The 125,618-nt window shown below is 40.6% G+C and overlaps 5 protein-coding genes and 1 long non-coding RNA gene across 6 annotated transcripts; 4 read left to right on the forward strand and 2 right to left on the reverse strand.

Annotated features, from left to right (window-relative positions):
• The first annotated feature begins 7,504 nt into the window (after positions 1 to 7,504).
• On the forward strand, positions 7,505 to 9,354 carry rasd1 (RAS, dexamethasone-induced 1). Its single transcript, XM_085415232.1, has 2 exons — positions 7,505 to 8,030; positions 8,285 to 9,354. Exons 1-2 carry the CDS (start codon positions 7,760 to 7,762, stop codon positions 8,812 to 8,814), a joined length of 801 nt encoding a protein of 266 aa, XP_085271358.1. The 5' UTR covers positions 7,505 to 7,759; the 3' UTR covers positions 8,815 to 9,354.
• Positions 9,355 to 19,960: 10,606 nt separating this feature from the next.
• On the forward strand, positions 19,961 to 53,975 carry LOC146663144 (uncharacterized). Its single transcript, XR_014913108.1, has 5 exons — positions 19,961 to 19,996; positions 21,210 to 21,236; positions 47,282 to 47,342; positions 48,061 to 48,118; positions 53,941 to 53,975. It is a non-coding gene; the product is annotated as an uncharacterized LOC146663144 (long non-coding RNA).
• An 11,641-nt stretch (positions 53,976 to 65,616) lies between these two features.
• On the reverse strand, positions 65,617 to 75,977 carry nt5m (5',3'-nucleotidase, mitochondrial). The gene is made up of 5 exons (XM_085415736.1): positions 74,796 to 75,977; positions 73,557 to 73,657; positions 70,901 to 70,961; positions 70,675 to 70,789; positions 65,617 to 68,193 (listed from the first exon to the last, which is right to left on the reverse strand). Exons 1-5 carry the CDS (start codon positions 75,066 to 75,068, stop codon positions 68,054 to 68,056), a joined length of 690 nt encoding a protein of 229 aa, XP_085271862.1. The 5' UTR covers positions 75,069 to 75,977; the 3' UTR covers positions 65,617 to 68,053.
• Positions 75,978 to 76,213: 236 nt separating this feature from the next.
• cops3 (COP9 signalosome subunit 3) lies at positions 76,214 to 87,872 on the forward strand. The gene is made up of 12 exons (XM_085415735.1): positions 76,214 to 76,616; positions 77,599 to 77,728; positions 78,428 to 78,540; positions 78,822 to 78,871; positions 81,020 to 81,112; positions 81,210 to 81,389; positions 81,483 to 81,623; positions 82,609 to 82,782; positions 83,473 to 83,559; positions 83,800 to 83,913; positions 84,039 to 84,119; positions 87,014 to 87,872. Exons 1-12 carry the CDS (start codon positions 76,562 to 76,564, stop codon positions 87,065 to 87,067), a joined length of 1,272 nt encoding a protein of 423 aa, XP_085271861.1. The 5' UTR covers positions 76,214 to 76,561; the 3' UTR covers positions 87,068 to 87,872.
• A 151-nt stretch (positions 87,873 to 88,023) lies between these two features.
• usp22 (ubiquitin specific peptidase 22) lies at positions 88,024 to 110,406 on the forward strand. Its single transcript, XM_085415734.1, has 13 exons — positions 88,024 to 88,676; positions 95,343 to 95,475; positions 99,622 to 99,735; positions 100,419 to 100,520; positions 101,384 to 101,550; positions 101,653 to 101,800; positions 102,145 to 102,247; positions 104,825 to 104,983; positions 105,287 to 105,413; positions 105,497 to 105,588; positions 107,264 to 107,326; positions 108,451 to 108,600; positions 108,685 to 110,406. The coding sequence occupies exons 1-13, from the start codon at positions 88,557 to 88,559 to the stop codon at positions 108,725 to 108,727; spliced, it is 1,521 nt and encodes a 506-aa protein (XP_085271860.1). The 5' UTR covers positions 88,024 to 88,556; the 3' UTR covers positions 108,728 to 110,406.
• A 1,605-nt stretch (positions 110,407 to 112,011) lies between these two features.
• Positions 112,012 to 115,826, reverse strand: tnfrsf13b (TNF receptor superfamily member 13B). The gene is made up of 5 exons (XM_085415233.1): positions 115,771 to 115,826; positions 114,673 to 114,803; positions 114,305 to 114,421; positions 113,859 to 114,110; positions 112,012 to 113,783 (listed from the first exon to the last, which is right to left on the reverse strand). The coding sequence occupies exons 2-5, from the start codon at positions 114,782 to 114,784 to the stop codon at positions 113,521 to 113,523; spliced, it is 744 nt and encodes a 247-aa protein (XP_085271359.1). The 5' UTR covers positions 114,785 to 114,803; positions 115,771 to 115,826; the 3' UTR covers positions 112,012 to 113,520.
• Positions 115,827 to 125,618: the final 9,792 nt, after the last annotated feature.

Below are 125,618 nucleotides of genomic sequence, written 5' to 3' on the forward strand. Positions count from 1 at the left end.
AAGCCTGATTACTTTTAAGAGTAGGCTTCAAACTTTACTTCCTGACAAAGCATATAGTTAGGGTTTGATCAGGTTACCCTGAAACACTCATTTTGACCACAGACAAAAAAAAAAGTGAATTTTTAAAAAGTTGAAAAATCACTAATGAGCACGTGTGGAAAGAAAAGCCAAACAGACTGGTGATAATGTAGGTACAATACACTCAATTTCACTTCTATTCACTTAAGCTGAAATCTGTGCTACAAATAAATTTGGAAACCTATTAAAGTGTTGAACAAATTAGCATCTTTCCTTTTCTTTATTTCTTACATCAGGACGGTGACATCATTTTGCAGTCAGTACTGTGGAGTGCAGCTTTGTTGGACACTGGCCTAATGTGACTGTACTGAAGGAAGAGAGAAATATCGTGGGCATTATCAAAGAAAATACTAATAAAAAAAAAATCTCATAGCCGCTATGCAACACAGTTTTTCTTTTTTAAGGCTAAGAGATGTCACTGCCAAACAATCGGCACCTTGAGGGTGCGCTCAGCAGCAGCCCCAATGACAGAGAAAAAGAAAAATATTTTCATCATTTACTTTCTGCCACATTAAAAATGTGTTTTCATCCAAATCCTACGACTATTTAAATGGACAGTTTCATTCTTTTATAATCCATTATTTTAACTTGTGACAAGTATTGTGAGCATTTATCCTCTTACTATCCACCAGGTCACCATTATGGTGCTGGGTTTTGGCTAAGCTACGTAGTACAAATAATCAAATGATCATAAACTAGATGTCACAATTTTATTTAATGAATTAAGACGCATCACAGTTTTTCTTGTATGTAGATATGGTCAAGATGACCTGCTTAAGTTCAAACTGAGCATCAGAATGAAGAAGAAAGGTGATCTAAGTGAATGTGCAGAAACTGCTGATCTGCTGGGACTTTCCCACACAGCCGTCTCTACAATATACAGATGAGGGTTTGAAAAAGAGAAAACATCCAGTGAACGTCAGTTCTCTGGGTGAAAAATCGTTAAATGCCAGAAATGAGTAGAGTATGACCAGACTGTTTTAAGCTGAGAATATGACAGGAGTAAGTCAAGTGACTAATTACAAGTTACAATCAAGGGCTGCAGAAGAGCATCTCTGAATCAGAGAAGCTAAAGCACCTGAAGACCACACTGGGTTTCACTCCTGTCAGCTAAGACGAAGAAACGAAGGCTACAGTTTAAAAAACTATTGTTTGGTTTGATGACTCTCAGTATCTGCTGCAACATTTAGATGGCACAGTCAGCATGAAAGCATGGATCCACCCTGAGTGATGGTGTGGGGGATATTTTCTCAGCCCATTTTGGACCCAACTGAGGATCATTTAAATCCCACAGCATACCTGAGTATTTCTGCTGACCATATTCATCCCTTTATGACCACAGCGTTGTCATCTACTGATGGATGCTTCCATCAGGATAACACCAGATCACCTGTGTACTTAGATAGATCCCACAGTCATCACGTCAGTCCAACAGATCACTTTTAAGATGTGATGGAAGGAGAGATTTGCATCATGTGTGATGCTGTCATGTCAATATGGACCAAAATTTCAAAAGGAATCTGTGCCACAAAGAGTTAAGAAAGGCACAAAAGGGGTTCAACCCAGTAGTAGCAAGGTGTACCTAACAAGGCGGCTGAGGAGTCTAAATCTTTCTTTGCATTTCATGAACTAAGCAAGAAGAGTAGCAGTTTTAAGGTGTCGATATAGAAGCTGTTTACATGTTTTTCATCTGGATGTGAAAATTAGATTTATGTATTTTTCTTGCAGAAAGGAGTTTGCTACATCAAAATAAGAGAATAATAATGAAGGACCACCAGGATCTAGTGAGTATGAATGCAATATGAACAACAAACTGTAGTATTCATTAAGATTGAGATTAAATGGAGAACACATGCATGCACTTTAACACTCAACATAAAATCATGGGACTTTAGCTCGTTTTGGTTGTGATTCTAATATTCAAGTGCATCACAACAATAAAAGTTTCTTTCAGTGCTTCAAAACTCTGAATAACTATACACAAATGTGCTTACAGTCTGCATCCTGGTAATAATAATAATGGATACTTTATTGATCCCCATGGGGAAATTACTTGTTTTTTTTCTCTGCATTTGACCCATTCACTCAGTGAAGCAGTGGGCAGCCCACTAAGCAGGCGCCCGGGGAGCAGTGTGTAGGGACGGTACCTTGCTCAGGGGTACCTCAGGGTAGCCGTTAAGTGGATTCGAACCGCCGACCTTCCGATCATGGGGTGACCACTTTACCTACTGAGCTATCCCTGCCCCAAGTAGGTCAGAATGATGGTAAAACTCAAATGTAATTACATTTTATTATCCTTGCTTTACATTTAGGCAGCCATTATCACATCAATTTGTTTTGTTCTTCAGAAAACATCTGGACTGCTTGGTGGTCTGTCCTTGTACCTGCCTGAAAGAAAAAGCCCTCTTTTTTTCCCAAACAACTTGAGACTTATGTCTATTGTTTGGTGTTTTTCTTATGCAATGTCTTCAGGGTAAAAAAAAAAACATTCTCCAACTGTTCTGCTGTTGCCCTCCTCAAGGTCAAATGTCTTCCATTCCATTTTCTATTTTCCAAATACACTATTGTGCCGAAATCTTTTTAATCATGATTTCAATGACTTAAGTCAACTGGAACATTTGAATTCATCATTCCAGTCACTTACATGGCCTCAGGTGTATAAAATCAAGCACCTTGCCATGCACAGTGCTTCTGTGACCATTTGTGAAAGAGTCAGTCGCTCTCAGGAGTGAATTCCAGCATAGTACCATGACAACATGCCACCTGTGAAACCGATTGGGAACGACAGCAGCATATAAAGACATTTTAGTCAATTTTATGCTCCTAACTTTGTGGGAACAGTTTGGGCGTCCTGTTCCCACATGACTGCACCAGTGCACAAAGCAAGGCCTATAAAGATATGGATGAGCAAGTTTGGTGTGGAAGAACTTGACTGGCCTGCACAGAGTCCTGACCCCAACCTGACAGAACCAATTTGGGATGAATTGGAGAGGAGACTGTGAGCCAGGACTTCTTATCCAACATGAGTGTCTGACCTCACAAATGTGCTTCTGGAAGAATGATTAAAAATTCCCATAAACTAGGGGTGGGTGATACAGTAAACGATATACGATAGAAACGATATAGATTTGGTCAATGATAGAGATTTTGACTATACCGCTCTATCGCGATAGCGCATGTTGATGATGTCATCAAGCTGCGCCTGTTTTGGTCGAAAGCATCGCAGCGGCTACAACCAATATCATCTGCAAATTATGCCGGTCGACAGTCATAGTAAAGAGATGAAGCACTTTTGAAATAAGGGGAAAGCCAAAAACTGCGCTTCCTCCTCTTCCATAACATTGATTCATTAATATTGAATTCTCTTGCAGCTGTTCTATTCCCATGTTGTTGCAGTATATTAATAACTAACCTCGTATTGTGGATGAATAATCTCAGTTGTTCTCCTGACTGAAGTTTGGCCCTTGTATAGCATCCTGCTATGCGATTGCATTTGTCCCTAACCACCAGAATCCCTCAAGTTAACTATTAATGAGTGGAAAAAAGTTGGCGTTCATCCTCCAGCTTCACTGTGCTAATGATATGCTAACATACCTGTGTCGCTAGCAATCACGTAGTACAACATGTTTAGGTGGAATTTAGCGAGCTAACGAGCTAACTTCCTGTTAACTTCTAACTCCGTTAAATGTAATAAATTCTGTTTTCATGGATGTTAAACTTAATTGTTACATCTGGTAAAGCAACAACGCTGATGATTTAATTAAAGATGAAAGAATTTAGACAGTTTTTAACTCTCAGTATTCGTTTGACTTTGGGACCTGAAGAGACGGAGTTTTGGACCCAGATTACCCCACGAAGCTCCTCACTACGGCAGCCGTAATGCTCTGACAATCCATCAAGCAGTGCCGCTTACCAAAGTTGTACTAAAACATTTTTTAACAGATTTCTGCACACCCAAATCGGTTCGAGGTCAGTAAGCACAACCAGAATTCATACATAAGGCACACTCTCGATTTTTGAGAAAATTAAAGGATTTTAAGTGTGCCTTATAGTGTGGAAAATACGTTATACAGAAGAAAAGAATATATCGTGATATATATCGTTACCGCACATGCTTCAAATTATATCGCGATATGAATTTTAGGCCATATCGCCCAGCCCTACCATAAACACTCCTAAACATTATGGAAAACCTTCTCCTCATTATAACACCAACCCTCTGTATGCCTTCACTCCATGAACCCTCTCTGTAGTCTTTCTCGTTTTCTCCAGCCTGTAAGCTCCTTATTTCAAGCTCTTAACAGAATGCTCTAACAATAATAAAAAATCACAATCACATTTTCCCCAAAAGGCTGGAGAATGAATTCTTATTTCCTAATTTTTATCAGCAGCTGAAAGAAAATACAAAAGCACCCACTGCAGATTTTAGAGCTTTAACAACAAAAACAGGCATGACGAACATATTAAGATGCTTCAAGCATTTGTTTGCAGCTTACATCACAAAGTGCATTTCCATTATATCTGATTATGTGAGGCAGAGGCACATTTCTGTAGTGTGTTTGTGTGCGTGTCTGTGTGTGTGTGTGTGTGTGACCACGTGTACAGGTGACTTTCTGCATTTTGAAAGCAACACCTGTGTGAGTGTTGCTTTGAGGCTTTTTTTTCTCTCTCAGATGAAAAATGGAAATGTGGTCTATGATTTGTTGTTACCATCATCAGCTAAAATCTTTCCACGCAGCGTGCATCTTTCGCTGTCTTTTACTCGCCGCCTGCCCCGTTTTTTTTCCACTGCCTCTCTGCGTTTCCCTTCCCACGGCTGGTCGTCCTCGGAGTGGCATTATCTGTCTGCCGTTCACTGCTCTCACGTGCCACCTCTTATCATTACCGGAGCGCACATGTAGGAGAGAAAGAAATTATTTTGGTTAATTTTCTGCTTTGATGTTAATGCAGCTGTGATGGAACCAAATACCATAATTGTGTTTGTTTAGTGTGTAAGCTGCATGTTTTTCCTCTTTTTGCTGCTCCTCTTGTGTGCCTGTGTGCTGTTGTTTGTCTTCCCAGCGATGTGGAAGCTTGAGAAGCAGATCGCAGTCCGTGGGCATCTGTTTCCATGGTACTTTTCCCACTTTTCTATTTTGATTGCACAGATTTTCCAGTTTAACTGGCCTTGTTAGCCCTCTTTTCTTTAAATGTATTGCATATCTGTTTGTTTTCCACAAAGCAGATAGACAGGAGCCACTTAATGTTAGTCACATGAGCCTATAACACTGACCTTTCGGTTCCTCGATTACGGTCTTTGTAGCAGACGTTACCACAGGAGTGCACTCCTGAGCGTTCCTCCTTTACACATCCAGCAGCAGGAGGATCCCACTCTTTCTCAGTCATTCATCATCTACCCTTGGACCAATTAAATTCCTCTGTGTCACATATGTGTTATCAGACTCCCATACATGTAAGCAGAAGCTCAATCATAGAAGTCATTATTTAGATTGGCCCTTTCAGAATCAGCTGCATTACATTACTTGATCGTAATTATCAATTCATTAATGAGGCGGGCCCCCCTGTGCCCACACACTGGTGATGTGCCTGCTGGTCAGATGCCTTTAACTGTGGCGGAGCAAACAGTCAGACGTGCTGCCTAATGACCCACTTCCTCACTCCGTCTCTAAGACTGAGGCCAGACATCCCATCAAAGGAGGCCCATTTCCACTCCTTATACCCATAATCTCATTCTTTAAGTCTATACAGCCTCTGGCCATAGATGAGGGTGAAAGCACACACAGATCAGTAAATCAACAGCTTTGCCTTCTCCTTCACCACAACAGAATGGCTCTGCACAACATAACTGCAGACGCTGAGCCAGTTTTCTTCACCGTGCACAGGAAAAATCTGACAGCAAAATCCAGCATTTGTTATTATGTAGAGAAAAGCATTTGGTGGAAAGATCTACTTCGGTTGCACCGTCACTGTTTCGTAAATCTGACCACAAAATTAGCTAAAACTAAAAGGGGTGGATGAGCTTTTACTTAGTTGGAAAGTTCACAGATACTTGTCCCTGGAACTAAAAGTCCAGGCTCCCTCTGCTTCCAGCCGGACATCCCTCACGCCTGTGATGAGTCAGCTGTTATTTCCTTCCATCGAGGATGAAGTTGGGAAATCACTGTTCATCAGTGGTGCACTGACTTACTTTGATGGAGCACACTACTCCTGATGGAACCCTGCTGCTCATTTTGACATTAGCTGAGGATGCACTGCTTCATTTTTAAAACATTTTTTTAAAGAGGCAAGACTGAGATTTGAACATGTTGGACATGTGCAGAGGAGGGATAGTGGATATAGTGGACAGATGACGTTGGAGATGGAGCTGCTGCACAAAGAGGAGGTTCATGGACACGCAGAGGGACAGACTTAGGCGCAGGCAAGATCATCTGTTGTTGTGACCCCCAAACGGAGCAGCTGAAAAAGAAGAAGAATCTCATATCTGTGCAAGCAGATGTTCTCACATTTCCACATCTGTGTCACCGAGTCAGGGCGTTACTCCCCACACCTGAAGGGATGAGACACAATGAAGCAGTGAGCTAATATTAAAATCAACTGCTGTCTCCTGTTTTGCCCAATAAAACCCCACCTCCCAACATAGATACACACTTTCCACTTTGCGACTATTTACTACTAATTTTATGAACCGCTGAAGAAATCTTTGTTGCCACCTCGACTGCACACTTTCACAGTGACAGGTGAGTGAGTGTGGTCATCGAAGGTTTGATGAATTCCTTTTTTTGCATTTGCTGTGAAACTAAACGGAGACTGCGTTTACGCTGACACATGCGCACAGACACGCAAAGTCACTCCACGCTGAGTTTTGTCCCCCTTCTCCCTTTTAGGTAAGTCGTGGCAGACGCCTTGATGAAAGTCGTGCCCTGAGTGCCCCCTTTCGGTCTCCATAGTAACTGCAGCATCTCGATCAGCCGTTCAAGCTGCTGCTGCATGGTGATTATGAATCAGCAGCTGCTGGACTTGCTGAAGATGTGAATGAATAAATCAATGAATGTGACCTTGTTTGTAAATGACAGCGGTGGGTAAACAGCTGTGGAGACTTTAGATTATTGCTCAGCATGTTTTTCTTTTTTCCCTTTTCTCCTTAGATGATGATGTTCCAGTCAACATGACCTGCTCTGCTCAGTCTAGAGGAACCTGTATCCGCTGTCTGCTTTAATGGTGTCTAAGGTCCAGCCTGTTTATTAACACAGTGTGCCAAAGTGGGTTTTAAACGCCGGAAAAAAGCGTCAATTATTAACTCGGTAATAGTGCTGGAAGTTTTTTTTTTAGTTTGGCTGTTACGCACAGACCCCGCCGCCCTGCCCCGCACTGTTACAAATGTTCTGTTTTTCGGACGGTCTGTTTGGTTCTGTTTCCCGGCGCTCTCTCCCCATCTTAATTAGAAGTGACAGACTGACGCACCGGTGGGAGTTTGCTCCGCTTTTCGTTGCACTCAACTGGGCACCGAGTACTCACCGAGCTGTGACGCGGACAAGAGGCGGGGTCAGCCTCGCGCATAAATATGGCTCAGCCTCTAGACAGAAACACACTAGAGCGCAAGTGAGAGCACCGAGATACAGAAGGCTGCTCACCTGCCTTTTACGCACAGACGAACGGTGCACATCCAACCCCGGGTTTAAACATGATCAAAAAAATGTCGCCCTCCGAAAGCGATTTTGACATCCCAGCAAAGAACTGCTACAGGATGGTGATTCTTGGATCCACCAAAGTTGGCAAAAGTGCAATCGTGTCCCGATTCCTGAACGGGAGATTCGACGAGCAGTACACGCCGACTATCGAGGACTTTCACAGGAAAGTGTACAGCATCAAGGGGGACGTTTACCAGCTGGACATACTGGATACGTCCGGAAACCATCCTTTCCCTGCTATGAGGAGGCTTTCAATACTGACAGGTACTTATCCACATTCCTATCAGTCTCCTTTTTTATACCAGAGAATCCTTATGTAAACTAAGAAAGCAAATGCGGGCTTTCTAAATTCTGCACGGACTCGGTCAGAGCGCACATCGTGCGCTTTAGCGCGTGGCTGCAGGGTGCAGCAGAGCCTCCTGTGCTTTATTGTAACTGTGCATACACACAGGGAGAAAATGAAAACACTTTAAACAAAAGCAAAGGCGGTTAAACAAAATAATATTCTCTGCTTTCAGGTGACGTGTTCCTCCTCGTCTTCAGCTTGGACAACCGAGACTCCTTCCAGGAGGTGCAGCGGCTCAAGCGGCAGATCTACGAGACCAAAATGTGCCTGAAAAACAAGATCAAAGAGAACATCGACGTCCCTCTCGTGATCTGCGGGAACAAGGGTGACAGAGAGTTTCACCGGGAGGTTCAGCAGGAGGAAATCGAGCAGCTGGTGGCCGGGGACGAGAAGTGCGCGTACTTCGAGATCTCCGCAAAGCGCAACGAGAACGTGGATAAGATGTTTCAGACTCTGTTTACCCTGGCCAAGCTACCTCACGAAATGAGCCCCGACCTTCACAGGAAAGTGTCGGTGCAGTACTGTGACATGCTGCACAGAAAGTCTCTGAAAAACAAGAAGCTGAAGGACATCGGGGAAGCGTACGGCGTGGTGACCCCGTGCGCCCGGAGACCCAGCGTGCACAGCGACCTCATGTACATTAAAGAAAAGGCCATCGGAGGCGGCCACGGCAAAGACAAAGAGAGGTGCGTGATCAGTTAAGCGGACACTGAAGCTCAGACTCTAATGACACGTTTGAAGGAGAAGAGCCCGGCCTTTGGTCAGAGCAGCCGGCAGCGCTCAAACTGACTCCGGAGGTTTTGGAGACGCCGAGACCGCCGCGCGCTCCGGTGAAGCTCCGTTTGTAAAGGACACAGACTGGACACGAGTCCGCTAAAACTACCAAAAAAAGAAAAAAAAGGTTTCCCACCAGACATTCGAGAATGTTAGCTTGCTCCGTCAATCAGAGCCCGATGTGTGACGTGGCTTCATACTCTGTGAGACTCGCGCATAGATGCGTAAATGTGTTTTGTTGACGTTATACCTTTACAGACGGGAGAAAGAGAGAGAGAGACTCTTTGGGTGAGGAGGTGCAGTGTTTCGGGGAGGTCATGTTTACATCTTCTAGATTTTCTAAAGGCTAAGTACACTTGAATGTTTCGTTGCAATCTAGAGTATTTTTTATTGTGAATGTATATTTATTGTCACTGTCATTTTTCTCTTTTGCAGTGAAAAATATAAAATGTAATAAAACACAAATCAACACAAATATTTATCTCTGTTTCTTCTATTTTATAATGTTAATATTTCTGTAGGCACCTTATAAATAGATGTATTCAAACAAGGGGGATAAAAAGCACAGCCCAAAATAATATCCTTCACATCTCCCATTTGATCTTGTCATTCTGAGATGTCATGCTCTCTAGGACTGGGACGCTTCAGTATAACTGATGCAAATATCTACATTTTGCACTTATCCTGCAGAACCAAGCAGGATCTGTTACTTGTGCCCCTAATTCCAATCAAATAAAGACAATATAGTGCAGAAAAACAGGCTTTATTACCCAGAGGAAATCAATGCTTTCATGTTTATTTAAACTGGGGACAAGTCATGTGTTAGCACCTCACTAACTGCAGGAAGACTGAAACAGACCAAATTAAGGGGATCTAAAATGTGAAAATCACTCTACCCCACCTGCAAAATAATTTGAGGTCTATCCAGGAATTGTAAATACTATTAAAAACATGCTTCAAAAGCATTTTAGTGAGCTGTTTTGCGTCACAAGGTGGACGCTTGTGGTACAAATATGCAAATCATGTCCCTTTAATGTCCAGATTCTTCTGTCCTTGAGTGCTCTCGAACATTTTTGTCATGGTCTCCGTGCCTGCCCGGTTGGCCCCACAAGGCTACAATTGCTGTTTCTGTTCTCTCCCTCTCTGCCTGGGCGGAGCTCACTGTGGGCTCCTGCCCTTGGCCCACACACACACCTGACAACACTCACCCATCATCACCGGGAGCACTATTTGAGGCTGGAACACAGATCCTCTCGTCGCTGGATGATTGTACCCCTAACGTTAGTGTTCTCACAGCTCTTGTGCTTCATATTCGTGATTTGTGATTAGTTGGTGACCTGCCTTCTCGTCTGCCTCAGATCTCCCCCCCCCCCGGGACCTGCGACCTCCCTGCTGCGGGAACGTGTGTGAGTGTGAGCGAAGAAGACGTGAGCGAGTTACCCTGTGATTCCCCCGGAGTTTTGGATCCCTTCACTGTACATATATTGCACTGGCACTGTAAATAAACTACACCTTGGAGATACCTTACCGCTCTGCGTTTGAATCCCTGTACCAGATCGTGACAAGTTTAAAAACGTAATAGTAAAATTCAGGACAAAAACAGTAATAATTTGTTCTTATTATGTTTTTCTACCTTGTCACCTGCATTTAGAAGTTCCAGCCTCCGTCCCCCGAGACAAGGCAGAGACTTAATGTTTGGTACATTCTCTGTGTGTGATGTTTTAAGTGCTCGCTATCAGCAATAATTCTGTATACTGTATCTTGGCAAAGAGACAGAGAACATCTTGCGTTAACCTGAGAAAGAGGAAAAGTCTCTCAAAGGCCAAGGTCAGAGGGCTGTACTATAACACTGCCCTCTAACTGTTCAGTTACACTATGTGCTCCCAACTGCATTCATTGTGAAGATCAGCAGGCTAATGATCTTATTATCTCCACACTGATAAGACGACGGCAACACTAATTGGCCTGGTGTGACGCTCGAGTGAAAAAAACCTAAGATCACAATGTACGTTTGCACACAGCAAATCCCCGTGAACACACATTTTTCATTATTATCAACAAGCACCATCACATATGCCAAAGGCGTCAACACGCGCACTAGCATCAGAATGGGGAGGAAGGCCAGTGACACATTGTAAATAAGGACAGAATGTGCCACACAGGCCAGCAGCAGCTGCACAACGAGGAAGTGCGCAGGAATTCTGTTTCTTTCTTTTTTTCATCTCAGAATGTCTCTACAAATGCTGTTAGCTGGAAGTATTTTAATCACAGACTCTCAGGTATTGCAGACATTCCAGTGAATAAAGAGTGGTTTGGTGTTTCTTATCATGCTGAGAGCAGGTATTTAGTCTCAAGCATCTTTGCTCCATTTAATCAGTAATTACTCTCTATCAAATCAGGACGCTACATGTCTTTGTGATGAGTGCATTTATGCTCAGACACTCATCTAGTCTCTAACACCCCTGATGGTCGGTTGGCCTCAGACAATTGGCTACCAGCAGTCTGTGTTCACATCTATTTGTGCTGTTTCATAATGCAATGTACAAGAAAGTGATGCTTTCTTGTACATCAAGAAAGCATAAGAAGTGATGCTCCAAAGCATTAAAAAAAATCATAAATTGTTCATAAAAATGAATTACTGAACAGCTCCCCAGAGGTAACAGCAAATGATCAGCTGGTTTCAGCATAGGTGATAAACCCCTTCTCCTCAGGTTTCCAAGTATCTTAAGTACTTTTTTTTTAAGTTTAATTTCTCTCTTTTTCCACTAACTTTGTTTAAGTATAGTTTTAAGTATCTTTGTGCCTTGAATGTGTCAATTGTTGTTGGTCAAACAACAAAGTGAAATGTTTGTTAGTGAAAATCATCCTTTTTTAAAGTTTTGTTTTTAGGAAGCTCAATACACGATAAAGTCAATGCTAACATAATAGCTGTTAATGGCATAGCTATACATCAGCTAAAAGCAGCTAGCTGATGTGTAGCCAGCTAACTAGATGTTTATGCTAGCTAATAAGCCGATTGTTATTTTTCTTCATCTATAAAAAGCAGTGATGAGTGTTCAGTGAGCAACATAAAAGTACAGCGAAGACTGCAGCAGTTGGACTTTAGCAGGTGGATGACTGGATATGTAAAGCGCTTTGGGGTCCTTAGGGACTAGTAAGGCGCTATATAAATACAGGCCATTTACCATTTACCATTTACGAAGTTCAAGGTATGTGCTCACATTTGGGCCGGGCAGCAGGTCTCCCCAGTAGAAGATTTCAGTCCTGCATGTTTCTGCCATATTTTGGCTTTACTTCCAAGTGTTGACACATCCTTCATATTTATGTACATATAAATCTTACTATAATGATCTACGTTACTGCTATAATGATGTATGATATACATGCTATAGTGATATTTGTCTGTATGTACTCTATTTTTGCCAGGTAGATGCAATCTCAACGAAACTTTGCACGGACATCATCACACATACGGTGATTATTAACTTCATTATAACTCCCAATTCTTTGGATTTTCATTTTTATATTATGGTCATTTCATCCTCTTTGAATGTGATGACACATTCTCCGTTTGCCTTTGTTTCACGCTCAACGTACATTGCCTGTATCTAACTTAACTGTCACCAAATCTGTTTTGTTTGACTCACCACTAAATATGGAATAAAGAATTTGAAAAACGCCAGAGGCCTGCCCTGTATAATCAAACTAGAGATCTTAGGGAGCCCAGGTATGGAAAATAAACAGTAGTTTAAACATACTCACTACGTTGTCTACCAATTAAGTCTATTTTCAGCATGATTGATATTTACTGCTGCACACAGCGCATCATTTCTTTAGCACAAAACAAGTTCTAAAACTCTAAAGTGCTCCTCACAGGACAAAGTCAGACCTAAGGGTATACTTTCACACAGGTGTTGCCACCTATGTGTGTGATCAGTTTTGCAAAAGGTCGTCTAAGTCACCGATCATAGTAATAATAATTAAATTGCTGCAAATAAGACATTGTATTGAATCCCTGTTTACGAGGTATAAGCAGTCCTTGAACTTCTGCAAAATGGAATATGTGTATACGTTTCTCAGTTTATTGTGCATAATGTAAATGCAAATCTGCAAATGGTTTGTTTGGACTAATCTCAACCTTAGAGGGATGTCCAAAAAGTAAGAACCAACCAAAACATTTTTACCTTCAAGAAATGTTGATTCTTTCAAAACAAAATGCAAAACCATAAATCCTTTTAACTGTCATTCACAGTGTTATCCTTAATACACAGAATCATGTCCAAACTGTTTTGAAAGAAATAGTAAGTATTTACATCAAATACAAAATAGGAATACACTCACAGGCACACACACAGTACAAGGCCTGCATAAAGTCTGCGCACATTCCAAAATTGAAAGAATCCTTGAGTTTCTTAGGCTTCTTAGAAGTTTATTGCAGAAGCGAGAGCTGTCATGATGTGATGTAACAATCAGGCCTGACATGCGTCATCAAAGGCAGACACGATGAGAGAGATGGGGCTGTAATTACTTTCTTGATGATTAATGACACAGTGGAGGTCTGTGGGATCCTGCTTATGCAACACCATGCCGTATTTACAGAGAGCTTGAGAACATTAGGTAGTTAGTGGGGGTGAAGAGGTGACTTTATGCGTGGAGGGATGTTGTCACAGGTGTTCTGGGAGATAAGCAAGAAGAGCAGTGTTGGAATGTAAACAAATACATCTAACCAAGTGCTGAACATAAAAACACTTTATTAGATAGAGTGGAGTTTGGATTTTTACTTACACATATCGTGGACATGAATGACTGTCTATGATTTCTTTGCACCATTCTCTTTCAGAGGCAGAATTAGCATACAATATATAGATATGTAGATATTCTTGACATTAAAACAATATTTTGCTGTCCAAATTTTATGTTCAGTTAAACATTCCATTAGTAAGTTGCACCTTAACTAGACACTAGCCATCAACTAGCTTCTTTTATAACTATGGTTGCAAGAGGTCAAGAAGTATGACATATTTAAGAATGGCCAGCTTACTGCCTACTTAATTCATTCCACAATCGGCTTAAATGTGTGTTTGGGGTCACTTTCCTAAATAAATACCCCTGTTCACAAGTTTCTACCCGTCTTAGCTCTTTAAGTCCCTTTACCCCATAATCCACCGATGACCTACTGCCAGGCCTTGACTCTGGATAATATTCTCCAAAACTCCTCCAAGTGTCTCTGTTAATGCGCCATGTGTTCCTGGGCCTCCTCCTCTTCCTCTTTCACTGTGGTTTCCAGGCCAAGTCCTGGCTGGTGAAGTTACTGCTGGACTTTCTGAGGATGTGCCAGGATTGTTATCGACTCCTGACTTGTTCTTGTCCAGACTTCTCAACCAATAGTTTGAGGTTATGCAAAGAATTATAGGGTGGTCTATCTCTTTTGTTATAGTATTCACCAGTGTTGGTCAAGTTACTTGAAAACAGTAATTAGTTACTAATTACTGATTACTTCTCTAAGAAAGTGATCCTGTTTCTTTACTGATTACGTCTTTTCAAAAGTAATTAGTTACTTTATTACTTAGTTACTTTTAAAAAACATGATACACAACCTGAATACTTTATAAAGCAACAGACCTTTCAGCCCAATTCTATTTTTTCTGCATAATCCATCACGTACAATTGAATCAAATGAAAAAGTCTCTTTTTAAAACTTGTTTTATTAGTTTTAATCTTTTAACTTCATGCACATTGTATCAAGCAAAAATAAATTATACACAACTGTCATTTAAACCTACCTGTTTTCTGCATATTCCAGCATATAAAATAAAATGTTTTGTCTTTACACTCACTCTTTCAAATAGATACAAGTAAAACACAGCAAAGAATAAATCAAATCAAACATCCAGCTGCACTGGATGTTTTGTCGCTCTTAAATCTACTGTCACCTGTTTAGCAGGAGTGGAGCAGGTGGAGGTTTGCCCGGTGCAGCAGTGGTCATGTCAGTGGGGGGGATCCGGGGGTTTCTCTGTGAATGTCACATTCCTGTGGCAGTGTGCTCGTTGCTTGCTCAGATTTGAAGTTAATTTTTTTGCTGTAAAAACAAGTTTTCTTCCCACGCAGTGAACAGCGGACGCTAATGTTTTTGTCACTTTTTACGGAATCAAACTCAAAGTAATGTAAGTACGTCCACGCTTTAAATGCTGCATGGTCGTACTCTCTTCCCCACTCCATAGTATCCATTGTTGATCTGCACACGTCTGTGTGTCTGTGTATGACGTCACACGACCGTACGTCATCGTCATGAGACACTCTCACTTAGTAACGCAGTAACACAGCATGCTTACAGGAAAGTAACAGTAATCAATTACTTTTTTGCAACAGTAATCCCTTACTTTACTTGTTACTTGAAAAAGTAATCGGATTACAGTAACACATTACTGCCCATCTCTGGTATTCTCTTCATTTAATTTAGCAGTTCTGCCAACACGATGCTATGACCACCATGCTAACAGTTGGTATAATTTATTACTGCTGAATGTCTCACTTTACTTCCCAAAAATATACCTCTGGAAGCTAAAAAGTCTACTCTAAGTTACATCTATTCCCCTAAAGTATTGCGCTATCATGCAATGTACTCCTTTATTCAGGCACAAACAACATACAGGGAGTGCAGAATTATTAGGCAAATGAGTATTTTGTCCACATCATCCTCTTCATGCATGTTGTCTTACTCCAAGCTGTATAGGCTCGAAAGCCTACTACCAATTAAGCATATTAGGTGATGTGCATCTCTGTAATGAGAAGGGGTGTGGTCTAATGACATCAACACCCTATATCAGGTGTGCATAATTATTAGGCAACATCCTTTCCTTTGGCAAAATGGGTCAAAAGAAGGACTTGACAGGCACAGAAAAGTCAAAAATAGTGAGATATCTTGCAGAGGGATGCAGCAGTCTCAAAATTGCAAAGCTTCTGAAGCGTGATCATCGAACAATCAAGCGTTTCATTCAAAATAGTCAACAGGGTCGCAAGAAGCGTGTGGAAAAACCAAGGTGCAAAATAACTGCCCATGAACTGAGAAAAGTCAAGTGTGCAGCTGCCAAGATGCCACTTGCCACCAGTTTGGCCATATTTCAGAGCTGCAACATCACTGGAGTGCCCAAAAGCACAAGGTGTGCAATACTCAGAGACATGGCCAAGGTAAGAAAGGCTGAAAGACGACCACCACTGAACAAGACACACAAGCTGAAACGTCAAGACTGGGCCAAGAAATATCTCAAGACTGGTTTTTCTAAGGTTTTATGGACTGATGAAATGAGAGTGAGTCTTGATGGGCCAGATGGATGGGCCCGTGGCTGGATTGGTAAAGGGCAGAGAGCTCCAGTCCGACTCAGACGCCAGCAAGGTGGAGGTGGAGTACTGGTTTGGGCTGGTATCATCAAAGATGAGCTTGTGGGGCCTTTTCGGGTTGAGGATGGAGTCAAGCTCAACTCCCAGTCCTACTGCCAGTTTCTGGAAGACACCTTCTTCAAGCAGTGGTACAGGAAGAAGTCTGCATCCTTCAAGAAAAACATGATTTTCATGCAGGACAATGCTCCATCACACGCGTCCAAGTACTCCACAGCGTGGCTGGCAAGAAAGGGTATAAAAGAAGAAAAACTAATGACATGGCCTCCTTGTTCACCTGATCTGAACCCCATTGAGAACCTGTGGTCCATCATCAAATGTGAGATTTACAAGGAGGGAAAACAGTACACCTCTCTGAACAGTGTCTGGGAGGCTGTGGTTGCTGCTGCACGCAATGTTGATGGTGAACAGATCAAAACACTGACAGAATCCATGGATGGCAGGCTTTTGAGTGTCCTTGCAAAGAAAGGTGGCTATATTGGTCGCTGATTTGTTTTTGTTTTGTTTTTGAATGTCAGAAATGTATATTTGTGAATGTGGAGATGTTATATTGGTTTCACTGGTGAAAATAAATAATTGAAATGGGTATATATTTGTTTTTTGTTAAGTTGCCTAATAATTCTGCACAGTAATAGTCACCTGCACACACAGATATCCCCCTAAAATAGCTCAAACTAAAAACAAACTAAAAACTACTTCCAAAAACATTCAGCTTTGATATTAATGAGTTTTTTGGGTTCATTGAGAACATGGTTGTTGTTCAATAATAACATTATTCCTCAAAAATACAACTTGCCTAATAATTCTGCACTCCCTGTAGATAGACTCACCAGCCACTTTCTTAAGTACACCTTGCTAATACCATGTTGGACCTCCATTTGCCTTCAGACCTGTCTGGGTTTTTTTCATTGAATAGATTCAACATGTGATTGCATCACACGGCTGCTGCAGATTTTTCACATCCATCATATTGCAAATATTCTGTTCCACCACATCCCAAAGTTGTAGGTCGGTTTCCTGACAGAGTGCGTCAGTTAAGGTGTTGTCTGTATCCCATCTGCTTCAAGGGTCCATGTGTTGCATTCAGAGAGGCTTTTATGCATACCCTCATTTAGCAGTTCTGTGTGGAAATGCGACTAGATCGGCAGTGTCTATAAAATTTCTGAAATTTCTGTCCTTCATCCTAAACCACATCTACACGCCTGAATGTAGAGTTTTTGGCTTATTAGATATTTGTGTAAACAACGGGCTTCTGCACTAATGAAGTGAATACTTATTTTCAGATCACTTAGATGCTGTCCTGATTAAGTGAATAGATACATTGTTTCATGGAGCCTTCTTACAACGTTGCCACACAAATTTAATTTGCTGTACAAATAACAATATCACTATCTAGCAGAGGGGAACTTTGCTCCCTTGTGTTCACTGGCAACATCACCAAATTAAGTCTTCTAATAAAAGGCTGGTCAACTGGAAAACTGTGCGACTGTAATTTGTCATTTGGGCATAATTAAATCAAAGCTCGTCTGGATTCTTTAGTAACCTTAGAGCCCCTCTGAGTTATGAGCCACCTTATGTAACTGTACATAAATGCACTGCTCGACAGACTGAGTTGGCACAGAACATTTAGTGAGAAATAAGCTCATTATGTCCTTTTAAAATTTAGAGATTTTGTAGCAGAGGAAGGAGAGATGTTTTATTTGCAGCCTAAGACAACAGGCCCGTGGACTGTTATCATATAATACCAGACTGAGTGGACCAGTTGTTGAGACACCAGACTGTCCACTTGCACGAAATGATTGACTGATGCAGGGATGATGAGTAGCCCGGGCTCTGGGTGAGCTGTCTTAATCTGTAATGTATTTATGTTTCAGCAGAGCACTGCAGCTCAGACATGCCGAGATCAAACTGACAGTGTAAGTCTTGATTACAAAGTAACCGGATCAGGGCTGGATTGGGCTGGACGCCCAACAGAACTCAAGTCCTGTTCCTCAATTATCACAATGCTTCCAACTCTTACATAACTCAAACTCTACCATGCAATGAGAAAAACTATGAACACCAATTTATGAAGAATACAGTGCAGAATGTTTAGTGGAAGCACAAAACTAAGATCTGCATATTATGTGATTTTGCTCCTGTTTCGTCCCTTGCTATTCTCTTGAGGCAGTGCGACCGGATTTTGCAATCACACTCAGCAGCTACGTCTAATATCGAACATACCTTCTCTCTAAAAATTTCATTAACATTTTTGCAACTTTGCATCAATTTCCTGTGGCTCAGTGTCTCAAACGTGCTCTCTGGACCACGAATAAACTTTGAACCTCTGAAACAGCAATTTCCTCACTGGCTCAGATTTTGGTTAAAGTGTAAACAGGAAGAGGGTGTGCAAGAACTGAATGCATGCAGAAACAATGCACTCTATGAGTAATACAGGCCCGGTTACTTAATAAATCAGGTTTAACACTTTTCTGCGTGTGAGTTTTTACCGGAGCGCTGCGTGACTGTTGATTTGCGTCTGCTGAACGTGCACTGATTGATTTTTTGGTTGGTCGGCTTCCAAAAGCAGCCGTCCACATCCACATCAGCAGTACACGGTCGACTAATTATGGCTAACCCACAGGAAGTCATCTGCAGTTATACAGTAACAGAGGTCTGCCTTTCATACGTGCTTCATGGTTTTTTTTTTTATACTGTGAATTACACAATCACTAATGGAATAGTAGAGTTGACAGTATCAGCTTCTTTTTCCTTCAGAAAAAGCTACCTGCCATTTGTTTGCTCTTAATAAAACACCTCCACAGGGATAATAATACACAGCTCATTCCAATAGAAATGACTTTTCTTTCACATTTCATCCAATTCTTGGATCAAAGCACTTGAAATCACACTCAGAGATGATTTCATTTGACTGTCACATTTAAAGCCATAACTGGGTTTTAGTTAATTAAGTTCATCATCTCGTTACTGTGTTTTGGTTTTTTATATATAAATGGAGCGGATTGCTTTCCAAACAATAAAGTCATTTTGTCAAGATAATCCATTTATTAAATCATACTCTTGAGAAACTGACCTTTCGTTGCTCGAAGATAATTAAAGAGCTCAGATTAAAGGGTGAAGCCGCTGCTGTTCTTGGCTCCTGTTCAGCGACTTTTCTTGTTATTGTGCTTTTCTTTTTAAGCTAAAACAGCAGCCACAGCTCCAGCTCAGCGAGGTTCTAGTAGGCTGAAAAACTTGCTTTCAAGGGGAAAATGTTTTAGTGAACAGCATAAAGAATGAATCGAAAAATGCTTGGGGTATGTCTAAGCTAAGTAAAAAAACAATGTGAACTCTGATTTATGTTTTTTCCCCTGTTTTAAGTCTCTCTCACTTGCACAGAGAAAATCTAGACAATTGAAGACACACAATAGTGCAAAGCAGACAAACACAGAGCAGAAGCAGCAGATGTATGCCAACACCCAAACACACACGTGAAAATTGCTCAGACATCTAATTTTGGTGCCATCTGCAGCTGCGCTGTCTGTGTCCAGATGACTACTCCCCTCTCTTTCTGTATTGTACTTGAGTCAATGACTGTCATCTAAGCTGGCAGCTTCGATTTAAGAAAACAAGAGAAAACTGTGTCTAGGCTCTGAACATTTAACATCTTCACAGGGCCTCGTAAAGAGGCCTCTCAGCAGCCCTTGTTAGAGGAGAGTTACCTTTTTAACTGATGGTGAGTTAAATGAATAAAATAAAACTGTACAATTTTTGATTTTATATAATTGTGTGAACTTATGTAGTGACACTGTGCAGTTACTCCACAGTGTTGCTTCCTTGACTGTAATGCTGATGATGTGGTTATATTTATTATTGGTTCTTAAAGCTGGTTTGTTGGCCATGTAGTGCATGATGTTTTTTTCTGACTTTAAGTTATGAATATTTGTGGGTACTGCAGGTTGTCTCACTCAGTAAACAATTTGTATTTTTTGTGTTTTTGATTTGATGAAGAGTGAATTAGATGATTGATTGAAGTTACTGTTTTTAATTATTCTTATTTTTTGCAGTACATATATTGTTTAAATAATTGTTTTGTGTGTGCTTCCCCATAATACTACATAATATTTCATATATTATCTATATGATAGGACATGACAGTGTGTATTGCAACACATTTAATTTTTTACAGTATCCCAGTACGGTTTATTGTTTATTTTCACCTCAACAAATTTAAATTCAATATTATTTATCAAAACGTTCTTATGGTGTATGTTGAACGATTTCTAAATATCGTGTATTGGGGTTTCCTTAAATTTGCTGATAATAATGAACACATACAATATAGACACAGAGGATAGCGAGAGAACTGGCCACAGCTGACACTAATCAGACAAATGAGACAAAGGAAGCAAGCTAGAGACTATCAAAGTAAAACAGGAAGTAACACACAACACTGGGACCAGGAAGAAACAGACATGGAGACATGAGCAGGGAGACTGAAGGAATAACAAAACACAATGATGAGACAAGGACAGACATGAACAGACCAGGAATCAAGAACTATAAATACAAACTTGACTCCCAGCAAAGGCATATTATTATTGTTTTACTCACCAGTGTTATTTTGAAGGCACTCCATAATTTATATAATTTTGACCAAATGACAAGAAATTGCATTTAGTCTTTTTTGTCTAATTATTTTTTAATGGGGTTATCTGTTTGTCCTGGTATATCACGCACATTTTTTATTTCCACTCCACTGTGGTTGTCTTTCCCTCCTTATCAGTATTTTCTTGCTGTAGTTTTTGATCTGATTTATTACGTCTGGTACATCGACAACCACCCCACTGTGCCGCCCGCAGAGTAACTGAGACAGGCTGCCTTTCTGATCAACACAGCACCTTTACTCAGACGATAAACCCCTTTTCTTTTTTCTTACCTCTTCAAAGGGCCTGGACTCACTGAGATACGGTCAGGTGACGTAGTGTTTTAATTCTATACCCTCCTGTTTCATCGTAACTCAGATGTAGAAGCGTTTATATATTTATTTTATTTTTATTTAATTCATTCACTTGCGTTGCCTTCATTACCACTGTCTATGTAACTATATCCCCCCTTTTTCCCTCTGTTTTTTTCTGGGTGTGTGTTTGTTAGTATCTTTGTTTGTTTTTGCTTTGGGGTTTCTCTTCCATACATTTTCCATACCTTTCTGCTGTGCTGTTTACACTAACAGAGCGCACTGTCAGTCTTACCCTTTGTTTTTCTTCTCTTTTTGTCTAGAGGGAAGTCACTCTTCATTCTTGATTAAGGTTTCAAGTATATTTTCCAGACTTGAGTGAGAGCCGAGTTAGTAGTTCTGATCTGGAAGCTGTTTCCTTTTGGAGGAATGCATGTTGTATGGGGGAGCTTGCTGCTGCGTTCTCCAGTAGCTGTCCTTTGGTCAGGGCGAGGGAGGGGGGTTCAGGGGGTTAATTTTGTGTGTTGTTGGAGGGTCTCTTTTTTTAACCCACAGAACTCGTATGGGGTGTTATTCCATGTTCTGTTCTGATCCATCACGTCTGGTAACAGGTTCTGTTGTTCCCGCAGCTTTCCCAGACATATAGTTGAGCTTTTTTACCTCCTCCACTTCCTCTACTATGACCACAATGTTTTTTAGTGGTATTCTGTCTGACAGCCTGATAACAACAATGATGTGCACCAGAGTGACCAACTGAGTGTCAGTTAGTTGGTCACTGTGACCATAATGACAGTTGTACAGTTATTCATACTGGCTAACAGAAACAGATTTGTCTTTGCATACAGTTTATGAATGCAGATTACTAAACATCCAAAGATGGTCACTTCTAGCTCAGAAAAAAAAAATCAAAAGATAAAGAAAGAAAAGTGTTGACGGCCAAGACATGAATGCTAAGGCAACAAATGATGAGTTCAAAACCATATGGTGACACCAGGGTGGCTACATCCATCTTATACATCCAGCCTATGATACATATACGTTGTGAAATGAGAGTAAAGTACCCAAGACATAATTAAAAGACAGCCAGTGGTGTTAAGAGAGCACTTCAACACATGTAGTTCCTCTTTGCTCTCAACTCAGACAGTTTACCTGCATGCAACAAAAGCTTGCTCAAATGTGATGACTTATAATGATTTCAGGATTCATCTCCTGCCCTGCCAACCTGCTGTAAAGACTCAGTGGTCCCCCTGTAGTTTGAGTAGTCAGCGTTAATCGCTAATGCTCTTTTAACGACAACAATTTACACATATTATGTAAATTGGAGCAATTACCAAGTGGTTAGCTTTATTCCTAATAGCTGCCTGGCTTCATGCCATGCTAATGACTGTTAAGTGCTGCAAGGACCCTGACGGGGTAAATTTCTCTTCAGAACTTCTTGGATAAATAGCAGCAGAACAGCAGGGATGACAAAATGAATCTAGTAAGAAGAAACTGATTATTTGTGTGTCTTGCCTTCTACAAAGGCTTTGGATTGAAGAAGATGAGACACAGGAGTGAGTATTGAATTACCAAAGACATAAGGCGCTTTCATCAAAGGTCCTTCTGATGTGAGTGTGTATGTGTGTCTTTAGATGGGGTGGTAACAGATCCTGTGACGCACATAATTCAAACAGAAACAATATAACAGGCATCTTGTGGCCGCCTAAATCGCACAAGTCTGATGATGGATCAGTTGTACCACAGGTGGGCGATGACTCAAGGGTTTGGAGGACTTAATTACCTCGGTGGTGGTGCATGTGCTGACTGCATGTTGCAGTGGTTATTCAATCTGCAGCTCTGCTAATGCTCGCAGCTTTTTACAATCGTCAGTTCAATAATAAGGAGCTTTACTTCACAATGAGACTGATTTGTCTATTTTTTAGAGAGCCGCTTTGACAATATGACGATAAAGCAAATATAGAGCTTGTGTGAGCAGATTAGAAATGTAGTCTTTGACTTTGATGAGCTGGGACAGCTTTGGTAATTATTTCCTGCGCAATATTTTGTTTGTTTGTTTTTTCTTTTTTTTTGCAAAATGCTTTTTTTCTTTTGTATTTAAAATCCAGGCTGATTTACTGTATTATAAACCAAATACATGAGCAATTGTACTGTAATTAAACTTAAGAGACCTTTTTTCCTCTGCAGAATTGCATTTTTACAATAGCTTGCAGTCAGTTGCAGTTAAAAAAACTAGGTCACATTAGCTACAATCAGAGTCACAAGTTTACTTATGTTACTCTTGAGGTGACGACCTGGTGTTGTGGTGGTGGTGGACAGTTGTTGACCTGTTATATTTTTTACCCTCTGGTCATATCTATGATTAGGTCAAAGTCTGTTTTACATGCTGGTTGGAAGGAGGTCAATATAAAGGATTGTGCAGATTAACAACAGATAGATAAGGTGATGCTAAAGTTGTAAAGAATGATGCAGCTAGCACTTTTCTGCCAGAAAATAAACATGCATTGCATGATAAATTAGCTTTGACCTAAAACAGATGTTTAAGTCACATGTTGCATACCAATGTGGTCACCTCCGTGTTTAATGTCCCCTATGTACCTGTTATCTGGGACAAACCAACCCTTTAGCTATTAATACAGACAAAAACAAATATCTGCTTGTTTGGTTGATTCCTGATTAATTGCAACTGCAACACAGTTATGTAATGCTAAAGATGCTTTGATAAGCTTGACATCATGCGCTACCACAATATGATATCATTTTCTGCTAAATTCATGGGATATAAAAGGTTCACGAGTTCAAAGCACAATGAAGCACTGTTACATTTGTGACATACCAAAATTCAAGATAAGGGTGTAATGCCAGTAAAGCGGTATTTTAATTCAGTTAAGCAGCCTATATAAAATATAGTATATGCCTAAGCACTGTTGGGTTTAAACGGGTATTTCGCTTAGTTGTAATGGAAAAACCCACTAAATGGAAGAGCTGTCATTTTGTTTAGCATGCCATTAGTTATGCAGCCCAACCTCGAAGGTCATGTTTGGAACAGCCATGGTTTACTTTAACAGCACATGTGTTTTTTTTTCCAGAAAACCCACTGATATCATTAGTGCTGTGAGCGAGTGCAACTTCATCTTTTAATAATTCTGCTGGCATTACTTACCCTGTGTCACAATGCTAAACGTTAGTCTTAGCTTAACTATGAAAATTAGCTTGAACAGTAAAAGACTCAGTACTTAGTTTCTAATCTTTATATGTTTATTTAGGCTGTGCTCTAACAGTTAGACTATAAACACTTGTAGCTGTTGGCATGATGACATTGTTTATATAATTTGGATTATTTCTTTATCTTGTCCAAGGTCCATGTCATCATTGTAAATTGTTTAAGCTGTACATTATTTTATGTTATGTTATTTTATGTAGTTAAAGTTTTGGTGCTTTTATTTTGAAAGTCAAGCATGCTTACAAGTCACACTAGTTTCCTTTTTGGGAAAAAGAAAAGGAGAAAAAAGGGGAAAACACCTGTAAGCCCGCAGCAAGAATGGTCTTTATTGAATGTCATGTTAAGTGGGATGGACTTTAACTACACACGGTTAAAGGAAACCTTAGAAGAACGGCAGCTAATTCCCTTTTTGCAGCATGCAGCCAACGAGGTATTTATCGATTTATCGTGTTTTGTTGTACAGTGTTATTTTTGGTGCTGTGTTAATGCTGTCGTGGCTTTGAGAGAGAAGTCTTCAAATAAACCAGTGACTGAAAACCACTCTGCCTGTGCTTCGAGGGAATTATAACACTAAAATGAATTGTAATTATTAAAAGTAAAAGAAAAGCTTCTTGTCTTCTTTAGGTTTCTTGAAGATGTTTCACCATCCAAGAAGCTTCTTCAGCTCTAAGAGCAACTAGTGAAGAGCCCCAGGTTTTAAGCCCTATTGGAGTGTCCCCAAGACGGTCATGGACCCCTTATTGATCACAAGAGCCAAGGTGTGAAAACGGGTGTAGGTCACAACCAGCCAAGGTTTCGGGTGAGCTCATTGTGAAACCTGGCCCCACCCTATCATGTGATTTCCTGAGCTCAGAAGGCCCAGGATGTGAGTGGGCGTTAAGGCTTCTGGGAAGGGATCTCAAAACTGGATTATAGATGGCAGAGAGTTGGTGTCGTCACCCACCGCCTCTGTTCAAAGATGGTCACTCACAGTGGACATAAATGGCTTCTTTCACTCCTCTTTCAAACCATCTGTCTTCACTCTCCAAAATGTGAACATTGGCATCCTCGAAAGAGTGACCTTTGTCCTTTAGATGCAGATAGACAGCCGAGTCTTGTCTTGAGAGACCAAACAACCACTTTATAAACGCATGACTCAACATAGAAGAGCCACCTTGATGGAAGAAGAGGCTTCTCTGATGAGAGGTGCAACTTCTTCAAGGAAACTTAAAGAAGTTCAGACGCTTTTCTTTCCAAGCTCCTTTGACTACGATGACCTGGATGACTGAGAACCTTTACAGATATAATCAATCAATCAATCAATCAATCAATCAATCAATCAATCAATCAATCAATCAATCAATCTTTATTTATAAAGCACTTTTCATACAAAAAATGTAGCACAAAGTGCTTTACATAGTTAAACTTAACATAGTTAATGCTGACATCAGCAAAAATTATCTATGAAAACAATGCCAATGTCATTGTTGGGGATTTCCATACTATCATTGCCGACGTTAGCTGACTGCTGATTTCATCAGGATAACATCAGCTCACATGACCTATGAAAACTGCTCATGTCATCGTGCTAAACATGACGTTTCAGTATCGCCCTTAACCTCCGGGAGGAGTTTAATTCTTGTTAGAAAAGTAGTTTTACTTATAATGGAGAATGCTCACATTTTCATATTACCTGTTTCTAAATAATAATAAAAAACTGAATGATACATATAAATGCATTCTTCTTAAATGCAATATCTGCAATGTTATGGGATTCGCTGGCAGCACGTGTAACAGCTTAAAAAACAACAAGTATTCAGTTCACTAGGTCAAGTCTCCACCTGTTTGTTTTTCTGGTTCTCTCTGCATGTTTTGGTAATTCTTGAATATTCCATCTAAATGATTGTTTGTGATTAATCAGTAACTTTTAGTTTGGCACTCAGCCATCAGTAAATAACTGCAGACGGAGTGTTTTGCAGGCGGGGCCAGGATATCCTGCTACCCACATGCTGCATGTTTACATGTGCAGAGAAAGGTTGACCGTGACTGTTGTAGCACATTCTTGTGTAAATCAGCATATTACCATGCTGTGCATCACTGGTAGTAAAAATGCACAATCATTGAAGTTTACTACAGGTCAGGCTGACACCGACACGTGGTCTTGAAGTGTCACCTCTCCTCCTGACAGCTCCAGCCTTGTCTTCTTTCAGCGCGCTGGCTTTCACGATGACTGAGCGTCTCTTCAGTATCTACTCTCAGCTGTTGTTAGTGACTTGACAGTTATTAACTATAAAAGCTGCTGTCCTTGAATAGACACACACACGCTGTTAACTCCTCTGCTTGCTGCTGCCAGGGGCAACCAGAAAAGAGACACTACAGAACTTACATAAGCTTGAGTTCAGTGATTATACTTTGCAAGGCAGGCTTTGTGTTGCATAGGTATTATTTGAAGTACTGTATTATAATAGCTCGAGTGCTCCCTGTTACACTTGGGTATTATAATATAGACTCTCTAAAGTGCTCTTTACTTTAACTTGTCTCTGGTTTTTGATCCTGAAATTGAAACTGTAACAAGATTGCTATTTTGAAAATGGCGTCCTTTTGCCGACGGCAGTTTTACACCATGCAGATCATTAAACGTTTAATTATTTTCCTTCCCCATAATCTATCATTGCTTTACTCCAGTTTGCTACCTCATCTTGAGCCACCCCTCACTTCTTGAGCCAGACTTTCTTGATCTTGTGGATTATGTCTTCGAGTTTTCTGAGGGTCTTTTAAAGTTGAGTATTGGTAATTAGTGTACTTCTTCTGTTAGGTTTTTTTTTTTTTTTGCATTATTCTTTTGCTTATTTTGTATTGTGCATTTTGAATCCCTATCAGGTGAGTTGTATTGTGTTGTGAGTTTATGTTACATGTCCATATCATCTGATAAAATACAGCTAACAAGTTAACAAACTGTTCCTTTTCTTATTAGAAACAGTACTTCAGCCGGGCCTTTGATTGACCCTTCAAATCAGACCTCAAGCCTGTTTCTCTAATCTCTATGCATCTACTTCCCATCATATGCTCCGTTCACTTATGCAAGTCACAAGATACCAATGAAATAATGTTGCCTGCTTAACAGGAAGGAGTGGTCTGTGAAAAAGGAAATTTTTAAGTGTCTGAATTTTAAGGATGGTCCACATAATTTTACAATGCTTTGCGGTTTGACTAATGCTGCACTGCCTTCTTCTGCAATGAAACTAACTTAGAGATTTAGTGCAGATACTCACATTAATATGCATCAAGTACAGATTAGATATATATAAGGAGATATATCTTATAAGGATTTCTTGTGATATTGAAATCTGTATCTGAATGCAATGTTTTCACCCACAATGCAGAGATAACACTGAATAGACCAATAACAAGCATCAGCTCTGTAGCCACTATAAACTGAAAGCAAGTTTTTTTCAGCAAAGTTTTCTCTAAGCTAATCTTTATCATTCTCAGTGGCAAACCAATAAAGTTGTACAGAAGTGTGTCTTTCAGGTGCAAGTTTAATGATGTTTCACAGCAGTTCTGAGAGTGTGAGTACGGAGAAATGTGTGAAATTAATCAAATGTTCAGCATTTCACATTAACGTGTTCGTGCTAATGCTTCGGTTCTACCTGCTCCTGTCACTGCATGCATCAGCGACCTCGTCAGCAGTCCACTTTAATGGTGCACTGAAACAGGCTGCAGAGAAATGGAGGCACGCTGAATTCTGTGAAGTAAAATAGGGAGAAAAGTTCTTGGAAAATAATATCCTGAATGCAGTTAAGACCAGATCTGGCCGGACAAAGACCAACCTGCTGGAAGGCTTTGGAAAATGTACCTAGATTTTGTACTTTCTGAACTTTTAACTCCTGTTTCATGTGTTTTTCAGCTTTTTCTGTTGATAAAGAGTCCATCTGCATTGCCATTCACACTACACCAAAGTAGTTAAGCAATAGATAAACAATTAAATGACAGAAAAGTTCCTGTTTTACACTAGAAATTCGTGTTTTTATAATAGTGGGTGTACAGTTTCTTTGTTTAAAAAAAACCTTATCTTTCATAAATGGAGGACAGTTTGTACTACCAGATGCTTTTCTGTCTTTTTACACATTAATCATGTAAAGAAACTGAGACAAACTCACGAAACTGAACTTGTTTGTTTCATATTAAAATATACACATTTAGTTCAATGAGGGCAGTTTCACATGTCAGGCCCACTCAAGATCAAAGTGGGCTGTATGTGGCCCACAACATAAAATGAGTCTGACATCCCTGATTTAGAGGCTAATAAAATATCCAGCTTAACTACATACAATGGAATCGCTGAGGTGCTATGATTTCTTTGTTGACAGAGTTCAGGTTTAACCTGTGAATCATCAATAAAAACAGCCAACTGGCAAACAAATCTCCTCCCTTGCAGATGGAAAACCTGGAGACGGGATGGACTGACCAGGATATGACACAAAAAGAAAATAAGAATCCTTGTGGCTTTTATTTGACATCTGGAGAACATCTGGGGCACAGCAATTATTTATACAACATATATAAAAGATTTATACTAGAAAGGAAAATAATAAAAAGTCAAAATTACTTTGATTTCTCTGAAATAATTATGAAATAATTTATGAAGATGTAAATGACGCCAAGCTTACTCTGCATCTACTTTCAAAACAAACATGTTAAAAGCATTTTCCTCAAAATATCTGAAAAGCTAAAAAGCTTAGTTTTAGTTATTTTGTTTTTTATGGATTTAAATGATACATTTCTGACATTCATGTTTGTTCCTTTGGACTTTAACTGTTAATGAGAATGAAATAACAGTGTGAACTGAGTGGAAGAAATATAGCCTTCCCCAGTATCCTTAAACAAGTTTTAATGGGTCCTTTTGCATCTATATTAATATCCATTTTATAACACTTAGAGCTGCCAAAAGATCCGTTTTTGACAACTTTTTAACCATTAATTAATCAGTAGTTGTGGCAACAAACCTGACTTTGGGGAGTGCCACAAAATACAAGCTAGCATGTAATTGTCAATCTGAGTTACTATAACCTGCCTGTAGTTGCTGCATGTCTACAAGTCACTTTGCAACCCATCTCATATACAGTAATTGAATCAATGACTTGTTGTAATGTTGACTGACAGGTGTCCAGATACAGGAAGCTGGAGCCAAGTGGCACGTGCTGGGCCTCGACTTTGCTACTTCAAGTTATTAAACTGAACGTCATTACTAGATTTTAGTTATCCGGTCGTTAAGTGATGACGTGACGAATCCTACTTCCGGGCCTAAAGTAGTCTGCGTTTAATATGGCTTTTGTGTTGTTAACATGTTTAATGTTTTGTATTTTCTTCTATTTAATCTCAAAAAGCTCCTAAAACAGTCAGTGATCACTGTTGACCTCCCTCAGCTTTTATTACCGCTAATCATTTATTTAAGCTCAGTTTTTAAAACCTTAGAATGTAACTACAGCACAGCCCATGCAGCAGTATATGAATGACTAACCTCGTATTGTGGATGGATTATCTCAGTTGTTCTCCTGGCTGAAGTTTGGTCCTTTTACAGCATCCTGGATGCGATTACATTTGTTCCTGACCACCGAGAACACTCACGTTAACTTTTATCGAGTGGAAAACAGTGGCGCGATATGGCAGCCTCGCTTCTGTCAGTCTGCCCCAGGGCAGCTGTGGCTAAAACCGTAGCTTGCCTCCACCAGTGTGTGAATGCGAGAGTGAATGAATAGTGGCATTGTAAAGCGCTTTGGGTGCCTTGAAAAGCGCTATATAAATCCAATCCATTATCCATTATAAAACAAGTTAGCCTGTTTATATTATGCTAACATAGCTGTGTCGCTAGCGGTCACGTAACACAGCGGTCCCCAACCCCCAGGCCACGGACCGGAGTCATTTGGTACCGGGCCGCGAGAGTGAGACTCGGGTGTGAAATGCATGGTTTTCAAGGTTTTTATCAGTTTTTAGCATTATTTTGTTATCGTTTTTTTTTACGTTAACTCGGTTTTCCTGGGTCTTTTCACGTGTGTTATGAATAAATCTTCTTTTTTTCGGTACCAGTACTAGTTTTATTTTGTTGTATTTATCTGTGACACCTTAAAGGCCGGTCCGTGAAAATATTGTCGGGCACAAACCGGTCCGTGGCGCAAAAAAGGTTGGGGACCGCTGACATAACACATTATTATATACCAGCTAGCCAAACTTCAGTAACCCTACAAACGTCACTGCTGTTTAGTTTTCTGTCTTCATTTATGCTGGAAGTGATAACAGAGCTGTACGTTTTAATTTGTTTCCAAAACCCCGCAGTCAGGACATGCTATATTGTATTTAGATAGAAGCTAGCGAGCTAACTTCCTGCTAACTTCTAACTTCGTTAAATGTCATAAATTCTGTTTTCATGGATGCCTGGATGTTAAACTCAATTGTTACACCTGGTAGAGCAGAACGCTGATCATTTAATTAAAGATGAAAGACTTTAGACAGTTTTCAACTCTCAGTAATGCCACAGTGATCGTTTGATATATGGACCTGCAGCGGAGTTTAGACCCAGACACGGCTAGTGACGTCAGACTTAATGACTGGATTGGTGCCTTTTGGAGCATTGTTAATAGATCATGTGATTCCTTTTAGGGCTTGTTGTGAGATCAAGACTATCCAATAATTTTGTGGTTTAGTTTCAGCGAGTGAAATTCTGTTACTTTATTAATTTGTTACTTAAAACTACTTAAAAGATATTTTCAGTAGGGAACTCAAGTCACTTAGTTGCAAACTGGTTGTTGACTGGGTTGTCATGTTGTTGTACTGTAGTTAAATGTTTATATAAAAGTAAAGTCATCATTCTGCAGCAACTAAGTCCTCATTTGTGGAAGTGTTTTTGTTTCAGATCCATGAGGTTCTAGTTGGATTCTGAATGCAGATATTTGTAATTTTGTTTTGTTTTTTGTACATTTCTGTGCTTTTAGATGGTAACAGGCTTGGGATTTTTGCCAGTTTATCTCAGCTAATCACTATATTATCACAAAGAGATTGCTTGTAATAGCCAACTTGACTCCACTCAGACCGATAATTGGCTGATGCCTTCTTATTGCCGTTTTATTGCTGTCTTGATTTACCAAAGTCACTATGAGACCTACTGACCCTGAGTGGTCGCAGACCTGGTTCACATCTTTGAAGCAATGATTTCAAAGGCAAGGAGATCACAAGTTCACGATACCGATATGTTTGGTTATATGACTTATGAGATTAATCATCATCACTTTGTAAATTCTGAATTCTGAACAGATTTTGATGACCACTAAATGACTGTGATTTTTTACTTTGCAATACAATTCGTTAACACAACAAACACAATTTACAGCTCATGCATTTTGAAACTGTTTTTTAACTATTTTATTTATTTCGGAGAAATATGCCTGTCTCTAAAGGGCTTTTGTTCAGCTTTTATTTACTATAATTACAACAGACATGACAGTCAACATAAAAAGGTTCAGACATTTTTTATAGTGCATGTTTGGGGTGTATTTTTTCATTTCTAAAAAAATTAATAAATATTAATTTAACACAATTCTGTGGGCTACATGGGATCAAACATATTGCTCTAGTATTGATCAAATACCACTACCAGTATCAATATTTGGATTGATCCATCAACCTAGATGGAAGCAAAGCTTTGACCAAGAAGAAGACCTTTCAGACAGTTAAATAGCATTGTAACTGTGGCCTTTTGCTCCCTGAACATTACAGCAGTATGGGAATAATATGGTCACTTTTAGTCTGCGGAAATAAAAAAATCAATAAATAATGTGAATATGGTTACTGATCAGCTGAAAAACAATTGAAATTCAACTTTTCATGAGCAGATCAAGAGACAGAAGATGCAATCAGGAAAAGAGAGCACGAGATGAGGAGAGCAACACAGAAATGAAAGAGAATGAAAGAGATGTGAAGAAGAGGAAATAGTTCCAAAGGAGCCATTGTCATAGAATAGAAGCAAAAGTTATGACATCAAATCGAAAACAAAATTGAACAAATCATTGGTGACTACAGTGCGATAAAACTGCTTTATTAATATTAATGCTCTTATTCTTTTTTTCCCTAAAGGTCTTTTGTTGTGGTTATTGTTCTTTTTAGACTTGGATTGCACTCATTTTGTTTATTTCAATTTAAGGTTATGAAAGCCTTTTGATGGAGCACAGTGTATCACAGATTCATTTTAAATTGTCATAAATTGCGCAAGTGATGCAATTACTGGGTAAAAATCTGAGCATTTATGTGCTGAACACAGGCAGGGTTGTGTTACACTGTGGCAAATAACAAAATATGACAAAAATTTGAAAACTACAAAAAAGAACTGCTTGCATGGAGAATGTAGGAGGCTATATTTTTGTTCATTTGTGTGAACGTGCATTTCAGCCTTACAGCCATCATTGCTGCAATAAGCTGTTGTAAAACAGCTGCACATCATTATCACTTCTACAGCAATAAAGGGAGCTGCCTGAGAATGTGATGCAGCAAGCACGAGGCCAGTCCAGCATGTGGGTGTGTTCATGTTTGGTCTTTGCCTAATTGCATAGGAGTGTTCATTATCTATTGCTTTGTCCTTAAGCATGACAAACATGTACCATGTGTTGAATGATTTTATCGTGTGCATCTGGAGCTGTGACGCCAGCATCCATCGTTATCACGTACAAGTTATTATCGTGACTTACACACTGCAAAACAGATTGAGAAATGTATGCAAGTAGAGTTAAGATTGAAACAATCTCTTATGAGAGCCTTGTATTTTCAAAGAAATCAGCTTTGAGACTGGACAACGGAGGATTGCAGCTCTGCTGAAAGGGCAGTGTTTATGACAGGTTTCTTAGAAGTGCTGTACAATCAGACCAGTGTTGAACCTCGCTGGTCAGACCTGGTTTGGTCTGGTTTGGTACATTTTGTGAAACTCCAAGAGGTCAAAACACAAGATGATCACTACATTTTTTTTCATCTATTATGTAAACATAATTAATGCTGTTAAATCCATGCAAATTTTAATTTTAGTTATTTTGGAATAGTTAAAATAATTTGAAATATCTTTTTTTGTTACTAAAAACTTACCCAACAATGTGCCTTAAATGCATCACATGCAGGCTTTCAAGAGGATATGTGGAAAAGAGGACAGCTGTAAAGACACACGATCTGTTTCTTTGTGTGGGATTGAGCCTCTTTAAAACATAGCTGTGCAGAACAGGTAGGCTGTAGGCAACACATGGACAGAGATTTCTTAAATTATTAATGCAGTATTTATCTACATAGCTACATAACAAGCAATGAAAAGAAAACACTGAAATACAGGTTCATTTTTGGATCGGATTTTTCTGCTTTTGGATTAAAATTATAGTTGAAATCACCTAATTTCCATAACAGTTTCAGTTTTAGTCAGCACGACATTTAAAATGCTGGCTTACCTCGGTTGATGTTGCTGCTCATCGGTGCAGACCTGCATGTTAGCACGTCCAGCATACTGTCTTGTTATTATGAAAACAGAGTGAGGTCACCAAACAAACAAGCAAATTATCCATTACTCAACTGGAAATAGTATACACAACATACCTTTTTATTATAAAGTCAAAAATATGTATGCCTTAAAAAGCATCAAATATTGTTTCAGTGTTAGCTTCAGCCTTTTTTACTTACGATTGTATGGAGGGCATATATCTAAGTGGACAGAGTTCAGTAAATCAGTGCAGGTATTACAATAAAAACGCATTTTTGAAAGCAAAGTTAACTTTCATTAACTCCAATATCCTTCCTTGTTGTTGTGTTGTAGTAAGGACTGTTGTGTTGATGTGTCATAAACAGATATTTGTGTGGTTTATAATCCAAACTGAGGTCATTAGTGTACTGTACAAACAGAGTAAATACACAGGAACAGTATAACGTCATAATGTTATTCTCTATAATTTGGCTTTAAGAACTTGAGACTGTTTTAATAGCTTTTCTCTAATCTATTTATGTCATGGATTACTGTAATTGTGGTATATATCTCCTATAAGAGTCTTTTTTATTCACAGCATGAAAAACATACCCTTTCTGGGCCTGGAATGCTTAAAGTGGCCCTTTGATTTAAAAGTCTGTTTAATTGTTAATGTCACCAGGCAGGGAATAAGTAACAACAGAACAGTTTGTGAAGTCTTAATCAAACCTATAAATTACCTACAGTTTTGAGTATATAGGAAACTGCATAATGTGTTTTTTTTCTGTCGTGAACTGATATCTGACTGATCAAACGGTCAGATATTAAAAGCTGGTTGCCAAAAGTGCTAGAAATATTTCCACAGTTTGCCACCAAGATGTGTTTCTCTTCTTGGTTACTGTTTACTGTCGACAGTCTCTCACATCAACAGTCATCAGCCTTGACGTGACATGTTTCACATCGTGTTCTCAGCTTTCAGTTTAGAAATTGACAGCATAAGCCGAGATGCTTTACACTATACGTCACGATGACTCTGGCAGGTTCTACAGTAACTGGTCAAATAACACACTACAGCACCAGTTTACTAGTGTTGTGGACATATCTACCTTGTTACTGTTACTATTTTCTTTCTGTATATGAACTGAACACTTAACACAACAGAAATAAAATGATATGATGAGGGGGGAAAAGCTTTCCTACTTTAGAGTCTGTACCACTGTGACAGACTACAAAACATAGCCTGGGAGTTGTGAATTCTTCATGAGAAGTAGGGAGTGTTTTGGGAGGTGGCAGAATTATACTGCTTCCACTGAAAAGGCAGAAGTCTGAGTGCCATCTGGGAACTTCTCCATTTGTTTTACTGTCATTTGTTTGCTTAGGATTAGAGACTGAAACTATTTGTTTGGGTTTAGTGCACAGTCACATTCTAGGTAAAGAAGCAAAGTCCTGTTAACTTGAAGTTAGATGACTAATGTCTTCAACTAACTTATTCAAAAAATTTTGTTACCACAGTTGCCATAGTTATGCACATTTCAACAGCAGAACACTTGTTTCTTTTTGTTGTTTTCTCTATTTAATTTTTTTTATACAGTGTCAGCTGACAGCAACAATCATTGCAAGTCAGAGGCCCTAAAATATTTGAGAGGACTTCTATGAGCAAGCACTTGGCAACAGTGGGGAAGAAGAACTCACTTTTAACAGGAAGAGACAGAACATGAATGCGGGAGGTGAAGCCATCTGCTGTGACAGGTTGGAGGGTAATGGAAGAGCATGTTTACCATGTCATATGTTTCTTTAAGCCTATCGAGCATCTGAGACTGGGCTGAATTAAGATGGCACCAGTTTATGTTCATTAGCTTTACCAGCTTCTGAAATCATAAAGTGACACCACCTCAGATTAAAGCCAATGTAATGTTTTGAGTTTGTTTGTTTTTTCATTTTATATACAGGGAGTGCAGAATTATTAGGCAAATGAGTATTTTGTCCACATCATCCTCTTCATGCATGTTGTCTTACTCCAAGCTGTATAGGCTTGAAAGTCTACTACCAATTAAGCATATTAGGTGATGTGCATCTCTGTAATGAAAAGGGGTGTGGTCTAATGACATCAACACCCTATATCAGGTGTGCATAATTATTAGGCAACTTCCTTCCCTTTGGCAAAATGGGTCAAAAGAAGGACTTGACAGGCTCAGAAAAGTCAAAAATAGTGAGATATCTTGCAGAGGGATGCAGCAGTCTCAAAATTGCAAAGCTTCTGAAGCGTGATCATCGAACAATCAAGCGTTTCATTCAAAATAGTCAACAGGGTCACAAGAAGCGTGTGGAAAAACCAAGGCGCAAAATAACTGCCCATGAACTGAGAAAAGTCAAGCGTGCAGCTGCCAAGATGCCACTTGCCACCAGTTTGGCCATATTTCAGAGCTGCAACATCACTGGAGTGCCCAAAAGCACAAGGTGTGCAATACTCAGAGACATGGCCAAGGTAAGAAAGGCTGAAAGACGACCACCACTGAACAAGACACACAAGCTGAAACGTCAAGACTGGGCCAAGAAATATCTCAAGACTGATTTTTCTAAGGTTTTATGGACTGATGAAATGAGAGTGAGTCTTGATGGGCCAGATGGATGGGCCCGTGGCTGGATTGGTAAAGGGCAGAGAGCTCCAGTCCGACTCAGCAAGGTGGAGGTGGAGTACTGGTTTGGGCTGGTATCATCAAAGATGAGCTTGTGGGGCCTTTTCGGGTTGAGGATGGAGTCAAGCTCAACTCCCAGTCCTACTGCCAGTTTCTGGAAGACACCTTCTTCAAGCAGTGGTACAGGAAGAAGTCTGCATCCTTCAAGAAAAACATGATTTTCATGCAGGACAATGCTCCATCACACGCGTCCAAGTACTCCACAGCGTGGCTGGCAAGAAAGGGTATAAAAGAAGAAAAACTAATGACATGGCCTCCTTGTTCACCTGATCTGAACCCCATTGAGAACCTGTGGTCCATCATCAAATGTGAGATTTACAAGGAGGGAAAACAGTACACCTCTCTGAACAGTGTCTGGGAGGCTGTGGTTGCTGCTGCACGCAATGTTGATGGTGAACAGATCAAAACACTGACAGAATCCATGGATGGCAGGCTTTTGAGTGTCCTTGCAAAGAAAGGTGGCTATATTGGTCGCTGATTTGTTTTTGTTTTGTTTTTGAATGTCAGAAATGTATATTTGTGAATGTGGAGATGTTATATTGGTTTCACTGGTAAAAATCAATAATTGAAATGGGTATATATTTGTTTTTTGTTAAGTTGCCTAATAATTATGCACAGTAATAGTCACCTGCACACACAGATATCCCCCTAAAATAGCTCAAACTAAAAACAAACTAAAAACTACTTCCAAAAACATTCAGCTTTGATTCAGTTTTTTGGGTTCATTGAGAACATGGTTGTTGTTCAATAATAACATAATAATAATAACATTATTCCTCAAAAATACAACTTGCCCAATAATTCTGCACTCCCTGTATATCAACATCAGCTATTGTGAAGAAAGTGTAGGAATCACGGCTTCATAATCACAACTGCTGGCAGATCAGTAAGAAGAGAGTGGCTCAGGCTGTGAATCAGAAGAAATCAGACAAATAGAAACCTGAACTCTGGTTTCATAACCACATTCTTCATCTGCTCGCTTTGTGTTTGGGAGACTCAGAAAAGGTGAAGGCATGTGTGATTTCCTGTGACTGTGTATGTGTGTGTGTGTGAGGTTTGTTTTTTGTAGAGGAGAGGAAAGGGGTCATCACGTCTATCCCAACATCCCATCTTATCTTGTTTGTGCGTAGAGCAACAACAACAGGACGATGAGCCAACAAACACACCACTGGGCTCCTCAGAGGCTGCCTGACCAAGAAAGGCAGAATGTTACATCGACAGTCTCTTCATCAACACTGGTTATTGGTTGTTGCATGTTGGGAACTAGGGATGGACCACTCTAATACTTGATCAGTTATCATGACACAAAAAGCTAGATCAGATATTGGTGACACTATGCTGCTGTGTGAGCTGTTCAAATGGTCTCCACAGTCTCCAGATCCTAATTCAATAAAAGCACCTTGGGGATGTGATGGAGTGGGAGATTCATATCATGGATGTGGAGCAACTGCACCAATATGAAACAAAGTCTTTGAAGAATGCTTTCAATCGAAATGTGCCACAACGATAATAACCATAACAATAGTTTATTACTATTAGTTTTGTTGTTTTAAGTATTCTTTTACAGGGTAGGAACTGATCACAATATAAAGAAATTTAAGAAAGATTTAGGAAAAAAATGTAAGAAAAACAGAAAACGAAACTGGCTTTAAAGCAAATTTTCACAACAGCTTCTGAAGCCGTTGGTGTCATGTGTTTATAGGAGAACAACACAAGATTTTCCAACAAGTGTGTTATTATCGAAAGGTTGCCTGAACATCATGTGTCATTTCATCGGTTTGTTACAAAAGCCAATGCTATGCTCAAAACAAACTGCCAACTGTTATTTTAATGCTCAGTTGGAGCTTTGTGGAGCCCTTCTCTGTATGTATTGTAAGAAAGGAAGTTTATTTGCCATTTGCCTGGAAGGAAATTATATTTTCCTTTTCCTTTTCTAACACATGTCCCACAGAACTGTCTCATTTTTATCTGTTTAGTTATTTAACTGCCACAGTATACTATTGCTCCTCTAAGAATTGTAGTGTAGTTCCTGCAGGTAGGGTTTTTTTTTATATATCTATAACACGAATTTGTCCAGTGTTCTGGTGTAATGAGCCAAAACCCTTGATCATGTCTGGATTAAAGCCATAGGAGATGTAATGTTACATAGTAGAAGGAAATCTGTGACATTTAAAACAATTTTAAACCTTTGGGACAATGTCAAAAACATGTGTTTCTGGTGATTCTACATATGCAGGTTTATGTAATATGATGGCCCCCAAGTAGCAAGACTGTTTCAATAATGACTTTGATTGTATTACTTCTTCAAAAATTCCAAATTTCTAAGAAGCGAGGATCTAAGGACGACTTCATCAGCAGATCTAATTAACATTTGTCACAGTAAAGCAGCCGTCCCAGTCAGAGGGTCAGCAACAAGCTCAATTTATTTATTTATTTCCATGAGAGTCTTTTACTCAACAGTTACTAAATTTGTTCCAATTCTAAGTATGTCTGTCCCACGATCATTTCACCATATCAAATTAAGAATCCGTGATATAGAAAACATTGAATGGGTTAAAAAAAAAGTAGCTATAACAATGCTAACAGCAGAATTCTGTGGTTCAGAAACTGTATTTCATGGTGTTTTGGAAGATATTGTTAAGTTCTTTGACAATTGTTGTTTGATGGAAAGAGATGTTATACCATGAGTGAGTTTATGTGTGGGGTTATTGACCCTCTGAAGCACAGTGTAGTACATTGAACTGATTAACAAAGAGTGCACCATGTCTGCTTGGGCTATAACAGCATTCTCAATCTTTGTGTGAGTCCTTTGTTGCTAAGGTTTCGCAGCTTGCCACAATATATTTACATACATCAAATCCAAATCTAAAAATGTTGTGATTCTGTGTAGTTTATAGAAAAAATGCAATCTGTAATCAATCTCATGGCAGCAACATGTGTCAGAAAAGTTGGGACAGGTAGCCACCCCTCTACTTTCAGTCTAGTCTTCAAACATAAGAGAAGTGAAGAGTTACAGTTACTGAACTTTAGCCAAAGGAATGTTACATGTTTCTTTATTGTCTGATAGAAAAGTCTATAGAGTCATATGATCCTGAAAAAGAAGACAAAGAAGACTAATAGTCTTGGTTCTTCCTTGTCATTTTATTTTGATTTCATGATCCTTAAAATGTTTTCAGTTAGTGAAAGGTCTGGACTACGGCAGGACATTTTAGCACCTGGACTCTTCTGCTACAAAACTGTGCTGTTGTAATAAATGGTAAATGGCCACCGGGCCCTCTGACCACCATCAGCAGGCAACGGGTGAAGTGTCTTGCCCAAAGACACAAACGAGTCTGTCCAAGCCGGGGCACAAACCGACAACTGTCCGATTACAAGGTGAACTCCCAACTCTTGAGCCACGATCGATTATCTTAACTTATCTAATAAGATAAGATAAGATAAGAAGAGAAGAACTTTATTTATCCCGAGGGAAATTCTTTTGTCATACACATGCTCAATGCAGCGAGAGAGACGGAGGAACAGAGGAATAAGATATACAATATATGCAATAGAATACTAGTATACAGTAATATCCAGTAGGATGGTGCAAAATATAATATCAAATAACTCTAACAAGTAACAATATAACTATATCCTGAAAAATAAATAGCTTAGCTATCAGTGCAGGTGATTCTAAAAGTGGCATAGTACTGTGAAAATGAATAAAAGAGAGTAGCAGCATTATGATGTGGAGATGAAACAAACATTCGATGAAAAACTGTTTGGTGATATTGCACGGTCTGAATGGAAACAGAATAGCTTTGTTATTAATCCTCAGGAAAATCACCTACAGAGTGAGGAAGAGTTGTACAGTCTTATTGCCAGCGGCACAAAGGATTTCTTTTGCTGCATGTGCTCCGATAGTCCATCATGGAGGCGTGCATAGTTGCAGTATGTGGTTTTGCATTGTCTTGCTGAAATATGCAAAACCTTCCCTGAAAATGACATCATCTGGATGACATTACATGTTGCCCTAACACCCGTATATACCTGCATTTGTGGATGGCAGATTGAACTGTGTTCACATGCAGTGATTTCTGAAAGTGTTCCTGAGGCCATGCAGTCATTTCCAGTGTTAGTCAGGTTACCTGAAAAAGTAATCAGTAACTAATTACTGATTACTTCCCGAAGGAAGTAATCTTGTTACTTTACTGATTACTTATTTTCAAAAGTAATTAGTTACTTGGTTACTTTTTATAGCATGATTTACACCCTGAATAGGTAATAAAGCAATAGATCTTTCAGCCCAATTCTACTTTTTCCATCACATAAAATGTAATCAAATGAAAAAGTCTCTTTTTAAAACTTGTTTTATTACTTTTAATCTTTTAACTTCATGCATCAAGCAAACATCAAACTATATGCAACATTCTCTGACTAGAAGACATTTGTTTAACATTTAAACCTATTTTCTGCACATTCCAGCACATGAAATAAAATAGGTATTTGTGTTTACACTGACTTTTTCAAATAGATGCAAGTAAAACACAGCAGAAAATAAATAAAATCAAAGACTAGCGGTCCTGTTGCTCTATTTTCACCTGTTTAGCAGGAGTGGGGTAGACGGATGTTTGCCCTGGTGCAGGTGTGCAGCAGCGGTTGTTGAAGAATCCGTGAGTTTCTCTGTGAATTTCACATTCCAGCGGCAGCGCACTCGGTGCTTGCTCAGAAGTTTAGAGGTTTTTTTCGCTGTAAAAAGAAGTTTTCTTCCCACGCGGTGAACAGCGGACGCTAATGTTTTTGTCACTTTTTGCGGAATCTAACTCAAAGTAAGGTCAGTACTTCCACGCTTTAAACGCTGCACGCTCATACTCTCTCCCGCACCCTACATGTGATCCATCCATTTATCTGCACACAGCTGTTGCCACGAACGTCGCACTCGCTTACGTCATTGTCATGAGACACTCTCGCAAAAAAATCACGGTTTTAGTAACGCAGTAACGCAGCGTGCTTACGGGAAAGTAACAGTAATCTAATTACCTTTTTTGCAATAGTAATGCCTTACTTTACTCGTTACTTGAAAAAAGTAATTTTTTATATAGCGCTTTTCTACTCTCCCAGAGTACTCCAAGCTCTACAACATGCCACATTCACTTTCTTCTATGATTTTAAGTGCTTACTAACTAACATTCATAATCCGATGGTTGCATCGGAGAGCAACTTAGGGTTAATATCTAGCCCAGGGATGTTCGGCATGCAGAATAGCGGGAGCCAGGGATCGAACCACCGACCTTCTGATCAGTAGACCTGCTCTACCTCCTGAGCTGCAGCCAGCCTGAAAAAAAACCCATTCCTGTTTGTTTTGTTTTTTTCAATATTATTTTTTGGCATTTGCCTTTATTTAATAGTGATAGTAGAGACAGAGAGGAAGGCGGAGAAAGAAAGAATGGGTAAGACAGGCAGCATTGGGCCACAGGTCAGATTCAAACCCAGCTGCTGCCTTCTGGCCATGGGCCACCTACTCACCCACTGGTGCTAAACTGATGCCTAGCATTCCTGTTTTTAATGCAGTGTTATCTCAAGGGCTGAAGACAAGCAACCAATATAGATTTTTAGCTTTGTCCCTGATTGGATTTCTCCAAATTCTCACAATCATTTGATAATATATATAAGATTTTCAAAGTCTTGGGAATATTATTCTGAACAATTTGTAGATGCAGTTTTTTTGCAGATTGGCGTACCTCTGCTCATCTTCTGAGAAGTTTTTTTTATACCCAATCAGATTACTGACCTATTGTCAGTCAACTTTATTAGTTGCACAACGTTCCTCCAGCTGTTTCTTTTTAGTACCAGTTACTTTTCCAACTTATTTTTGGGATGTGCTGCCATCAAATTCAACATTAACTGATATTTTTCATGTGATATTAACATGCCCGAGTTTAAACATTCGATATGTTTTCTATGCTCTATTGTGTATAAAATGTGGGTCTATGAGATTTGCAGGTCATTGCATTCAACAAAATAAACAATCTTTGCTAAGCAACACAGAAGAATTATCATTGTGCTGAAGTAACTTAGAGCTGTGTGTGTGCTTAAGTAATTAATCGTTTATGCATGTGCATGCACGCTCATGAGTGCGTGCATGTGAATGACGGTACATTAGTGATTAAAGGTCACAGTCTTTATCTGTGTAACCTTGCTCATCCAAGCACAGGATGATCCCTCCCAACATTCTCTCTCATCACTGTGACCTTCCCACAGTGTTCAGCGTCTCAGCTTCTCACAGCTGTGCTTCTCACACACATTTGCAATTGTATGCTTGTGAGGACAGTAATGGGCAAAATGGATTTCCTATCTGCACCTCAATCTTTACTATAACCTAATTCTAACATGACAAATCTTTGTTTTGTTTTGTTTTTTTGCTGCATCCCATATGGCAAGATCAATTATATTACAGCTCACAACATCCTAAACACACAGTATTTGTATTCACAGCCACTGTGTAAACTCATGAACAGAGACAAGAGGTAATGATTGTCCTTTTACACGCTTAGCTTATGACCCTTTTCATGGGTAGGGACATAGACACTGGGTTTTGTGTCGTCATTTATTCCTACTTTCATTGAAAAGGGCAATCTCAATGGACACAGTGAATAAACCAATGATGCAAGTGCAATAACAACTGGAATTTGGATGTTCTTTCCTATTTTGCATTGTAAATAGCTGGCATTTCATCTGAAAACAACAGATATCAGAAGGAGAATTTTAACACTGCAAGGATGATATAGCAAAGACTGGTTTGGTGACAGTTAACTGATCAGTTCAATATTTCTTTTTCTTTTTTTAACATTATTTTTTGGGGCATTTTGCCAAAGTGACGAGAGAGGGGAGATGGGCCACGGGTCAGACTTGAACCCAGTCCACAGCTTTCTAGACATGCGGCATGTGGTCACCTGCTCACTCCATGACCTAAAATGGAGCCACAGAAGTTTACTTTAAAATTATTATGCACAGCTACTTTCAGTACTATTGATATTTATTTAGACTCTTTTTTTCTCCAGTTGCACCTTCTCAGTTACCTTCAGTACTTACCTCCTCCAAATCATCAGTCTGTCTTTTAGACCCCATTCCTACAAGACTGCTCAAATAAGTCCTACCTTTAATTAATATGTCAAAATTAAATATGATCCTTTTCAGTAGGTTTCAGAGCTTATCATGGTACAGAAACAGCTTTAGGTAAGGTTACAAAGGATCTTCTTATGGCCTCTGACAGTGGACTCATTTCTGTGTTTGTCTTGCTGCCTCAGGGCAGTCTTCAATTCTGTTGACCATAACATTTTGTTACAGCAATTAGAGCATGCTGTAATAAAATGTATTACAGGTCCTACGCTGCAGTAGTTTGAATCATATCTATCTTAAAGACTCCAATTTGTTAATGTAAATTCACACACTGAGGTTAATTATGGAGTTCCACAGGGTTCCGTGCTGGGACCAATTCTGTTTACATTATACATGCTTCCCTATCATTAGAAGGCCTTGCATACATTTTACTGCTATGCAGATGACACCCAACTTTATCTATCCATCAAGTCAGATAACACACACCAATTAGCTTAACTGCAGGAATGTCTTAAAGATATAAAGACCTGAATGACCTCTAATTTTCTGCTACTAAATTCTGATGAAACTGTGGTTATTGTACTCGGCCCTGAAAATCTTAGAAATATGGTATCTAGATGCTTACTCTGGATGGCATTATCTTGGCCTCCAGTAACGCTGTGGGGAAACTTGGAGTTGTTTGTGACTAGAATTTGTTCTTCAATACACATATTAAACTAATATGTCCAAAATTAGAAGCACCCTGTCTGAGAATGATGCTGAAAAACTAGTTAATGCATTTATTACTTCTAGGCTGGACTACTATAGTTTGTTATTATGAGGCTGTCCTCCCTGAAAAGCCTTCAGTTAATCCAAATTTCTGCAGCAAGAGTCCTGACAGTGACTAGAAAGAGAGAGCATATCTCTCCTATATTGGCTTCTCTTCATTGGCTTCCTGTTAAATCCAGAATTAAATTCAAAATCCTGCTCCTCACATACAATAATCAGACTCCATCTTATCTTAATGACCATTATAGTACCATATCACCTCATTAGAGCACTTCGCTCTTGCACTGCAGGCTTACTTGCAGTGAAGAGGGGCCTTCAGTTTTCAGGCCCCTCTTCTATGGAACCAGCTTCCAGTTTGGATTCAGGAGACAGACACTATCTCTACTTTTAAGATTAGGCTTAAAACTTTCCTTTTTGATGAAGCATATAGTTAGGATTGGATTAGATTACCTTGAATGCTCCCTTAGTCATGCAGCAAAAGGTTTAGACTGCTGGGGGATTCCCATGATGCACTGAGTGCTTCTTCAGTCACCCTTTTCACTCACTAAGTGCTTATACACCTCTTTGCATTTAGTTATTTGTTATTATTAATCTCAACGTCTTTTCACCAGCATGTATTTGTCCTGTCTTTGATTATAAAGGAGTCTGGCCAGGGACATGACCGGGGTTTAGAAATCAGTGAGGTCCAGAATTTTTTCCTCTTAATGTTTGATAATAAAGATGTGCTTGTGCTCCAGTGACCTTTAAAAAAACCACGAGAGTTGAAATACAATCAAAAACATAAATTTTGAAAACTGTAAAGGACTTTATTTTCTTCCTCTTTTGCAGAAGCAACTTGTATATATAAAATTACTAAGCTGGTTACAGCCATAAATGTGACATTAAACCGGTCAGAGCAATGGAATGTGCCTCAGGGAATTGGGATTTAGACAGCTTACTATAGTGTAGGAGAAATCCTCATGATTTCCCACAGAATCAGTTAATTGTAGCAGTCAATATGCAATAAGAAATAATGTCTATGCATTTCCCTTTTCTTGTAAAACCAAGTGTTAGTTCACAACAGAGGCAGGTGGCAGGAAGTAAACATGGACAGTGACTGTGTAGCATTAGGAGTTATTTTTCATGATTGCCGATGTGATTTTATGCACCAAAAGCCTCAGAATGGGTATAAAATATTCAGGTTGATATCTTTAAGGTAGTCCTAGATTTAATTTGTTTGTTTATTTCCATAGCATTAAATGACAATAGATTTTCATGTGTCATGTCTGCAGTTAGTGTCAACAAGCAATTAGCTTAGCTTAGCTTAGCATAAAGCAGGGAAAACGTTAACTGTACATACACTATTGTTAGGTGTTTAAACTATATAAAAACAGAAAGCTTCAGTGGCAGTTGCATATTTTAATGATCAGATAGCAGGAAGTGTTATAAGGATTTTGCTATTTTCAGTCAGTGCTGAATCTCTTAGGTGGGTACAGCACTGAAACTGAGACTATAGGGAGAAAAAAATCTGTAGGTGATTTTAGGAAATCTGCCTATTTCAAATATTACATCCAGGCTATTTCCATCTGACAATGCCATTGCTATGGAAATGTCACTGATATGCAATAGGTCAGTGTTATATTTCAAAGTAGCATCCTTGACTCAGGGATTCTCAATAGGACTTCGATGATGATTCGATCTCGAGCCCTCGAAGTTCACATGTCAAAGTGTTGTTGGACAAAACACTGAAACCCAAATTTTCACTGATGCATCCATCGATGTGTGATAGATAGAGGTGCTCTATGCATAAAATATGGGCTGCATGAATGTGTGTGTGTGTGTGTGTGTGTGTGTGGATGGTCAAACTAGAAAAGTCCACTTATATTAATTGTCAAACAGGTATCGAACTTAGATCCAGACTTTCAGTGCAAATGTCTTAAACAGAATCTAAACATGAGTCGTTGTTTATTGGTGATTTTGTTTGATTGGAGCTTGGGTAACTTGGTTAATAGAGATATCCAACATGGACTTAAAGGTGCCTAGTGCTTCCTTTAACAGTGCAACAGTGCAGTAACATTTATTCAGCAGTGGTCCTGCAGCTCATGCATGATTTTATATAACAGCTGTTAACTGACTTTCAGCTATTAGTGTTCATTCCTAGATGACTAACAGTAGTTATTTTTTCTGTTTGTGTGTTTAGGAGTTAAAAAGAATAAAAGTATGAAACTCGTCATACATCTGCCACAGAGTAAGCCAAACACATCGTTTACAAGCGATGAAAAATCAGGCTAGTGTTTGAAGTAGCATTAACACTTGAGGAAATTTCCCTTGTTAGTCGAGCACGGAGGTGAGTGATTGAGATGCCAGACGCAGTGGCAACCTAGATTCAGCCATCCATTTGACTAGAGCACCTACTGCCACTGCGTTGTTTGAGAAGACAGGCCTTACGTCAGCACAGTGCGAAGCAATGCAGTCACACAAACATCACACTGATATCAAGGCGGTTTTCATACCTTACTCAAAAGGAAACAAACACTGGTTTTATAATGCATCTGGAGATTAAGCACCAAACAATAAAGGCCTTGTTTGTGAGGCTTGCTTTTGAATGTCATCCAAATGTTGTTTAAACATAAACAAAAAGTCAATGAAATGGAAAACCTCATGCATCTGATTATTGCTCTTTGAACTTAATTAAATTTCAGTCAAAGAACATTTGATTTGATGTTACTGGTTGGATAAAGATCTTTCACAAGATGTTTGGCTTTAGTTTGTCAAAGGCTAACGCAATTCTCATAAGTATATAAATCAAAGTATGTGATTGTTGTTTGCTCTTGCTTTCCTAGATCCTAAATTCGTGTCTTTTTATGCTGTCCTAAGGTCCACCCAGCAGACAGATAAGATGAGGTAAGATAATTGTGTCTTCACAACATTCACAACGGCCTATACGACATTATAACCACGCAAAAAACTAAACAGATATTCATTACGCATTTCCTGTGTCTCTTAACTCTTTGTTGTGTCCTCTGTCTTGTAAATGGAGCCAATTTAATGGAGTTACAGTTACTTGGAATTATTTGGGAATTTTTTTTTTGGGGGGGGGGGGGGGGGGGGGGGCTACTTGGGAGGATTTGCAAGAACATGTAAGAGCTAGGTAGGATGTAGTTTATTTCTTAGAGACACGAGTGCAAGAAACATATTTAATCAGAGCAGACAGACTAATCTGAACTAAATGGGCTGCAAATCTGTTAATATAAAAATATGAATTTTTGCAGCAATCAAGAAGCTGAAATACAACACATGTGAAAATACGCTCTCTTTCAATTCTAAGGTTTCACATTTACAAAAAAAATACTAAATCTGAAAATCCAAGGTGTGCTCCTTCTTAGATTATTGCTTTAAACTTCAGAAAACTTGAGGTCTTGAGGTCAAGTTCACTGATATTCTCAGGTGATGCACTGCTTCAGCCACAGAACCTGTGCACCTTGCAATCACTGAGTCATCAATAGAAGTGTGCTACAGTTAAGTTTGAGGATATATCTGTCCAAACTCTTAAGCCTGACCTATATTGAATCATGCAAGAGGAAAATGATCACTAGAAGACAATTCTCTGATTCCCTTATAGATGGTGCACTGGCTCATTTAAAGTCCTGATCTCAACCTGACTGAAATGCTGCAATGAGGTAATAAGAGAGCTATGCATAAACAAATTCCTGTAAACCTTAATAAATGGAAGAAATCTTGCAAAGAAGGGTTTGGTATAAATTCTCCACAAACATTTAACCCAAGAAATAACATAAAGGAATAATATGGTGAAGCCCTGATGACTAACAGTATGATTTCCATGTATTACTGCTATTTCCTCTGCATGTTGTGTTTCTTATCTAAAGACAGCAGTTGGGTGGGAGGCTTGGCAGTGCTAACATGAATTTGATGTCCCAAGTGTTCATCTAAATGGTAATTTAATTCAATACAGCTTTAAAGGCCTTTTTAACCAGCTACCAATCCAGGTCAAGGGATACACAGACAAGGGATTGTAGGAGAAAGAAAAACTATTAAACACAAATGTTTAAAGATTACAAGACAAATGCTAAAAATCAGAAAGCTGATTAAAGTAACTTTCAAAGTAGTGCATGTAATAGCTGCATTAAGCATCTACAGTCATGCTACCAGTTCGGTCACTGCCTGATCCATACCAGAAACCCAATTTGTCCTAGTTTGCAAAGTCCACGATGAACCTTACCTGTGTTTGTGCAGGGAACCATGTTCGTTCTTATTTTGATAATAAATAAAACATAGACCTGATATCCACTTCCACCAGCTCATCCAGGAGGACACCAATGGTGTCCCCAGTTCTGCCCAAAAAATATACTCTCTCCAGCATGTCCTCGCCACGCTGTCCATTATGTGTAGACATTGGTTCATCCTTTGAGTTAGGTGCCTATGATTGATTATAAATCACTGATTCATAGATCAGTGTTATGTGGCTTAACAAACAAACTGAAAATTGTCAGGGACCAGGAATGGACTGAAAATGTGTGAAAAATCAGCCAATATTGAAAAACTGCCACAAAAGCTGGAAAACAATTTCCTGAGAAAGCTTTAAAAAATATACTAGAAAATCTGTCTCTCTAAGGAAATGACAGGTGGCTTATAAATTGTTAGCAAACTTTTTCCTGCAACTGTAAGACAAACACAATAAAGCACAATGGATTCGTTTCTGTTTGTTTGTTTCTTGGACCGCATGGTGGAACAGTGGAAAGCACTGCTACCTCACAGCCAGAAGGTCCTGGGGTTTGAATCCACCATCTGGCTGGGGCCTTTCTGTGTGGAGTCTGCATGTCCTCCATGGGTACTCCAACTTGCTCTCACAGATCAAAGACATGCAGTTAGTGGACTTCGGTTAGTTGGCGATTCTAAATTGTCCACAGATGTGAATGGCTATCTGCTTCTCTGTGTCAGCCTAGCTAGTGACCTGTCCAGGGTGTACCCTCTAACCCTATGGGAGCTGGGATGGGCTCCAGCCCTCCCCAGACCCTGATTTAATTTAAAAGATAATTTGTTTCCATGCCAATCAGTACAAAGCTGATAAATAACTGGAAATGTTGAATTACGATACTTGAAGATATTTCCAGGCAACATTTAAACCTCAAGAGAGATAAGGCAATGTCCAGCAGACAGAAAGGTCAATGCGGAGTCTCCAGAGAAATTGTGAATGTAGTGAAGTCAAGTCAGATATGTATTGCATAGTTCACAGAACTATTTTTTAACCTTCTTGTTGGCCACACAGTCAAAATGTACTTTTCAAATGTCTGTTAGTTTAGGCTTGAAATTAACTCCGGCACATCAACAAATGCTACAAATGTCTTTATAAAACGAATGCCAGCTAGTTAGTAAGTAAAGGCTCCCTTTCTGGTATGTATGTAATTCATCCACATCCACACACTTTTGTTGTGGCTTCACCCATTTCCCACAGCCTGATGACGACACACAGCGTCAGTCTGCATCTAAAAACAACAAAGCACCTAGGATGGCTATGTAAGGATTAACATAATGGCTCCGATGAGACGCTCATACACACAAACACACACACACATCCACGTGCATTTGTGAGTGACAACTTGGCATCGTCTGCCAGCATGTGAGCTCTCCTCAGCGTAGCAGCCTCAATCTGTTAAGCAAAGACGTCAATGTGTGAAGTTTCCTGGCACTGAAGATCGCGCCAGCACTGAGGATGCTCATCACTCTCTCACACACACACGACATCACAGTACACTAATATGGAAAATGCAGACAGATAATGGAATGGAAGGGGTGTTATATACCCTTTATTTCTATTTTTATTAGATTTCATCATTTTAATGATAATAAATACATTTACATATATGTCAAAGTATTTATTTAAACTAACATTTCCTCATTATAATAAGGAACTACTGCGTAATATAAAAAAAAATAAAGGTACATCATAGACTTTAAAGCCATCATATGACATAAACATGAAAATACAATGTGAACTCGTAGCAGTGTAGTGTAATATTGACCCGGTGAAATGGTCCCACAGACGCTGTCAAACCACAACAGCAGTAGACAACTTACAAACTAAACCAACACAAACACTGCTAACCAGCAATTAGCAAAAGCTGCTATTTCGGTCTCACACCTCCTGTCCTGGGATTCAAAATCCACAGGACACCCCTGTGAAAATCAATCCCCTCATTACCAGCTTCTTCCGCATCCTTTCATATTTTCACACCAAAGTTGAATCATCTTCCTCAAAAGGAAAAGATAAAGCTATTTTTGTAATCAAGCCTTTGGTTTTTTTCTTAATTACTTTTTTCCTCTCTCACTCTAATTTTAGCACTTTTTTCCTCACTTCAGGGCTGATGAGTCACGATAAGTGGTGGCAGCTTTTCCTCCCTCACACAAACACACACACATCACACTGGAGAGAGACGTTGTGAGTCAATCTGTGCGAGCATCGAGTGTTCCTTCTTTATCCTTGCAGCTCTCAGGACACACACACATACACTGAGCTATAGATGCGCGCTGTGTTGTTTGCGTCATCTTCTATTTTCCACTGCTCCCGCTCTGATGTACGCTCAGTCTCCTTTTGCCTCTGAGCGCACTGAATTATTTGTTCGCTTGTATTCAGTGCAGAAGTTCACTGCCTTGAACCCGGCTTTGGGAAAATGACCAGATGAGGGAAACAAACTAATATTAAAAATGCACAAGTCAGTAAGTCAGTAACATATGAGATGAATCAAGCGCTCGACAGCACAATCATCAAGCCTTACTTCCAAAATTTAAAATATACATACAAATTATTTTGTAAATGGAACCTGGCCTCCCCATAGGAGGATCACAAAGTTAAATGTGTATGCATCCACATGACTAGCTTTCAGAATGCATATGGTAAACTCCATCAATGAAACAAATCTGCATTGTATATTGTACAACCAAGGGGGATAGACTGAAAATCTGCTTTTTTATTATTTCAGAATATGCTTTAATAATTGAAAAGCAGTATCCATTCATATTTCTATTCCACACCATACTGCAGTTTAAACTGGACAAGGCGATGCTGGCTTTTTACTTGGCCTTTGAAATTTAAATCTCTACTCCCTACTGTTATTTTAACAGAATCGATGCACAATAAACAATATACTGTGCAAAAGTCTTAAAACACTCATTATATATCTACTTTTTAATATATGCGGGAAAATGAGAAAAAGGAAAATTGACTTTGTGAAACATGTGCAAACATACATAAAAATATAATATATGAAGAAAGAAAACAGTTGCAGCCTGAACTCTCCTGAGCAAGCTTTCTTGTAGATCCTTTTAAGTAGTCTTCAGGAATACTTCCTCAGGCTTCTTGAAGGACATTCAAAGCTCTTTCTTGGGATACTGGCTGTCTTTTGTTCTGTCAAGAGAGCTGCTATCTGCTGCTTAAATGATATTGAGGTTGACAGTGTGTTTTGCTGTCCAGGTTTGCTTTGCCTGGATAGATTATAGCACTGGAAATGTATTTGGCACCATTGTCATGTTGACAAATTAAGCCACTGCCAATCATATGATTGCAGATGGTATTGCATGGTGGATTAAGACCTAATTGTACTTTTCTGTGCTTATAATTCCATCTGACACAATCCCAATAGGCATTTACTGAAACACATCGCCAGATCACAACAGAATGGGAGGAAAAAACAAAGAAAAGCTGCAAAAAATGTAAAGATAGGTAAGGTAAGGATAACTTCTACATCATAGGCATCGCCATAAAAGATAAAAGAATAATTTATTAAATAAAAAACATAGCTGATAGCTGAGGGAGGGGCTGCTGAAGGATGTGCCTGGCCTTGCAGTAAATGATAGAGTAGATCCTGAAGACCAGCGTCCTGAAGTGGGTGAGTATTGCCGTGCCAGAGGATTCCTGGGAACCACAGGGAGAAAATACTAGATAAGCATAAGCAGAAACCATGAATAAACGCTAAAGACTTGGTGGCCTCACACTAACGCAGGTTAGCAGAAGAGCTGGCAAAAACTCGTTGACAGCGCTGGTCTTAAATACTGGCAGCCCAAATTACCAGCAGGTGCAGATCGTGGGTAGAAAGAGGTAGCTCTGCCCAGAGGTGAAAACTCCAGTTCAATGGAAAAACACAGCCACTCACCTGGACTACAGAATTATTAGGCAAGTTGTATTTTTGAGGAATAATTTTATTATTGAACAACAACCATGTTCTCAATGAACCCAAAAAACTCATTAATATCAAAGCTGAATGTTTTTGGAAGTAGTTTTTAGTTTGTTTTTAGTTTGAGCTATTTTAGGGGGATATCTGTGTGTGCAGGTGACTATTACTGTGCATAATTATTAGGCAACTTAACAAAAAACAAATATATACCCATTTCAATTATTGATTTTTACCAGTGAAACCAATATAACATCTCCACATTCACAAATATACATTTCTGACATTCAAAAACAAAACAAAAACAAATCAGCGACCAATATAGCCACCTTTCTTTGCAAGGACACTCAAAAGCCTGCCATCCATGGATTCTGTCAGTGTTTTGATCTGTTCACCATCAACATTGCGTGCAGCAGCAACCACAGCCTCCCAGACACTGTTCAGAGAGGTGTACTGTTTTCCCTCCTTGTAAATCTCACATTTGATGATGGACCACAGGTTCTCAATGGGGTTCAGATCAGGTGAACAAGGAGGCCATGTCATTAGTTTTTCTTCTTTTATACCCTTTCTTGCCAGCCACGCTGTGGAGTACTTGGACGCGTGTGATGGAGCATTGTCCTGCATGAAAATCATGTTTTTCTTGAAGGATGCAGACTTCTTCCTGTACCACTGCTTGAAGAAGGTGTCTTCCAGAAACTGGCAGTAGGACTGGGAATTGAGCTTGACTCCATCCTCAACCCGAAAAGGCCCCACAAGCTCATCTTTGATGATACCAGCCCAAACCAGTACTCCACCTCCACCTTGCTGGCGTCTGAGTCGGACTGGAGCTCTCTGCCCTTTACCAATCCAGCCACGGGCCCATCCATCTGGCCCATCAAGACTCACTCTCATTTAATCAGTTACAGAGATGCACATCACCTAATATGCTTAATTGGTAGTAGGCTTTCGAGCCTATACAGCTTGGAGTAAGACAACATGCATGAAGAGGATGATGTGGACAAAATACTCATTTGCCTAATAATTCTGCACTCCCTGTATAACATCCTGCCTGTGGGCAGGGGCATCGGAGGGGCTCCTGAAGCATGGGCCTTTCAGCAGATGGGGGAATGGATCCCGCCCAAAGGCTCAGACACTGCACCACTGCGTGCACATGGAGTATGTAATGAAGTGTAGAACACCTTATAGCACCTTGCATGCCCATGTGATGTCATGAGATTAAGATCTTGAAAGCAGTTGTACATTTATAAACATTTATTCATTGTAAGTTTAGGCATTTCTCTGCTAAAGAGCTATTGTCCTCTGCTTCTGTATTACAGCTTTCCAATGAAGCTTCTAAAGTTGCTGTTACACAGTAAGATATTACAGCTGTTTATTCAATATATACAAGTACGAGTCTGGCCAATCGTTTTTCCCAGTAAGCAGCGTGTGTGCTATTTTTAAAAGCTCCTCTCTTATTTGAGAGAAATACTCATGTAGACTGTGTTGTTATGACAGGAAGCTGGGGCTTTCATGGGAAACACAGTAGTACATAAACTGGTGTTTTTGATTTGCTTTGTGGTTATGCAAATACGTGCATACTGGTTGTAAGTGTCAGCTTTAATAAGATTAACATGTTACCACAGAGACGCCATTTAGTGCCAAAACTTAATTAACAATGGGAATGGGAAATGAAATGAACACGAGCTTGTGTCCACATGTGACGTCAGCAGACTAATGTGAAATGTTTCCAACTCAGTCCTGTGCCTGGAAATGAAGACACTCTATAAAGAAAGGTTGCCCCCACAGTCAGCAAGCGCAATCTGTGTTCCTTGGCGAAGACAGGTGGCAGAGCAAAGTGGTGGCGTGGTCCAGCACTGCTGTGGAAATGTACCTGTTTTTTATTTCCATTTCCCATAATTCATTCATAGTACACGAAGGCGTAAACAGCAAGCATGCCAGTGTTCTACCCAGAGGCATGTAGGGAACAAATGATAATCAGAACACCACACAAACCTGATCCACTCCAGAAGAAATTCAACTTTCTCTTTTAATTGGCAGCGTGCACGAAAGAAAAATTCCAACTGTACTTTACTGAACTTGCTTCTCACCCACATACCAATCTATTTCCCTTAAATGATTTTTCTTCTTTCTGCAGAACTCGTCAAGGCTTCCTTGGAAGTGAATTACATTTCAAGTGATGCACCCTGGAACACGTCTTATTCGCAATTAGTGACGTGTGAGGAGTATGGAACGAAGTGCTTCGAATCCAGTTTTGTACTTATTTAACAGCATGTTCCACTTAGAGATTAATGGCAGTTTCATTGTCTTTCTCTCAAATAACGTCAAGTCCCACTTTTTCTAAAGCCTGACATACATTAACAGTTCCTTACCAGCAGCTTTTCACAAAAAATCTTATGAGCCAGGGCTGAGCGAGAGAGACACTTGCAGGAGGAGAAGCATGTTGTCACTGATTTGGCTTGAAGATCCCATTAACCTTAGTGATCACCTGTAAATTTGCTTTCAATTAGTGCAATCTGGAAACAAGTTAGAATGATATGCTGTTCATTATCCACAGAATTTAATGTGCTATCCTAGAATTTATTCATTTTCTTAATTTTCTTGGCGTGTTGTTGAGTGTAGTGGAGCCTATTCCAGGTAAAATAATGTATTTTTAATATGAATATTTTTAAACCCTGTTTTTATTTAAAGTGAAGTTTTGTGCTGATTGGTTTCACACTCTCCGCTCTCATCAGTATTACTCTGATACAAACACAGTTAGCAGTTAGCTGGTAAAAGCAGTCAGACATGTGCAGCTAAGAAGCCTTATATCCTTGAAAAGCTTAAAAACTGGGATCGCCACACCGGGTTACTCCATTTGGCAGGTTTTATGCCGGATGTCCTTCCTCACACAAGCCCCAAAGGAGATTTGTGTCTCTCCGTTTAGAAGTATTAAACATAAACTAATTAGCCACATTGTTAAAATTACCAACAAGTGAACAGCACTGATTATATTGTTATAATATAATATGAAATATCAGGCAATATATGGGGGTATCAGATTTTTCAGTTATAAAATACCATGTATCAGTCAGGCTCTAGCAGAAACTGGTATTTTTATATTGTTAAGGTTGGGCAACACATTTGATGATTTGTATTCATAGTTTGTTTGCACTGACCCCAAAACATCAGTGAATGAAGAACAAAGTTGTCACATTTCTTATTTGTATTGCTTGTAAAATATGACTCAATCTCCTAAATATTTTATGCATTGAAAGTATTATATACAACCTCATAATGCTGTTTTAGCACTGGTCATAAATCACCATCTATTCAGCTGTGTGTCTCTGCAGGCTGCATGAAAGCTGCAACTCAAACACCCACACTTTGTTTATCTGATGACAGATGAAACATCTGTGCCTCAGATCTCACCCTCGTCCTCTTCAAACAGGAGTGGGCTTACATAAACCCAGGGGCAGGCTTTTACCCTCAGGGTTAACTTCATCACACATGGAAAAATAGCTTTTAGGCTAAATATGGGTTTATGAGTTTGAATACATTAAGCTATTGTTCCCAAATCTTTGTGTTTCACCACAGCAAAAACTGAGACATAATCATCAAGTGAGCTTATCACTGTTACTGTATTGTGAGTGAGTGGAGGTGTGTGTGTTTCAGTAATTACTGCTGTGTTTGACTTCCACCCATAACACCAGCTCAGCAAAACACAGTGTACCGTTCCTTCAGCCACACAGATAGACAGACAAACAGAAAAACAGATGACAATAGGCCAACAACAACAAACTGACCAAATGCTGCCTGTGGATGAATCACTTAGTTTGACTCTAGCAAAACCACATGCACGAGGCTCTTTAGCACGTGAAACACACATACCAGTACATAACCAGAGAACACACAGAGGTATCATTTAAATATGCAAACATGCATACCCTGCTTTACTATACATTTTACTCTAAATAGGACGACCAAGAGCACTGATTTCACTTTACAGAACCAGTAAATGCTGCATATACAATCATGTTTACAAACCATACAATCCACACTTTTATCTTTGATTTTGGCCTCAACGTACTCATAAAGGAACTTAGTAGAAACAGGGGACCAACTGTTACATAGTCGACTTCTTTCACAACTAGGGTTTCCAAAAAAATAAAATAAAAAAACAATCCTTAGATTTTAATCAGTACTAAATTTAATATTTAATTACAATATTCATTTGCAACAACATCAAAACAAACATTGCTGTCTTTGCCTCCTCCAGCTGGATCGAATTTCACATAATTTCACTGCAGACAGAAAGGCACACCTCATCTCCTTACTAACAACTAAAGTATGGTTAACGTTCATAACACTGAAAACTTTAGGAGGAAGTCAAAGAGGTCATCTAAAGCTCCTGTTTCAACAACAGCTATCCTAAATGCAGCTAATGTTAACATGCACACATGTTAACATTAGCTGACATTAGCTGTTTTGCTAGTAGCAATTACCAATCACTAGCATTAGCCACCTGTTATCATTAGCATAGTAGCTAGCAGACTGCAAGTATTGAACCCTTACTTCTCTTGTTGCAAGATGAGGTTAAAATCTTCTCTGTGGTATGAGAAATGGTATCAAATATTGTGTATTTTCCTGGTTATTGGTATGGATTTGGACATTTTAGTATTGCGGCAACCCTGTCACAAAGTCAGGCTGTATAACTTCTTAAAAGGACTCAGATACAAGCCGATGAGTCAGTGAAGCTCACGACTGTGAGTTGTTGACGGTATCCTGAACTTTTCTGTTGATAAGCGCTGCTGTTTCTGTGTGTTAGAGCTAGGGATGGGTATCGTTTAGGTTTTATCCGATACCGGTGCCAAATCGGTACTTTTGAAACGGTGCCGGTGCTTAAACGGTGCTCAAACCGGTGCTTAAAGAATGGAGAACACAAACTTTGTCCAAAAACCTCTCATGTTCAGCTGTTTTTTTTTTTTTTTTGTAAAAAAATAACAATGTTAGCCTTTTCTGCAGCTATGGGGCATATATGGTATCACTCTTGGCTGGAAGCAGTGCTTAAACAATGGGAAAAAAACACAAACTTTGTCCAAAATCCTCTCATGTTCAGCTGTTTTCCACTTTTTCTTTGGTCATTTTAGCCTTTTTGTCCAGGGTGAAGGGAGTATCTGCCATCAAACAAGAGGACAGCCGCATGTAGCTATGATGATATTTGCTAGTTCACCTTACATGCATTAATGTAATAACGTGGTTAGCCTACTCAACGTAAATTACACACGGACAACATTAAGCGACTCACGCAGAGAAGAACGGCTTCTGCTGCCATCATCATCCTCATCATTTCTGCTACACTGGCAGGGCTAGGGGCCAGGACTCTATTCTTCGGGTTTTTGGGGGATGTTGCTCCGGTCCGATAACTGGCAACCCACCCAACGTGCACAGTGTGAGGTCTCGCAGCAAGCTATCAAATACGGCGCATTTCTCGGCTTTTAAAAAAAACGCTATGCGTCGCCAGGTGTTTCATCGGATTTGAGGTGTTACCTCCTTTGACAGTATCACAGTATCAGCTTAAAGCACTTGTTGCAGGCTGCGGAGTTTGCATATTTTGCTGTGAAGTACAGCCAGACTTCTGACCACTTCGCCTTGGACATTTTTAATCTGTAGCTCTGCTCTAACTGAACGTACGTACCTGGCCCCGCCTACTATCCTCGGAAACGTAAAATGATTGGCTAGAAGTGTATCACAGCTCAGGAAAAAAAAAAGCACCGAAATAAAGCACCGAAATGTGCGCTGCTTTTCGGTCTGGTTACTACCGTTTATGTCAGAACCGGTGCCATCATGGCACCGGACACCGGTACCCATCCCTAGTTAGAGCCATGACTGTGTGTTAGAGCCATGACTAGGAGATAAGGCTAAAGGTATCTCACCACCTACTTAAAAGCCAACTGGGCAGCCAATGTATTCAAGGTGGTGGGGTAACATGGTGACTTTCACAAATTGGGGCATGCATCTATGTATTTTCAATGGATTAATTATAAATGTATCAGAATACATCAATTTATTGGAAGATGTAAATACACACTAATTAGAGTATATTTGTGAGCACAATATTCTTCATTTCTATTATACAATCTCAAAAACAACTGTTTGTACCTTTAAATTAACCTCTTAGAATATTGTCATATTTCTTGAAGTAAGTTATGTCATCATGTTAAAGGTAACATGATGGGTTCTTGCACAACTACTAATGCATCACTTTAATGGTCATTTTAGTAAACAAAGGGAAAGATTATTATGAGAGCGCTGTACTGTACTGTTAAAAAAAAGGGAAGTAGCAGGCAGTAAATGTGTGAGGACTTGAGGGGGAGGTGGTCCTGGAGCTGTGATGAAAGAAACAGAAAAAGAAACGCATCAGCAAATGAAAGCTCCGCCTCACCTATTGTGATCTATGAGCTTTATCACTTGTTCTCACAGTTTTTCCCGGTCCCACATTCTTGCCGTGCCTCTCAGAGTGTACATTGTATAAATCACTGGCACATAAACAAACATACATACATAGTTCAGATACATGTTCCTTTTGGCCACCATGGACGCTTCCACAGATCATATGTCACCGCACCAACAATAACTTTCACATACAGCATCACGTGGTTGACCATAACTCTACGCTGAGTAGAGTTGTGGCAAAAACATGTTTGTACTATATCTCCTCTGCACAAACAGCACCATAAAGGGCATTTCCTTGGGATGTCCAATATGAGTGTACGCTCATAAAGTTCCTGTCTTAATGTTAAAGAGAAATTCTTGATATGCCCCAGCGTTATGACTCTGTTGGGATTTCTTTGGAACTGTGACACATTTGCCCAATAAGGACAAACGTCTGTACAGTGTAGGACAGCCCAGACATAGAGATTCATTGGATTTTCTTTTTATTGCTGCTTCTGATAAGTGATCATATGGGTTTAAAAAAAAAATAATTTTTTATTGTGTTCTTGATTAGGTAGAACAATGTAGTGGTAACAGCAGAATGATTTTCAGTCTTTCAGACTCAGTTATTTTTTTATCATATAAGTTGATGTACAGTCATGTGACAAAGAAAGTACACCCGCTTTTAATGCTGTGACAAGAGTAGGAACTGAAAGCTGAAGTCTAAAGCTATGGAAGAGGCTACCATCAGAAATTCACCGTCATTACCTTCATCCTGTAGATTCTTATTTTCTTATATATCATAAAATCATTCACTTAAGTCAAGGTGCGGCAAACCATTCCTGCCAAGCTATGGAGAAATATTTGAATCTGTCCACATCATCAAGTGATCCTGACTTTGAGAACCATGATACAAATACATCGCCAAAAGTATTCAAGCTCCCCTCCAAATAATTTAACTCATTGTTTCAATCACTTCCATGGCAACAGATTTATAAAATCAAGTACCTTGGCCTGCGACAGACTGGCGACCTGTCCAGGGTGTACCCTGCCTCTTGCCCTATGACAGCTGGGATAGGCTCCAGCGCCCCCCGCGACCCTGAAAAGGATAAGCGGAAGCGAATGGATGGATGGATGGATGGAAGTACCTTGGCATGCAGAAAGAATGGGTTCCTCTCAGCAGCTCAGTGAATTCCAGCATGGTGATAAGATAGGATGTCACCTGTGCAACCAGTACCCTTGTGAAATTTCCTTGCTACTAAATATTCTATAGTCAGCTGTTAGTAGCATTATAACAAACTATAAGCAACTGGGAATGACAGCAACACAGCCACAAAGTGGTAGCCCACGGAAAATCACAAAGCGGGGTTATGCTGAGCTGCATAGTGTGCAGAGGTCGCAAACTTTCTGCAGAGTCAATCCCTACAGACCTCAAAACTTCATCTGGCCTTCAGATTAGAACAAGAACAGTGTGTAGAGATTTTCATGACATGGGATTTCATTCCTGGGCAGCTGCATGCAGCTGCATGCAGCTGCAAGTCTTACATCATTGAGTGCAATGCAAAGCATCAGGTGCAGCAATAAAGATAGCTTCTCTATCTGGCAGTCTGATGGATCAGTCTATGTTTGGTTGTTGCCAAAAGAACAGTACTTGTCTGACTGCATTGTGCCATGTGTAAAGTTTGGTGGAGAGGGGATTATGGTGTGGGGTTGTTTTTCAAGAGTTGGACTGGGCCCCTTAGTTCCAGTGAAAGGAACCCTTAAAGCTTCAGCATACCAAGACATTTTGGACAATTTCATGTTCCCAACTTTGTAGGAACAGTTTGGGGATGGCTCCTTCCTGTTCCAACTTGACAGCAGTGCACAAAGCAAGCTCCATTAAAACATGGATGAGTGAGTTTGGTCTGGAAGAACTTGACTGGCCTGCACAGACTCCTGACTTCAACCTGACAGAAACCCTGTGGATGAATTAGAACAGAAACTGTGAGCCAGGCCTTCTTGTCCAACATCAGTGTCTAACCTCACAAATTTACTGCTGGAAGAAGGATAAAAAATTCCCATTAACACAATCCCAAACCTTGTGGAAAGACTTTTCAGAAGAGTTGAAGCTGTTATATCAGGAAAGGGTGGGCCGACATCATATTAAACCCTATGGATTAAGAATGGGATGTCACTCAAGTTCATAAGTGGGATGGCAGAGGAGCGAATACTTTTGGCAGCATTTCGCTCCCATTTGTAACTTTAATTTCTCTTAAATTTCTAATTATTGTGAATGACTGAATTCTACATTAATTAATTGGATTTTAAACAAAAATATGTCATAAGGATGAAGAGTCGTCAAACCAGTTAGGAGGTAAACCACACCAGCATTGTTTTAAGTTCTCTTTTCAAAATTATTCTTTTTTTAATCCTCCTTAGGAAAATAAATGTAACACAACTTCACTCTAATAACATTATTCCAGCTCCTGTTCATTAAACTTCAAAGACACCACATCCCATCCGTCTATCCATCCATCCTCTGAGCATTCAGGTCCAGGTTGCAGAAGCAGCATTGACATCAGAGATTCCCTCCCACACTTTGGCCACCTCTTCCAGCTATTCTGAGAAGACAGCCAGCCAGGAGGCATAATCTCTTCATTGTATCCTGGATCTGCCCCAGGGACATGCCCAATGCATCCTAGTCAGATGCTCCAATTTCAATGTGGAGGAATAGCAAGCTGTAGTCTGAGTCCTCCCCAAATGATCCTCCTTTTCACTGTAGCTCTAAGGGCCTAATCTGTGTCATTTATTTTACATTGCATTACCATTATTTAATAATCATACATTAAAAAACATTGTTAAACCCACTAACTCAGTGACTACAACATGGCAGAGGTTGTGAAAACACCTGCATAAATTATCACAAATTACCAATTCCAGTGTAGATCATATTACACTGTTTGTGTAGAACATAAGCAATGTGATTATAAAGCAGTGTGGGGAAATCAGCTGTAAAAAGCAGCAGCCAGCAGATTATATGACAGCGCGATTCAGCCTCCTGCAGAGTATCTTTATGCATCTACTTAGTATCAGGTAGAGCAATGTCAGCAAGGTTTTTTTTTAATTATTTACCAAGATAAAGAGCACATTGGACATCACTGGCAAATTTTGCCCTCCTTAATAACTCATCTATGTTTAAAAAAATGCCCTGTCATACTTGGAGTGCAAGGTACGTAAACTTTTTATGATATTAAAAAAAAAAAGACAGACAATATTGTGGTAACTGCAAAGGAAATGTGGGCCAAAGCCAATCGTCATGAAACCTAGATCAACACACTGTTTTGCCACCAGGTAAAATGACACATTCAGAAGAAATATGGCTGTCAGTGGACCTTGTTGTTACGCCAGAGAGCAAACACTGGTGTCCCGTGAGCTGATATTATGGATGAAAGTGTTCTGACTGACAACCTTTCAGTTTCCATGTAGACCCAAATCCAGAGAATCTAATCGTGACTGATTTCCACTGTTGTTTGTCTTTTTTCACTGACGTTTCATTGCATTTGAAGGCCTACCATATCATTACTGAGTGAGAAGTTACATGTGAGGCCTGATATATTTTTGGTGTGATGACGCCAACGGACGCACGCTTGTTTTGTAATCACACAGATATGTCACTCAATAACATTTTAGATTGCCAATGATTTTACACACAGTATGCTAAAACGCTAAGCTTCACCAGTCAATGTGTTCACCTTGTATTTTGTATTTTGCTGTTTTTTCTGTTGTTTTATAGCATCTTGCTGACATGAAATAAACCAGAAATGTTCCCAAAAGACTTCCAATTCACTTCCACCCCCTCCACAAACACTCTAAACACCTCCACAGGTCCTACACTTACAGTGCACTCACATTTATAGCCTCACTCAGCAAAGGACAAACAGCATCAATCTGACTGAATGAAAAGGTAAAAAATAATAATAACAGTAAAAAGTGATGAGTGGCTATAAAATGAGTATACATGAAAAGCCTGAGACACCTTAGTGGAATGAAATTTGGTTTTATGCAGCATAAATCCACACAACAGGATGAGTTTCCTGTGGACCCAGCGCTAATGCAACAAGCATTAAATGAAGTTAGGAAATGACAGAAGCTTTATAGCAATATGTCCTTGGATTTCTGGTTTCTGTGAGTCATCTATGACCTTGTGTCCTTACACACCACAGTGAGACAGACTGGATAATTGAGGGGGAAAAAGTCACCGAAATGCGTGTGATTTTAAAAAAAATTTTATACCTCGGCCAGAAAGACAGCTACGTTTGCAAGCTCTGCCAAAAACAAAATTATGGTTAATCACCAGCCAGATTTTAAAATGAACTGCCATCATTATCCGATTATATTACATAAGCTCTAGTTTTGGAAAGCTCAAAATGTTCATCAAATACTGGCAATGAAAACAGTCCCCTGATGTAGGAAAATGCTGCGAAAACAGTTCTTTGCAAAGGGATATATTCATCCAGTCCATATCTGAAATACAAGAAAACATTTGTTTAGAGGCAATGTGGAAAATTAAATTGAATTGTGACAAAAATGATCAAATATTATACTGAAAAAACTGAAAAATACAGCACCAGTCACTGTCTGATTGAAACATCAACACAAGTGGTTAAACATCACCTTTGAGACCAACTACGATAAAACTGAAACAGAAGAAGTAAAATAGAAGATTTATTTCTAGTGCACTTTTGACAGATAAAAAAGTGCTTGAAAATAAAACCAGAAATAAAAACAAAATAATAATATAGAACAACAAAATTATAGAAACGTCAATGGAGTCACAGGGATTTTTTTTCCTACTCCCATGAAATTATGAGCCTGCCAATGAGGAAAAATGTTTAGCTCCACAAACATGAAACATTCATTCACAATTAAGAAAAAAGACGCTGGCACAGATCCAACACACACAAAGCATGTATGCAAAGGCTTTTTGCTGTCACACACATTTGTTTTAACAGCAACTTGGCCATGAAGGCAATCGCATGGAACGAAAAGCACAGAAAGGTTCCTCCAGCAGCTGGGAGACAGCTGACCTACTTGACTGTAGACGGAAGTATTGACAGGAAACACAAACAGGCTGGGGTCAATAATTTTATGCTGACACTGCTATTTCCCCCCAAAAATATAGACTTGGAAAAATAACCTTTAAAGCAATCCCAGCCCTCATTTTGAGGCCCAATATAAATAATAAATCAGTTTCCTCTTAACCCATGAATAACAGAAGCAAAATTAAAAGTTAAGTTGAATAAAATAAGTTGATGCAGGAATAGAAACAACCTATATCAATAATATTATACAAGAACAGAGGACTCATGCCATCAAGCCCAGTTTTTTTAAAGAAGTCTTTCTTCTCTTTGCTCACAAGGCTTTTACACCGTTTCTTTGTACCATTTTCTGACCAAAACACTTCTTTCTTAGCTTGATTTTCTTACTCAAGTGTCTTTTTCGTTTCCGTTGATCTCACATCAATCAGAGAAGATACGTTTTGAAAGCAGGCAATGTTTATTGAGGACCACAATGAGTACAATTCTGACATAAAAGCTGCTTTTGTTGATAATCTTCTTCTAACCGTGACGTTTTGTGGAAAAGCCAGCTGCTCATGACGCTTATGTCATCTGCTGACCCTAATGTGCTCCATTCGCTGTGGATTTATTGGAAGAACATGAAAAATCATAATGAGAAATCTGATATAAAGTATGCACTGAACAGAGACGGTGAGGCAGCCACTTTTTCAGAATGCTTTACTGATGATTTGAGCATGATGCATGAAAACAAAAACCATTGCAAATTATGCTCTTGAGCAGCAACGCTCGCCCAAGCTCCCTTCTAGTCTGCACACTGGCTTCAGGGCAATAGATTTACATAACCTGTTCACATCTAAATCTGTGAACAGAATGTCATTACACATGCTTTCTTTAGTGAAATGTGATCCCAACATCTGAGATGCCAACAGAGATGTCCAAAGCTCTTCCTGTTAAAAGAGAGTTCTTCCTTTCCACTGTCACCAAGTGCTCACTCATGTGAGATCATCTTATTGTGGGTGTTTTCTCTCTAATTTTGAAGAGTCTTTACCTTTCAATATAAAGTGAGGCGACTGAATTGGTGCTATGTGAACAAAAGTTAAATGAATTGTTGGGCTTCGTAGCAGTGAGTTTAATCAAATTAACAGCTGTCTGTGTAGGTTCTTTGTCATCCAGGTCATGACAGTCTGGGCAAGAACTGCAGAAACCTCTTAGATGCAACAGTAACATCTTCAAAAATGTAAAGAAGTCCAGCTGCCTTCTTTTTGAGCTCAAGAAAATTAAACACTTCCAGCTGTACAAATCATTTCATCAGCTTCTTGAGGTTTTTTCCTCAACTGATATGATCAGTGCAGAGAGCAACTACAACAAAGACCACAAAGAGGAGCGTTCTTCATGTTTAGTTAAACCTCCCCCCAAAAGTGCCAGAATGTCAAACCACGAGTGTGGGCATGTTTCCAGACTTTGGCAGGAAGTTATCTATGATTTCATGTGACTAAGCAGCATGCATTTTAATGAAAAAAAATATAAAAACAACCAAAGCCAATGAAACTTTTAATGGCACTGTTAAATGAAAGAAGATGTCCAAGTCATCAAGTTATTGTTTTTTTGCATGGGTTTTAATAGAGGTGGATCTAAACATTTCACTGGCAGAAACAAACATTTGCATTTGGATTGAACTGACATTTGAATATGTATAAGCTAGTCACAAAAAAACAAGCACTCAGCATTACATACATCTTTCATTACACATAATTAGCATCTACTGCGTAGTTCCCTGAAAAATATACCAGAAATTAAAAAGCATTTTATCCCAGCATCTACATATCGTCTGTGTATCCTAAAGGGGACCTATTACTGCTTTGCTAGCTACAGGTGCTGTTACTCTGATGGGTGTTCATGTTAAAAGCATCAAGTTTCCAATGAGGTTAGCATCGGTGCAAGTAAGAAAAAGCGAGAATGCACTAAACACTCCATTTCAGGTACTTTTTTCCCAACTCTTTGCTCTGTATGATGTCAGAGAGTGCAAATATTGCAGGCACACAGGAAATTGGCACGTTTCCCTCAGAGAACGTATGAAATTAGGTGCCGCACCAAGGTTAGGTATTTTTAACTGTGAATCATATTCAGACATACTCTAGTAGAGTTGGTGAATAAAACTGTAAACGAGTATACAAAGGTCCCCTTTAAATGAGTGAAGCAGGACAGTGACACTGAGAAAGTGGTGATTTTATACATTTTATAAATGCTAAAAAATATAATAAAAATATAGTTTCTAAAAATTAATACAAGTTAAGTTTTCAAGTAATTAATGACAAGCTGAAATAAAAACTTTATTTTTGGATTATTAAAACATTTTCTACAACTTAAATCTTGCGCGACATGCTTCTGAAAACAAGCTCTAAAACAGGGGTGTCCAACGCCAGTCCTCAAAAGGTACTGTCCTGCAGCTTTTAGATGCATCCTTGTTCTGACACACCTGAATCAAATGAATGGCTTGTTATCAGGCCTTTGCCAAACTTGATAGTGTGCTGAAGAGGTAATCCAGTCATTTGATTCAGCTGTCTTTGAGTAGGGTTGCATGTAAAAGCTGCAGGACAGTAGCTCTGAAGGACTGGAGTTGGACACCCCGGCTCTAAAAATATGAACAGAATGGTGACATACCACTTATAAAACATAGTGATTACTGTTGCCGCTCCTATAGATTTCCACTTTTCCTTATTCTGCATTCTGTCATATCCATGCTGTTGCAATTGTGGATATTTATATTAAACATGGGCAAAGTTTCAAATAATGAGGCCAATGTGTGCACAAATAGCCCCTACAGAATTCTCCATACACCTGATGCAAACTCCTGTTTGTGAGGGATAGCCAATCAGAACAAAGTTAGCTTTGGGAGGGAAGGGGGGGGTATGGCTTGTCTATGACCAACGTTGAACTTGCGAGGTGGCAGAAGGGTCCAATGTAAATGAAATAATGATTATTATGAACTGAATCATGCAAAGCTACCCTACCACAATTTTGAATAACATATGGACTTGTCAGTGATATATTAATATTGAATAATGGTTCATTATTAACCAACACTGAACCAATGTTACTCAGTCTTCAGTGCCTACAACAATCTACACTAGCAATGTTTGGCAAGATGCACGTGTGCAGCTACTTTTCTCATTTGTGTATCAGTGAAATATTGAACAATTACATATTGTAAAAAAAGAGCACCCATGTAGGCTTTTAAGCTTTTTAAAAACCAGAGTGGATTTCACAGTACTTTTGCATTTACATAACAGTGACATGGCACATACCTACACAATACATGCAAAATAATGACAACCTAATAGAACAGTAATTTTGACTCCAAGTCACTGTCCTGTGTTTCTGTGTTCGCCAGTGCCCACGACTCAGGGTGTATTTTTGAGCTTTTTTGGGTGCAGCGGAGTGCCCTGTTGTGAATCACATCACACTGACTCACGAGTGCAACACGGTGCAGTTAAATATTGATAAGCCTTTTGCGATGAAGGCCACAGATAGACCACGCAGTGGCTCAGAAATCCATTTTGTCTGAATCTGAGAAACATCCAGAATGCAAACTGAGTCCATAACCGCCGAGGTCACTCAACACAATCTGTCCTTTCCACTTACCATGTATCGTTTTATGAACTCCTTTTGTTGTTCTCATTCAGTGAGATTGTTCAAAATCTGGTCGCCAACACAAATTCATACAAAGTGTCAGAGTGCCCCCTTGTGGTCGAGCAAGTGAACATCCTCTTCCAACAGACTGGATCAACAGTCTTCTTGTACAGCACTTCCATTCAACCTGAAACGTAAACTGCTCATCCCGCTTAAGCCTCCACACCCTACTTAGTGGAGAACAAGGATGCCAAGGCAACAGCAGCGAACCCCAGAACTTCCACTAACCCTGATGCCAGGCTGCTGTGGGGCTGAGCCGTGCAGGAGCTCCTCACTGCCTTTTGCTGTCCAGGATGGCCCTCCAATCATCTGACCATGACAGGAGTCTTCTCTGGGGGAGGCTGAGGGGCAGGTGCTTGTTGTGGCAGGCAGTGAACAGGATGTGCTCCCACGCTGGATTTGGCTCCACACCTGTCCAAGTCACAGAAATATAAACATTATTTAAGTAGCAGCTCCCTGTATTTAAGTGTGTGAAGGATATAAATTGTCCTGACAGACCATAGGAACACTGCAGCAGCTGCCTCATGAGGCAATCAAAGCACTGAAAATGGATGCAAATAATTATAACACCCACACCAAGTTTCACAAACATTATTATGCAAAAGTCCTCTTTGAAGATTTTGCTTTGTTCTTCATTTGTTCTTGTTCTTTCAGTGATTTAAAAATAATAGTTATCATCCCTGATCTGCTCAGATCAGTGAACTACTGTACTTTCCTACTGAATTAACTGCGGCAGCAATAATTTACACGACTCAAGCCGACTAACTTTGAGATCTACTCATAAGTTAAATACTCAGCATTTCAAGATGTTTTTTTTTAATTCAGGCAAATGTGCACTCACAGCCAGCATCAGACATTAGTGTGTATCTGCACATTATTACGTAAAAAAATCTTTGCACTCTGGAACTCCGTTTGAAAAAATGACTAATGTACAAATGTGTTCTTTTGATAAAAAAAAAAAAAGTAATGAAAAACTGACCGTCACACCAAAGCATGTGCACATTTGGAAAGCTGCAGCTGCTTTAGCATGATGGTTACAATTTGAATAAAAATGTAATCAGGTGTGAAAACATTTCATTCTAGCAATCTAATGCAATATTACTGCTGCTACCTTTAGCATGACAGGGGGCAAAGCATAAACTGTGTATAGACAATGAACAATGGCAACATAATGTTCATTCATCACTTTGTTTTGGAGTCTACATTTTATAGCACCAGTGTTGCCATGTTTTTGGCTTAGATTTAGACTCAGCTAACACTGGTTTCTTTACCAAGCTGCATCCTCCGACACCTGCTAATTTAAACACTACATCACAGACTAATAAAATGCTTGAATTTTACTAGATCTGGAATACAAACTTCTTGGATGGGCTGTTGCACACAACCATCATTATCTGTCACCTTTATGAAATATCCTCCAAAAGGCTACAGACAACTGCCTATGTTGGCCAACCAACTTGGCTTAGCCCCGGATTTTAAGTCCCAACAAAATCTAGATGGGTAAGTACAAATTTTTTCATGGTAAACTGATGAGAGAGCAGTGCGTGAGGTAAGCTGCAGGCACTGCTTTCACGGCTCGGAGGTCAGTTATGATCTGCGCTTTGTGTGGAAACCCAGCTAGCATTATCAATGACCTTCAGTGGTATAGTCTCGGCTCACCTGTAAAAGTCAGCGCATGAAAACACCTGGGAAAGGATTTTAGGACTAGGAAAACAAGGAAGGACTGTCTTTTGAGGACATCAATGTTCACATTTTGGACGAAGAAAGGGTTTAAGAGAGGAATAAAGGAGGCCATCTAGACCCGCTGTAAACAGCTGTCATTGAACAGAGGCGGTGGCTTATGGCACCAGCCATCAGCCACATATGCTCCCGAGTTCTTTTCCCATGTGTTTCAACCACTCACACCTTGCCTTAGGTGACCTCAATCGCTCACATGACGGTGGGGTGGGGTAACGTCTAACAGAGGTTTCCTCTGTCATCTGTTGGCTCATATAATATCTCACATAACTAAGAGTGGGTTAACAATCCTCAAGACCACCTTTACTGGAAGAGTTCGCTACCAATTATTCTAGAACTGAAGAAGCTGCTTGGATGAGACGTGAAATGTCTTCAAAACCTAAAGAAGTCTAGTTGGCTTCTTTTCAGCTCTCAAGACTACCATTCTTTGTGTTCCCATATTCAAGTCCAGGAAGATTATCCTGGATCCAAATCCACCATCACTCATGCTTGCGTGGATTCTCTACAGGTACTTCAGCTTCAGACTAATTGGGGATTCTTAGTTGCCCATAGGTATGAATGTGAGTACAAATGGTTGTCTCTCTATGTTAGCCCTGAATCGGACTGGCGACCTGTCCAGTGCGTACTGTGTTTCTTTTCCTATGGCAGCAGGGAAAGACTTCCCTGAGACCTTGAACTGGACAAGTGGAGGAAGATGGATGGATGGATCAAATAACACTCCTTAACCTTGTTGTTTAGCATCTTGTTGTATCCTATTGTGCTGCTGATCTTCTCATAGGTCATTTAGGTGCTTTTTCAGTGGGCATTAGTGCGTTTTCCCCTCATTATTTGTTAGCATCTATCTTTATTTTTATGAACGACAACATGGCCTTGACTACCCAGAATGCACTGCGATTGCAGCGCTCTACTGAAATTTGCAAAATGAAATGAAACAAGCTAAAAATAAGTAGTTTGAATGCTTTTTGTTTTTGTTTAGCTAAACTTATTGTTCAAAAATGTTGTTTTTATTTCATGAAAGCCATAGAGGCTAAACCGGAGCAGATCGCTTCACAGACCAAAAATAACCTAAAAAGATTGTTAGAGCATTAATATTAAAATAAAAGAATCATGATAAACACAAAAGTGCACCCACACAAAGTTCCACGGAGGCCTCACCTAGAATGTCGGGTTTGTCGTCTATCAGGAGGTCGCCGGTGATTAACGTCTTGTCTCGGGTTAGAATGACTTGTTCCAGGAAGTCACGGCCCAGATGCTTCTCCACCCAGGCATACTAGACAAAAACACACACACACACAGCAGATGAGATCTCATCAGCAAAGAGTGGAACACAATCATTTCCACAGAGAAATGGATATTTGTTATTGATTTGCAATAGGCCTACCTTCTCATGTGGGCAGTGTTTGTAATGTTTTATAGGGCTGGTGCAAATAAAGACATCTGTGCTGCAGAAACAAAGGGAAACAAACAGACCAGAGTGGAAAAGTTACAAACACACAGTATTATGTTTACCTTCCAGCTGCTTAGGCCTGAACTTTTATGACAGGAATTCATGTGGGGAAGGTTCCCAGTAAACATGAAATCATGTGTATGGTGCATTACCCTGATGGGAGAACGTGCACATTCAGGCACTGGTGGCTAAAGAAAGCCATTCATTTTTAGCAGCAGAAGAAATGTAAGCGAAGTTCATAACTTTTGGTATTTTTAGATGTTATTCACGTGCATTCTCCTCTGAGAATAATCCCAGAAAAAAAAAAAAAAGTAGTCACAGTCTGTGTCACGCTGATTCAGATCACACTTATTAAAATATCATCAAAAACTACACGCGACCGTCCCCGAGTAAGACTTGGGGTGATGTGTTTTAAATCATTTATTAGAAAAAGGGGAAAAAAAAATACTGAAAATATCACAGCATGGGGCCATCTGAGTCGTGAGGCTGAGTGAACGGGAGAACAGCGTGGTGCTGGCGCGCACAAAGACAGGCTGTGTGGTGACACAACATGGAGGCCAGGTGTCTGTAATTGTCCCTATGGCCTGCTGCTGTCACTGACTGCAGAGCACAAATAGATCATACAGAGAAGACAGACAAACAGACCATCACATTCACTACTGATGCCAGGCCTAGGAGGCTGTACGGCAGCCTCGACGCTTGATGCCTTCAGGCACAGCCCTGAGTGGCAAGTTGTCTCTGTTTTGGCAGCGTTGAGGATCCAAAACACAATCACTGTTTTAATGTGTGTAAAAAATATATAAAATGTGCTCCAAACATAAATATCAAATTTACGTGTATGTTATAGAATCTAGTCTTGCTGGCTTTTGTGAGTGACTGGAATGAGCAACAGGGGCTTTCTGACTTGATTCATTTGGTCAGGTTCAGACAAAACAGAAAAAACCTCCATCAAAAGGAGGCGTTCACAATCTGTCTCAAAAATCATAGACAGAATAAAAGATGGATGTACAGTATTGTGCAAAAGTCTTGAGCCAATCCTAATTTGTATTTGGTTCCGTGGAAGCTAAAAAAAGTGCAGTAAAGTCAGTTCAATCTTAGAAAAATGTCAAAGATTGCTCAGCTTAACAAGCATAAAACATTATTTTTTGTCACCAAAAGGTGATTGACAAAGAGCTATTAGCCAAAAACTTGCCTTATTTCAGCATGGTGTGGAGTGTGTTCTTAAGAATTTGAGGAAATTGAACAGGTGAATGAAAAAAGAAGAACAGGAGATGAACAGTATCTGAAAATCATATCTTTAAGAACTAGGGAAAAAAAGAATCAAGCAAAGAGCTGAAAACAGATCAGAGAGACGTATCTTGAGTTGATCTACTGTTCGATAAAGCCTTGTCAGAAATTGTGTCAGTGGAAGGATGACTGTCAAGAACCTGTGCTTAAGAAAGGGAAACAGAGAGAAAAGGCTGACGTATCCCAAACTACATAAGAAGTAGACTGAAAATCAGTGGCGACAGGTCTGATGGAGTGATGAATCCAAATTTCTTTTTTTTTTTGTTCAGATCGTCAGTCTCTACAGCTGCCTATAAAACATGGTGGAGGCTCTGTCATGGTTTGGGGCTCTATTTTAACCAGTAAAGTTGGGGATGTTGTCAAAATTGGTGGAATTATGAACACAAAAAGCACACAACACTGGCTGTATTGAAGAACAAAGGCGGTCATACCAAATATTGACTTTCAAGCTCATTATATACTGTATACTGTTATATACTGTGATTCTTCCCTCAGCTCTCTTTAAGCGTTCCCTGTCTAACCCAACCCGTGGCATCCTTTTCTGTCACACCAACCCTCTACATGTCCTCCTTCACTACATTGATAAATCTTCTGTGTGTGTTCCCCTTTTCCTTCTGCCCAGTAGCTCAATTTTCACCGTTCTTTTGTTGCGGCACCCATTTCCCATTTTCATAGGAGAGTGTGAAGAAATGGTGGCGCATGGCTTTTACATAACACTGTCGCTTCTGGGCCTAAAAAGGACGCCAATGCCAAGTGTCTTAAACATGCTTTCTTTTTAATGACCATCAGGGGGGGATAGGTGCAGGTGTAAAGAAAACCTGGTCTTATAAAAGTCTATGGGAAAACAGCCCTCTGACCTGTCCCAGGTAAACACTTTGCTGATGTGTTTAGGAGCACAGTCACTCATTTCAGGCTTCCTGCCTCCCAGCTTTTCTTGTAAACTGGGCTGAGCAGGCCATTGCTGCTTTGCAGGGCTTTTGTATGAAAACAGAGCCTTAAAATGCAGCCAGCTAAATGTAGAGACTGTGGAGGAAGTCAGATAAAGTGAACTAAACAGGGTGAAACTGTGTGGAAAATGATAAACAAACCACAGAGCCTGGCATTATTTTGCAAAGTTAAATACATATTAACTCAGAACACCATTTCCCCCACCTCCCTTCTGATCAAAGTGCTACATGCAAATATCTAATCATGCACATTCTTCTCCCATTATGGTGATTTAAGCCACTTGTGATACAACAAGAACTCCTCTCAGTCTCTTTTGTGTATGTGAGATAAATGCACTGCAACTTCCAAGACCTACTCATTCATCTCGGCCATCTCCTTGACCGCCTCCACTCCTCCTGGTAGCGGGTCCAAGTCTATGAAGAAACCTTTGGACTCCCAGATGCTGATAGCTTTTTCCTGGAGTTTAAAAAAAGGAAACAAAACACATGCATACAGCTTATCTGCAACCGTGTAAATTAATCAGGTGCATGTACAGTATGTGTATCCACGTGAGTGTTCATGAGCCCTGAAGAAGTAAAGTCCAAAAGGCCAACTTCTGTGGACATGATTACAAGGTAGCACTTTGCTTCTTGCTTGGAGTAGGTGAATTAAGACACTGAAGGAAACACATAATCAAATGGAGTAGTGAGTGAACTGCTCAACACTTCACATTAAAGTGAACCACAAGGAAATCGAGGTTGAGTCATTCATCCACACAAACCAATTCAAGAATGCGCATCCATGGCTGTGTCTACACATGAAGCGGGGGTGACACCAGCCCCTTAAAAGTCCCCCAATCCTAATTAATGCTACTGAGCTAGAGCGCTGTTAATCTCACAATCCCCAGAGCCATGGGATGAGAGCAAGGATAATGCCTGATTTAGACTTCTGCGGGAAATCTACACTGTAACTGTAAACTCCTATGCCATAACCTTCCATGCCATATAGTCTGACCCGACATGTAGTTACATTTCTCGGGTTACGTGGAAGGTTGTGGAGTACGATTAAACTATTTATTGTTTCTTTTTAACCAGAAACATTTAAAGGTATTTGCAGTTCCAGTTATACTATGATGTAGATTTGCCGCAGAAGTCTAAATCATGCACGAGACCAGTAGTAGACTGCAATGTAGTACATGTGATTATTCTGCTTCCACTGTAAAAATTCCAGCATTTAATGTCCATTCATATTATGCTACTTTCTTCTAATTTTCACTGTATTCTGGATGAAAATATTGCAATGCAATAGTCCAATACTTACTAAGAAGATTAGAAGGTACTGAAAAAGTGGGGCCATCTTTTGTTTTTTGTTTTTCAGAATTCTGACAAAAAAATCCATTTTTCCCAGTGGCCATAATCCTCTTCCATAAATACTCCTGTGCCACCCTATTGAAAAGGTCCCAGTCCAGAGCAGTCAGAAACTTGACTGTTAACCATATGTAAATGAGACAGACAATCTTTTGAATTAAAACTTGTAAAAAATAAAAATAAAAAACCCAAATCGAGAAAGCCTAAGTTGAATTTCAGCCACTATATTTAGTGCTGCTGTCACTCACACAAAGGTCACTCCTCAGCTGCCCGTACTGCGTTGACACCCAAAACCCTCTCCTGTCCTCCAGGGTGATGTAGGGCTCCGTCGGGTACCTGGCCCGATACTTCTTCAGGAAACCCCCCTCGAAGTCCGCCAGGACTCCGTCCATGTCCACCAGGACCCGCAGTCTCTTCCCGGAACGAGAGATGAACGACATGTTTGCGCAAATCCTCTTAATGGGATCTCGGAGCAAAGTTTTCCCTCTTCCTAGTAGGCGTGTTGCACTAAGCAGCAACATTTTTCACGCCCTCGGTCTCTGCCCTCTCCAAACAGTCAGCAGAAACAGCTTGTAAAGTCGGCATGGGACTTACACAAACAAAAATAATTCCAGACACTGGAGCTAAACCCCTTTCAGTACTCGTTTTAGACACTGTTATTCGCCCCTTGTGAATTTTTGTCCAACTTTTCACATTCTGAGCGGCAGTTGAGCTAACAGACGCTGGCTAGCTGACAGGCTAGCACCACAGCAGCCGCAGCGGGCAGTTCAACTGTGACCTGCCTGTGGCGGTCACAGTTGCCGGGAGCTCTTTGTATCGTTTGTCAGTGTGTATTAGCCGGCCGGCATCCAAGGCATGCCTTTCTAAAATTCCACAGCATATGAGATAAACAACATATGCTGTTAGAGCTGTCTGAGGTGAAACGAGAAGTAAACAACTGGAGCTGCTGCACCAAAGGGAGAAGCGCTCAGCTGTAAGAACAAACTGTACTACGAGCCCGTGCGCAACAAAGATCTCACATGACCAAGATGGTTCACTCCTCAGCTGTTTTCAGGAGCCATGTACAGTGAAAAATATAAAATTTTACAACAATACGAAGGTTTTACCACAACAATAATCATACACGCAACGTGTGTGATTATTTATTGGCTAAAGAACTGTCGTTAGTTAGGTTCATTGCAATTTATGCACAGTCATCTCTTTATGCCCAAATGTGACAGCTTATTCTGAATGATGGATAGGTAAAGGGGCAAAACATTTAGCATCAGACAGGGGAGCTTCCAGAGATCCATCACTTGTGCATGAAATACGTTTGTGTGTGTGTGTGTGTGTGTGTGTGTGTGTGTGTGTGTGTGTGTGTGTGTGTGTGTGTGTGTGAGAGAGAGAGAGAGAGAGAGAGAGAGAGAGAGAGAGAAGATGCTGGAGGCAGACCATCTAAGTCTAAGTCTAAGACCAAAACTTAACTTTAATTTAAATTTATTCAATTTTAAACAAAAACTTGATTCAAATCATATATACATTCAATCATATTTATCAATGTATCAATGTCATCATATTTTCGTTTCCCCAAAGGAGCAGCACTATAGTAGTCCTGTAAAAGTAGTTAGACAAGAGGTCTCACCATAAAACATCTACGTTAACCCCGGTATGTACGTCACTTCCTTTATTTCCGAGTCCTCAAAGAGAGAAGTTGAAGTCCATTTTTAAATAAACACACACTCGCGCAATATATATCTATCTATAGATATATATAGATATATATCTATATATAGATATAGATAGATATATAAAAGCAAGTGTGTTTCAATACTACCAGCAAATCTGGTAGCTGGCCCTTTAAGAATTCAACGGTCGGTTCTCTAAACCTCCTTGCGGTCTGTTCTGTTCTTACGATCTCGCGATAGCCTCACCTCAGTGGCGGCTGTGTGGCCCCCTGTCTTAGTCCGGACGGAGTTGTTTCTGACGTTTGAATGAAATACAGTGCAAATTACCTCCACGTTGGACCCAGGAAATAATGGCTTCAGCCTTGGAGCAGTTTGTGAACAATGTGCGGCAGCTTTCCGCTCAAGGTAGGGTTGATAAACTCATTAGAGTCTGAAGTATTAGCTAGTTAGCTAGCATATGCTATCCAATGCCTTGCCGATAGCTAGGCAGTCAAACTGGTCAGAGGCTTCTTTTTGCTTTATCATGTAAACACATCGCTAAAACGACCTTATGTCGCTGTAGTTCCTATGTAAACTACCACGAGAAGATGCGGTATTACACAAGGACCCGAAGGATAACTGCATAACGTGCATGTCATCAAACTAGATGTGAAAATTATACTTTTTGTTTTTGATCTAGAAAATAATTTCTGGGGACTGCCTACCGGTAGTCCCGCCCTAGCCTCATATAATTGGCTAGCGGACTGAATTGGCAAATATTATTGGCTCGAAGTCATCTGTCAATCCTGCTCGCATTACCTCTGTTGCAAGGCCTTGACAGGACACTTGGCCAGCCGATTTCAATTGAAATGCCCATCCGCAGCGCGGCGGTTATACACAGTTTTATGAGTCCGTGTGTCCTCTAGGTTTATAAAGAATAGCCTCTTTGGATTCGTAAACAAGAAAATTCCTATTTTATCCATAATTTGACCAATTAAACAACAAAGAAAATGTATCACTGTGCATTATTTCTCCTATCAACATACAACAACTTTACTGATAATAGTTGTAGTGGGGTTGTGGTCATACTGATTGTGTCTAGTCTTTGTAGCGTTTCCAGCTAAGTTTTTGTCCATGTGCCCTCCTTGTGTGCTTTGCAATGTAATAACAACCTTGTGAAATAGAGACCTGATGACATTAAATCTCAGCATAACAACCTGATTTTATTCTACATCTGGTGGGCTGGTGTCAAAAATATAATCTGCACCTAGACCTGCAAAACAAGTTACCTTAAGCCTTTAGAAAGACACCCTAGTTTGGACTTCCCATAGATTTAAAAGGTCGGTACAAAAAGTTAAGTGTGGTTAAATTTCTCAATGTTGACCTCAATTTCCCTTCATCCCTCCAGGCCAGATGACTCAGCTATGTGAGTTGATCAACAAAAGTGGGGAGCTGCTGGCCAAAAATCTGTCCCACCTGGACACGGTGCTGGGGGCCCTGGACATCCAGGAGCACTCCCTAGGTGTGCTGGCTGTGCTGTAAGTTTCCACTATAACTTTCTTCTGTCTCAGTTACCACATGACAAGAAATTTTTCTCATAAAGTTTTTTTCCCCTCTAACTGGTCTATTATTATTATCAGTATTATTAATATTAATTTTTTTTATTAGTTTACATTTTGGTGTTTCACTGCACTCTGCTTTCGTTCTGCTGTTCTTGGCCAAGATATTCTCCTAATGTTGTGTCTATTGAAGGTCACGTTGTACTTTTTGTGTTGGTTGAGGAAGAGGCGGTAGTTCTTTAGAGGAAATCTCTTGGAAAAATGACAGAGCCAGCTCAGGATTTAGAGGAAAATGAGAGGAAAAGTTGACAGATAATAAGTTCCTGCATATAATGTTCTATTGAAAGGGAATAATCTCTCTCACTTCTTCAAATTGTTTCCTTTCTTTAAAATTTCCACACATTCTCTGCACTATAGCAAATCCTGCACAGACGTGACACTGCTAAAGGTTTTCTGTTGCCTTTACAACTGATAATAAATAACACAGAAATGAAAGCTATTATTTCCTGTTTACAAAATCAATCTCGCTTCTGCTTACCCAACATTGCGTCTGATCGATACATTTCCCTCCTTACTCAAAACTCAGCCCTTTAGCTCTAAATGATTTTTAAAAATCGGCAAACTAATGCTAAGTTTTGGCTAACCCCCCTTCCTTCCTTCCTTCTGCTTTTGCTCAAGATTTGTGAAGTTCTCCATGCCAAACATCCCTGACTTTGAGACGCTCTTCTCCCAAGTCCAGCTCTTCATCAGTACATGCAATGGGGAGCACATTAGATATGCAACAGACACTTGTAAGTCTCATTGTTCAGTGAACTTGTTTTGTGTCAAGTTTTTTTTTTTTTTTTTTTCAATTTGTTTTTGTGATTGTTAAGACAGAAGCATTTCGTGTATGCGTTTCTAGCTGAGCTGTCATGAATCGCTACTTGTGTTCATATATTTTACACAAGGTTATATAAATTTTGTTGGTATCAGTCACAGCTTTGTATCAGTGGTTTGAAATCTGTTATGTGGATTTGTGGGATCTGGCAGAATCCACGTGGTTAATCATAACTCTTCTGTTTTCCTGCCACAGTTGCTGGTCTCTGCCACCAGTTGACAAACGCACTTGTAGAGCGGAAACAGGTAAGAATGTCTCTTTCTATCATTCTGAGCCTAATCCAACTAAGGCTACGTTCACACTGCAGGTCTTAATGCTCTATTCCGATTTTTTGATCAAATCCGTTTTTGTTTTTTTTTTGTCTGCTTGTTCACACTACAAATAAAATGTGACAGCCAACGCGCTCTAGTGTGAACCCTCAAAGCGGCCCGCATGCGCAAAAGAAGACCTCACACACAACGCGCTCTGTTTAGACCCAGACCACACAGTATTGTTTGACTGATGGCCTTAATATAAAGACTTTATTCGGACTTTACGTTTCCCAATTTTTTTTTAAGTTATAAAGTTATTTACATATGGCCTAATAATGATCCTTATTGCTGTTTTAGAAAGGAGCGGTGCTTCAAAGGATAGTTGCAGATTTCTGTCAGAATCTGCAGATTATACAGTACAAATAAAATATTCACGTTTCTCCAACGTTGTCTTCCCAACAGTTTCACTAACATCTACACTGGATGGCCAGGAAGCGTCCACGATGTCTTCTTGGGCGCTTCTCCGGCGCTGATAATAGGCGTCTGTCTTGTGTCAGTGATGTAAAAGACGGATTTAATGTGACATGACCGTTCAAACAGCAGTCGCTTTCTAAAACATCAGATATATATCGGATTCAGTACCACATACGAAAGTGACTCAGGTCAGGTTTGAAAATATCGGATTTGTGCTGTTCACACTGTCATACCATGATCGGAAATGGGTCGCATAGGGTAAAAAAAAAAGGTTGGATTTGATGCGCTTTTGCCTGCAGTGTGAACGTAGCCTAAATAGTGATGTCGTTTAGGCTTGACAAAAGTAGGGCTATGTTGTAAAAGTGAATGCTTAACAAAAAAAAAGAACACAATTGCATTTTTAAATTTTATTTTTTGTAAGAGAACTGTTAAGATTTGTTCATGATACATCTCCCTAGAAGAAAATGCCTTCTGCATTCTCTGTCCCTCTGTAGATTATGCAGTATGTAATCCTGTTGCACTTGTGCCAAGCAGTTTGTTTTCATTCAGCCCGTGCAGTCTTTAATATCAGCGGAAAGAACAAAAAGCAGGCAGGCTTTCTGTATTTCCTGGTGCTTCTGTAATTCTTGGTTTTACACTTCATGAGTCTGACTAGTTTTTGGCTTCAGAACTTTTGTCTTCTGCCAGAGGCCACATGTTTTTAAACAGTGTGTATTTATCTGCAGGCTGCTGATTTAGTGACATCCACACAATTGTATCTCTTGAAGCTAAAGGGGTTAGGGCCTTTCCTGTCAGCAGTTCATTTGATATCACTCACCCTACGCGCCACCATTGCCATACCCTCGTCAGCATTTCCTACTGAATTAGATTGTGTTTGTGGGATCGGGTGCTTTCTTAAGGAGTTGGTATAAGAGTAATCCTTTCTAGTTGTTTATCATTGCTCGGATGGGCGTGAAGTGAATGCAATAACAGTAGTCCTTGTTGTGGTTCTTAGCTTCAATGAACAAGCAACCTGTTGCTGGTGCTAGCTATAACCTACAAGAATTACCACCAGCAGCTACAGTTCATGAGGGTGGATGAGAGACTCTGGAGAGTAATATTAAGGACTGCCACAACAGTAAGCCAGGTTGCAGCCACTGAACACTCAAAATAATGGCGAGGAGACTGCCAGCAGACAAATGTATACTTGGGTGTTGATATATCTGGATGGCCAAATCAAGTCTGTGCGTGGGGAAACACTGCAAGTGTATTTATCCGCGCTCTCACAAGCAGCAGGAGAGTCACATGACCCTGCTGTCTAATACAGCACCCAACCCCCCAACCCCTAAACTTCCTTCCACCTGAATGATCATGTTAGTGTTTATCTCCTAAATGCTGTGTGGCCTACATAGTGTGTGTGTTGCATTTACCTTGCAGCTAAAACCAATTTCCCCCCTTTGGTCAGAATGAAATGAGTCAGTCACAATCATTTTTCATCACAGGGCTCACATGAGTCATTTCATCACTAAGACAGCACTGAGTTTCAGCACCACAGTGGAGCATGTTTTCCTTTCCCTTCTTGATCTAAATATTTTAGCGTGTTCTTCAGGCCCTGACTGTTTCCAGCACATTTGGGCGTCTCAGGACGACTTTCAGCTTAGTAACTCACAATTTCTCCTCTTCTGACAGCCATTGAGGGGTGTCGTGGTCCTAAAACAGGCAATAGACAAAATGCAGATGAACACAAACCAACTTACCTCAGTTCACGCAGACCTGTGTCAGGTAAGTTCTTAGCATCATCCCAGTTGTAATCCCAGCACATCTCCTTTTCCATATGCAGTCTAAGCCACTTGTTCACCTCTTATATGTTCTTCTGCAGCTGTGTTTGTTAGCAAAGTGCTTCAAGCCAGCCCTGCCCTTTTTGGAGGTGGACATGATGGACATCTGCAAGGAGAACGGAGCCTACGACGCAAAGCACTTTTTATGTTACTACTACTATGGTGGCATGATCTACACGGGCCTCAAAAATTTTGAAAGAGCACTGTATTTTTATGAACAGGTACTGTCTTTACAGTCTTTTTGTTGCCTCCTGAATTTAAACGTTCTTTGCGGCATCACTGCACATGCTTTTGTTTTTAATTTTCTGTGACAGGCAATAACCACTCCAGCCATGGCAGTGAGCCACATCATGTTGGAAGCCTATAAAAAATACATCCTGGTGTCACTTATTCTCCACGGCAAAGTGCAGCAGTTGCCCAAATACACTTCACAAATAGTAGGGAGGTTCATCAAGGTAAGGATGCATGACGTGTGGGTGATATTTTTTTCTTTTTAGAGGTGTAGCCAAGAAGTGTCATTTTCTAAAATCACCAAAAAGTAGTAATAATAATAGTGTATTGATGCTCAGTAATGTATAGATTAACATTTAGGTTCATGCATGAAGAATCAGTGATACAGATCGACAGACTGGCTGTTAAAATGTTGTTTTTTTGCCTGCTAGGCTGAGTCTCAGTGGGAGGGTGAGCCATTCATTCTGTTAGCTAGAATGTGGAAAAGTTATTAAGCTGAATTTGATGAAACGTTATAGAAAAGTGGAGCTCGGGCAAAGGAAGAACTCACCAACATTTGTCTTTAAAGTTAAGATAAGAGCATCAGCATTGGTGTAGGCATCAGGGGTAGGATGTGAATGCACTTCAATTATTGGTTTACACTAATTGGAAAGTAAACACCTCTGAGCACCTAAAAGACTCAAAGATGAATCGTTACTTGGACAGAGTCAAAAGCACTGATTTCAATCAGATTTGATAAAAATACCATCACACACGAGGTGAACACAAAGGCTCACCTGTCATTTTGCCTTTTATGTATCAGACAGCTGCTCACACAGAAAGTTTTTTTTTTTTTTTTTTCCCCTTCTTCTCCCACACTGTGCAGCGCTGCTTTGTAGCCTCACGGCTCACTCACTTAACTGAACGCAGCAGAACAGAGAGTCTGTAAAAGCAAGCAGATCAAGATGTCAGTGTCACGCAGTAGCAATTTTCTTTATTTTCTTTATTTTTTTGTAAATCAAAAATTCACTGTGGGCTTTGAAAAGCAGCAAAATCTGCTCACAAAGTTTCTAAGTTTCAACAACAACTAATATTTGGAACAGTTGAATATTTATGTGCAGCTGTAGTGTGAGCCCATCAGGAAAAGCCACTTATTTATTTTGCTGCTACTGAGCTATCCGTCCATAATTGCGTTTGCTTTTTTCCTTTTTTTTCTTTTTTGTGCCTCAGCCCTTGAGCAACGCATACCACGAGTTGGCTCAGGTTTACACCACCAACAACCCGGCCGAGCTGCGCAGCCTGGTCAACAAACACAGCGAGACCTTCACACGAGACAACAACACAGGCCTGGTCAAACAGTGCCTCTCCTCTCTCTACAAGAAGAATATCCAGAGGCTAACAAAGGTGAGCTGTGTGTGTGTGTTTTCTATGTGATGTGTGATATTAACACACTCCCGATGCCTTCAAGAGATAAGCTTCACTGGGTAGCTTGTGCGACTTTACTTTAGGAAATATTCTGTTGTAAGAAGAGAGACGTCAAGAACGTAGAAATGTCTCTGTCGTCTCAAATCATCTGTGGCGCAGTTCATTAGAGGTCACAATAATCAAAATGAAAGGAAACACAGCCAAAACATGGGTGTGCCAAGACAGATGCTGACATCTGATAACTGGCTGTTGGCCCATCTTTGCTAAAACGACTAACAACAATGACTCTTGAGCTTTCAGTTTCCACCTGTTGGGTCATCTTGTTCACATTACCAAGAAGACTGAAGTTAGAGGGGCTGTGTGACCCATAAAACTTGAGTTTCACACTCCATACAGCCTATAGGTTAAATCCAGGCCCAGTGCTGTCTGGATATCACTTTAGGTTATCTTTTAGGTTCATGTTGCACATGCCAGCTCAAACAGACAGGCACAAATCCAAAGCACCAGCTAGCCAGACAATCCAGAGTACTGAGAGCTTCTTTACTGAGGTTAAAGAGACGTTCGTTGAGTTGTCAAGGGATTTATTTGAAACAAACTGGAGTTTAGATGGCGGGTTTTTGCCCATTCACTAGATCTGATATCGGTTTTTCCTCTGTGCGAACCCCACAGACCTTCCTGACACTGTCTTTGCAAGACATGGCGAGTCGAGTGCAGCTTTCAGGCCCGCAGGAAGCAGAGAAATATGTCTTACACATGGTGAGTTCTCCAGAGAGACCAAAGCACAAAAAATACAATCCAGTTGATGCTGATAGAAATCACGATATCCAACTTTACGTGTTTGTGAAATGGTTTGATATTTTTTTTTAGCTATAGATGTATTACACAAGTCTTTTATCTGTTGTGTTGGACCGTTTTGGACTTGAAGGCCTTAACGACCATATAACAATAGTCTTTACACTGGATTTTCTGCATTCCCTCTTGTTTTCTTCTTTGCAGATTGAAGATGGTGAGATCTATGCTAGCATTAACCAAAAAGATGGTATGGTCTGCTTCCATGACAACCCTGAAAAATACAACAACCCAGCAATGCTCCACAAAATTGACCAAGAGGTGTGGAGGCTCAGATCTGTGTTCACTGTTCTTGTGCTTTGCATGGATTGTTTGCAGTTGCAATACACAAATCCTGCATGAATTTTTGAAAATGAGCACGTGTCTTTTTTTCCCTCTCTTTTCAGATGTTGAAATGTATACAGCTGGATGAGAAACTAAAGTCTATGGATCAGGAAATCACAGTAAACCCACAATTTGTGCAGAAGGTGAGGGGGGGCTCCAGCAGCACTGGAGTTGCTTTTTCTTATTTTGGCTTATGTGTGTATTTTTGGTAGAATGAGCCAGACTAAAGATGTTCTCCTGTCGGCGTGTATGTTGTCCAAAAAGTTCAAATTTTTAACTTTTTATTGAAGCAGAGGATAAGATGCTTAGAGGTTTAGAAACAGTGTGATCACTGTTTGTTGCACATGTGGCATGCCTGAGCAGATTGTGTTGCCAAGTCACATGGTGTCTTCAGTCACTGTTTCATGAAATCCATTGCTGGGCGTTTGATAAACACTGACTCTGTAATTCTCCCTTTTCAGTGTAACTGACATGCCGCTTGTTATGCAATATGTGATCATAAGGTTTCGCATTTCCATCCATAAAAACCAAAAACTATACCTGATTCAAATTATAGATCTCTCCCTTCAAGAACATTTCCAACTGTGCAAGTCAGAAAACAGTCCTAGCCTGGTTCTTCTTTTTCCCTTTTTAAAGATTGCCCCCTGGACGTCCTGTTTTGACCGCTTGCCCTTGTGTGTCTACATTTACACTATGGTGCTAAAACTTGCACAAATTTGCACATTGGCTTCCGTTTCAAACTAACCCAACCTTCCTTATGGAGGGTGGCGAGCCTTTGGCTGTAGACAAAAACCAAGACGCTGTTTTGGATGAAGAATCTGATCCAAGCTTATCAGGTCGGGAATGTGACCACAAGAATGCTTTCACTTTTAGTTTTTTGGGCCGTTTGTGGGGTCGTTCACCCTAAACTCAGGTGTAGGAGGCTTTCCCAGCTATAACAGCGTGAGAATTATTTTTCTTAACCAAATATTTATTAGTCCTTTATTTATCCAGGTAAAAAATCTCATTGAAATTAAAAATCTCATTTTCAAGAGAGACTTGGCATCATGGCAACAAAAGTCAAAATATACATACCACATAAGTATATAACATTTAGCAGCAGCGTACAAAGAACAATAATGTGCACGATTTCCATAGCCAGTAATAAAACGTAAAGCACAATGGTACACAGTATCCAACCTCTTTAGGTAGTGGGCAGGTGCATTCATAAAAAGCAGGTCACCATAATCCAATAAAGGTAAAAAAGTTGCATGAATCAAGTGTTTTCTCACTTGGAGGGAGAAACAGGATTGATTTCTAAAAAAGTAACCTAGTTTTAGTTTTAACTTTGACACAAGCCTTTGAATGTGAGTTTTAAATGACAAATTCTGATCTATAATGATCCCTAGATACTTGTAAGATGTGACCATTTCAATTTCAGTTCCTTGAATTGTTTTAATCTTAGGAGACGTAGCTAACAACTCTTTGCCATTTGAGAATAACATGAACTTGGATTTCTCTGGATTTAACACCAACTTAAGTTGAGTTAAATGGGACTGAACTACATCAAAGGCAGACTGCAGAAATTGCAGGGTTTGTGCTACTGAAGGGGGTGAACAATAAATAATTGTATCATCTGCATAAAGATGAAATGCTGCATTTGACAAATTATCACAAAGGTTGTTTATGTAAAGAGAAAATAGCAATGGCCCTAATATGGAGCCCTGCGGAACTCCTTTGGATACTGGGAGAAAAGAGGAAGAAGACCCAGCAGCATGGACACACTGTTTTCTTGCTGACAAGTAATTTGAAAACCAACTTACAGCATTTACAGATAGACTAAACAATATTGGTCTATTTAATAAAATATAGCATGGTCAACTGTATCAAAAGCCTTTGACAAGTCAAGAAAAGGAGCAGCACAGTATTTTTTGCAGTCCATTGAATCAACAATGTCATTAACCACTTTTAATAGCAGCAGTCAGGCTCACTTTCTATCAAATTGTGAACCATTGTGCTAATAAAACACAAATTAATTTGTCAAATCTGGCTAAAGTTAATAGCAACCTGCCTTCCTTGCAGGCCTGCGTGGTTTTATATCAGTTTAATCTTACATATGACATACAAACGCTTATTTTCTACAGAAGCTAAATGGTTTGCACAGCTGTCTTCTTGCTTATAGTTCACCTCGTTTGTTTACACCTTTCCATCATTGAGAGGCGCTGCCTGGGCTAGTCGTACATTGTGACTCATTTTGTAATTTTGGCTGTAAATTTACTAAATAATTCTCAGCTTTCAAGAACTATTTGAATTTTCTCTCTGGTCCACAATGGTTGAGAACCAACAATAATGTGAAGTGCACATGGTAACATCTGCCTGTTCAGACAGTAGTACCTGGTGAATACTTTTATGCTGCCACAATACACCAGATATTGCTGTAAAGCTCGTCTTCCCTTCCTTCCAAAACAGTATTCAATTTTGTCTCAAGAACAAACGGTGATGGAGCTATCGACATTTAAAGTTAAGTGGCTTGGATTTTCAGTGCCAACAAACAAGGACAGCAACTTTTAAACGACCAGTCAAGTAGCTGCACACTTCCTTATTGTATATATCAGACCTTCCCAAAGTGTGGGGCCCGCCCCCTAGGGGAGGCGCGTTATGAAAAGGGGGAGAAAAAACCAAAACGCTTGGACACGGCTAGCACAGGGCCGCCACAGAAACACAAAGCAGGGAATGAAGCATAGTTGAATATGTTTCCAAACCAACTTCATTCTAAGCCGAACATTTTTCTGGTAAAACAAAGGGGGCCCAGCAAAAAATGTTTGGGAACCACTGGTATATATCAACACAAACTGGGGAAAAAGTCTAAGGAGTTAGTTCCCAGAATGGCAATACGCCCTACCATCAAGTAATATTGGGCATTGAGACCTGAACAAAACAATCACTCATTGTTGGTGGAAGTGCAGCAGAAACTGGTTTGCAGCAGTGGCTCCGCCTGATGTGTTCAGATAACAGTTTTGATGTTTTGTGTTGTTTTTGTTTTTTGTTTCCCCTTCAGAGTATGGGATCGCAGGAGGATGATGTCGGTAGCAAAACGTCTAGTTATTCCTGAGGGGCCTTGGATGGGGAGAGAACGCTGCAGCCACCCAACACGTTCTTCCCAGGATGAGTTGGATTTTTTTAAAAGAGGAAAAACAAACATTCTATCTCACATAAGGACATTGGTCAAGGAAAATCTAATTGTGTGGAATGATGATAAATTTGGTTATTCTTACTTCACAGTGTCTTAAGGATAACGTGAGATCCTTACAGAAAAAGGAGGAAAAAAAGAAAAAAAAATTACAATTTTGTCAGTGTTTTATTTATCAATGTTCAGGTTGAAGCGCCACTGCTACATTAACAGAAATCACAATAATAAAAACTGGACTTATTTGTTCCAAACGTATGTGAAAAATCTCACTGTTTGTTTTGGTTCTGCTGCATGATGGCCGTGACTTTGAGGGCATTACGTACAAGGTCAAACATCTAAAATTGATGAAGAATGAATCTGATAAAATTCTGCATTTGTAAAGACTGCAAGCGATCGTTTCCCTCTCACTCCTGCCGGTTAGAATGTAGATATCATCAATAGTGAATCTGTACACATGGACATGCCCTTGACCAAAACTCGGCACAATGGAGGAGTCGTTCACAATCTGGTGCACTGTTTTGTTTTTCTTTTCTTTTGTTTTTCTTTTGTTTAGGGTTTTTTTAGGTCGGATCCACTAGAGGTCGCTAGAGCACTGTACAGAAAACCGATTTGACAGCTTGTTATTACAAGAGGTGAAGTCAACAGATGAAACCAAACTGTCATGTAATTTTGGGAGCTTGAGCTTGGCGATTGTGGATCTGTTAATAATAAATTGTTTAAGAATATAGTTCTGGGTTTCATGCCTTTATGGAAAGATTCTCTTCGACACGGGCCCTCGTCTTTACGGTGTGTTTCAATTCTCATCCATTCATGGACTGTCACTTTTTTTTTCTTTTTTTTTTTTTGTAATTGTTACGCTGAAGCTAATTTTCGCTTCAGCCAATGAACGTACGTATGCAAGCGGATGTGGTTAGCTGGAGAATTCCACCAATCAAGACGAAGCGCCCTTCTTTTTAGAGGCAGGACTTTACCCTCTGAACGAAAGTTGGCACATGTCAATCACATGCAGCACTCGGTCGTGATTGGTCCGTCGCTATGAATGAGGTGGGTCTTAACGACACTCGCCGTGTAAGCTACTTGAAATTCCAATGCTAACCAACTTTAGCCAGCTTGCTAACGTGTAACTGAGCGACTGTGAAGAACTACATGTAAAGCGGTATAGCTGGATTTAAATACATAAATGATACACATCTCCAAAAGAGGTATATTGTAAAATTCGTCTTTATGCTTGCTACTGCGCGTGTCTCTGCTACTGCAACCAGGACATGTCCAGTTAGCCAGAACGCAGCACTTGGTGGATAACGAACCCTGGCAGAGCTAGCCAGTCAGCCCGCTTGGACTGGGTCTGCTTTGAGGGATTTGAACAGGTTTCGTCGCTCAGTGGACAGTGAAGCCGGATGCTGTGACTACCATGAGTCCCGCAGGCTGCCCCCATGTCAACGGCTTCAAAGTGGACAACTGGAAGCAGAACCTGAGGGTCATTTATCAGTGTTTCGTGTGGAGTGGTTCAGCTGAGACCAGAAAACGCAAGGTAACGAGTGTTTAGTAGGGACCCTTGATGTACGACCGTGTATGCGTGTGTTTGTGTGCTGAGCTGCCGTCGTGTGCGTAGATAGTTCTCCGCCCTTCCACAACAACAGACGGTGAATGCCAAAGTACCGCTTTCCCCCTCAGCCAAATACTATCCAAGCTCAGAGACTTGTTCTAGTCTCAGTGTGGCGCTTAAATGCCACTCTGAGCACCTCACCACAGCTGCAGTGTCCTCAAACTGATGCAAACTACTAGCATGTCACCCAGTTAACCCCCTCGCCGCTGAACGTTAGCTTAGATCAAAGCTAGAGTCCGCATGATGGATCAGCAAGCTGATGATGTGCATGTGTTTGCACTGGCACTGCGCCTGCTGTGGCTCCACTTCCTCCCACCAGCAGACCGCAGGCCAGTGTTACACGGTGGTGTTTCCTCGCTTATTGGGGCACTGATGGCTCTGAAATCAGCCAAGTACTTCATATCTCTTGTCCTCATAAACCTATGATAACAGATATGCAGCATGGCCATGTTTGTTCAGCATTACAGGATCAACGAGGTTTAACAGGTAAAGCAACAGAATGTGTGTCTTCAGTTACGCTGCAAGAGGAAATATTATTTTTCTTCTCCTTTGTTTATTTTTTTTAATAATCATGCCATTACTTAGACATATAGCATGTTGTGTTTGCATTATCTGTGTGTATACTGCACTGGCTTAAGTCCAGGAGACATGTATACAGAAATAAATGGTGCGTATGCAGATGGTATATGTACTGTATGGTCTCTTCCTGTGCCCCTGGAGGGCCAAAATCCCTTCTTATCATGAAATATGTGGGACACCTCTCCAATCAGACACATGCTTCTTATGGGGAAACTGTTACACCAGGGTTCTGCTCCACCTGTCATGCACTTGTTTTCTTTTTATCCAGCTGGAGAAGTCTGTTGACAGTCATAGATTAGATTTTCCAGTCTAGTTTCAGGTCCAAGACAGTCTTTAATTTGACCCTGAACAATATTTCAACCGCAAAGTTTATCCATACATTATTGTTATTCAGCAAGCATTGGTGTATCCAGGTATTTTGGCTTGCTACTCACACTCTGCACCTACACTGGGTTGCTGCAGGGATGCAACAAAGGGAAAGGACAAGTATTGTGATTCCAGGGCCATTCAAAACAACAATGGCAAACAAATTGCATACATTTTGACAGTCAAGCAGCAACACTTGAAAGTGTTACCTGTGAAAAATACAACTCCTTAATCACCCGCTTGCCACTCTGTCGTCCATTACCTCTGGCGTCAGCCTCAGCGCTGTGTACATCAGACAGTCCACTGACCTTCAGATGTAGATTGAATACCGAGTATTGGTTCACCTTTAGAATTCAAAGGCTCAGTTCTTTGACTCACTTCACTGACAATCACACAAGTGTTTTATCTCATCTGAATTGCGCCAACATTGAATTCTATCAGTCTACTGCAGAGTAAAAGCGCATTTTCTCACCGCAATCCTAATGTGATCTTTTTACATTGTAATAAAACATTTAACATTTTATTTTCTGTATATTAAACATAGCCAAAGTTTCAAACAATGAGGTCAGCATATCCTCTGGTAGATCTTGTGTGTCAGAGGCTTCAGGCAGGTTTTTTTTTCCCCTACACTTGTCTGTATGATGTCAGTAAGAGCAGATATTCCTAATATGGTCAGGCACACGGCTCTGGTTGTTAGCACAGAAGCTCCGCCCACCTACTCTTCAGCTCATCTGTTTATGAGGCGCAGCCAGTCAAATAACAGTGTGCTTGGGAGCGGGAGGATAGAGAACTAAAACGGATAATTTCAAACAGTGGAAGAACTCAGCAGCTGCACTTAGGCCCAGTAAGATTTAAAAAAAAAAAAAAAGGATTATTTTGAACTGTGAAAAATGCAGACCCATTAGTACAGCACAGGATTGACAATAAGGACCAGGACATAGTCCTTTTTAACAGCCAGTATAGGCTGCTCAAGGGACCATAAAATAAGACCATGTTTTAAAATTGGTGAGTCACTACTAAACGTCAGAGCTTAGCAGATTTAGCAATATTTTCTGTCCTCCTAAGGCTGTCTTCTCCTAGCTTGTGCCACTGCAACACAAAGTAGATTTAAAGTGAAAGAGGCCCTCTGAGTATGAAACCCGGAGCTGGTGGCAAAAATAAACAAGGTCAACAAAGTATTTGCCATTACGACAGTGACAGCTGTTGCTTTAAATTTAAGTTCAGCTTCATTTTTTTAGCCCTTTGTTTTGCTTTTTCTGTGTTGAACATTTACTCTTTCCACTAGTTTCAAGGGCACACACTCCAACAACAACCAAATCTTAGTATCAGACATATCAACAAATCAGATTTACCTGGGTGTTTTCAGTGGCACAGCTGATATTTATGCTGCAAGACTAAATGTTGCAAAATAGAGTGATGACTGTAAAACGGGTCCGTTATTTCTTAGTTTGCCTGGGACAAAGGAGGAAATAATTGATTAATCTTCATAAATAAATATCAGTCTGTTGTTTGGGATGGCAGGCTACCACAACTTTTCCCTAAATGAATGAGACAGGTGTCGCTGCATGGGCGCACAGTGTAATAATCTTCTCACTTTACACTTTTCTAACCAGCAACTTTACATCCCATTACCCTTTCCAGTTCTCCCCGCCTACTGGTAGCTCGTCTCTGACATTGCAGCATTTGGAGGAATATGACACAGTTGGAGCTTGGCTGTTCTTCGGGTGTTAGAAGAACCACAAGGCCTCTTAGTACACAGTGTTCTAAACCATAACTACTGTGCAGTGTATATGTGCTCAGGCTCTTACTGACAGTTTGGGATGTAGAGCAGAGAAGATGACACAAATCCTACATGAATACAGCGTCCTTGGGGGACTAGCTAAACAGACGTGCACACTGTAACAATGACAGCCAAAAGAATGAGTGACGAAAGATTGTTGCATATTGATGGGTATTTTCATAATTCATGTGCTGTCCGAGCAGTTTTGCAAGGAGGGGTGTGTGTGTGTGTGTGTGTGTGTGTGTGTGTGTGTGTGTGTGAGAGTGAGTGAGTGAGTGAGTGACTGGAATAAGAATGTCTTTTTTTTTTTTTTTTTTTTTTGTATCTGTGTCCCACATTTACACTCACAAGAGAAGCATGTTTTTAAATCATGAACAGCAGAGGTGGTACTCAATGAGGAATAAGCCCAGATGAAAAGTTTTTAATCTAGAGGGTTTTAGGCTTTTATTTTGGTAATATGGATCTCAAAAAACACTGCATGAATCAAGCAAATGTGTGACATTTGTCAGAACCCTCATCCGTTTAGTAAGACAAGGTTGGTAACCTATGGTAACAACTATGAAGCTACTGCTTAGCTGTACAGTGTAAACTGAAATGGGTGGGAGGTAACTGTGTGACCTCTCTCTCATCCGTGTGATCACAGTGTGTACTCTGTGGTTTAAATAGATTTCATACACTTAGATTTCATACACTGTCTACAATGTCTAATAAGTCAACTTCAAATGATGTAAAGTTCTGTACAAACGCTGCCAGTATTTTAAATTTAGTTGCACACTGGGACTGTTGTCAGTCTACACAACTATGTATATTGATCTGGATAGATGTGGATAGAAACGGCACAAAACTCCAAGGCTGCTACTTACTACTTCTTACTTTCTTCCCCATTCTGAAGCTTTGTTCAGCAACTTCAGAGAGACATCTTTAGGCATGTAGAAATGTTCAGAGCGCTGAGTTGCTATCAAGCAAATGGCTAATTAGGTAACGATAACAAGCATTTTAGTTGTGTCTAATAAAGAGGCTTGTGAATGTGTTTCACACATATTGTAACTTTGCTTAAATTGTTCAACTTTTTGATTCAATTCTGTTTTATTCATACAGTGCCAAATTACAGTTACCTGTATTGTAAGGTAAAGCCCCCACAATAATGGAGGGAAAACTCCCAACAATGAGACGACCGCATATCAGCAAGCGCTTGGCAACAGTGGGAAGGAAAAACTGGCTTTTAAACAGGATGAAAGCTCCAGCAGAACCAGGCTCAGGGAGGGGTAGCTGTCTGGTTGGAGGTGACAGGAGATAACGATGGTAAAATAAACTAGAATCGGGCAGCTAGCTTACCTACAGCACTATGAACTATATGATGCCAGATGCCATGAGAATCTCTGCCTTTAGAGATGTTAGTGTTTACTCCTTTTTTCTTTTTGCAAAGCCACTCTAGTTGTTTCTTCTGATCTTTATGCAAAGCTAAGCTAACCTGATTATAGAGGAGGAACACAATAGTTTTGAGTTTTGTGAAGAAAAAGGTTTATTTCCTATAATGTGAAAATTTCATTTAAATAAAATCTACATGCAGTTTTAACTTCTCTTCATATTGGTTGTATTGTTTTATTTATTTATTTTTTACTTCTGTTGACATTGATAATTTAGGGTTTTAGACTTCTTGGTCATACACGTCAGGTAAAGACGGCATCATTTGCCACAATCCGTACATCTTCTAAATTGGGCACCAAACTGTACTGTCACTCTGCCTTTCCATTTTATGTATATTAGCTTACCAGTCTAGATCTCTAAGGTAGAGTTTCTATAAAATGCCACTGATATCAACCTGTCTCATGATTCCAGCTCTAATTTTCTTCTACATTTCCTCCTCTTGTCTTTGTGTCTGATGCTCTCCCATATATCATTCTCTACCCGCTTTCCTTTCTTTCCTGTCTTTCCTGTCTTTGCTTATTTTCCCTGCACTCCTCTTCTTAGGCATTGCTCATTTCTTCCCACCTCCTTATATTCATGCTAGCTCATTGGCATGCCAGCTTGTCATCTGCATGCTTTTGAACTGTTGCTATCTACCCTCCATCCACAGTCACGCCGCCCTTCTTTTCTTCTTTCCATGACTGCCGAAAATAACGAATAAGAAACACAATTCATATTTAAGAGGTGCATTTTAGGCTTAGGTGAATTTTATCCTGATTCTGTACTTTAAGCCATATCGCATTAAAAAGCAGAATGCATCATGCTTTGTAGCTACATTAATGCCTTGTAGGTTTTTGAGCAGTGTTTGAGAAATGTTCCATTTACTTAATAGAAAACACAGAGTAGATGGGAAAAATAGCTTTTGACATCCAGAAGTGTAAACTGATGTGTTCACTGCAGCTGCTTAGAAATGCCAGGCTTGACGTCATGTACAGTAGATGACCTTGGCACGATGACGTGGTGCATTTAAATGAGCTCTTAAAGACTTTTCGTTGTTTTGTCTTAGATAAAGTCTTACAGTGATGCTGCTCACACTACTTGGTGTTCAGTTTTTCTGTTTGCAATGACCAGGCAGTCTTAGGCCCTTAGCTGAGAGACTAGTTGACGACCCCACTAGGGAAAAGTGGTTGCTGGAGGTTGCAAGGTAAATTGGTTGCAAAGCATTGTACAGTGCTGCACCAAAAATTTCTTTGTGATTGCCTTTTTGCCACTCGCAGATTCCCACAGTTGTCCATAGCTTGCATGGAAAATGCTGACTTGTTTACAAACACTCACCAAGTGCTTGCTGAGTCGTAATGAAACTATGAAAAGTGTAAAAATGGAGAAAAGTCAGCCATTAAGATGCCTCTGTTTCGGTATTGCATCACCCTCTTTCAAGTTTCACTCTCTCTGTGGTTAGTTAGCAGGATTTTGCAGTTTACAATTAGACCTCTCTCATGGATACTATGCAAATCTGCTTGTGGGGATGGTTTTGGATGGTTTTGTTTGTTTGTATCCATTGTTTGAGCTACAGAGGCTGAAGCATATTCATGTTTCTATGTTCTTTCTGATGTGTTCAAGTGGCAACGGGTGGACTCCAGGAAATTCAAGGTCTGTCTCGTAGTGCAGCGTAAAGCAAAAAATGTGAATGCTTTTGTAAATAAGAGATTTCAGGTTTTGATCTGAGCACATCTGTAACAAACAAATATATAAACACATGCTTTTATTTTGTCACTGAAATTTTCAACATGCGGTGCGCTAAAAGCAAAATTGCCATAGTTACGGGAAATCTGCATTGTAACCTACGGCATAACTGCAAACCCATCTGAACCCTACGCCGTAACCCGGCATGCACTTCACGAAAAATGTAGCTACACGGGTTGGCGCAGCCCACAAGTATCGTGATTGGCCAGTTCAGCTCCATCAAGTTTTTGAAGTTTTAGAAAGTAACAATCATCATCTCAGGACAATGAATAATCATCATAGCAGCAATATAAGGAGTCACAAATGTAACAAATTCTTGGAGGGAGATTGCAGAAACTGTCAGACTGGATGTGAGGGAAGGCACAGAGGAGTAATATGTTTACACCCGTAAACAACTGACCACCACAAAGAGTGGAGACCCAGGTGGGGGAAAAGTCCCAGCAATTCATTTTTTTTCTATCAGCATGTAAAACACAGGGACTCATCCACAAGATGATTAACATGTAACACACATAAATGAGATCGGCCACTTACGTAGGTTATGTCATGGGTTCTACAAAGATTCATCCTTGAAGCTGTTTCAATTTTTATGATTTGTGTGGAGTACAAGTTTGAGAAGATTCATACAATCGTTTCATCTCTCTCTCTCTATTTCTGTCTCCCTCTCTCCCTGCTGTTCCTCCTCCCGCCCACCACCCCTCCCCCGTCTCTTTCAGGCCAAGTCATGTATCTGCCACATGTGCGGCGCCCACCTCAACAGACTCCACTCCTGCCTCTACTGCGTCTTCTTCGCCTGCTTTGCCAAAAAACACATCCACGAACATGCCAAGAGCAAAAGGCATAACCTAGGTATGACACACACAAACTCACGGTCCCATACTAAGCTTCCTCATTGTAACAAACATGGACGATATGCACACCCCAGCACAACACCATCGGGGCTAATTATACAGCCAGCGGCTAATGGAGGTATAGGCTAGTGCCACTGCATTGTAAACACCATGCATTTGTGTGTTTGAGACTATATTTATAAGCAGCTTTGGCCTTCTTATATTAATGCTTTTATTTCAGCTGTGACGCATCTGTGGTTTTTGTGAGGCATTCGGAGCCACAGGGGTGTGAGCTGTTACGCAAGCGAGTGCAACATAAATGCAATACTGCCTAAAAGACTTCATCTCAAGGGGCTTTGGAAAGTCACCTGTGTATTTTGGCCTCACGCAGCCTATTAGAGGGAAAGCATGCAGTATTGAACTTGCTAATGAATGGGCACTGAGGTCTGTCTTGGTGGCTGATTTAAAATTAAGCACATTTCCATTTTATTGGGTACACCTCCCTGCTCTCCAAAGCCTCTCTCAAAATCCCTGCAATCATTCAGCGGTGTGGGTATTTATAAGCAAGAACAATGAGATCTCTCTCAGCCTTGTTGTAGACAGGATTAATATTGCAGGTCAGTGAAGGTAACACAAAATATCACGAGCCATTGTTTTCAGTGATAATCTGTATATTTTTCTCCTTTTAAAATGACTGAGCAGGCTTTTATTTTGAGGAGCCAAAGCAAGCGCGCTGTATTTCTCACCACAGCTCGCACGGAGGCTGCTTAGTTGGCCTGGGCACACACAGTAAGAAAACGGGAAATTGTTGTATTTCAGTTCAATGAGTTATATATTTACAGGAAACAGACGCGATCTGGACAGCTCCAGATCTGAAGAAAGACGTGGGTGTTTGGTGAACAGTTGGTTGTTTTCGCCCAGTGCTTCGACTCCCACTGGGGAACACAGCCTGTGATAATCAAAACATTGCTCAAAAATTTAGCAATTTGGTCAATGATATTGCCCAAACTGTCAATATCAATATATTGAGAAAGCTGCTGGTAGTACCTGAACTCATATACTCAGATAGTATAAACAGCTGCTAAAGAATTCTGCTGTGTGCAGAAATCGCTGCTATTCACATCTAATTGGGTGAAAAATAAAAAGAAACACCACTGAGTACACTATCCTTCCTCCCTGAACTATGTGTCTTGCAGCAGGCCTGAGACTTTCTGTGAAAGTTTGATATGTTCTGAAACTCCCATTGGTGCTTGAGTTAAGTGGCGATTGGGGCCCTGTTCCAGAAATCAGATTTAACAAACTCTGAGTTCCAGAAAGGATGATCAGAGTTTGTTTAGTCACTCAGAGTAATGAAAGAACGGCATCGTCGATGGAGCTCTGATACCAAGAGTCACCATGGCAATGGGTAACTAACGATCAGAGCCTTCATTTAAACCCAGTGGACTGAGGAATATCATGCGAGCGCCGACTGTGACATTTATCTAAAAATGATAATAAGAAAGGGGAAAACGTGCCTTCCCCAGTTAAATAATAAACCCCAAGTTATTAAACCCAGAAACATTTACACCACATGTTACTGATTCAGTCTATTTCTACGTTGATTCTTCACCAGCTCTCTGACACTCACAAACTCGCAGACTCCCACGAGGGTCCGTCATCTGTTAGAACAAGTGCATGAAGGCTAGACGTCATGTTGAGCCTTTTTTGTGCACCATAACCCTGCACACAGGGTTCATAGCATTGTGATGCTGTTTACTGGGTTACACAGGGGTGTAATATAACTTATTCAGGACTCATGTATTTGAATTTGGGCTTAATGAAGTTGTTTCTAAAGCAAATGACAAATGAGAAGTTTGAGTGATCAGAAGTGATTCTGTACTCTATGGAAGTAGTGATCTCAGCTAGTGACAAGTACATGCTCCATAAAAACATCACAAAAGACTGAAACACAGTGCATTATGTACACATTCACACTGAGCATGCTAGCACTGGACCTGGTGTTAGCAGTGTACTATTAAAGCTGAGGGAGTGTAACTTTCATCGCAGGTGTGCAGATTTTTTTGTAAGTTGTGTCATCATGAGTATTGAACAGTTGTGTTGCACAAGGAAGGTTGGTGTTTTTTCAAATGGTTACTTGACTAGCACAGCAGTGCAACCACATCATCGGGATCATAGTTCCTGAATATCCTTAACAAGTCTTAAAAAGCACTGGGTGCTGTCATCTAAAAAGACGCTATTCATTGTTATGAAAATGTCTTTGATCATTTTATCAAGAGTGTTAAAATGAGCTTGGAAAGCAGCGTAATGTCTGCTGTCATTGTTCATGTTAGAATCAGGATAATTGCTGACATCCATCCTTTTTATTCTGCTTATCCAACTCATGCAAATTCCACAGAGAGAGACCTCAGTAACCAGTGGATTCAAACCCAAGACCTTCACTGTGCTGCCCATAATTGTTAACATCAGTTCAAAACAACAGAAAATAACTGCTCATATCTAGTTTTGTAGCTAGATGCTCACAGCAGACATGCTGCCTACTAGGTGGTAGATTAGCAGATTTGGATGCTAACAATCCACATTTGTTTAAATGGCTCAACCAATACCAAATAGTTTGGCTAAGAAAAGTCTTAAAACATAACCTGCCTCAAGCTGTAGGATCCAAGATGCCTCCTGCTAGTTTTACTGGTTAAATAATGTTTTTTCTAGACTGGAAATCCATCTTGATCTGCTGCTCTCTGACACTTACACAGTTGACATCAATTAATCGTCTCACTCCAGCAAAAATAGGCTGTGCTAAATGACAAAACTATGGAGGAGCACAAAGCTTTGAGACTCGGGATTATTGTGTTGCTAGAGTCGATCACACAGACATTTGTACAACCTTTTTATTGCCTTTGATATTACCGAAAGCATTAAAAAAGGGGCAACATTTAATTACACTGTAAACGGCGTATTATCTGCACCAAAAGGCATCATCCTGTTAGTGTGAAAGCGGCGACGCCAGCTCGACACCCAGTGTCTTTCATTTTTTATTCTCCACATAATGGAATTACGGCTGTTTTGAGCTGCAAGTGGAGTGCGTTACACTGCAGCGTTGTGCAGGAGAGCGCCGCCGTAGCAGAGGCACCGAGGGTGTCGCTGACAAAAGGCTGGATTTGGCAGATGTTGGAGAATCTGTGCTCTGGTTTTTATCAAGCCTGCTTTGCTTTATCACTTGGCTCAGGAAGACCCCCTGCGGGGGGGGGGGGGGGTGTCTGTGTGTGTGTGTGTGTGTGTGTGTGTGTGTGTGTGTGTGTGTGTGTGTGTGTGTGTGTGTGTGAGTGACGCTCTCAGCAGGCTGATGAGGAGGTAATTAAGTCGTTTTTAATACACCCTGTGGAATTAGCCTCCATTAAACCCGGCCCCTCCTCCTCACCCTCCTTCTTTCTGTTCCACCTCCTGTTTTGCCTTTGCATCTCTTTCATCTGCTCATTTTACGGACGTCCACCGTTCTCTTTGCCTCCTCATGTCGGACTCCTCCCGCTCTCTCACCACTGTCCTCTTCTCTTTCTGCCCTCTTCTTGTTCCCATGGTTACCCGATGACCCTTTCGATATTCCGAATTGTTCAAGGATTTCATTTAATTTCACTTGGCACCGTTACAACCCCACCCCCCCCTTCAGTCTGTCAAATTTTCTTCCTTCACTTTCATATTTGCCTTTGCTTTTCCTCACCTCCCTCCATTCTTTCCTCTGTACCTGCAGAAGATGACAGCCAAGAGAGAGGCCGTCAGGCAGGTTGTTATGGCAACAGCAAACAGGTTGCCGCAGGGTACAGAGCAGGTGAGGAGAGAGAGGTAAGACGGAGTGGAAGCACTGTTTTGGGCCGTGAGTGAGCATTTAAGTGAGTCTGCGATGGTGGGAAATTACCCAGAAAGGCGGCGTCCTCACCTTTTGACTTCCCATTGCTCTCTCTATCGTTTCTGGCTGCTGTGAACACATGGCTGATCTGTCAGCAGATGAACCCTGCTGCCTGCCGTCGCAGCGTGACATAAATAGAATAAAACTGAGAGGTGAAGCAGTTAGCCTTTTACACAGTTTGCAGCAACACGCAACCCTTTACAGTCTCGTGAGTGTCCCTGCATTTGAATAAAATGCCGTCTTCTTCTTTTCTTTGTGTCTGTCCAGCTATCGACCTGCTGTACGGGGGAATTTACTGCTTTATGTGCCAAGACTACATTTACGACAAAGAGATGGAACAGATCGCCAAAGAGGAACAAAGGAAGGCCTGGAAGATGCAAGGTACAGCAACTTTAAACAACGCACCAAGTGACTTTGACCTCAGTGGGACATTTCTACACCAGAGCTCACCAAGCAATGGCACTTCTGTGCTCAATCACTGCATTTTGAGATGGCAGCGCATATGCAATATTAAAATCCACACTGCGCTGCAAATTCTTTAAACTCCTGGTCTTCATTATCCAGCTTATTAACCTGGTTAGATATAAATTAGCATTTTGCAGTTAAAAGTTTTTATAGAGTTCAGTTTTGATGTGCTAATATTCATATGAATGATAATGCTGTATTGCAACATTGTTTCTAATCCTCTGTAAATGTGGATTTTTATAGAGCAGCCGCAGTGGGTTCATGCATATGTAGCAGTGGTCAAATGTGTTTATGGCAGCCCTCTAAGCTTGAACAGAAAGATTCAAGTCTTCAACCTTTAACGGCAAGTGTATTTTGTGAGTGTTTGAGAATTAATCAGTGTGATTTTTATTTATTTTCCCCCCCGAAAAACCCAAATAGACAACACAAAAATGCAGAAAGTAGCAAAAATGATAGAAATTTTAACTGATATATGCAAATGCATATTTAATGTCTTTCTTTCTCATTTGTAAGAAGCTTCAGTAACCACGCCAGTTTCAAAATTATTATTTCATGGTTCAGGCTACACAGGTTTGTGTGTCCGTGTAAATGTGTTCCAGGTATCGGGGAAAAGTACTCGACGTGGGAGCCGACGAAGAGGGAGCTGGAGCTGCTGCGTCACAACCCCAAAAGAAGGAGGATCACCTCCAACTGTACAATTGGTTAGTCTCTCTCTCTCTCTCTCACACACGCACATTGACATCACATCAAAGATGAAGCAACACCATCATCCATCATGTTTTCACACGTACTCTGCAGCCCGGATCTTGTGAGAATGTCTGACACACTTTGGACATCAGCCGCTCTTTAACCTGCCAGCTTCTTACTGCAAAGCCTGTGTGATGGCAGCTGGCCCGTGTGCTAATTGCAGAGCTAACTTTCTGCTTTACCCATTCCTTTAATAATATGAAAAGCTACCAGTCACAGGCACAGGGTGATGCAGAGAGGAGATATTATTTGTTGTAGTGATGATGAATATTGGAGTGAGGCAGTGGTGGGACCTTCAGTATGTCGGAGTGAGGAGAGCTGGCATACGTTTAACACCTTGCAGCAGCCTGCAGGGACGTGCTCCAGCGCCAGCAACATCCCTGGCTCTGTCTAAGACGAGGGGAATTACAGGGCTGGCTGCTCATCCATGAAAAACACTACAGCCTTCTTTCTTTTCTGCTTCCTGTCTTTCCTTCCACCTTTTCTCCTTCCTCCTCCTTTCTCTCTCCCTCTCCCACCTCTTTTGTGTTTTTTAATATATGTGGTTGGTTCTGCTTTAATCAGGCAATGGTTTCCCCTGTATGCAGTCCACTAGTGCCTTAGAGACGTGTGTGTGTGTGTGTGTGTGTGTGTGTGTGTGTGTGTGTGTGTGTGTGTGTGTGTGTGTGTGTGTGTGTGTCTATAACAGCATTGCAGCCTAGCTGCCACACTGCAGCAGCCACGAAGCCTCTTTTTCTGTTTATCCTGTCCACACACTTTTGTTTCCTTGAACTGCGTTTATGTCTGTTTTCCTTTGCTGTCCCTCTTCCACCCGCAGGCCTGCGCGGGCTGATAAATCTGGGCAACACGTGTTTTATGAACTGCATCGTCCAGGCGCTGACACACACCCCACTGCTGCGAGACTTCTTCCTCTCGGACCGGCACAAATGCGAGATGCAGAGCAACTCCTGCTTGGTGTGCGAGATGTCGCAACTGTTCCAGGAGGTACTGCGTCTTTGATTTTATTTTAGTAGTTTAGAGAGGACAAGGCGATGATTCAGAAAGTGTCATTTGAAAACACAAACTCCTCCCACCCCCTTACCGCAGTTCTACTCAGGCCACCGCTCACCTCACATCCCGTTCCGCCTCCTCCACCTCGTGTGGACCCACGCCCGTCACCTGGCTGGCTACGAGCAGCAGGATGCCCACGAGTTCCTCATCGCAGCGCTGGACGTCCTGCACAGACACTGCAAAGGTCAGACGCACAGAGACGATATCATAAACAAGCTGAGACGACCATCAAAGCTGAGACATGTGACTTTCAGTCAGACATGTTTGACACGGAGAGTTAAGAGGCTGAAAACACATGAGAGGCAGTATTGATTCTTTTGGATCTCTTGTCAGTTTATAAGCACAGTGGGGATTTGTGAAGTTACACAGTAAGGCTTTTAGTGACAGTGTGCTTTAATGTTTTTGGTGTGTGTGTGTGTGTGTGTGTGTGTGTGTGTGTGTGTGTGTGTGTGTGTGTGTGTGTGTGTGTGTGTGTGTGTGTGTGTGTGTGTGTGTGTGTGTGTGTGTGTTTTCTTCGTGTCCCTACAGATGACAATGGGAAGAAGGCAAACAACCCGAACCACTGTAACTGCATCATTGACCAAATCTTCACAGGGGGCCTGCAGTCTGACGTCACCTGTCAAGCCTGCCAGTAAGTGTGTGTGTGTCTGTGAGAATGTAAGTTTGTGTGCAGGGAAAAAAACAACTTAAAACTCTACTGATGCCTCACTAGAGTCTGTATAAAGAGATTAAAGTGTACAGTTCCATCATGAAGACACAAAACAGCCACCAAACAGGCCTCACTTGTCTGCATGAGAATGTCTAATGGCCTGCCTCGAGGTGACCCTCCTCCCCCTCCCTCCCTAATGCCTCCGTTCTCCTCTATCATTCACATACTGCACCATCAATCACACACTTGGTGAACTGCTACACTGCAGCAACAGGAACAGCCTTTCATGGCATGTAAAGTTGATCTCTAGCTCCACCTGGTGGTTTGTGGAGGCTGTTGAAGCTCTGAGTGGACTAGCCCGCCTTTTTTATTTATTTATTTTTTAAACTGATCTGTTATGTGATTAGCTCCTATTTCCATATAAGAGATATTTTCACACACTGGGGCATTTTTGCCTTTATTTGGCGTGGCTGAAGTGACGAGTAGACGGGAGAGAGCAGGGGACACGCTGCAGAGGCCACGGGTCAGACTTGAACCCAGGCAGCGGCATTTCTGGGTCACTGCACTAAGTGTAGCAGTTTGTTTGTTACTGTCAGAAGAAGTTTTAAGCTTATTATCAAGTCATGCTTAGCTGAGGAACACAGCTGGTGCCTCTCCAGTGGAAAAAAGAAATCAGCAGTAAATACAGTGAGCCACAATTTTGTGATTCCATCCATCCGTTTTCTTCCACTTATCTGGGGCCGGGTCACAGAGGCAGCTGCCTGAGCAGAGAATGCCTAACCTCCCTGCAGCTTATCCAGGAGAACACCTGGGTTTTTCCAGGTGGGCTGGTGTAGTTGTAATCACTCCTGGGTCTGCCCTGTGTCCCCTGTAGTGCATGCCCAGGACACCTCACCCAGGAGGCATCCTTGCAAGATGTCTAAACCACCTTAACTGGCTCCTTTAGATGTTGTAAGTGGCAGTTCTACTCCAGACATCTCCAGTCTGTCTGTCAGTCTCCTGCTTCCCTCTCCCCATTACTCGTGAACAAGACCTTGAGATACCTAATCGCCTCCGCATGGGGCGCAACTTACCCCTGACCCGGAGTGGCCACGAGATCCTTTTCCAGCTTAGGACTATGGCCTCAGACTTGAAGTTGCTGATTCTCATTCCCACTGCTTCCCACTCCAGTGTGAGCTGGCCATCACCTGACCAAGTCAACAGGACCACATCTGAAAAGATCAGAGATGAGATCCTGCAGCCACTAAAGTGGAAGCCTTTTGCCATTTTAAATCCATCCCTATAAAATTTGACTAACTAAAAGATGCTGTAGAGGAATGCGGTCCTCTTTTTCTTTTTGTGGCAGCTCTGGAGAAAGTCAGAAATTTCTGCTTTGACCAACCATAACCAGACTGTTGCCAGTCAGCGACACTATTCAGAGCTTTCATCTTCATGGTGAGGAAGACTGCTGGATTAGGCTAGAGTGCAGCGGAGGTCCTGGGTGTAGCAGTCATCTTAAACAGCCATCAAATTTGATTAAAGCTCATGTCAGAACCAGTGACATGGCTTTGAAAGAGCCCTTGTTCTGATGACACTGGCGGCTTTGTGGAGATTCATGGCACCAGGAAGTGGAATTATTAGAGCAAAGAGATGGAGCTAAATTTGACAGAAAGCCGGCGCTGCAGTGATACATCTTGTAATTGTGCTATGGCCCTTGGCTTAACAAGAACACTATGCATTACAGAGAAAGTAGGCAGAACAATAGATGATTTAGTGGAGCTGTTAGAGAGATAACGGGGGTGCAGTTTGGAAAATGGATATTAACTGAGCAGTGTTTGTGTTTGTGTTGCAGCTCTGAGCAACAAACTGCTGCGTTATAATCCAGCTGTTCCAAATGACTGAAGATACAAACACAGTCACAAATATACCACGAACCAGTAGGATCTGCTTTATGTCCTTAAGAATGAACACACAGTGTTACCAATTAATGTTCAGCTGCAAAAAACTGATAAATAGACCACCAGTGGAATTCTTTGGCTTTCATTTGTTTGAATGTTGCTTTATTTTTATCTTAAATTCACCTCCTTTCAACACAGTGGTGTACTTTTTCCAGTCAACTGTTTTTTTTTTTAAACTGCATATTTACACATAAATAGTGTTCATGTGAGTTAAAGCCTTTTTTAAAATTCATAACCCTTTTCTCTGTGTGATGTCAATAAGAACAGATAACCTTAATATGGTTGTCAGTAACAGTGGCTCCGCCCACCTGCTGTTTGCACCTCCTGTATTTTTGCAAGAAAATAAATGATCCTTTAAAGCAAACTGTGAAAAAAATGAGTTGACATGAAGTGATAATGAGCTTGTGCTGATGTTTCTAATAAAGAAGGGGAAGAAAGTGAGATTCTGGGTTCATCCCGTTCTCATAGCTGGTCATAAAATGACTCGGAGGTAAAATGGTTCTGTTTTACCATTTCTGGATCATTGTACATTGGGTATGATAATGATTATTTTGAGCTGTGACTTCTCAAGAGTAACACTTGACCGTGTCACGTGACATCCTGGCATCTGTTTGGTTCCCAGTGGTGTTTCAACAACTATAGACCCATTTTGGGACATCAGCCTGGACCTGCCAGGCTCTTCCACACCATTCTGGCCCCTCAGCCCCGGAGGAGATGGATCAGCACTTAACGGAGAGAGTCACACCACTGGAGCCACAGCACTGACGGACTGTCTGCGCAGGTAACTCGCATATGAAGAATAGATCAGAGAGACATGATCTGAAACGTCAGGATTGAGCTGTAGTCATCAGCATTAAAAGATAAACAGGTGGGGAGTTTTTGTCTGTTTTGTGGTTGTAAAATGAAAAGAATAATTTCAGCGTTTTAATCAGAACAATCCTACATGCTCTGCAAACTCAGAGACCCACCCTTTAGCCTCATCCCAGAATCATCATGAGCGTCACATAAAACTGTTCCTACCCTTCCTGACAGGGGAAGCAGCAGCACAAGTCCCTGGTACCAAATCTCACCCTCTGTTGTCCAGGTTCACCAGACCAGAACACCTCGGGAGCAGCGCAAAGATCAAGTGCAGCGGCTGCCATAGTTACCAGGAGTCTACCAAGCAACTGACGATGAAGAAGCTGCCCATCGTGGCGTGCTTTCACCTCAAAGTAAGAGAGGTTACATTTGACGGCTAATGAAGGGGGATATTTATTACCTGTTCTAACTCGTGGATATGTGCGTGTGCTCGCAGAGGTTTGAGCATTCGGCCAAACTGCGGCGGAAGATCACTACTTATGTCTCCTTTCCTCTGGAGCTGGACATGACCCCGTTCATGGCCTCTAGGTGAGCACAATCTAAAAGAAGGGTGGAAGCTGTCAAAGAAAACCCAGTAAGGTGCATAAAAACTAGAAGCTGCTGTGTGCATGCTAGGCCTCAATCACAGTAACAACTGTGTTTATATGGACTTGTGTGCGTCCAGTGTCTTTTCTTTTTTTAAAAATAGATTTTTGGTCATAAACTGATTTTTGGCATTAATGAGCACAACCGTAAAGACTGATCATTGCAGCAGAGTCTGGATGACGCCTGCATTTCCTAACTCATCAGTCAGCTGGAAAAATATGGTGGCCGTGTTTTATTTCAGAGTACATTACTATGTGCTCATATCTAAATATGTTTACATCCTTACTGTGCAAACGTGTATGTGTACTGTATATAACACTCAAAAAAATGAAAAGAACACTTTGAAAACACATCAGATCTCATTGTGGGGGAAAAAATCATGCTCGATATCTGTACTGGTGTGTGTGCTGGGAACTAAAGGATACCACATCACTTGATGGAAATGAAAATTATCAACCTACAATGGGGTGAATTCAAAGAAACCCCCAAAATCAGGAGGAACCCAGGACCCACTGTACCAGGGTAGGGTCTGAGTCTCCATACTCTTTCACGTCTGTAACGTGTTCAGAGGGAACCTGCTCTCATCTGTGAAAAGCACAGAGCATCAGTGGTGGACCTGCCAGTTTTGGTATTATGAGGCAAATGCCAGTCAGGATCCACAGTGCCAGGCAGTCGGGAACTCAGGCCACCTTCATGAAGTCTGTTTGGTCAGAGACATTCACACCAGTGTCCTGCTGGAGCTCTGGCAGGTGCTCATCCTGTTCCTCCTTCCACAAAAGGAGCAGATACCGGACTTGCTAATGGGTTAAGGACCTTCTACAGCAGTTTCCCAACCACTGTGTGCCATTAGAAATGATCAGGTGTGCCGTGGAAGATTATCTGGTTCCACCTGATTAGTAGTCTCAGCGGCTTGAGTAACGAGCAGAACGATTACATTCTCTTCTATTCTCTTCCACTTCGTACTCTAAGTTGCCAACTGCCAGTAAAATAGAAGAAGTTACATAATAGTCATGCTGACCTCTGTCCTGGAGAAAACTTTTTTGACATTAGACAAAAATGTGAAATATGTGCCGTGGTTCCAAAAGGTTGGGAAACGCTGCTCTACAGCACTGTCGAGCTCTCCTACAGTAACTGCCTGCTTCCTGGAATCTCCTCCATGCTCCTGAGACTGTGCCGGAAGACACCGCAAACCTTCTGGCAACAGCACATATTGATGTTTAAATACCTGTGCAACCTGTTTAGGGTCCAGGTATCGCCTCGTGCTCTCAATAGTGACACTGATCCGAGCCAAAACTAGTGGGGGGAAAAAACAAGCCAGAAAAAATGTGAGAGGCCTGTAGAACTATTTTTGTTTTGGGGACTCAAGTGGATCTTTCATTAATTTTATTAACAACAAAGCAGCTGACACTGAATAACAATGTCCTCTGCTACTTAACTGACCAGATATTTCACTGGCTTGATGCTATAATCTGATCGAAAAGTGTTCTTTTCATTTCTTTGAGCAGTCACAGTCGCTTTTGCAGTGAATGTTAATTTGTGTAATACATCCGAGGAAACTATTCTGCTTGAAAGAACAACAGTTGGTATGTCGTTACTGAGTCTCTGCCGCGTGTTTCAGTAAAGAAAGCCGGATGAATGGGCAGTACCAGCAGACCGTGGATCCCTTCAACAACGACAACAAGTAAGCAAAGCGACACGTTTGCAGCATCGATTCCACAATAATCCAAAAGGACCAAACGTATATTCTCATCCTTCTGTCACCTGACACAGTGAGCCTCGTGGAAACACACCTGACAGGTGCAGCAGGGCTTCATGAAGCACATGTTTATAGAAATGTGCTGTTTTTAATCATCACAAACTGTCTGCTTGACTGCTTCTTCTTGTCACTGGTCTCACAGCTACATTCATTTCACTGGGTAGAATCCACTACCTCATTTGTTTGCATGGAAATTAGCCCAACAAAGTAGGAATTATGAATTTGCAAAACTACCTGTCATAACAGCTAAGCTGATTATCTGTTAGCTTCCAGTGTCTGGAAAAGCCATTTACAATGCTGCAGTATAATAACAGTCCTTGTACAAAAACATGGTGAACTGGGAACAATAACTTTTAGTGATCCAGGCACAACATACTGAATCAATAATTGTATAATGTCCCAGTAAACAGGAAGAGCATTACCTCCAGTGAATGATCAAAATATTGGGATAGTCGAGGAAAATTGGTAATGTGGTAATCAGCAGCTACAGAACGACACGCTGATGCTGCTGCTGTCCTAAAAAACACCACAGGCAGGCTTTAGCTTTCTCCCAGCCAGTTATAAGTGAAACCTGAATTTTTTTTGAACAACAGGAAAAGGAAGCTTGATGAATATTGAGAGCACATTTCTAATCACGTGAGAGCGAGATGAATTTGTTTGTGCAGTCACTGTTGTAGTCCTGGCTAAACTCACAAAACAGCTGAAGAAAATGGTGTGTAGGAAGGAATAATAATAATAATAAATTTTATTTATGAGCGCCTTTCAAGTCACCCAAGGACACTTTACAATAGGATAAAACACTTAGTAAAACAATGGCAGAATAAGAACAATAAAATAAAAGCACAAGATAAAATAAACAAACAGTGGATTCACAGTGAATATGCAGATTTGAACAGATGAGTTTTGAGTTGGGATTTAAACTGGGGGAGAGAACCAATATTTCTTATTTCAGGGGGCAGAGAGTTCCACAGCCTGGGAGCAGAGCAGGAAGTCATTATGAACTGAGTAAAAGCCAAACTGCAGCTTGTTCTGCTCTCTTCCTGTCGCAGGTACAGCTTGTTTGCAGTGGTGAACCACCAGGGGACGCTAGAGAGCGGTCATTACACCACTTTCATCCGACAGCACAAGGACCAGTGGTTCAAATGTGACGATGCAATTATCACCAAGGCTAGCATCAAGGATGTCCTGGATAGTGAAGGGTGAGAACGTCAAAGAGCTTGAGACACATTTTTGCTTTTGTGTTTCTGCTGCTGACTGACCTCGTGGTGCTTTCATCTCCTCAGGTACCTTCTGTTTTACCACAAACAGTTCCTGGAGTACGAATAAGTCCCTGCATCAGCACGGCCTGCAGGATGAGCTGAGGGACGACGCAAGGATTTGTTTGTAACAGAGTGATGAGAAAGGCAAAGAAACACGTTGTCATTGGCAAGTCCCACCCTTACTACACACCAGTCTAGTTACTCTGTGTGACATGCAAGAAGGACACTGTCTGCTGTGCAGGAGAAATCCAACAAATCTGACTGGATGGGCCCTAAAGGAACTTTATGTACTTGAATTCAGGGGATGAAGAAGAAAGCAGCAAGTCCGTGTACAAGTCTGCTAAAGAAAAAAGAAGAAGAAGAAAAGAAAAGGAGTGCAGAGTCCTTCTACATTTTTGTTCTCTTATCAGACACAAATGCAAGAGAAGCTTCACTTGATCACAAATGCTGTCCTTCACCAATGTCTTGCTACATGCTTCTTGCACAGCTGCATATGTAGGAGAAGAAGCAGAGCAACAGCTTTACACAGAGCTACAAGGCTCTGTTGTGATATTGTTCTTTCCCCCTCTCTTCAAGGCAATCTTCCGGACACAAGCGCACTTGTCTAACACAGCTACGCTCCTCCAAAAGACCAAATATTTCAAGGGTGGAAGTTGTCTTCGTATGCTTTTTTTTTTTTTCCAGAGTGCAGCTACTGGGGAAGGGAAAAAAGACGTTAATCATAGTATTGTGTCTGAAGTTTATTCCATTTTTATTACTTGCGAGCTTGTAGTTATCGCTCAGAAACCATTTTCCCTGCGAAGGACATGAAGGATCTGTTATTTTCTGCCTGTCTCCTCGTCAAAAATGGGGAAATAGACAACACAGTAAATATATTTTTATACATACTGCAATTTAAAAACATTTGTTTGCAGTTTTGCGTTCTCCCTGGACTCTCACGTTGTTCATCTGCGTTACATTGTGCTGTCAATCTCATATATATCATTTTTTTTTGTACACATGACTTTCATGACACTGCTGCTATAGGCTGCTTCTTTTTTTTGTTTTTGATTTCAGTCGTGTTCTCCACATTAATGGAACATTGTAATGATGCTGTTTCAGGTAAATGGCAAAAGAAAGAAAGTAAACAAAAAAGGAGGAGAGTCTGTACAGTGGGTCACAGGCTCAGTCCTGCAGTGTTAACTGTCGGCCGCATGTTGCTCTAATTCAGTGTGTTTATATGTGTGTGAATGTGTGCACGTGAATATGCTCGAGAAAGAGGAGGATTAAAAAAAGAAGCAAAAGAAATCCATTAAAAAAACCTCAGCTTAGGTGCGTTTATATAAAATGTGTTATTGAGTGTAAAGAGACAAAAAAAGAGCGCGTATGTGTCCTGTTTGTATGCACGTGTGTCGTGCGCGTGCGTATGTAGCGTATGTTCATGTACTGAATCAGTACTTGCATTTAGCATGCCGTCTGAGCTGGGTATCACAGTTTGATAGGATTTTTTTTTTGTTCCACATGTTGATGACGTGTGTAAAAGTATATATGTACAGTTTGTATGTAGAAACAAAATGGTGAAACCTCAAAGTTGATTTGTTCTTCTATATTGCTGGATCCAGCCACGGGGTCATAATCAGAAAAAAAAAAAAAAAATTAAATATCTTGAGCCAGTCAGTCATTCCACAAAAACACATGTAACTGCTGCAAGAACTGGACACAGTGATGGAAAGACACTCAAATAAAGAAGAATCTATATCTGTAAAATCTTTGTGTGTTGCTTTTTGTCACTAATTATGTAAGATTATATTTATGTTTATTTTATTGTTTGTGTTGCTATATTTTAATGTTATATTGCTGATTGAAGGGTTTGAAAACTACTGTAAAAGATTCATGGTGACAACTAACATCAGCCCAAACACCTCATGCCAACTGTCAAGCAAGCAAGCACGGTGCTGGAGTGGTCATGCTTTTGGCTAGCTTTGCAACCACAGGACCCTACTGTGCATTCACTGAGTCAACTGTAAGTTTAAACGTTAGCTCGTCTGTGAAAACGGATAAAGCTATGTCCAAATTGGGTCATGCAACACGGAAGTGACAGAATGGCTGAAAAAGTTAAGAATCAAGGTGTTGCAATGGTATCAAGAAGGCGATAAAATTGTCTAATAAATGTTAATAGAAAACCAACAAAATATTTTCTTTTGGAGAAAGAAAGCAAATTATATAACTGACAAGTAAAAAAAACAAAACAAACACATCTTTAAATCAATGAAATTACAAATACTTTTTCCAGCTCTCATTGTTTTAATGTTTCTAAATTAAATCAGAGCGTTCTCATTCCCGACGCATAACATACCATCGATTTGTCACGGCTCGAGGCGTGTCATAGTAACGGGAAAGGTACCCTTCCGCATCCTTATGAAACACTCCAGATTCTTAATTGAAGCGAATGCACTTCCCTTTTTATTCGCTTCGTGGCTTTCTATTGCAGTCCTAACCTAACCTTAACCATAACCTTACATTTATAGGTTCATTCCAACCTGCTCTCATGCCTCAGAATGCGTAACATACAGACGAATTGTCACATATCGTTGGTATGTAACGTGTTGGTATAGCTCGTTTGCATCTGCCGTTTACAAGCTAAAGAGACCTTCACTTGCTTGACCTCTTAAAGTGTCGATTATATTTGTACCCTTTGGTATAAGGCTGTAACAGCAATTCATAGCAGAACAGTATGAAACTTTGCAAAGAAACCCACTGGGGGAAAGCAGAGTCACAAAGTCTCTTTCTGCATTGCTAAAAATATGCTCCATATCCGTTTTTCACAAAAGTCAAGTCAGGACCACCGTGTCCGAAAGTCAGACGCAGGAGCGGTGTACAGCAAGCGCTTCAAATTCTTATTAGAAGACCCAGAGCAGAGTAAATCCTCTGAAATGCTGTATAGCCGTTATGACACTACCCATAACCACATTATTATTCATCTTTGGCTCTCTTGCACAGCATGTGGGGTTTTTTTTTTTTTTTTCGGTCACCCATAAATGGTTACAGCAGATGGCCGCCCCTCCCTGAGCCTTGTTCTGCTGGAGGTTACATCCTGCTAAAAGGGAGTTTTTCCTTCCCACTGTCACCAAAACTCTTGCTCACAGGGAGTCAAATTATTGGTGGGTTTTCTCTGTTTTCTTTGTATTATTGTAGGTTCTTTACCTTACAATAAAAAGTTCCTTGAGGCAACTGTTGCGATTTGGCACCATATAAATAAAACAAAAAAACCCTGAAAATTGAATTTGGACGCTGACTCACGTTGCCACTTGACATCCACAGTCATATTCAAAACTAGTCATGATGTCACAAAGTCACACTTGTAAGCTTGACTGGCAATATTTATTCATTGTAGCTATTGCAATATGCGGCCTGATGATTTACATTTACACATTCACAATGACATTAAGCAAAAGCAACATGACAGAAAACCTATAAGCATGTTTCATATGTGGAAATATGAAGTGAAGCATAAAGTTGTATTCATGTTCAAGTGTGTTATTTTCACACCACAGTCGAGGGAAACCTGAACATCCTTTGACTACGATGACCTGGATGACTGAGAACCTTCACAGACATCCTGCTGTTATTTCCCTTTAATTCCCGGTTTTCCCAATTGGGTCGATACATATAGAAAAAAAAACCATTCCCACCTGATCCCTTTAGAATCAGCTGGTTTTTTACAGCATAAAGATGACTAGTAGATAAGATGGCTCATCTACTATCAAAATGTAGATAATAATAAGACCTTTCATATCAATTTCATATTTGTTATATCATTTGACCCTTTAAAAAGTGCACTTTGGGTAAAATTGATTTGGTTTCATGTGCTTACTTATGAAGGTTTTTTATGAGGGTTTAAAACATGCTGGAAAAAGAACTGGAAACACAAATTTAAAGGCGACAAATTTCAACACACACGCACATGTGTATTTATATCCTTGTGGGGGCATCTCATTGACGTAATGGTTTCTCTAACCCCTTACCCTAACCCTGACCATCAAAAATGAATGCCTTACCCTGACCCTAAACGTAACCATAACCTAATTGTAACCCCGACACTAAAACAACAATTTGAGTCTCAAAAAAGCCTTCAAACTCATTGGGACCGAGATCGGTCCCCACAAGGGCTGTCGGTCCCCACAAGTATAGTAAACATCCAATGTTTGGTCCCCACAAAGATGTTAATACCTGTACACACACACACACACACACCATAAAAATCCTTAAAATCAGACAATTTTTCCAGCAAAGATATAATTACGGTTTTTGTATTAAAAGTGAGTGTGAAGGTTTCAGTATAAATTATGAGTGAAGGAACTGAGAGGTCAAAAAACGGTTTGTGAACTGTTGTTATAAAGCTGGGAATTTTCACCCTCTCCATCTTTGTGTCTTGAGACTACGTTATCAGGGGAGGGACTGATCATTAACCAGTCATAACACTCTGGGTCTCTTTTCTGGCTCTCAGAATCACCAAATTCACATGAAATTGAGTTAATATTTGATTTCATAAGATCTGAAATGAGTGATGGAGCTATAGGATTTTCCGGAAAGTGTTAAACAAGTGCTTAAAAGAGTACAGTTAAGGTCAAGGCTGAGGGCTTGGTTTCGCCCCCTGGTGGTCAGTAAATTCAACCTAGACGCTATGTCCATATTATATTTATAGTGACGGACTGATTTGTCACATACTGTGATGGTGTTTGTAGCATTTCGTTTTTAGGGGTTTTTTTTGTTTTTTTGTTGTTGTTTTTTTACCCCCAACAAAATATCCAGTATATCGACAACCTTCTCTGATGGATCAGAGACACGGTAATTAATTCCAGTTCACTTGCACCACTAAACTCATCCCACTGCTGCCTCCTCCTGGACCTTCATGTCGTAGGTTCGGAAGCTCTGCTCCGTCCAGCAAGCCCCTCCGTTTTGGGTCTGGGCTCTTTGGAGGACAGCTTGCTGGTAGAGCACAGGAGGGTCTCTGAGCGTCCTGCTGTGAGCCGGGCCTCGCACGTTCATGTCGGGGAAGCAGTGGACACACACGCAGGTCTCTGTTGGCAGGGAGTCGTCTGATGGCTCGAGGTTAACGGGGCAGCTCGGAGACATTAGAATATCTATAAGTGAAGAAGGCAGACCCTCGTTAAACTGCTCAGCGTTTCCAATGGTTTTTTGGTTCATTCCAGACTAACCTTTGGAGCTTTTTCCAAGTTGCCCAGCTGGAATACCAGTCTCCTGTCCCAGCCTGGCCTCGCTCTCTTTCTTCTTCTTGGATTGACTGCCCTGTGTGGATCCTTGGTTAGAAGTTTTGGCCTTGCCTCCTCTAAGAAAGGCTACAAAGGCCAGAAACAAGCTAGAAAACAGCAGCGCCAGGCACACAGCCAGCAGGGAGTAGATGAGGATATCAGAGTCTTTCAGTGTGGAGGGTCCTGCGACAACTTCAGCTAGGAAAGAAGGAGGACAGATCTTTTGACTGAATGCTTCTAGATTCATATGTCAGGTATATAAGCTCTGAACAATGTTAGTCAATCAGAACAATTTGATAAAGTTTTGATATTTTCCAATACTTCCTTCTTTAAGGTTTAAAAACACAGAAAAACCCCATCAGGACAAAGGTCACTGAGGGGTCAGCACTCACTCTGGCAGTGTGGGGCGCATTCTGGAGGATGTGTGCCGCAGATCTCTTTACACTCTATACATTTGTTTAGCAGCTTATCGTAGTAGTGGCCAGGTTGAGTCTTACAATTTACAGCCTCTGATGCAGAAGGAGACAACGTGAGAGAAGAAGCAGAAGACATGTAAGAAACTGAACTGTGTGGGTTTAAGAGTATCTCTGCTGTTGCTATTACCTTCAGGAAGAAAGTCAAATATCAAAAATACATGTTACATCTATATGTCTTCAAGTTTGTGTGTAATTCTAGCTGGATTTTAAGTTGCAATCTTGGAAAAGTTGCATTAAAAAAAATGCCCCTGCATGTGTCTGTGAATGCATGTGTGTGCTCTCACCACAGAAACTTCTGCATCTGCTGATTACAAGTGATTTCTGACATGTCCCCAGACAGTCCATACACCCCACCAAAGCATCCCGATACTGACCTTCAGCACAGCCTCCACCCATCGGCCTGATAACCCTCACACTGAAACACACACACACACACACACACACACACAAAGGGACCAAAACAAATGGTTTTATTATTTTCTTTCTGTCTTTGTGACTTGATCTCTATGAAAAGTTTATTTGTAAAGAAACTTTTAAAAGATGGGTGGCTGTAAACAAGCAGCTGTGGCATTGGCTAACTACACATTATGTTGGTTATTTTATGTGCGTGTTATTCTGGTATTTATATATATGAAAGCAAAGCAGCTGTGATATGTAATGTATGCAGTGTAGTGGATTAGACTGCTAGCTCCATCCTTGACCCAGTGAAACTGTATTATTTTAGAAATCGAGGCTTTACTGAGAAATATCTCAGTTTTTGTCCTCTTTTTGTGTTTTCCACACATTTTTGGAGCAAAACTTAGCATAGCTACAACCAGCATCCTTTTAGAAATCATGTACTTTCTTCTTAAGCATATTTTTCTTTGCTCCAGTGAGCACTGAGTCATCCAAGTGCAAAAAGATGCAGATCTCTACACCACCTCCGCCCCGCGCTGCTTTCACATAGAGCGCTAAGACTAATGCCCGGGTATATCCGTCACACCCCAGCGAGCAGCACTCTGTGTCTAATTCAGGATTCATATACAGTATGTTCTCTCTTTAACTTTCAGAAACACATAAAGTCCCCAGCGTCTGAATTCAGAGTACCTTTTAAATGCACTTAGCCATTTCTGTGCTTATTTATGGAGGGCGTTTCTTATTGTTTTGATGTTTGGAATCTACAGAAGGACGTAAACTGCGTTCAAACTGATAGAAAACATTGTTTCTTGTTATAAAAGCCTCAACGAGCCGCTTGGTTTGTTATGAAGGTCCTCTATGGGAACTTAACCAGCACTCGATAAATGGATTTGATTCTCACCTGCGTTTCAAATGCTAACGAAGCACATTTATCTTACTTGAGCCGCTGCTATAGGCTGTTAATGATGTTGGCAGAGATGACTTACCAAGCGAGATGAAGACGCGGAGGGAGAATCCTTGATTTGAAGATGAGAGTGACACAGGCCTGTATTTCAGCGTGGAAGCTAATTTAAATATACACTTAGTGCCAGACTGGGGACTTCCCCCTATGCATGAGGAGGATCCTCCCACTTAAACACACACACACACAGAGTGAGGTCAGACAAGAAAAGTGCCTATATATTGTAGTCAGTTTCCCTTGGACTGTATTTTGAGACTGAGTGTAGTCCATATAGTAAACACGATGTCTGGTACTGAGTGTCTGGCACATGGAAGTGTGAGACAGTTCACTGCACTCTAGTGACCTCCACAGTCACCTGACCGGAGCACTCTTGGGATGTGGTGCAGCAGGAGATTTACATCATGGATGTGCAGCTGATCAAATCTGCAGCTGTGTGATGCTGTCATGGCAATATGGACTAAAACATCTGAGGAATGTTTCCATCACCTCGGTGAATCTGTGCCGTGAAGAATTAAATCTGTATATAAAGTGTCTGAAGGTTGTAGAGGGGTTGAATCACTTTTGGAGCGAGCTACAAGAGGCTGTTAGGAGAACTCGTCATTATTATTTTAGTCCTTTTCCACTTAATTACACTTGAACTACATAGAATATGAAATACCCTCTACATCTTTTTTTAAAGAATATAAAACATTCATTAAAAAAGAAAAGATATATGGCCTAGAGCTGAGACGCCACATTTATTCCAGTTTGATCTTAAGTGGGCCAGGCCACGTTTAATCCCTGAGATAGTTTAATATCAGAAAAAAAAGTCCAATTTCGACAAAATGTATAAATTTTTGGGGAGGGGGATGTTTTTTATATGATAATAAAAACACTGCTGTAGTAAATGCAAGAAATCTGTCAGCACGAGTCTCTGGGCTTAATCTGCAAGAGGTAAATGTGTAAAATTATAAACAGAAATTTCTTGTTATTCACAGAAAATGTCTGTTTTTACATTTCTATTGTAGTGAAAAAAAATTGATTTAATTTTGGGGGAAATTGGACCAAGGTTGAGTTTAAATAGGAAAATCAGTCAACACTTTGTGTTACCCACAATTTTTTATGGATCGTCTTCAGAAGTGACATCGACATACTGGGCCTTGGGAGACATGAGTTTCTAGGCTGGCTACGCATGTGACCTCATTGTTAGCACCCACCAACGACACCATAACAGGCTGATGTTGTCATGAGGCGACTTTTGTTGTGATTTGGCGCTATATAAATAAAATTCAATTGAATTGAATTGAATATTGTAATAAAAACAAACTGATGTGACCATGATCATGGAGAGGTCTTCATTAGTAGGAAACTTAGAAAGAAAATACAATTAAAAATACAAAATTTATGCCCTAACTCACATTTTATAAAAACATCCAGTGGGCCAGATTGGAGTCTTTACAGGGCCAATTCTGGCACCTCGAACTAGAATATAAGCAAAGTTTGCCTTTTAGTCCTTTAGTGTGTTTTTAGATCATTGTGCAAAATGCTAAAATGCTGCTACTACAGATCAAAGTGTTTTACTTTGTTAAACTAGAAAAATGTGCCAATTTAATCATACTAAAAAAACCTTTTTAAATAAGAATTAAGATTTGTGCAGCTCCGTGTTCCAGTCTTCGCACACGGAGCTCCTACAGTGACTCAGTGTTGACAGATATTAATGCACTGCTGAGCGTGCCTCACACTTGTTGGGAAGATGTGAGTAAACTTTCTCGACATCAGTGTGAAACTGCCGGGCAGTTCCACACCATGTGTTTTACACTACGCTGAGCACAAACCATGACTGCAGTGTCTTATCTCTGCTTCAGTTCTCATATGAACAAGGATTTGCGTACAAAGATTTGTGTCTGTCTAAAACTGAGACCGAATACAATGAACTATTTTTAAGCAAAGCGAGAACACCTGATCTTGGTAAAAATGTGCCTTTGACGTGGAGATTTAAACCTCTCAAGCCCTGCACGGCTTTATCTCAGCTCCATCACTGAAAGGTCCTTTTTGTGATTTGAGATCCCCTCAAAAAAGTTCGCTTGCAATATACTATTAAAAAGTCACTGCTGGCATTAGATTGAAACTGAGATTAGTAAAGAGGGCGATTTGGACGAGTGTGGAACTAAAATGTCAGTTTGTAAGACAATGATTAATCTCCCAAACCCCGAGGGAGACCTGGAATAAAAGGTTTCAGATATGAGTCTGAGATTTTCAGGGAGGATCTGCTAAGCAGCTGTAAGAAGATAACGGAAATTATGTGGCGAGATGTCATTAAAAGGTGTTAGTTTTGTTTTAGAGCACTCTCATTTAGTTCTGCTTTCTGAGACTGTTAGTAATACAAAGAGTCCACTGCTCCCCCTCCCCGATAAAACAACTGCAGGTGCAGAAGCTTATCCCAGTGTGCATCCCTGGTCAGACCACGCAGAGAGACAAACAAGCCTTCACACTCACATTCACATCTATGGCTGATTTAGAATCACAAATCAGCCTAACATGCATGTGTTTGATCTGTGGGAGGAAGTCAGAGCACCCAGAGAAACCCCACACAGGGACAGGGAGAACATTCAAACGCCACACAGCGAAACCCAGGACCTTCATCTATGGGCGGCGCTGCTGTATATCATGGTCATCTATCAAATAAATAAAGTCAAGAAATGACAACCACAACTTTGAACGCCATCAGCCCGTAGGAGTGCTTATTTCACTTGCAGGGTCACGGTACCACACTGGCTTCCCACTCATCGAAGCCTGAGAAACTGACTCAGTCTCTGACCCTGAGGCTCTGTAGCAGAAAAATCCAACAATCTAGAGCCAGTCCTGCACAGTTCTACCAGAAAAAGAGTGTATAAAGCACTTTATACAACATGTCTCATTCATCCAGTCAGACACAAGCATTCCCCACCCCTGCTATATCTAAGTGTTTTCTAATGTTCACTAATAAATGCCTTGGAGAATAATTTGGGGTTCAGTTCCTTGCCCAAGAGTACTTTAGCATGTAAACTGAAGCAGCTAGGGATTAAACCACCAACCTTTTAATTTGTAGGTGCTCTACTGCTTTACTGCTCGAGCCACAACCACATAAATCTGCTGGGCCTTGAGTTAGAACCAGTAATGTGCAGGAAATAGTGCAGGAAACCTCTAATGATTTGCAGATGCAGTTTTTCATCCAATGAAATGTGTCACAGCTTCTGTTAGTCAAAATAATTCTCAAAGGCGTTCAAAAAGTGGCCTGGTTTTCAAAAGGAAACAGGCAGGACCTTTGCACCAAAGCCACACTGGTGGAAGGTGTTTGTTAAGAAAGACTGACAGAACAAAGCCAATCAATGGCTACATAAACAAAAGAGGAAACACGGCCATTAAAAATGCATATTAACAAACAAATTCATCACTGGGATTCAAACTACAGGAGCATGCTTGAGCAAGTGAGCCGTAAATAATCAACTTCCACTTTGGCTACATCTGTATGTAAAACACCTAAATGCAAGTCACCGTGTGAGAAAAAAAGAAGCAGAATTTGAGGAAGAGCTGCACATGGATGACTCGGCTCCATGTTGACTCACAGTGAAAGCAAAAGATTGGTCATCAGATTTGATCTAATCTGCACCAAAGTGTTAAATGCAAAATAATGGAGAGAAGATGTCAAAGATTTAAACAAAATCAAAACAAAACAAACAAAAAACAACAACAAAAAAAGAAGAAATAGTTTGATAGGAAATATTTTTGCATCACCAAGGTGGTTCCCATAGAGCTATTAGCAAAAAACGTCCCATATAAGTGATTTACAGTAGATGAGCTGAAGTATCTGAAAGTCATGTCCCTCAAAAAAAGGAAACAAAAATCCAACAAACACCTGACAGGACCATAGAGATGGACTCTTCAGCTGATCTATCTGCAGTTCACCCAAACCTCTTAATAGAGGGGGGTCTTCTTAACGAAGAGAAACAGAGGGGGAAAGCCTCAGGTGTGCTAAAATACACAAGAATTGAACTGAAAATCAGTGGCAACCGGTCTGTTGGAGAGATGAGTCCAAATTTGAAACTTGTAGCTAAAATCAGCTTCAAGGATGGAAGTCAGGAAAGATACACAGCAGTAAGTGTCATTGTTCCATTGTTTCATGGAATTATGAACACAGAAAATTATAGTTCGATTCCGCTCCACCACACAATATGATGAAAGTCTCTGATTGACTATAGTTTCACTCTTCACCGTGACAATTCAGTTCAGTTTCTTTTCAGTTTTAATTACACAATGCCAAATCACAATTTGCCTTAAGGTGCTTAATGTTGTTTTTATACAGAAAAAAACCAATGACATCTGGCTTAATGGATAGAGCTGGGCATCATCTGCATAGCAGTGAAAATTTATGCTATGGCTTTGAACGATAGTACCTAAAGGAAGCATGTATAATATCAACAGAATTGGTCCTGGTGAGGAACCCTGTGGAACATGTCAATGATCCCAAACATACTGGCCAAATAGAGAAACACACATTACACACTATTAGTCATGGACAAGCCTCTGCAGAGCCCGGACTTCAACATTATTGAAGCAGTCTGGGATCAAATGGACAGTGAAATGAACAAAAGGCAAGCAACATCCGAAAACTGCTATGGTGTGGGTCTAGGGACCCAGGGCTCATGTATTTTTGTATTTTGTATGTTTATTTTTCCATATGTAGGGTTTTGGTTGTTTTAAATAAATCGACTCTCCTTCACAATAAGAGTCCAGCGTTTGGGTCCTTCTTACCTCAACTCCACGGTCTGCCATTGCAATCCGTGACAGTTTAATCCCGCCATAATGGACCTGGCGGACTCAAATGTTGCCTCAGAGAAGGAGTTGTTCTCCCAGCTCTGGGATTACTGCTGAAGCATAATCCAGACTGCGAGCAAACACCAGAGACAAATAGAGGTAGTGTTTTTTGATAACTTCCTGTCATCCTCTACCTTTTCTGTGAGCTTTTTGGATATGAGAGTAAGCTCCAGCTTTGAGCTGTTTGGTTTGGGCAGTCTGAGCAAGGAGGATTTGGCTGCCCTCCTGGGAGCCCTTGCTTCCTGTTTTTTTTCTGCATCGACGGACGGTTTTCCCACCGTCGCTTGCTGCTCACTTGTTGGAACCTCGGAAACTAAAGACTGTTTCTTCCCCGTTCACTGGCAATGCTAAGCCTGCTAAATGTGGAGAGAGAGCGGTTTTGGCTAACCTGTCCACTGTGGGTTTCTCTGAGTCAGTGGGCCTAGAGACTGTCAGTGGGCCCTGTAGCTACTAACTGTGAATCTGTTATGAGTAAACCAGGCTGAGGCTGCCACACCACCATCATCACAGATGCTCATGGCAGCTTCGCCACCATCATCTCCACCACCTGTGGCTGCCACACCACCATCGCCATCGCCTCAACCATCTGCAGCTGCCGCCCCGCTTGGGGGGACCCGCACAGCCCGAGCTGGAGGACAGCACGCCGGGGGTCTGTGGGCCGTCTGCTGTGCCTCAGGATGTCAAGGCACCTGGTTCTGCCTCGTCTGGCCATGCATGCCGGCCATCCACCAAGTTGCCCGGGCCATAGCCTGCATGACCTGAACGTCATGGAGCGTCTGCTGTGCAACGCTGCCGCCACTGGACCCGCGGACGGCCACCTGAGCCGCTAAGTTGCTGCCAAGGGATCCGCGGCCGTCCACCAGAGCTGCCATGTTACCAACACCAGGCCCGTGGCAGGCCACCTAAACTGTTTTGCCACAGTCGCCGCCCACTGGGCCAACCTCCAAAACTGTCTCACTGTCGCTGCTGGACCCGTGGCATGCCACCGGAAGGATCTCACCCGCATCGCCACCGGTTTGGTGGGCCACCTGAACTGTTCTGCCGCCACCATGGAAATCATGGTTTGTGGAACTGTTATGCGGCCTCATCAAGAGCGTGCTATTTAAGAAGGTGGCAGAGCTCCAGTCAGCGCAGGATTATACTGCGACAAACCTGTAAAGTACCTCCGTTGATGAGTGTTCGTGAACAACATTGCTGCTGTGGGTGTCCTGCTGAGCTGCGTGTTTTTGTGTCACCAGGAGACAGGAGCGGAGAGCGTCGTCAGGAGGGGAACTCACGGAGCTGAATTAGGTTTTGGAGTTGTCACCTTTTTACTGTTTATGGACACGTGCACGTGCACACGTGCAAAAAAACGAGCTTTTAATGTCCTCTGAGAATGTCATTTGATACTATTGGCTGATCGTGCGAATAGGTCCCTTCAACATTAAACTCTACAGAGCTAAGATTGCCAAGAAATACTCATTGTGAAGAAAGGCCCAACGAAGAGAATTTGTGTTGCTATACTGAAGAAAGTTCAAAGTTAATTGAGTTTGTAGATTCTTGTATGCTGCATGTATACTACATGCAAATAACACCATTAGCCATGTTTTACTTTATTCTGACATTTACCATTATGTGGTCATCCTGTTAAATAGACGGTTAACAAGATTGAATATTTGTTATTTTTGCTTTGACTAAGCTGCCACATAAAAACATTAAGCGAACCCTCAATCATCGTAGTATAACACATTATTAAACATCAGGCATATCATAATAATCCACTGTGAAGGCATTTCAGCTGATTTGGTGCAAGTCAAAGGGGCAACAGGTGCAGCAGGGAGGCAACAATAAGACCAACCTCCAAGAAAGGAAATAGTTTTGCAGGTGGTGGCCACAGACGATTGCCCCTCCTATCTAATTTTTCAGCTTTCTCTTAGTTCCTGTCACAGCTGGCAGCACGTGATGGTGCATACAAGGCATTGCACAGGTAGTCCAACTCCTCCAGGAGGGGACACCCATACATACTACGACCAGAAGTAACTTCAAGCACAGTGTGGATGAGATACCAGCAGACGGGCGGTTATATGAGCATATTTGGACAGGCTGTAGAAAAGCATCAACGCAGCAGCAGGACCAGGAGGAGTGTTATCAGAGCCCTACAGGATGACCTCCAGTGGGATACTTATGTGTGTATTTCTGACCAGACTGTCCAAAAAAGGCTTATGTAATGTGTTCACCATGGTTTATGCTTCCTAGCTGGACAGATTGAGATCATTGATGTGTACTGACTTTGTTTTATACTTTGATATATTATTGCTTCATGTTTAAAAAGACCAAGAATAGTTTTAAGTGTAGGTTTTGATTAAATGAAAGCATGCTTTGCCATATATGTCCTGGGTGTGAATCTGTAGAGCCATGAAAAAGTATTTGTGTCGTTCCTGATTTCAGATTTTTTTTTAAAATTTTTTATATATTGTCACTCTTAAATGTTACAGATCATCAAACAAATTTTAATAGTAGACAAAGACAACCTCGGTAAATACAAAATGCAGTTTTTATATGATGATGTCATTTATTATGGGAAAAGTTATCCAAGCTTACCTGAACCTGCATAAAAAAGTAACTGCCCCACACTGGGAAATTACTGCACTGTACTTTCCCAGTGTGGCCCATTGCGAAACTGAATGTGACACTCCTCATTCAGAGAACTATGAAGCTACGTGTTTTTGGCAAGTCTGGTATTACCTGAGGATACAGCAGTGACATTATCTGAAACTCGAGCCACATCTAATATGAGCACTCGGTATGTGAAGGTAAAGTATTTATTAGTATCCATGAATAAAGCCAAAAGGATTTATGGATTTAAATACATGCATTTGTTTTGATAAAAAGACTCACAGCAGGCGAGAGGAGATTTCATAAAGAGCAGTTTGTTGTTGGGGGTTTGTATTGTTGCGAAAAGTGTGCCGCAGATGGCGAACAACTGGTTCGAATTCTGAGAAAGAAAAAGGAGGTTGCTGTGCATTGTGGATCACACCTTTAACCAAATAACCCCTGTCAGAAACCTGAAGTCACCCAGAATAGATTTGCTGCAGGTGGGTAGTCAAATTCTTCAAAGGGAAAAGGAAGCCAGCTCACATGATTAAAACTGAAAACAATGAAAAATAGTCCAAACAGGACTAAATCAGCCTTGGTCTGATTTGCTGAAATATTTCATGCACAACATTTAGAAATGCTGGGTAGCAAGAAGAGTGAGTTTAGTTCTACATAGAGTGTTATCTTATTAGATATTCACTTGATTTGACTGCTTTTCACTGTTGACAATGATAGAAAATGTCGAGTTGTTGCTCCTGCGAAAGCATGGTGGTGTAATATTTTGGTGGGCACGATGAAGAAGAAATATAAATAAAGCCTGCAAAAACATCTTTGTTCCCATAAACCACTGGGATTTTGTAATTTTATAGGGAACACAAAAAGCAGCAGACTCTGACCAGCAGATGGAGTCACGCTACAGTATATGAAAGGATAATCTGCTCTGTGCACGTTCAACAGTAACTTCCAGCCTGGTCTATGTTCTGTTCAACATGGATTGCAGTGGTTTACACGCACCATCTTTTTTCTTTCTTCATGCCACTGGAACACTTTGTTCATCAGTTGTAATCCTCTTATGAAGGTGTTGAAACTCTACTTAGGCGCAGGTTTGAAGAGGATGAAAGTAGGCTCAGTATGTGATGAAGATAGTATTGACAGGTGTATGAAGATATGTGATCAAAGGATGAGAGCTCATATGTCGAGCAGAGCTCTCCTGAAATGCCTCTTGGACCACCGAACACCCAAGAGGGGCGTCTTTGCTAGATCAAATAGACAGCGTTGCACAGTTGCACTCTCACATTTACTTTCTTCAGTGACGGTGTAGCATCTGTTTTCACTTTACCCATGCTGGGAAACACGATGTTCATTACAGAATAATGGAAAACCCAGACATCATCCTTTGCTTTGTCTATGCAGGTGAAAATTACTGTATTTACAACCAAGTGCTGTTATGAATACTAGATGGTTAAAATGCAACTATGTTTCTCTTTTCATGCATTCGTCCTGCAGAGGCTGTTATAATGAACCGACATGTTGTATTTGCACTATTTTCTACGGTGTCTTTGAAAGGTCAAACACACTGTGAAAACCATACAAAACACAACAGAAGTAGGAGAAAAAAAGCTAAAAAAAACCAAAAAAAAAAATCCCAACCAAGGTAGAAAAACACTGGCTTATGATATAAATACTCATTCTCCATTTATCGCATTCAGAAGATTTTCAGAAAACTTGACCTCTGACCTTAAGGTCAAGGTCAAAGTTCAAAGTCTCTGAAATTCAAACTCATCTGAAAATCATAGTGGATGCACCTTTGGTATGAATTTGAATATGTAACATGAATGCATTCACAAAGTTGGGTATTCACGCTGTCCTGCAAGGTGACAACACCACATCACCCTTTTACCACAGTGGTTGAAGGGTGATGTGGTAGTGTTTTTAAAACCCCCAGGGTAAAAAAAAGGGTAGAAACTATTGCAGTGCAGCCCAATGTAAGTAACTGACACTGTAATTAATGAAAAAATGAAAGTAAATGAAAAAGAGGGAGGAATCATTCACGACTGCGTAACAAACAAAGTCACTTAAACTTCATTAAACTTTAATCTGCCATCAGCCATTGTCAGCCCTTATCCTTCCTGACTGATCTCCTTGTCACCCATTCAAATTGGCACAGGTAGTTCAACTCCTCCAGGGTGGCACAGCGTACTGCCACAACACTGTTTGCTGTGTCTCCCAGCACAGTCTCATAAGTTTGTGCCATTATACAAGGAGAGTTGGACAGGGCATCAACCAGGGAAATGGAACGGTGTCTGCTCCTTTGTGCAAGAAAAGAGAGGAGGAATGCTGCCAGATCACCACAAAATGACACTGCAGTGCAGTGCAGTGTACATGACCGGTCACTTGTAGTGACAGGAAATTGTCAAATGCCATTTGTGTCTATTTTTCTGTTTGTTTTAGTATCTTTTGGCTCTT

The sequence above is a fragment of the Rhamphochromis longiceps genome, linkage group LG8 (assembly GCF_057381845.1).
Source record: "Rhamphochromis longiceps isolate RC_006_pf linkage group LG8, R_longiceps_female_GT1.1, whole genome shotgun sequence".
Lineage (NCBI taxonomy): Eukaryota > Metazoa > Chordata > Actinopteri > Cichliformes > Cichlidae > Rhamphochromis > Rhamphochromis longiceps.

What these genes read in the sequence shown, in the direction of transcription:
- rasd1 (XM_085415232.1), top strand. Translation starts at nt 7,760, where the DNA reads ATGATCAAAAAAATGTCGCCCTCCGAAAGCGATTTTGACATCCCAGCA. An exon ending in GAGGCTTTCAATACTGACAG is followed by an intron (nt 8,031 to 8,284) that starts GTACTTATCCAC and finishes CTCTGCTTTCAG; the next exon opens with GTGACGTGTTCCTCCTCGTC.
- nt5m (XM_085415736.1), bottom strand. Translation starts at nt 75,068, where the DNA reads ATGTTGCTGCTTAGTGCAACACGCCTACTAGGAAGAGGGAAAACTTTG. An exon ending in AGCTGAGGAGTGACCTTTGT is followed by an intron (nt 73,658 to 74,795) that starts GTGAGTGACAGC and finishes TTTAAACTCCAG; the next exon opens with GAAAAAGCTATCAGCATCTG. An exon ending in CGACAAACCCGACATTCTAG is followed by an intron (nt 68,194 to 70,674) that starts GTGAGGCCTCCG and finishes TGACTTGGACAG; the next exon opens with GTGTGGAGCCAAATCCAGCG.
- cops3 (XM_085415735.1), top strand. Translation starts at nt 76,562, where the DNA reads ATGGCTTCAGCCTTGGAGCAGTTTGTGAACAATGTGCGGCAGCTTTCC. An exon ending in TAGTAGGGAGGTTCATCAAG is followed by an intron (nt 81,624 to 82,608) that starts GTAAGGATGCAT and finishes TTTGTGCCTCAG; the next exon opens with CCCTTGAGCAACGCATACCA. An exon ending in ACCCACAATTTGTGCAGAAG is followed by an intron (nt 84,120 to 87,013) that starts GTGAGGGGGGGC and finishes TTTCCCCTTCAG; the next exon opens with AGTATGGGATCGCAGGAGGA.
- usp22 (XM_085415734.1), top strand. Translation starts at nt 88,557, where the DNA reads ATGAGTCCCGCAGGCTGCCCCCATGTCAACGGCTTCAAAGTGGACAAC. An exon ending in GAGCAAAAGGCATAACCTAG is followed by an intron (nt 95,476 to 99,621) that starts GTATGACACACA and finishes GTGTCTGTCCAG; the next exon opens with CTATCGACCTGCTGTACGGG. An exon ending in CACCTCCAACTGTACAATTG is followed by an intron (nt 100,521 to 101,383) that starts GTTAGTCTCTCT and finishes TTCCACCCGCAG; the next exon opens with GCCTGCGCGGGCTGATAAAT.
- tnfrsf13b (XM_085415233.1), bottom strand. Translation starts at nt 114,784, where the DNA reads ATGGGTGGAGGCTGTGCTGAAGGTCAGTATCGGGATGCTTTGGTGGGG. An exon ending in CAGATGCAGAAGTTTCTGTG is followed by an intron (nt 114,422 to 114,672) that starts GTGAGAGCACAC and finishes CTTCTGCATCAG; the next exon opens with AGGCTGTAAATTGTAAGACT. An exon ending in ATGCGCCCCACACTGCCAGA is followed by an intron (nt 114,111 to 114,304) that starts GTGAGTGCTGAC and finishes CTTCTTTCCTAG; the next exon opens with CTGAAGTTGTCGCAGGACCC.